Genomic DNA, 122,355 nt, shown 5'->3' with positions numbered 1-122,355 from the left:
TTATAACGCACAATTGAGTGAGATTTGTGCCAGTTAGTAATAATTTTGCAGGGGACGTGCAGGAGGATCTCGTACTTTTTTTGGAGCGGGTTCAACCAGAGTTTTTAGTGTAATTAAGGAGAAAATTGTTATGAAAAAGTGTATAAAGTTGGGGAAAATACCAAATTTTAATGGAAGAAGTGATCGATTTTTTTTGCAATCGATCAGGCTATAATTTAGGTGTAATTGTGGAAAAATAGCAAAAACACCATCCTTTCTGCAGCGTCTCATAAGAAATATTTATTTACACGAGTTGAAGATGAAGTTTAAATTTATTAATTGAACGCGTGTTACATTATCGCGTGTCTGGTTTCATTTTTTTCTTTAAGCTGCATGCATGCAGCAGCAGCAGAACAAATGTAGTTTAAAATTAAAGCATTATTTAATCAAGTCCAATTAAAGGGTTAAATGTTTATTTACCAAAATACACGACGATAAATGTCATGCTGTCAAGATTGCTGAATGGCTAAATTTAACAGTAAACAATGAACTTAGGATAATTTGACTATCTGTCAAAATTTTGGCAAAATTAGGAATTTTAATTGGTATTATATGGAAAGTTTGTGAATGTGGTAAGATGTATTTTAAACCGATTTGCAGGTGAAAAAAGTTGAACCTCAAAAATTACCCCTTTTGCATAAATATAACATAAACAAATTTATTGTCGGTGGATAAAGTGAAAATTTTTATGGGACTATTTCCAAATATTTCAAAATTTTAGACGAATTTATAAATAGACACGACAAACGGCCAATTGAGGAACCAAAAGTATTACATCTGGACGAAATTATGATAATTTGAATATTAAACTTAAATAAACCTGGCGTTAAAACGGTGCAATTTCGTAATTTGACATTTCTTAATATTCGAACGTTACGTTTTTTTTTACATTTTGACGATCGCGATATATTTAGTATGACAATGACTGTACTAGAAGTAAGTCGAATACGCTACGGTCAAGTAAAGTCAAGTCAAATAATATCAGTTAATATAAAATGGTTTCCAATTCATGGCACAATTGCTATAAATTTAAGAATTTCGCAAATTTGATTTCCTATTCCTTCAACATTGTGACGGCGCAGATGCCGTCGAAAAATGAACAAAATTACCGTCGCTGCCGAAAAACTTGTCGAAAAATGAACAAAATTGTCGTCGCTGCCAAAAACTTGTTGGCGTCGACACCTGGACAAAAAACGTTCGTGGCCAACTTTTTAATCAACATTATTTAAAAATGCAATACAACTCTGTTGGCTAAGAAAGTGAACAAAAAACGGCTTTTTCAACCTCTTCAAAGAGGGACATCTTCTCAGAAATTTATGAATATTCATAAATTCCTCCATTTATTTATGCTATACAAAAAAATGAAAAGTTATAAATTTGCATACATACTTTTCACTTTAGCATGATCCTAAATAGGTCACTTTCATTTTAACCATTTAATAATTTTGATATATTGGTGATACGTCGTTTAGAAAAATAATGAATATAATGGATGTTAAGTTGATTTAATAGATAAAAGATCAGAATTCTCGATAATGAAGTATTTGCTGAATCGAAAAAAATGGAAACAATTTTTTCAAAATGTATTTATTGATGATTATCAACTAGTTATAATTATTAATTAATGAGTTGATCAAGTTAATCACGTGGCTGGGATGGGTGCCATCATGACGGGGTTGAGACACTGGCCGTGTGTGGGGTTCATGTTTCGCCTGTAGAATTGAGTATTTTTTAGATTAATTAATTAGTATGGATTATTAATCAACTGATTAATTAATTAATTTTTTAATCACATGACGAAGCGCCCATCTCCGTAGGATGACATATCATGAGAACAACATTTCAAGGCATCGGGACAATTTGCGTCACTTATGCAGGAAGTTCCCACCCCTGCGACAGCAGCGACCGGCATTCCCCTCTCCTGAAAAAAATTAGGGTCAAAATGCAAAAAAATTGGTTAAAAAATCTTAGATTTTTTTCAAAAAGTGTAGTTCAAATTAATCCACAAAGTTTGTGTACAGAAAATAAAGGTACAAATTTTAAAAAAATAATTAATTTAAAAAAATCCTGCAAATATAACAAATGGCAATATAACAATGGCAAATATTAAGGACCTGAAAAATTTCTTGGATAATCGGGGAAATTTTTAGAAAATTAATCATTGGAATTTAAATTTATCAAAAAAATTGTTAAAAATTCGTGTCGAAATTGGTAAAAAAAAGTTGCAGGAAATTTTACAAAAGACTGAAAAATAATATTTTTTTTTACAAAATTTGAAATATTTTTGATCTATTTTCTAACAAATTGAGGAAATTTTCATATTTTGTGCTAAAATTATTCCAAAATTGTAAGTTACAATTTGTAACACATTTTTTGCAAAATGGCAAAATATTTGTCACCATGTGATGATGAACCGACTCCGCGTGGGGTTCCAGGACGTTAAGATGTGCAACTGTTCTCGACGAGGCGGCATTTCTGGTGGTGACGCCCTTCATGGACATGTTCATCATGTGCGCGTGCGTGGTGTTGAGACGCATCTGAATTTCCATAGCGTGATGCTGTGCAGGACACAGGCCGGGTTTTCCCTCTGGGGGTGGAAATCAAAGAGGAAATTGGTTTATTTTTTGGGGTAAAATTTCCAAATTCGTAAAAATCAATTAAGAAAAAAGTAAATTGTAATTATCAGAGTATCTAAGACCAAAACTGGAATTTTCTAAAAACTTGAAAAATCATGTTCAAAATTATTCAAAATCTGACCTCCATCACACTGAAATTTCGTACAGCATCCGTGCGGGTCATGAAACGCAACACAGTTGGTCTTTCCCTGTGGCGGATTGACACACATGGGATCCAATCTCTTCATCCTGCATCCGTCGGGCTGAATACCGCCCTCTTCGCACCTATTGTTGATAATCCGGTATAATTCTATAAGACCGGATTATCCGGTCGTTTACTATGACATGAATTCGATTTTCGAATCGGATCCATATCAGAGTAAGCGGTCGGATAAAAAAAATCTGATCCGATTATCGGATCAGATCCATATAGTAATGTATGTAAACAGTAATATAAAAAAATCTGATCCGACCCGGTTTTCGGATCGAATCCATATTATAGTAGACGGTCGGATAAAAAGAATCCGATCCGATTTTCGGATCGACTGCTGTCGGATCGGATCTACCAACACTATTCGTACCAGTACGACGGACAGCAATCTCCTCCCCAGACCGGTTGGCCGATCGAGATTTCCGTACAAGTTCGTCCCATTGGGGCTGGGGGACAGTGCGAGGTCATGCAAGGGTCAGGCATAGATGCGAAAGGGCAGCAATCCCATGGCGTCGAGACGACCAAGGTGTCATTTCGGAACAGGTCAAGACCACAGTTCCCTTTAGTCTGGCGACATTGCGAACGGTAGCGGAACTTCTCTTTTTCTGGGGATAGAGGTTTTGAAAATTTAGGAAATTTAGGAAAATTTGAAGGCTAAAATCTTAGGACTTTTTCATAAAAATAAATTGTGAAGACAAGTTAGGATGATAGCATTTCTATTTTTTTGGTTATAAAAGTTTTGAGAAATTAGAAAATTTAGAACAATTTTGGGGAAAATGTTTATATTTTTGCACAAAAAAATTTATAAAGCAAAATCGTGACGAAAATATAAAGAAAATCAATTGAATTTTTATTGTTTTACGGAATTTACGAGAAAATTGGAATTTTAGAAATATAAATGTGAATCTTCAGATCTTTCATTCTTTAGTGTAAATCAAAGCGACGAAAGTGGGTTTTAGTAAGATTTCTAGTAAGTTGTAAATATTATTAGATAGGATTGGGGAAAAATCTGAATTTCTAAAATAATCTCGAGATTATAATTGTAAAATATAAAATCATATATCATATCAATGAAAAAGACTTTTGGACATGAAAAAAACAGATTTTAATGTTCCGATTTTTATTTATGGAGTTTATGAGGAAACTTTATTATTAAGTTGGCAATTTTGTCGACGAATTTTTCGTGAATTTTCGGATAATTTCTGGATAAACGTAATGAACAGACGATAAAAATTTGTGAAACATGTATTAGGGAAACATCTCAGAGTACATATTTGCGAGATAGGTAAGTATGTACGAAAAAACATAAAAACAAGAATTTTCGCAAAATTTGTATTTTTGAATATAACACTCTGGATTTCGTGTGGTCCAATTTCTTTAAGCGAAAAAGATCGCTCTACATCGTTGAAATATTTATAAAATGTATATATTTAAAAATATATATATTTAAAATGCGGAGCAATCACGACAAAAGTTAGTTTCTTAAAGATTATAAAATGTTAATTTAGTTCAGAAGATCTCCCTTCCTTCCAGTTACAACATACTCGAAATTGCCAACAAAAAAATTATGAAATATTTTACCCATGCAAAAGTAGAGTGGTTCCGGCTAAAAATATAAAAATATAAATTTAGATTTATTTTAAAAACCCACAACGCAGCCTTATTTAGCCCGAGTCAGATTGTTATTAAAATTGAGGTGCAATACCACCATTTCAGCTTTTTTTTATTTTTCCTGAGAGGGAAAGATATAAGGGAAACATATTCCTTTTTACTTATCTTTCGAACTTGATTCCTAATTTTGCATGTACCATGTGTGCAAAACTTCAACTCGATTGGACAAGTTTTACGAGCGTAATCGATAGATAGACAGTCAGACAAACAACCATTTCGGGTACATAAGGCTTGACTCGGGCTAAAAATTAGAATTTCTGAGGTCACACCTGCCATGGTAATCTGACACTGATGCAAGTTTTCATTGGATCCGGAGCCGCTACTCCACACATGTTACCTGAGTCAAGTTAATGTGGAAAATTAGTAAAGGTCCAAGATCAGGGCGTCAGATTGACCCGACTAAAATCATGGCCACGTGGTCACGAAAGAGGACGTACCTTGTCCATTTATGAGGTTGATAAGAGGGATAAAGGTCACGAGAAGGGGGGTTAACCGGAAGTGGGAATGTGGTGTCGGCATGTTTCGATTTTTTAAGAAAATTTCAGGACTTTGCAAATTACAAAGGAAATTGGGGAAGTTTGTAACTTGTGTCGGTAGAAATGTATGGGTTTGATTTTTCTTTTAGGAAATTTATAAATTTGGAAACGGTATCGTTTGTCCAGAGTGACGAAGTAGGAATGAAATTGTGCTAGTGGTTTGGAAAGAATAATGATCCGGAAGTTAAAACCGGAAGTTGGACGGGATCAAGTTCATCTCGGCAATTAAAGAGAACTGTTTTAGTGAGGTGGTAATGATGAGGTGACATTTTGGTAGGAATTGAAATAACGACCTTGGACTGGACTTGAACTTACGGAAGCAGGATCAGGATTTAAATTGGACATACTAATCAACACAGTAAAGTTACTATTGTTTATGTGACGTGATTGCAATTTTGCATGGAATTTTCCTCATGATTTTTTTAAACGTCGAATCTTTAGAAATTTTGCGGACATTTTTTTGCAAGCTGGATGAAAATTTGACATGGATTTTTTTTGTATTTGACGCTCGCCATTGAAATTTTGTATGAAAATTTTGCAGGTTTTTCTTCATGGGCACAATTTGGAAAGTTGTCATGAATTTTGCATGCATTTTTGCTGTAGGAGACTCGATGAAGATTTTAAATGGAATTAATGTGTGGGACTCTGTTGAAATTTTAAATGACAAATTGTGCATGAATTATATTTGTGTTAACATTAAATGTAACACTTTATTAATTTTTCGCAGTCTTTTTCCTGAATTTTATCTACTCTAAAACTTTTACATGGCTTTTTAGGCAGCTTTACATATATATTTTGTAACAAAATCTTTAAATCTTTACAAAAAAGTCTAGTCAAGTGAACAAGATTTGTCAAAACATTAGGATTTTTTATATGAAATAATTTTAAATATTTCAATATTTCGTAACAATAATATAAATTTAAAAATTTATATTTAAGTCTTAATTAATTTATAGCTACTCTTATTCATCCTCGCCCTCTTCCGTTTTGGATTTCTTCTTCTTCTTTTTCTTTTTCTTCGTTTCAGTTTCTTCTACTTCCGCGGTCTCCTCTTCAGCGGGGGCAGCAACTTCCGGTTCCACCGACTTTTTCTTGCTCTTCTTCTTCTCCGTCGTGGCGGGAGAGGTGGCGTCAGGCAGCTAAAAATAACAAGAACAATTAATAACTTGGTAAAAAATTGGACGGAAAATTCAACTTTTTTGCGTCCTATTTTATATTAAATTGTTCTCTCGAGATAAATTTCACCCGATACACTTAATATCAACTCGGTGACAGAGGAAATTAAAATCTCTGCACATTTCTAGATTCAATTTCTCCCCAAATTCAAATTTGGGGAGAAATTGGGAAGAAATCTAAAAAAATATATATTTGCATACCTTTCTTTTCAAGGGGGCTGGTTCATCTCCGGCGGAGGGGATGACAAAGTCTTCCGGTTCCTTTTTCACCTTTGGCGAGGAGACGGCCATCTGCGACACGGCGGTGGCCAAATAAGTCGCTGGCGTTTTGTCATTAGGCTTCCCATGCTTATCCAAAAGCCCTTGCTTTATCATCTCTTTTTTCACGCTGGCCTAAAAAAGTGGAATATAACAAATTATGACAAAATTCTTAAGAATAAAATTTTCACAAAATGAGAAAATCATTTTAAAAACATCATAACTCGATTAAAAAATGAATCTTAAAAAATCCTGAAAGTATTAAAATTTTCTAAAAATAAAAATCCAACAATAAATCTATTTAAAAATCCTTAAAATATCAAAATGCTGTTAAAAAGACTAAAAATTTACCTAAAACTCAACCAATTTCAAAAACTTCACGGTAAAATTCCAAAATTCATACTGGAAAATTTTATTTCTCAACCAAAAACGAGACAGTTTCACAATTTATCAAGAAACTGCCCCTTGGTTGGAAAACAATCGAAATTCTGCACAAAATTTTGCATGATAATGTAGGAGAGATTTTTGTGAGGAAAGAATTAATATGAAAATTAACCTTCGGCCCCAAACCCCACTTTCTCGGGTACAAGTCTCTCTCCATGATGACACGCTTTAGCTTCGCGACCACGCCGTGGTCGCACATCGCCATTGTGGATGTTGTCATTAGTGCGATGGCTAAACAAATGTTGAGATGAGTTGGGTTACAAAAAAAAATTGGATAAATAAAGCCATGATAAGATAAGATGACTCACCCAACGCGACGGCTTCTCCTTTCGTCGTCACAATTACGATTTCCTGATTCAATTCAATCCCATCTTCGAATCGGAGGACGCCAGGAAGCATTACTTTCGCCCCATAACAGACAGCGTTGACCTGGAAGGAAGAGATAAGCATAAAGATAAGTGACACTTATCAATAACGCAAAATTTTCAAATTCTAATATAAAATTTACTGTTGTTTTTACATGTAAATTTTGATTTATAAAAACCTGACCAAATTTCAGGCATACAAATAACTAGTAAAAATTCTTCTTGATAATTACAAAAAAATCAGTTTCGCCAAAAATCTAAATTTCCAAAATTCCCAGAATTTTGAATAAATACTGTATCAAGTCCGATTGAGATACTTATCGCATCAAAATTAGCAACGTATCACACCCAGACTTGATTTTTTAATATCCTTCACGTGACAACCAACCGGACATTGTGACGCGGCTCGTGCTTTTATGGAAGGTTATCGGAAGTTCAGATAAGTTGTTCTTCTTACACTGGAATCCTTGATGATGACCCTTTTGTGGGAGACGAGCAGACCTTCCAAGGGACTGATAACCCTCCTCAGATAAGTCTCATCCTTATGATTATCATAAACCCATTGAGCATCCATAACGTCGTGCATCGTGACAAGGTTGTCGTACTCGGAGGAAATTCCTGTCAAAGGGGAAAAACAAAAATTAAAATCTTGTAAACGTTGCAACTTATTCGCAAATCAATTTTACTCTAACTTTTGCAAAATCTATTCCCGTTACAAAAATATTTTCATTTTTCCACAAATCTCCCTGAAATTATCCTCATTTTTTCTCACCTGAGCGCACCCTCCTCAACTCGAGCATGACACCACCGACTCCTAAAACTAGACCTAAATGGACACAGTGCGTCCTCACGTACGTCCCAGCTTCACAGCTGACCCAATAAACACCTAAGCAAAAAAAAAAAGAATTAACCCTTGACCTCTTCACAAATAATCTCTTCTTCCTTTCGTTTCTTACCCATATTCCTGTCAGGATCAAAGTCTAACAATTTACTTTTATAAATCGTCCTCACTCTGAGTTGACGTTTGACGGCGGAAATCAATGGGGGTCGTTGAAATAGGGCACCCGTGAGTTTTTCTAGACCCTGCAACACGACGGCTTCTCCAGCCACGGCGGAGTGCAGCTTGAACACGGCGACGTACTCTTTTCCTGCGCCTTGCTGACTTTTCACGAGCCGGGTCGCCCTGTCGACGCAGACGATGAGACAGCCCGTCACTTTGGGGTCAAGGGTGCCCGAGTGTCCGGTCTTGTCGACTTTGAGGATCCGCTTGATCCATGCGACGACCTCGTGGGATGAGGGGTTCGAGGGCTTGTCCAAATTGATAAAACCGGAACGGACATAGTCCTTGATGTCCCGTTGGAGAGGGGACGCTCCGAAAGGGAGGGGAGTGAAATGGTTCGATTTTACGTTGAGCTGGTCGAAATTCTGAAAAAAATGGGGGACAATTTGAGTGAAATTTGGATCAATTGAAGATCAAAATGTATTTTGTTTGTACAATTTGGAGAGCAACAAGTCTGTCGAGAAACTTTCGTTTGGATGGAAATTTCACACATTTTTATACAATTTTGTCAGAAAATAGGAACAAGGATAAGGGGTAAAAGTAAGATTTTGAAAGGGCCAAGTTTAATTGGAAAGTGTTATACAGTTTAGGCAACAAAAAGTGCCTGAAAACTTATTTTTGGTGGAAATTTGACTACTTTTAATTAAATGTTGACAGAAAACTGACAGTTTTTCAGCAACAAGTGTCCAGAAAGATATCACCATTTTTTAACGAATTTTTTCCCAATTCTTAGAAAGTGTTCAAAACAATTTCCATATTTTACTAATTTAGCCATGAATCACGGAACATGATTTTGATTTTAAAATTTCTATTCAAAATGCAAAAATTTGAAATTTTATTATACCCAAACAAAACCTTTCTTTCAATTTACCTTGAGAAGTAAGGGCCACTCACTGGGTCGCATTTTTGCCGGATTATCACTCGACGCGAGGACGAACTTCTTATCTCTCTGAACCTCCGCGAGCAATAATTCCCCACCGTTTGCATCCCCCCCATTTTCTGACTTGCTTCGCTTCTTCTTCTTCTTGCTGGAAGTCTGCTCAAATCCGATCCCTCCTATAAAATAGAAGAAACAGATATGAGATAAGCCAAGTTTAAGATAAGCCCCAAAACTAGTAGCTAATTAAGTAGTTACAATTAACTAATTGTACCAACTCAGATTGAGATACTTATCGCATCAAAATTAGCAACGTATCACACCCAGAGTTGATTTTAATTTGCCTTCACTCGACAACCGGACCAAGATTGCGATTAACTGCAGACCGGTGCTTTTATGGAAGGGTTAATGAACTATTCAATTAACTAACTAACTATTTAACTATCCAATTAAATAAATATATAAAATTTACTCACCAGCAATTTCCATTTCCATCATGAATAGATAAAGTTGGCTGGTCTTTTATCTTAAAAAACAGCACAACTTTGAGTCAAAGTCTTTGACCACCTTTCCTCTTAAGTTTAATTAATTAAAATTGGATATTTAATTATTTAAAATGGTGTCTGATAAGTAGAAGCGGCTTTTGTGGAGTGTGGAGTGGAGACTGAACGCATGGTGGACTGGAAATTGAAATGCATGTGGTTGCTGAAAAGTCATGGGCAGCACGGTAGCACGAGAGAGGTTTGAATGGCCCGCGTGTACGCGGGTGCGACATGCCCCCGTGGCCAGTGTTTGGCAGGTTGAGATCAAAATAAAAATAAGACCCGGTGTTGAGATGGGGTGGAGAGAGAGAAAATGGAAATTTTGCAATATTTTTGTAAAATTTTGCGATAATTTGTGACCAATAATTTTATGATGAAAATGTTTGCATAAATTTCTGAAATCTTGTTATCAATGTGGGTCATTGTTATATACAACTCTATGATGTGGGTTCAGAAATTTCATGGGAAATTTAATGGCATGGAAGGACAAATGAAGGCAAAGTTTTTCATGGAAATTTATCACAAGGAATTTAAAAGATATATGCAAAATTTCAATTGGGTCTTTCAGAAAATGGATGCAAAATTCGTGACGAATTTGTATCGTGTCGCATGCTGAAAATATACATGCAAAATTTAAATCCATTCCCGTACAGAAGAAATGCATGCAAAATTTTAATCCATTCTCGTGCAAAAAAATGCATGCAAATTTAGTAACAGAATTAGCAACTCACAAGAAAAACAAGATTTGTCTATGCTAGTTTATTTGGTTTGGATGCATAATCTTTGCAAAATTTTGCAAAATTTTGAAACTTGCTCGTGACTTTCGAACTGCAGACTCGTCGTCATGCACGATTTTTTTTGTCGCCACGCACACAAAATATAATTTTCCATGTCTGGAAATGATATCTTTTATGAACAAATCCAAATTTCCCAATAGAATACGCAACAATTTCGAAATTTTACTTAAGATAAGTTCTTATCATCGTCATGATCGCGACACGTGACATCTGTCCCGACGGGGCGAACCGGAAGTTTACCGTAGTCGAATTGTACAAAGAAGATCCCAGCTGCCCAGTCAAGATCCGCTTCGATCGGGACTCGCTCGAGTACTCGCCCTCTGAAGCGATCACGGGTCGCATCTTGCTGGACGGAATGGTGGGCGGGGTAGATGTCACAGGTAAGATAAGATAAGGTCAAGTGGGAGGAGCTGGGCTTATCGAGTTTTTTTGTACGGACAGAAATCAAGATAAACGTGCTCGGGACAGGGCGGACGAGTTGGGCGGTGCTGACGGAAAATCAAAAGAAGCAGTTGGACATGGCTCACGCGTCGACGGAGGTGTACATCGACACCAATTTCGTGGTGGACAAGGGTAATTATTAGTTAGTTAATTGTGAGGTCAAAGGTTAACAGTTTTTACGAAATGTACATCAATTTTTATAAAATCCTGAGCAAAATTTTAACGTGGTCAAACTGTGAGAGATACGGGAAAAGTCTTGTCCCATTTTAAAGTTTGAATATGCAAATTTCTGAAATTCCCTGGTCATCAAGGTAAAATCTAGAGTGTTAGGGCCATCTAATAATTAATTAGGGTCAAAGGTCGATATTTTTCAAGAAATGTGTAAATTTTTAAAAAATTCTGATAATATCTACATCTAAATAAGTAATCTCCCAACATTTTATAAAATTTATTTTGGAAAGGAAGTTGCAAAATTTTGGAAAGTCTGATTAGAATAATTTGTAAACATGCAAATGGACGAAGGGTTTCACAGGGTCAAAGGTCATGACATTTTATTTATTTTATTTTATGAGGCACTCCGATTACTAAAGTGGAACCTTACATGACGGCCGAGGTCACTTTTTCCTACACGCTGCCACCCTCCCCACTTCCGTCCACCTTTATCGACGCGTTCGGCTCCATCACGTACGTCATGAAGGTCTCGGCACGAACGACGCAGGATACAGAGCTGACCTGCATGGGAGCCTTCATCGTGAATGGCGAGTATGACCTGAACTCTGACCCCGCTCTGGGTCACAAGGCGGAACTCCATGACCATAAAAGGGTCGTGTCTTGCTGCTGTATCAAAAGAGGGGTGGTGAGTTGAGGGGGACAAATTTTGGGCGAATATGCCCACGTTTTGTTCGGAGTAAAAATTACGGAAATTTTAATTTGGAAAAAATTATGAAATGTGGGCCGAATTTTTAGGAAATCTTGATGCAGATTATTGCAGATACCAGGTGGCCCACTGAAACTGTACGCTAAATAAGACGCTATAGCTTCAACATCTTTTGTGTTACAAATTTCTAGTAAATTTTATTGGAAAGCCAGTTAATTTTTGAGTAGAAACCAATTTTTAGTTATCCAAATTACCGCCCCCTGCGTTAATTCTGCGCTGAAGACGCGGTCTTGAGTACTTGACTCCAGAACGCACTGAATTCGCGAATAGTTTGTACCGTTCGGTGGTCAAAAATTTTTTTTAAGCTTTCACACTTCTACGAGGCTTAGAACATACCTATGTCCCTCACTTTGACCATTTTTCATAATCCGGGAATCTAAATCCAGAAAGTAGGATGACCATTCCAAATAGGAAAAAAGTCCGCAATTTGGTTTTTTAACCACGCTTTGATCATTTTTTGCACTATGAGCTGGTTCTGAGCCTTATTGAGAGGTCTACTTGATTCCATTGAATTGGATCTCACTTAGGGGATGTACCACGGACTCAAAGACATATTTTAAGAAATTTTATCCCACCACCTTCCCCCCATTCTCAACAAAATGTAGAGAAATTACCCCAATTAGCTCCCACCTGCCAAAATCGTCACAAAACCTGGATAATCTGACTTTCTGACCTTTTGTCCATATCGGGGGATGTCTTTGACCAATTTTGCACAGATTAGCTCAACTTGTTTGTTAAAAGATTTTTCCGATGTCAAAATCTCCTCATTTGTAAATAGAATCCTCTTCACTTTTTCTGAGCGTACCGCTTAAAGTTACTCCTGGGTTTCTTTAATCTGGCTTCCCTTTGGGGGATAGTCGGCATGTGGCAAGTACCACATTTCAAAGTCCTAAGTTTAGGGTTCAATTTGAGCACTCATTGGATAATCTGCCTTTACACTGTCAGCTGTAAGGTTGGTTTCCGTTGAAATTTCGTGAAATTCTTCTAATTCCAGGCTTCAGCGCCTTGACGATGGGTGTGGTCCTTATAGGATTTCAAAAAATTCTTCTTCGACTGTACTTACAATGGAACCTTTTTTCAAGCTACACGAGATAAGCTTAGTGACTTATACTAAAAAATCAAGCTAAAAATTAGTAATGACGTGGTACTTATCTTTCCGTTGAATGGGCACTTGGAGGTCAAATATTTGAGGGCAAAGTTCACAGTAGCGGCCTGTTTTATTCTCAAGCGGGCGAGCGGAGGAGTGAAAATTTTCTCCTTCGAGGTCACTCCGCTCCCTTCACTCTCGCGTTTTCGGGTTTGCAGTAGTTTGCACTTTCATTCAATGCACATTGTTTTTGATAAAATTTCACAATCTCGTAAATTGGTGCATACATTCATATAATTTTACATTTACTTTTTAAATCGATCCTACTATCCACCGATCGGTAATAAAAAAGTATCAATTATTTCCCCGCTTTCGCAATCAATAAAATTTACATCATGCACTATACCACCTAATAAAAATAAGACTAAATTCGTAATAATTAACATAAGTGACTATTCAACATAACTATTCATTTATCACCGATTTTCATTTTCTTCGATAAGTATGTAATTGTAAGTTATCTCGTGCAGCTTTACTAGTAAAACTTCAGCAATTAAGAAATGTTCTTCATCTGGGTCTGATTCATCATCATCGAAATTGTATTATTTGGGTGAATGTTTTAGCGACGCACTTATAATTTACTGCACCCATCGTCACTTTTGTAAGGATCGATTTAAAAAGTAAATATAAAATTATATGAATGTATGCACCAATTTACGAGATTGTGAAATTTTATCAAAAACAATGTGCATTGAATGAAAGTGCAAACCCGAAACGCGAGAGTGAAGGGAGCGGAGTGACCTCGAAGGAGAAAATTTTCACTCCTCCGCTCGCCCGCTTGAGAAAAAAAACAGGCCGCTACTCTGAACTTTGCCCTCAAATATTTGACCTCCAAGTGCCCATTCAACGGAAAGATAAGTACCACGTCATTACTAATTTTTAGCTTGATTTTTTAGTATAAGTCACTAAGCTTATCTCGTGTAGCTTGAAAAAAGGTTCCATTGTTAGTCGACCCGGTCCCCGTGAACGTTTTTATAGTCCTTTGGACTAAATTAAAGTGCACGTTCGATTCCTGCCATGCTTTTCAAATTTACTATTTCTCTACCCATTTTTTGAATGAAAAATTTTCGCCTCCTGTGTCCATTCAAAATTTTCCCTGCTGATAGGCTTTGCAAGTAATCCAAAATGGATTTGAGAAACTTATGCAAAATCGCACGGGGAATCCAACGCACTTATCAGATTTTCAATATCTCCAGCGGTTTTAAAGTTAATAGCTAGGTACAGCTACAGTGGGCCCAGTAAGTACAAACCTTTTGAAGATATCTTCTTAAATCAAAGAAATGCCAAACTTCGGCGTAAATTTTTTTTTTTACAAAAATGCGAAATTTGTGACATCCAAATTTTGACAACTTTGTTCTTCCAAATTTTACCCCATGTATCGAAAATGTGTCCTGTTTGTCTGTCTGTCCTGTAAAATTTATAACAATTTGTTCCCATTTTTTACTCGTTTTTGTCATTAAAAAATCCTTTTTTTCCTTGAATTTCCTGAATTTAGATCGAAATCATGGTAAAACTTCCTCAACGTGGCTTCGTCCTCGGTGAACAGGTGAATTTCGTGGCCGAAATAGAGAACAAGTCGACCTCCCGGGTCAAACAGGTTGTCGCCCGGCTCCTTCAGAAAACCCTGTTTCACGCTTCCGGAGAAAACAAGGAGGATTCGAAACCGCTCGTGACCGTGAACGCGGGAAGCGTTGAACGAAAGAGTAAAGAACTTTGGGCGGGATATCTCGACCTTCCGCGCCACCTGCCGCCCACGACGCTTGGCGGGAGCAGTCTGATCGTGCTGAATTATGCGTTGCAGGTAAGAGGGGTCAACTAAGGTCAAGTTTAATTGTAAAAGTAACGCTTTTTTTCTCCAGTTTGAGCTGATCATTTCCGGTTGTACGAGCAATTTGAGGGCTGAGATTCCCATTTCAATCGGAACGGTGGGATTGGCGAAGGGGGGAAGTAGTGAGGATGCAAGTCCGGCCAAATTTGGAAAGGGGGGTGCACCACCAGAACTAGCAAAATAGCTGGGGAGAGAATATTTCAAAATTTTGGATGACTGATTTTTAAATTTTTGAGGGGATAAATGAATAAAAAATTCTTGTTTTGAAAAATCGTAAGGTTTTTATGAGCATATTTAAAATAACGTACTCACAGGAAGTTGACGAGGTGTTAGAAATCAGAAATTTCAAAATTTTACTTTGTTTTTTTTTTATTCAATTTGAAAAAATGGATACAAATTCTTGCTTTATTCGTAGCTTATATGTTTTGTAAAATAGTTCAGACTAGATTTTCTGAGCATAACACAGGTCAAATGTCACGTATTTATGATTTTTGACCTTTAACGGTTTCATAAATTAATTATAACTTTTGTTAATTTAAAAATTGATCTCAGTCTTGTTTGATCGTGTGGAGCATTTTTGAAAAAAATTAAAAATGGGAAATTTACTGAAAATTTCCTAACTATTTTTCTTTGTTAACTATTATCATCTCCATTTCTGGTCTGACTGGATTCCACTTCCTTCCCATTCTTGGCTTGTATCGTCTTCACGCTCGGAGTGGATTGGGCTTGATCACTGCTTTTTGGTTCTCCCACTTCCGGTAGTGGTATCGCATAAATGGATAACCTTTGACCCCATGACATATGATGACCTTTATTCTTCCTCTTGATCTTGACAATGGCATCTAAATAAGTGGGTGGTGGATCTTCTTCTTCGTCTTCAACGGTAACGGCCACGTGACGATTTTCATCCCCAATTTTCTCGACAGTAGGGTAAGATTCATCTGTAGGAAATTAACAATTAGTATAAATTTTTGTACAGAAATTTTTAAAATTATTTTGAAAATTTCCAAACAACTCACACAAATCATAACACGGCGGTTTATCAGAGAAAGAAGCGTGGCGTCCATTACTATTTTCGTCCGAATTTGGACAAATATTGCAATTGGTTCCGTTCGCTAGCATAATTTTGACCAGGTATTTCTGTCTCCAGAAGTAGAGCCAGACCTGAAATGGGAAAAATTAATTAATTACTTTAATTAACTACTTAATTACGTAACCCATTAAGATATTACTTACAAGTAGCGCGATGAGAAGCGGAAGAGCGGCCAACCAGTAGAAAAAGAGGTCCATAAACAGCGTCGGTTCATTCGGCGTGGTCATTTCCTGGGTGAAAAAAATCCCTAAAATTGTCCGTTATTTTCTGCTTCAAATGTTGAAATGAAACTGACTCCTGGTTGAAAAGTGGCTGAGAATGGGACAGCAGAGTTTTATACCGAAATGAGAACAAAGTAGCTTCATAATTTTTCTATATCGTCACGGATTTAGCGTTGATGCAATGAGGTGATCATTAGTCCGTTAAATATTTAGTTAAGCGACCCCATCCAGCAAAAATGTGACGGATTTTCACCGAATTTTGACCTCCATTCCCTCCAGTGACCTGTGTTATAATGAAATTACGAAGGGTGTGACCCCTTTAGACTTACTCGACCCCCTAAAATTGATGCATGCCCCCTCATTATCATATACAATATAACGTGCTGGAGAGGAATATATCAGTATGTATTATTAAATATCTGTCTGAACCAGATTTTAAATATAGCTCGATCTCATCCATGCAAAAAAATCCTATGCATAGCTCGCAGTGCAATTAGTGGTCTAATTAGAATATCAATTCCTTCTCGACTAAAGAACCCATCCCACATTTTTCCAATTTGCATGATAATACGGACGAAAAATACAACTGGTTGCAAGCAGAATTTATTTATGGAGGGAGGATGCACTACAACACACGGGGCTGGTAATAATGGGGGACTGTGCGGAAAGGGTGTGTTCGAGGGGAGCGGTGACGTAGGGTCAAGATTGGTGTGAGACATCCCACCTGCACGACAACCTAGGTAATGATTCCTCTCCTTGTGATCTTCTTGTGCTAATTGTTTGTGAGCTATTTTTAGCTCGTTGATGAGATTACTACGGATGGTCGGTGGTTAGTTGTGTCATTGTTGAGAGCGATAGGAGGGAGGGGGATGGCTCCTTCTGGAAAATGACTGTCTGGGGGCGCCTGTTCTTTTTTTGCAAATATTATTGGCAGTGTGATGATGATGATCTTTATCCGTCACCATAAAACGTGGCGAGGGCATGTCCACTACCAAAAAACGATCAGCGCATCGACCAAAGTGCATCCCGAAACCGAATTGAACTGCGTTAATTATGATTCTAATTTAGTCCACGGTTTATGTAGAGCCAGATGTGGAAAATTTTACGAGTCTAGAGAAAAAAAACAGACAGAGATTATCTTCATTTAGATAGTTTAATACGAAAAAGGCACGTTGTTTAGGGTAGTTAACTAACTGATAAATAAGTAAAATAAGTAGAAAAACTAAATAGTTACGAGTATAATGAACCAGTTAGGTAATAATGGGACTAGTTTTTTGGAGGCTGGAATCCCCGTTAAATTGATGATGTGACGAAATCTTGATCAGTTTCAGATTTGTCTGGAGTAAGCGAGTTTGATTTCAGGGTTGAATTTTTTGGGATTGGTTTTAGTCAATACATTATTTATTAAATCGTCACGTTAAGCTTGATTTGGTCACGTTTTCGTCACTTGAATCGTTATCATGATGAGATTTTTCGGGGTCATCTTCTTGATTTGTGGGGGTGACGATTTCTTCCGTACTCGGCTTCTTCTCTACGACAATCCTGGAAATGTACATGGGTCCAAAGTTGGAGATGATGTTTGGTTCGATAAGGGCACCGAATCTGGTCCGCGACACTCGACAAAATCCCTTCATTTCGAGCGGTTTTATCAGTGTGAGTAAACCGAACATGTCAACGGCCAAGTTTTCCACTTCGGTTTCCCTCAAGGCGTGCATTATAACCTGAAAGAAAAGTAAATGGTGCAAATTAAAATAGGAATTTATGAGTGTCTTTTCATGTGTGACAAGCACGTTTGAAATCAGGGGGTTAAATCAAGTTCTGATTTTAAGCATTTTCTTCGTGAGCAAGAAAAAATACGTGTTTGAAAATACACGTTCTTAAAAAAATCAGGTTTTTAGCATTAATTTATCGGGTGTAAAAAAACACGTGTTCTAAAAAATCCCAATTCTACAATTTTTTATGGACAAACATGTTCAAAAGCATAAAATTTTTTTCACACTAAAAATATTTCAATTTCATTCAAATTTGTTTCCACAAAAATCCCTACTTTCTGAAATAAAATGAGCCAAATTTGCATGCACTTACACCATCGTTTTCGACCGGGCTGAGGGTGCATGTGGAATACACGGTGACGGCGCCGTCTGATTTTTTCATTGTTTTAAGGGCTGAGAGAAGGATGGCTTTTTGGACGTTGACGAGTTCGAGGCGCTCCCGGGTGCGGCTAACTTTGAAAATGTTGTTGTCCTGGATGGCAATGGAGACGCGGTCATTGAGACAAGGAACGTCGGCGAGGACGCGATCATACTTTTTCCCTGTGGGGTAATCTTTCCCATTAAATCTGGTATATGTAACGAGATCAGGGGTCGACGTTCCTGAGAAAAAAATGAGGGGATTTTAGGCTTAGGATTTTCATGAAAAATTTGGGAAGATATTTATGAATTTTTCATGAAAAATTTGGAAGACTTCATACCGTAAAAATTATTATAACAATACATGATAACAGTTTGCAAAAAAAAACTTGGGGATAATTTTGCAATTTTTTCGTTAACCAAGTTTCCGAAATATTTAATATTTAGACAGATTTTTCCCCATGTGAAGAATCATAGACTTATTTTTGATTTATAAGCAAATTTAGATTTGAAATGCATACAAATTTCTGGTGAATGTGCAAAATTTGCGAAGATTTCATTAAATACTTTCCAGATATTTGGTTTGAAAATTATTTCGTACCCGTGAATTCCTCAAATATTTTTTTCACCCTGTTCAACCGGTACGTATCGACGTCATTGCAGGTCAAGGATCCGAGCGACATGGTCATCAGCGCCATAAGCGATTTCGTCCCAGGACCGGAACAGAGATCCAACAAGTCCACGGACGGATTTAGATCTAACGCCAACACGGGAACGATGGAGGCTCCGTTGACGCAAATGTATTCGCGGAGACCTAGTAAATTAATAAATTGGTTAATTTAAAAACGATAATTAATCAATTAATTTCTAAAAAGCTGTATAAATTTCTAGTCTCAATTAATCGTTTTTCTTAAATTATGAGGAGGAAACATGGTCAATAAATTAATTGGCTTAATTATAATCAACCAATTCAAAAATGATTAACCAATAAATTGATTTCTGAAACAACTAAGTTTCTAATTTATCTTTTTTAGCCCGAGTCAGGGCTTATGGAACCGTCATGTCCGTCCGTCTGTCTGTCTGTCCGGCACGATAGAGCCAAAACGGCTGAACCGATTGACTTGAAATTTTTACCATATGCATATTGGACAAAGTTAGGAAACGAGTTCGAAGATGGGCGAAATCGGTCCAGTGGTTGACCGGTGGGGGTCATCGGAGTGGGTGGGGTCTTGTGCACCAAAATTTCAAAATTGTCGTAGAAGGCTAAAATTGGGTACAGTGGTTGCTAATGGCTCCTAATAGATAAAAATGACTCCAAGTTGGAAAAATTTTCATCTTAAGGGACCCTATGGGGTGACCCACACTGATTTTTCAAAATCGTCATAACAAGCTGAAATTTGGTAGAGAGGTTGCTAATGGGTCTTAATAGAAGAATATGACATGAAATTGGTAAAATTCTTATCTGGAGCGACCCTATGGGGTGACCCATACCGATTTTTAGAAATTACTTAAAAAACATTAAATCCGGCACGGTCATACCTAATGGCTTCTCACGAAAGGATATGAAGCTAAAAGTGAGCAAATTTTAACCAGAGTGACCCTCGAGGATGACCCATACCATTTTTTAATTTTAATTTTTTCCATCTGAAATTTGGTACGAAGGCTGCCACTTCTTGATAGCAAATATAGTTTCGGAAGTTAAAAATGGTAATATTATGTCGGTCAATTCTTAGAAAAATTTAGAAACAGCTAGGACTCACGGAGTCAGGGACTCTGTCCCTGACTCGGGCTATATGGAGTCTGCACTGTAGGTTTAATAAATTGTGACCCGACCTGAAGCTGGGTCGCGCCTCGCACTGGGAAATTCTTGACCTGACCCTAGTTCGAAACTGTAGGGGAGAAAGACGGGGGGCCATTTGATGGTCATTTTTCCAGGACGGGCGTATACAAAGGAGTCGTCGTCATCAGGGTCGAGAGCCTTTTGCAAATTTTGTGGTAGGAAACCTGCATAATATTCCGAGTCGAAGGCAAACTCGTCTAACCCTTTGAGTCGGGTGGGTGGGACGAAGGCGGCTGTGCAAAAAATAGAGGTTAGAATTAGAAAAAATTGCATAATTTAGAAAGTTACGATATTTCGCAATTATTTTCTTAGAAAATGAGATAGTTTGATGTTGCATACAGGCAGAACTTTTCTTAATTTTATGAAAAAATTGGTAGAATGATTTTGCCAATTATTAGCAAATTATATGCGCAAATTTAAGACATAAAATAGCTCAAATTTGCAACTAGTTGGCAAAGTGGTGTCAAATATTCTGTAAAGTTGAGAAACTGTTTTACTGTATTTATGAATCGAATGAAATTGAATAATTTTATACCAATTATTTGCAAATTGATTACTTTACGAGATACAAAAGTAAGTGAAACTTGGTGTAATATTTTTGCGAATTGTGCAAAAATAGGAAAAATTTTATGATTTAATATTATTCTGTAAAAACGTGATGCATACATACCTTGACTAGGATGGCTTATCAATCTACTGTCTGTATCGAAGCCGGTCACTCCTCCCCCAGAGGAAGGTAAGCCCGCCGACCCCCACAAAGTTTCCATTCCTTCCCTCTTTTGTCCCATGTTTTGATACAGAACATCCATCTCTTCAGCCTGTTTCGTCACGGCGATAGATTCCAAAGTCTTTTCGAGAGAGTGAATTCGTCCAAGATCTTTTTTGACGTCGATCTAAGGAAAAAAAGAGGTCAAGAGTCGAAATCATTGACTTTCCTGCCTGATCTTTGACCTGTAATGATGTCTATGTGAACAAGATATTTGTGGGCAAGAAATGGTGCACAATTTGCAAAAATAGGAAAAAACTTTGAGGATATTTAATTACAAATTATGTAAATCTTTGCCTCGCTAGAATTTTGCATCAAAAGTTCCAACTTTTCTAGAATTATCGCAGAAATTTATACAAATATTTCGCATTTTATTCTATTTACCTCTTTCTTCTCTTGTGCCAACTGTGACCTTGCCTCGTCCCAGAGGCGGTGCAAATTATAGGCGCCGAGACCTTCCAACCGAGCCATGACTTGGTCCAAATTTCCCGTTAAAGGGTTCGGAATGGCGACATATTTTTGTGGGGAGAGCAAACCGAGGCGCAACTGGGGCCATTTCCTCTTTCCGAAGAATGAGGCGTAAAAGTCGTCAAAATGGGCGAGCGCACGGTCACAAGCTGTCTTTTTTTGGAGGTCTTTGTACTACAATTTAATTTATAATAATTAAATTGACAGGTCATTTAATCCTAATTTAAAATTTAGAAACTGTTGAGCGATGTAAACAATATAAAAAACTGACCAGAACTTTATGGGCGTATCCTCTTTGACCGTGGCGAAATGAGGTGGTCCTTGTTACAATTAAACTCCTAATTGATGACATATTAATTAAGTGGGGAATAAAAATTTGCAAGTTTTCCATGTGCAAATTACTGCAAATCGTATGATGGATGATGAATATACCGGTATGATTTTTCTACCCGCTGATTCTGTCTCAATCGTATGTTTCTTTATGCAAAATGCAGTTTATTTTTGTAATTCAATGTTCCTGAAATAATGTAATTGCGTGGAAATTTTATGAAAAATTGTGCAGTACTTAATTTTCAATATAAAGCTTTATTTATATTTTCAATGTTACAACATATTTTCAAAGTTACAACAATTTTTTGTTGTACATAAATAGATCGGCTTGATTTATGATTGATTAATTAATTTCTTAGGAATTATCACTTCTTAATTAATTAATAATGACTCATGTGGGTTAAATAATGATTATTATTTTTGGCAATCTCAAGGTCGAATTTACATAACATATGTATGTAATTTCTTTGTAAAGCTAAGTATTCACCTATTTTTTTTCGGGCGAAAAAATTCCGGTCGAAATTTTTACCCCGAAATTTTTTGATGGGGAAATCGAGATTGGGGCGAAAAACAAAATATTTTTCCGAATAATTTCAGCCTGAAAAAGTGGCGGTATTCACCTCTAGAAATATTTTATGTACACACGACCTCAGCTCAAAATCCACTAAGATATTTGAATTGTGAATCCACAAATTAAACATTTAATTTAAACAATGGAGTCTGACTCGGACATTGAATTAGTTACTGTGATAACTTGTACAACCCTGGCACTACAGTTGCAACGACGTAAGCGCAAGCAACGTAAAAATTATCATGTGAACCCGTACCTTCAGCTTCGGAGCACTAAAGGACGGTTTTTCAAAGACGTGAGTAATTTAATTTTTGTTATTTGTGATTTAAAATTCAATTTAAAGTTGAATTAAATTGTTTTAATAGTTTGACGACATGAGATCTACTCCACACATTTTTCAAGAGAACTATCACATGTCGCCACAAGTTTTCAATCAATTGCTGAATATTATTCAACACAGGCTGGAACCTAAAGTTTCAACCCGTCCACATCATGCTATAAGTCCACAAGAGAAACTATCAGTAACACTTGAGTAAGCTTATTGAAAATGAATAGGTAACTTATCATACCTTGTATATCTTTCATCGCTTGTTATTTAGATTTTTGGCATCTGGGTCTCTACAGCGTCACGTGGCATCAACATATAGAATCAGTAAACAACGTCTTGGTCCAATCATTGAACAAACTAGTCGTGCCATATTTGAAGAGTTGAAGGCGTCATTTATGAAGGTATTTAGCTTCTACTGTAAATTAAGTGTTGTGAAAAGAAAACCAAACTAGGATTAAAGCTGTTGCTGAACATAATTTTTATATATACAGCCGCCGACCAAACAAGAATGGGTAGAAATTTCAAATGAATACAATGGATTATGGAATTTTCCTAATACAATTGGTGCTATTGATGGAAAGCACGTGGCAATCAAATGTCCAATTAGTGCGGGCAGTGTGTTTTATAATTATAAAGTACATATACTAATTCATAACTCTACAATTTTTTTCACCTTATTAAACATATTTTCTGGATTTCGCAGGGTTATCATAGTATTGTGTTGATGGGGAAAATTGTAATGATTAATGATTGTAAGGAAAATTTAAATTTTAAAATGGAGTAATAATGTATAAATAATTACGTGCGAATAGATAGGGCGTATTTCTCCTGCAACCGGAGTCGATTTCCCGCACGGTGGGTCATCCTCATTATTAGAAGTAGACAGGTTTAAATTCTCGGTCAACTCGACTTCGTCTGATCCTGAATCTGCTTGAGGAGCTTTGTCGTCGTTATTTTCAGTAGCAGTTGATGAAAAGATCATGTTGGACAGCGTGCTAATTATATAAATATTATTACATTTATTTAGCTTCCGACTTCACTTATATGGATTGATATATTTGTTCTGCTCTGCTTACGTCCGACTTGGTTTGGAAAGCACATAGAATTTCATGGATTCCCACAAGTTCCACCCTTCTAGTAATTTTATTTCATCAAAATTAAATTCTGTCTGAGAGGGGTCCTCCTCACTGCCTTTGCCAGATGGGCCCTTTTTTCCTGTTCTTTGATATCGCAGAGCGTCCTGAAGGGAACCCCAGGCGGCTTTGCAACGTTCAGCTGTTAAAGTTATTTAAACCAGTTCAATTAAACAAATTCATTTTGAGCACATAAATAGAGATCAAAGATTCTACCTGATAGATTCATTTCTGCCGCAATCTTCGTCCAAGAAGCTTCTCGAGCATCTCGATTTTTGTAATTGACGTGGGTCAAATCCCAAACTTCTGGAAACTTTTCCACCAGAGCTGCCAATGCCCGTTTTACATCCAATGTAAGTCTTGTAGACTCCGGTCGATCAGCAGTTTTCTTACGCGTAGCTGTCTTACCTGTCATTCTTAATGATTTTATATTCTAACTTCACTAAAGTGTAAAATTTTGCGAAACTAGTAGAAGAAATAGAAATTGCAAAATGCGTAATCTGAATATCCAAGAGAGAAATGATAACAAAATTTGGAATTGGCGCTCCAAATTTCGACCGAAAAAGTTTTTCAGACGAAAACTTTTTCGGCTCACTTCAGCCGAAAAAATCAAATAAATTTCGGTCGATGGAAAAACCCTCCCAAGTTTTCACCCGAAATATTTTCCAAAGTGAATACCGTGAGGCGAAATGGGGGCGAAATTTTTTCACTTTTCACCCGAAAAGTGTGTTTTCACGCGAAAAACATGAGGTGAATACTTAGCTTAAAGAGGAAAAACGTAACAAAAAGTTCAAAACACTAGACTACAAGTCGACAATTTGTAGAAAAAAATAATCATCAATAGCTTAATTAACTAACTAATTAATTAGTAACTAACTGGTAGATAAATAATGAAGTATGTAAATATTGCAAAAACAATTGCAAATTCGAGCAGCACCCAATAATTCGGCACATTCTTGAGTCTTATCGCTTGCATTTGTTGGTTAATTCATCCATTAATTTTACGAAATAGTTTGAAATCTTTGTAGAAAACGTTCCACCCGAACTGTTCGAAATCGAGTTTCGTAAATTGCTTGTATTTTTGCAATCTAGTTAATTTCGTGCCTTTCCAAGCTTTCGTGATTCCACTTCCTCCTTCTTCGTGAGGTCCGTGAAGGACGACTTTCTCTAAAATGAAGGTCTTCTGGCCCTTTGTCAACCAGGATGCGTTTCCCAGTCCGGCATCGGATAAGAGAGAGATCATTTTGTTCTAAAAAACAAAATACAAATATAAATAAAGGTTATACTTTAAAAAAAACTTGAAAAATTTGAGTGCTTGTGTAACGCAGTAAAATCCACCAATTTGCAAAGATTTAAGGAGGGAAAATAAGTTAAAAACCTAAATTTACAAATTACAATTTTGCTAATTTTGCAAAGGTTAAGATAAACAATTTATGAACAGTTTATGTGGTTTACAAATTGGGTTCACTCGGTTGTTTGTAAAATAAAAAAAAACTTCCACTGAAGATTACTACGAAAGGAAAATCAATTCCAAACTTGAAATTTTATACAGCTACAAACATCCAATAACTTCTCACCACTTCCGGGTCAACACTTGACCCATCCCCACTTGCCCCCTCGGCCTCATCACTCCTCTTCCTCTTATTACTCTCTGCACCACCACCGCTCGCCCCCCTTTTCTTCTTCCCCCCCAACAACGGAAATTCCAACTCCCACACGCCCAACCACTCCAATGTCGCAATGTCCAGGAAAGCTTGGACAATTGGGAATGTCACGTAACTGCAAATCTTGACTTTTCTCAGATTCGGAAATATGTAGGGAATTGCGGTCATAAAATCCGACGTCCACGTGCACTTGTCCAGATAAAGTTTCTCCACTGGCGAACTCGTGCTCACTACGTCGCCCGTCCGGGAACAATCTAAGCGCGCCTTCCCCACCGCGATCCGTGCCAATGTGGGTGTCGGTACCCCTTCGGATAGGAGGCCGACGTCCTCGCCAAAATTAAGGGTCTCCTGTCCCATGTCGTCACAGGAAAAAGATGTCAAAGTTTGATTGCACGACCGGATAAAGTTGACGCGATCTTTGATCCCTTTAACTTTGCGGAGGGTGAGCGAAGTCAGCGCTGTGATGGGAATGCGGGAGAGCGTGTCAATGTTGACCTCATCCAGGTAGAGGTGTTTAAGTTCTAGGAGAGAGTCGACATCTTCGCCAATTTTGAGACCTTGCAGGATCTGGTCGGCGGAGTTGATTCTGGAATAGAAAAGAGGGATTATTTTTTTAGGGAAGAAAACTTTCGGAAATTTTGGAAAAGTAAAAATCCCTCTTTACCGACCTGCTTATCTTGAGTGTCCCCGTGTCATGCTCCACCTCCAAGACATTGACTCCATTAACCGATAGATTAACATTGACCCCCGAGTCCCACAATGATGCCAGAGAATTGTGCCCCTTCTTGAAGAAGAGGATACTGCTCTGGATCTGCAACCGGGTTAAGTATTCCTTAAAATTGGTCACCGTTTTCCTCGGGCCGTACAAAAAGTCGATCTGGGCGCGTTGCAGGCGCGGCATGTCGAGCAAGAAGAGTGATTTAGTGTCGAGAACGATCTCAGAGGCGGTGATGACCTCGGTGGACGGAGCGTCGGATGAAATCGCGGAGTACAGGGCGCGCAACGTCTTCTTCTCAGGGTAGGTGCATGTGGTGATGGTGAGTTGGTTGGAAATGTAAGCATCCTCGTCCGGCGTGGTGGCGAGTATAGTGATCGGCTTAGATTTTGGCTTAGAGATTGGTGTGACATTTGATTGAAGAATGGCTGCGTGATCTGGTGGAGTAGGGGGACTTAGGGCAGGCGGAGTGGGGGGACTAATTACGGGTGGAGTGGAGGGATTGACTACGGGTGGAGTGGGGGAATTGACGACGGGCGGAGGTGGATGTGGGCGAGTTGAAGGGCCGGGTTCTTCGTCATCGATGAGGAGTACATTCAGCGGAGCGGGCGCGACATGGCCGGCGATTGTTGGGCGTGGTGATGCAGGTTTAGGACTGCTTTCGAGCTTGATTCGTTTAGAGTCTGGTTCCGAAGGAGGGTGGCGTTCCGATCTAAAAATTTAGGAGAGAGAGTTCAGTTTGAATTTAAAATTTCAAAAACTTGAATATTTGCAAAATTTATGAAAAATTGAATACACGATTTTGCAAAACTAAAAAAACGAAGATAAATAAGTTCAGTAAAACTTGTAGGCAAATTTTGGTAAACAACATTCGTAACGACAAATTCAGACGAAATTTACTAAAATTTGTGTACCTACCTATTTCAAATTTTGCAAGACTAGAAAAAGTTCATTGATTGAATTTCTCGTAATGCAAAATGTGACTAACTCAAATCAAGAAATTGACAAATTTTTAAAAGTCTCATGCATTTTGAAAAGTGAAAACCAAAATTTGACCAAAAATATTTTTTTTGTTTTTACATTAAGCAAAAAATTCGACTAACCCCTCTTGATTTCGATTACTTAATTCCCCTGTTAACGTTTCATTGCTCGAACTGCTAGATTCTGTCAGGCTACTGCGAGAACCGCGCCCCCCACCGCCGCCGCCGCCACCACTGTCATCATTGCCCCTGACGGCAGACAAGTTGTCCCGGGTGCTGCTCCCGGCTCGCAAAATGGTCGAATACGGGGTCGGGTCGGGTCGCTGGTCGATCGGAATTTCCGCCGAGAGACATAAATATCTAGACAAATGGGAGAATTTTTTTAACATTGTGTCAGAAATTTCTGTAACTTTATAACTTTACACGATTAATAATTATTGAGACAATTCACTCAGTTCTTTACATTGTTAAATTCGGTAAATTCTGTAGACTTGCAAAATTTTACAAATATTTCTGAGCAAAATTAGCGTACACATTTTTTAACACTTTATTCAGATCAAGAGTGTCTCTTACAAAGTTACCAAGGCCTGCGTGAATTGCCTCGGTACAACACGAATGTTTGTAAAGTTTGACAATTTATTAACTCAGGCTAAAATGTTATCTAATTTTACAAGTTCACAAAACTTGGCGTGAGTATCAACTTTACCTCACGAGTCGGGTGACATCCTGGGGTGGCAGGATTAGATCGATGTAAACCTCGTTTAAAAAGTAATCGCTCTTCATGATTGGAAATCGGACGAGGTGAAGAGCTCGGCCCAACCTGGATCGGATTTCGTCCCCGTCACCACCCTCGTTTTTTATCGGAGGGCCCACAGGACTTATTTGGTGACGTGCCCAACTACATGAAAGACATTAATTGAAATTAATGAACTATAATTAATTATCGCCTAATTGTGATTTTATGCGCAACGCGTGCGTCAGAATTAATGTAAATACGTGTAGGTTTTGCCACATTTATCGCAAAATTGCCTATTTTTCTCACAAAAATGCAGTAAAATCTTGGTTCATCCTGGATGAACCAAGATTTTAATGAACTGGATGACTGGATGAATCATCCAGTAATTTTAAAAATTACAGGATAAACCAGATTTTGATAAAACCAAATCTAACTCCACATACCATTTCGCCGCTTCGTAAACTACATTCTCCTCTGCGATGAGATCATCACTGGCAAAAATTACACATAACCCATCCAAACTTAAAGCCCTGATAGAATCCGATTTCAAAATTGTGGTCGCATTTCTGAAATTAAAAAAAATATATAAAAATGTAGGAAGTTCTGGGTTATTTACCAGCATTAGTAGTAAAATTTCAAAAACAAGCCAATTACAGTTCGATATGTCGGAGAGCACTTTGCCTGAGTCGGTCATCGCCCAAAGCGATGGCGTGGTCAAGGATGACGGTGGCAGTAAAGTTGCTGAGATCCCTGCGTAACGAGGCCCTCGTTCGGGTCGCGACTTCGATCAGGTCGAATTTCACGGCTGCTTCCAAGAGTTTTATCCTCGTCTCCATTGACCAGTTTCGATCTTCTTTCCATTCACGGTGGTAAATGTACTGAAATTAAACAATAATAATAATTACTTAATGATAATTACCAATTAAATTATGCGAAATGTTTTAAGGTATGTAAATTTCAAAATTAACACGGAAAATCAGGATTTCAAATGGAATAAGATTTGCATAGATAAATTTTGAACAGAAATGGATTCCACTTTTGAGGAAAAGATAAATGATGAACAAAAAACGTTGCAATGTTTAAAAATTGATGCAATTTAAGAAAAGTCGAATAAATTTTGTATAATCGACAAAATTTTGAAATAAGCCAAAATTAGGATAGAAATAGTTCAAAAATTCGAAATTTCCTACCCGCAATATAATCCCGAACGCTTCTGGATCCACCTCGCTCAACGGGATGGTCAAGTGGAGTCCTCTCCGTGTGAGCGGAGGTGGCTGTATCTCGGCGACCGTGGCGGCGAAGAGGTCATCGAATTTGGCCGAGATGGGAGCGAGGAAGCACGTGTGCGCCGAAATGGGGGTGGCCTCCGACCCCACGAGAAAGGTAACGTCCTTCCTCGAACTTTCTCCATCTTGTTCCAACGCATGTTTAATGAGATCGACAAGCGGGAGGGATTTCCAGTTGAGGGGATGTCCTAAATAAAATTAAGATATTTGTAAACAAAATTGGGCTCATTTTCGAACAAATCTATGAACAAATCTATGAATTCATGAATCTATAGATTCATGGATGAATTATATATTGAAGAGAGTTTGGAAATGGTTAAAATTTTTTGGGGATTTACATTATAAACTAGAGAGAGACAGAGCTTCGAAAAGATTAAAATTTCAGGTTGAATTTTTAGCCCGAGTCAGGGCTTATGGAACCGTCATGTCCGTCCGTCTGTCTGTCTGTCCGGCACGATAGAGCCAAAACGGCTGAACCGATTGACTTGAAATTTTTACCATATGCATATTGGACAAAGTTAGGAAACGAGTTCGAAGATGGGCGAAATCGGTCCAGTGGTTGACCGGTGGGGGTCATCGGAGTGGGTGGGGTCTTATGCACCAAAATTTCAAAATTGTTGTAGAGAGCTGAAATTTGGTACAGAGGTTGCTAATGGCTCCTAATAGAAAAAAATAACTTCAGGTTGGAAAAATTTTCATCATGAGTGACCCTATGGGGTGACCCATACCGATTTTTCAAAACCATCATATCGAACTGAAATTTGGTGGAGAGGTTGCTTATGGGTCTTAATAAAAGAATATGATATGATATTGGTAAAATTTTTATCTGGAACGCCCCTATGGGGTGACCCATACCGATTTTTAGAAATTGTTTTAAAAAGATGAAATCCGGCACAATGATACTTAATGACTGCTAATTAAAGAATATGAAGTTAAAAGTGAACAAAGTGCAACCAGACCAAAGTGACCAGAGTGCAATCAGTATGGGGTGACCCATACTGATTTTTAAAAATCGTTATATCGAGCTGAAATTTGATTTGGAGGCTGAATAGCACATACATACAGCTTAGAACTTCAGGTTGTTAAAGAAGCTACTGGTCATGGTGGTCAAGGCACATGATTTGTAACTAATTCAAAAATTTGGTACCAAATAATAGAAACTATCTAACAAACTTTTAACCATCCACAACACGGAAGATGATGATATTATGTCGGTCAGTTCGGAAAAGAATTTAGAAGCGGGCTCTGACTTATTGAGTCAGGGACTATGTCCCTGACTCGGGCTATATGGAGTCTGCACTGTAGGTTTTATGAATTGTGGTGGAATTTTAATGAATTTGGATGGATTTTTTTTCGACTCTTACCTGGCGCCGGTTGAGTGGCAGTCTCATCGTCATCTTCAGAGGAGGAATTGTTGTCGTCATCTTCTTCTTCTGAAGAAGACGGGTCATCGTCAGGGTCATCGTCTGGATTATCATCAGGGTCATCGTCAGGGTCATGGCCTGATCGAGAAAAAATAGGAGGTGGTCGTCGAGGGAGCATTTCATAGAATCCATTTCCCATCGGTCTATTTGTACTGAGACGACGAGGGGGAGGATGAACTGGAAGTTGTTGTGGAATTGTTGCCGGGCTGGGATTTTCGCTCGGCATGGCCACGTCAATTTCCATGTCATTACTCTCGCCCGGCGGCGGGGTTACTATCGGATTTGTGGAGCTTTGAACCTGACCATGGTCGATTTCCATATCTTGAACAGCACTGGGAGTGACTTGATCTTGATTTGTTGAGACTTGGTCCAAGGTCACCGATTGTTCTTGACCTTGCCCCGGAGTGCTGGGGGAGGACGATGTAAAGTCAAAGGGAGACCGTGTCGCTGTAGCAGACTCGGAAGTAACAATGGAAATTGTGCTGGGACGATTTGATAAAGGTTGCTCTTCGTGACTGAAATTGGCGTCATTTCCGGTCGGTGGATTGGGAGGAATCGGAGCGAGTCGCTCCTCATCTCTATTTCCGGTGGGTGGGTGGGGAGGATTCGGAGGGGGTCGCTCTCCATCCCCTCTATTTCCAGTCGGTAGGTGGTGAGGATTTGGTGGAGGTCGCTTCTGATCTTTTCTATTTCCTGTCGGTTCAACTTTTACGGGAGGGACGGAAAGGGGACGACTAGAAATTGTTGGCGGTGGGGAGTTGTCATCATCGTCGTCAAGCGTGATAACGACTATTTTACGTTTTGGCGGGACTGGCGAGTTATCCACGATCGTGACGACTTCCGGCGAGACTGAACGATGCGATTCTAGTGGGTCAGGGGAGGGACTCCGATTATTTGAAATTCGCATGTCCAAATTTTGACCACGTGGCGGTGCATGTGATGAAACTGGATTTTGACCACGTGACGGTGATGCAACTGGAGGTGCTGGAGGCGATTCCTCCTGTTGAGAACTTGACCCCGCTTGATCTCCCTGCCTTTGTGATGGTACTCTTGTTGAAATTCTAAAAATCTGCCCGATAATGGGACTCGTCTCTGTCGCATTCAAATTCAATTTTTTCACCGTTTCCGTTTCCGTTGTAATAATTCTATGTGGAAATGTGGTCGATATACGTAGCGGTGGAAGTGGTGGTTGCTCCGTTGACCCTTGACCTTCCCCTCGAGCTGTTTGTTGACTAGATTCAACTCGTCGGAAGGGTTGAAACCTTATAATTTGGTGAAGACGACTCCGGCCGACGCCAGCTTGGTCAGTTTCAGCGCGTATCGTCAGACGAGGAGGATTTGAACTCATCGTGGCTGCGGAAGCGGGAGAAGAAGCAGACGGCGCGGCTTGTGAATTGGTGGGCACGGTCGTCATCCTGCTAATTAGTGCTTGCGCGAGTTGTTGCTCAGTAAATGATTCTGTTAATTGTCTTCGCAAACGAGAGTTTTCCGGATGATCGAGACTTCCCCATTTCGCTATAGCTAGATTTATCCTGTTGGTGATCGCCCTTTGAATCTCTGGTGCCCCAGGGGATGAAGGAGCATTGTTGCTATCGGTAGTACTACAGTTTGAACTTGTCGTCGCCCTATTTGTGGCTCCTGTCGTCGAATTTGTGCGCGTCGCAGTGGAGGCTTTCCCACTACTTAAGAGCTGACGTCCATTAATATTCGGTGGGCTTAACAACGTTGTACCTTCTCCGGTCTGACGAGGAATGGGCGGCGATCTTGGTCTCGTTGGAGATGGAGAACGAGAAGATTTTGGCGGTGGCGAATTCGCCTCATGAGTATGTCTGATAGCTGGCGGTGGCGAATTTGCTTCACAACTACGTCTTCCTTTTGGTGGGGGCGAATTTGCTTCACGAGTATGTCGAACAGCTGGCGGTGGCGAATTTGCTGAATGTGTAGATTGATTCAAGTTTGGCGGCGGCGAATTCGCCTTACGACTACGTCTTGCTTTTGGTGGGGGTGAATTTGCTTCACAACTACGTCTTCCTTTTGGTGGGGGCGAATTTGCTTCACGGGTATGTCGAACAGCTGGCGGTGGCGAATTTGCTGAATGTGTAGATTGATTCAAGTTTGGCGGCGGCGAATTCGCCTTACGACTACGTCTTGCTTTTGGTGGGGGTGAATTTGCTTCACAACTACGTCTTCCTTTTGGTGGGGGCGAATTTGCTTCACGGGTATGTCGAACAACTGCTGGCGGTGGAGAATTCGCTTTATGTGTAGACTGATTAAAGTTTGGCGGTGGCGAATTCTCCTCATGACTACATCTTGCTTTTGGTGGGGGAGAATTTGCTTCACGGGTATGTCGAACAACCGCTGGAGTAGGAGGAGCAACGTTTAGATCGGGAAAAATCTGGACAACGCGAGCCAATGCCAAGGCGTTTCTTTGTCCAGATGTCGTCGCTGGTGGAAGAGGACCGTGGGAAGTTAAATGCGGCCTCGCCCTTCGAGCAACATTTCCTCGCGGTGGGGGTGAAGAAGGCTCTCTTTTTACAACAGGAAAAAGGGACGGCGGCCGATACGGTAATGATCTCTGTCTCCTCGCCACGTTGAATCCGACCCCGTTGGGGTTTCTTGGAGAGGAAGGAGACGTTTGAGAATAAGAAGACGATACTACGGCACGTGGCTGATTATGATATCTTCTCACTGTTCTGATCTTTTCTGCTGAAATTCGGGGCTGCGAAGGACCTTAGTACAAAAAAATCTGAGTTAAATTAGAATTAAATTATTCTAATAAAATTAACATTTGCGAAAAAAGGCAAAATATGTACTAAATAGATGAAAAATGTGAATCATTTGCTACCAAATTATTTAGTTTCGTTTAGTTTAGTTTATTCAAATTTTTTACAGCGATATCATGAAATACATACTGACAAAATTTAAATATTTCTTCAAAAAATAGCTGAAATACTGACATTTTTCCAAAAGCGTGGAAATTTAGAAGGATTTAATATTGAAAATGTTTTGAAATTAGTAAGTAAATATCCGCCCCATGCTAATTAATTAATGGTTAAGTTTATCATCCCTCGTAAAATACCTGCTGTATTTGTGTCTGCTGATCCCTTTGACCCTCCGCCTTGCCAATGCATCACTAAATCATCCACCAATTTGGCATTCTTCTGTTTGTACTCCAATGCTTCGCCATAGCGCGCGACATCCTCAGCCTCCCGCAGCCAGACATTCATCATGGCGACAAATCTCATGTAAACGGGTCGCCCGAAGGGATGTGCCCTGGTGAAGATGAGGTTCTCAAGATGAGCGGCGCGAGCAAGGCGCTGTTCTGCAGAGGTCGGAGTCAGGCCACTTTGCGATGACTCGCCCGTTAGGAGGGCATCCTCGCTGAAAATTAGAGAATTTTTCAGAATTTTGACATATTTTTTAGTAAACTTATATAATGTGGTTTTCCTTTGTCGCAATTGTTCTTTAAAATTAATCTAACATCGATCAAAATTTTGTACACTATTTAGTGAACAAGTGGAGATTTGGCGAAGTTTGGTGGATTTGTAATGCAGACATTTGTAAACTGTAATTTATAGTAAATTTGTATAATCTAGCTTTCCGGAAAGTTTGTAAACTTGCAAAAATGTGGTAATTTTACGAAATTTATCGGATATCTGAGTGCAGTGAATTTATGTAAAAAAAATTGTAAAATTCACTCGTATGTTAGTGAACCGTGTATCGTAAGATTAGGGAATTTTTCTATTTATAAGTTTCTGGAAGTGTAAATTCACGTAATTTACAGAATCAAATGACAAATATTGAAATATTACCCGAATGAATAATTCCTATTTAAAATTATAATTGAATACTTACATCGTTTTTGTCGCCGCCGTTCGCCATGACCTCGTCTCGTCGGCGGTACACCCCTCAAAACTCATTTCGATCACTTACAGTACTAATTCAATGTCTGGCTTGATAAGCTTTCTTGCTTATCATGGCAGGAGGTGGGAGATAAACAAACGTAGATTTTAAGATTATTTGTTTACTAAAATAATCTCAATTGAATCCAAATTTCTGCTGATATTTCCACATCCACTTGTTGATTAACTTGCAAGGTAACGATTTTGTGCTACCGAGAACCATTAGGATAATTAAATTTTAATTAATTATTTAATTTTCACGAAAATTACTAATTCTTGTTGAATCTTCGGTGGGACTGAGAAAGTTCGAGTACGACTTTTCATATTCACTCGACTCGCGCAAAACGTTGTGGAGCAAAAAGAAACGAAAACTTGTATGTAAATTTTGAACTTGCCGTCCTACGCATGTATTAACGTGGCATTGTATCACGTGGTTTTTTGTTTGAATTGTTGTGTCTCAACTTTCCCTTCCTCCATGTATTCAAATGGCGATTTTGAAAAATGTTCACCGCCTTTCGTTTTTAACAATATGAAGATATTAATGCACCTAAAAATCGGTAATTTTTAGGCTTACATAGTTAGGAGATAAAAATTTTGATTTTTAGCCCGAGTCAGGGCTTATGGAACCGTCATGTCCGTCCGTCTGTCTGTCTGTCCGGCACGATAGAGCCAAAACGGCTGAACCGATTGACTTGAAATTTTTACCATATGCATATTGGACAAAGTTAGGAAACGAGTTCGAAGATGGGCGAAATCGGTCCAGTGGTTGACCGGTGGGGGTCATCGGAGTGGGTGGGGTCTTATGCACCAAAATTTCAAAATTGTTGTAGAGAGCTGAAATTTGGTACAGAGGTTGCTAATGGCTCCTAATAGAAAAAAATAACTTCAGGTTGGAAAAATTTTCATCATGAGTGACCCTATGGGGTGACCCATACCGATTTTTCAAAACCATCATATCGAACTGAAATTTGGTGGAGAGGTTGCTTATGGGTCTTAATAAAAGAATATGATATGATATTGGTAAAATTTTTATCTGGAACGCCCCTATGGGGTGACCCATACCGATTTTTAGAAATTGTTTTAAAAAGATGAAATCCGGCACAATGATACTTAATGACTGCTAATTAAAGAATATGAAGTTAAAAGTGAACAAAGTGCAACCAGACCAAAGTGACCAGAGTGCAATCAGTATGGGGTGACCCATACTGATTTTTAAAAATCGTTATATCGAGCTGAAATTTGATTTGGAGGCTGAATAGCACATACATACAGCTTAGAACTTCAGGTTGTTAAAGAAGCTACTGGTCATGGTGGTCAAGGCACATGATTTGTAACTAATTCAAAAATTTGGTACCAAATAATAGAAACTATCTAACAAACTTTTAACCATCCACAACACGGAAGATGATGATATTATGTCGGTCAGTTCGGAAAAGAATTTAGAAGCGGGCTCTGACTTATTGAGTCAGGGACTATGTCCCTGACTCGGGCTATATGGAGTCTGCACTGTAGGTTTTTTCTTCAATGAGGAAATATTTAAATTTTATGGATTATTTTTCATCTATTTTATATTTATCTTCTTGTTGAAGAAAAAAATCAAAATTTAGCCTAAAAATTACCGATTTTTAGGTGCATTAATATCTTCATATTGTTAAAAACGAAAGGCGGTGAACATTTTTCAAAATCGCCATTTGAATACATGGAGGAAGGGAAAGTTGAGACACAGCAATTCAAACAAAAAACCCCGCATCAGCCAGCATGCTATTCCGCCTTAATCGCGTTTTCAACTATTTTTTATGCAAAATTTCCAAATATAGATTAAATATAGATTATATTTAAATATAGATTTTATTCCCATTTTTATAAATTTTTAATTTGAGATTGCTAACAGATTTATTGTAGATTAGTAATTATAATCGCTAATCTATATTAGTTATAATTAATCACATTAACTATTCAGTCGAAATCTTAGCGTCAAAAAGGCACCATACATTTTTAGGTAACTCATTTCTGATGAAATTAGCAATTAAATTATATGTAAAGTACATTTTTTTAAATGTATTAAATATCAATCTATTGATTTCAAAATCAAAATTAAGAGATCAAACGGTAAATCAGCTCTAGAGATAATTAACCAATTAAATAATTGACGAATTAATTAACTACGTTTTTTCTTCAAATATTTAAAAGCAACTCTAGAGATCAGTAATTCATTAGCTACATTTCTAAATGGTAAATGTTCTAATTAGTAAAATTACGTCCACAGAATAGGTAAGGACAAAAAATCAAGAGCTAAAAAATGCAAAATGATTTAGCCGACATTCAAACAAAAATTACAAAAAACATAAATTCGAAACAAACAATTCAACCGGGTTTCCAGGAATTTTATGAGAAAAGTTAAGTTTAGAGGAACTAGCAATTCAGTTAACCAAATTAAGTTTGCAAAAAGCACGACATCTAAAAAAAATCTATCCTCACGTTTATGACTATTTTGTAAACACAATTTTTCTAAAATTTACACAGTTTACCACCTTACAAAGATCCGAGTGAATTTTTCGCATACAAAAAATCGTAGTTTTACGCGTTCATTTTTTCAAAAAGATGAACATCTGTATAGAACGTGTTCCACTTGAATTGGTCGAAAGACAATTTAGAAAATTCAGCTGCAGCTTCAGCCTCGTCATATTTTTTCCCGGTCCAATACATCCTGAGACCTCCGGTGTCACTTGCACTTCCGTCGGGACCTTGTACCATTTCGTGTTTCTCCAGATAGAACGTTTTCTTTTCGTCGTTCAGCCAAACGGGGTCCGTTCCGAGACCGGCGTCAGTTAAGATACGTTTCATCCGGGCCTAAAAATTAGAGAAAAGTTAGTTCGAATTGAACTTTTTGAGAAAATTTAGACAATAAATTGCTTTAAAATCCAAATTTAAAGATATTTTCTCAGAAATTGAGATAAATTACGAAATCATGGTCAAGATTTAATCAAACTTGTACAAATTTTGTAGAAGAATTCACTTTTGACAAAAATTTTCTGCAAAATCTGAATTTTGACACAAATTATGTAGATTTCTTCAAAATGAAAACAATTTTTCGTGCATACCTTTGCAAGAAAATTGGAAAATGTTTATAATTTTGTACAACATATTATGTATTTTTAACGTCTAAAATGTTCCTTTTTCATAAAATCTGTACAATTTTAACTAAAACTTGACCGCAATTTTGGAATTTTTTCGCAATATATGTCCACCTCAGAGAGCTGTATATAATAGTCCACCTTATCTTCCAAATAATCGACTGGGAGTTTCTGTGTGGGGCAGCTCGCCTTGAATTCTAATTCCCAAACCCAGAGGTGTTTGAGTCCAGTAATTTCCAAGAGCTGGAGGACGAGGCGCAAATTGCTTGTTTTGTGTAGCTTGCACATTTTCAAATTGTGGAAAATAAATGGAACGGCGGTAACGAATTCGACCGTCCAGCTGCACCCGTCCATGTAGAGTTCTTCCACCGGAGAGTGTCGAATTCGAGCGGTGAGTCTTTCAGACGAGTGCAATTTCGTGTTGGACATGGCGATCGTGCGGAGGCAGCGGTGTCCTAAAGATGAAATAATAATAATTAATAATTAGAATTAGAATAGTTAAGTTAATCTGGATTATTGAGGGATTAATAAATTATGAATTAAATTAATTCCAATAAAAAATTACCATAATCTTCCGCAAATAAGCCAAAGTCTTTCGAAATGTCGTAGGTTTCTTGGTTCGAGTGTCGCATATTATCGATGCTGAGTTCTTTAAGAAGTTTGCAGCTGGAAACTAATTTCTTCTGGTTCGCGATGGGGCCGCCGACTTCGCGGAGGACGAGTTTTTCTAGGGCGCGCGTAGGCACGTAGTCCAACAGGTTGACGCGAACCTCATCCAAATAGACGCCACGAACGTTCTCGTCGTACTTCAATCCCGTCAAGATTGATTCGGCGGCCTTGTCAATTCTGCGAGGGAGAAATATGTAAGCAAATATATGTAAATAAGTCGTGGAGGGATTTAAGTGGAGGATGCATTTTTTAAATTGTGAGTTTCAGGAACAAGAGCTTTTAAGACCAAAACCACGATTTGAAGGACAAAAATCACATTAAAAACAAATTCTTTTTCAACAACAAAAACTTGTCACTTTTCATAACCAAATTTCCACAAATCCCAATTTTTAAGAACAAAATCTCAGTTTTCTCATAATTTTTTCATAAGAAGAAACGACTCACAAAAAAAATCATAATTTTTTGCTAGACTAAAGAAGAACGATAACTTGTTTCGCAAAATTTATAATTTGCGCTATACACGATTTTATGTTGCAACTCGCTCACCTGCTAATGGTCAACTCCTGCCTGACATGATCAATACTCAAGACAGTGACGCCATTAACGTCGATTTTAACTTCGAAATTATTGATCCACAATTCGCTCAAATTGTCGCCTTCTTCCTCTGACTTTTTGACGAAGAGGAGCGAATTGTGGAGAGTGACGTTGGTCAGAAAGGTTTTAAAGGTCCCGAGATCCTTGGCCGGATGGAGGTAGTTGATCCGAAACGCGGTCAAAGATGGCATAAAGAGTGGCATGACTTTGGTCACGTTGACGACATGCAGGTCACTCGGCATCAAGATGTCGATCGTCTGCTGAGAGAGGAAGTCTTCCAGGCCGACTGGATATTAGTAAAGATTCATTTATTTTTGGGGTCAGAGGTTAGACTTTTCCGAGTGGGTATCAAAGTCAGCTTTTTTACCAGGGAATTAAAATTTTTTTAAATATCATGATCACTCATTTCTGCGGTTTTCGAATTTTTAAAAATATCGTTTTGAACGTCAAAATTCATGAAGAAAAATTGGGTCAAAATTTTTTACCTTAAATTTGCCCATTGTACCTGACTGAAAAGTCTAATGATCTGACCAAAATTGCGTATATTGTGAAAAGTCAAAGGGCAAATGCGAACTTACCCATCAAAGTTTGATGATAATTCTTTAGATTATTCCCATTTGTATTATCCTGATTTGCTTCGATGTATTCGAGCTGCTCTTCCGTGAGGAACGGTTCACGAGACGAGCGTCCACGACGAGTCGGGGTGGACGAGGAAGACGAAATTGATGACGGCGTGGCACGTGGAGTAATGAGTTGCGAGCTGGGTCCGGGGGTGCTTGGAGGACGTGTTGTGGCGAGAGGAGGAGTAAATTTGGGGGGAGATATGGCGCGAACGGAAGGTGGCGTTGTTCGGATGACTGGCGTAAATAGAGATGAATCGTTGCTATCATCCTCAGACTCGGAATCGTGGTTTGACTCGGAATCTTTGTCGTCACGTGGGGATGATTCGAGTGGTTGAGTAGTGGCTGATTTTTTGCCCCGATTTTTTGGTGTGGTATCTACCTCTGCTGATGATGAGGAATGACGCTTGCCGGACAACAACGAAGGGGAGAGTCGTTTTGGTGGCCGGATGCCACGTACGGGTCGTCCCGTTGGGGCTGAGACTGGCGTGGATTCAGGGATCGGAGGAATCGGAGGCGGGTCAGGGGTCACGTCGTGTAGCGGTGAAAACGGTGGTGCTGGGACATCACTTTCGTAACTCATATCAGAATCGGGGGGATCGAGGACGGTTTCTTGGCTTTCAGTCTTGACTCGTTTGATGGGAGGTTCTTGGCAGGATCGGCTAAAAAAGGGGGAGAGAATATTACTAGAAATTTAAAATTTGCGTGAAGATGGCACGTGAGGGGAATTTTGACCCTTATATTACATGCTGAGTAATTTAATATGTAATTCATTTACCCGGGGCCGGCATGACTTCCGGGACGTGGTGGCGTCTCTTCCCTCCTGTCAGAGGATGAAGTCGAAGGCTTTCGATAGGTGCGCTGAAATCGTAAATAAAAATAACTTACAGTTACAAACATTCTAGTGAAATGGTAATTTAATGAAAACTGCCCTCACATTTTGCGTGGAGAATCGCCCCACCTTTGTGATCCCTCCGGTTAGTGACGCTGGGGTCGTGAACCATCGGAAGAGCGCGACTTCCTCTTCCGCAGTGAAAATCGTTCTCAAAAGGTCCGGTACGACTCGAACGAATTGATCGATATCGAAGAGTGGGAAGCGGATGAGATAAAGCGCGTCACCCAGTTCGGCTCTTAACATGGTGGGGTCTGGTTTTACGTCTGCACCAAATTTCCGTATGAACTGAACGCTCGCCCAACTGTAAGAAATACGACGTTGAAAATGAGAAGTTTTTCTACATTTTCTATTTTTTAGAAAAAAATTGAAAATGTTTATTTTTAAAACGTGCCGCATCGTTGCGTTGAAAATTATTTCTTCGGAAATGTCCAATTCGTCACTTTCCAAGACAGCAGAGATTGCCTGAAGTCCCAAATTCTCGACAAAATCACCGGTAGGGATTATCTTCTTTGCATTCCTGAAGAAAAAAAGATCTTGAAAAGAATAGGGAAACTGTATAAATTATGGAAATTGTGCAAACAATGGAAATTAAAGAGTGTAAATTATGGGAAATTAATAAGTATGTGCAAATTATGTGCAAAATAGGGGAATTAATGTACTCAAATTGTTTTTATAAGAAATCGTGGAAATGTGGAAATCGGGGAAATTTATTTGCAAATTGTAAAAAATGGGAAACTGGAAAATTGTGTGTCCAACTTATGAAATTTTTTGTCAGAAATTACGCTGTGATGTAATTGAGCGCGACAGTCTTCAAGAGAAGGTCCTTCTTGGTTGTGGCGAATTCCAAGATTTCGGCGGCGTTGGAAAAATTCATTGTCTTCCTAATGATGTCCGTACAGCCTCGGATGAGATCCTTCAGCTCGAACATGTATCCCAAACTGAGCAAAGTTTTCGCCTCGGCGACACGATCTTTCCCCGGGGTCCAGGGAATCCTGCGTACGTAGATGTACTGAAAAAAAGGAATTAGTACAATAATTTTCAGGAAAATTTGGGAATTTATTAGAGAAATGCCCCCAAAAATTTACTTGATAGTTAGCAAACATGGACAATTTGAACATAATTGTGGCTGATTTTTTTATCGACAACTTTGATTTACTCATTTTTTTGTAAAATATTGATTAGCTTGAAATAATGTTTAGTTATTTTATCAAATGTTGAAGTTTAGGAACAACAGTTTAAGTTGACTCGTTTTTATCAAAATTTCATAATTTATGCATATTTTGACACGTTTTATTAAATTTTAACTTTTTAACTTGAAGTTACATATTTTTTTGACAAAATTTGGCCAAATTTCGTTTTTTATATATATTTGTATTACCTTAAGCATTGTCTTAAATCCGTCCACATCTGCGTCGCGAATCGCTATGTGGATATGCCTTTCATCTTCTGAGCCAGTCCTGCAGATGACGGCGCTCTCATTCAGCGCCCAGTCGAACACGACCGACACAAAGGCGAGGACATCTTTATGCGCGGAAATAGGAACTTGGTCCGGTCCGATGTAAAAGGTGACGTTTTTTCGAGGTTGAGCGTTTGGATGCTCCAAGGAAAATAGCATCATTTGAGTGATGTCTTTACCGTCTCGCCAATTCGGTGGGGGTGGGGACCCAAGTGGTTGAGGGGTGCGGGGTGGAGGAGGAATGTGCACTATTTGATCCACCATTACGGGTGGGGGCGGCCTGGAAAGAGAAAATAGAAAATTTTAGAATTTTAAGAAATTAAATTAGGAAAATATGATCGAAATTGGATGAAAATTTTTATAATTTTGGAAAATAGTGACAACATTGGAGAGAATTTTACCAATTTCGAAAACGTAGGGAAAATTGAATGGGGATTTTTATATATAGAAAAGTTGAGAGAAAGTGAACAACGAAATCTGGAGAAAATTGGATGGAACTTTATATAAATTTTGAACATATACGCAAAAAATAAGCGGAATACTTTTCAAAATTTTTTAAACATTTGTATAAAACAAATATTTCCAAACTGAATTTAGCCTAAAATTTTAAACTTTGAACTCACATTTGTCCCCCAGGGTTCATAAAGACACTGATTAAATGCACATCTGACACAATTCCAAGGTCAGCCCCGTTCTAAATCAAGAAACGCAATGAATTATTAAAGTCGAAAGGTCATTAACTAATTAATTACTCAATTAACTGAAAACTCACCCTAATCAACTCGACAAAACGATCCCCATTGCGACGATAAGCGTCCAATCTAAGGTCAACTGACCTCTCCGACTCCCCATCGCCGCGCGCCGCCTCTTCTTCTTCCGTAAACTGTAAAATTGGCCGCTCCAACCACGCCGGTCGTAGCGCGGGGGACGATTGTGTCGCCAAATAGTCGCCCTCCAGCGCCAGCACGTTTTCACTACAGCAGTAAATAATAATTAATAATTAAGATTAACCTTAATTAAATTGAGGGGAGAAAATAACCCACATTTTCCTCATCATGCCGTATCGCAGGGGCAAATTCGCCCAGCACGACGGGTCCACCTCATCACCAGGGGGAGAAGGCACTCCCTCCATGGGTGGGGTCGACATGTCGTCGAAAAATCACGACAGAAGAGAAAAATTATTTGACTAATCCTTTTAGTTTATTGACTAAAATTAATTAACTTCCGCCAGAGCAAGTAACCATTTCTCTGTCAAAATGGGGGATATATCGTCGTCCTCGTGTGGGATGAAAGTTAAGCTTAATTAGGATCAGATTTAACTATTATTTTGGAATTGCGACGTTAGCTTTTCGTTTGTTTGTTTGCTGCTGTGCCGGTCTAGAAGAAACAGAAACTCGAAGAACTGATTGCTTGTTCGAGCAGTGAGTGCAAATAGACCGCTTTTGGAACTTTGAGATTTTTGGGAATAATGAAAACCAAAATCACATAACTTCCTCATTTTTGGAGGATCATTTTTGGAGGATAAGTTTTACAATTGTGAGCAAAATAAAATGCGAATTTACAAATTGTGAGCACAATAAAATGCGAATTTTTAATCATAAAATGCATGTGTAATTTTAAATGCATGTGTAATTTTAAATATATGTGTATTTTAAATGCATATTTTTGCCAATTCTGATGCAGGATTTGTCATAATTTGATTTGACAACTTAATTGGGAGAATTAATTTCATGCATGAAAAATTGGGTTGGGTTTTTATTTATTTAGAAAAATATGATCAAATAGATTTCAAGTTAAATTACATTATTGTCTTAATGAATACGTCATAATTAAAATAATTAAGATTATAAGAAAATTGGGGAAAGGGTTATTTTCCACCTCACTCAAACAAATTAACACATTAAATGTATTATAAAATCGGTACGAAATTGTTACCGAATTAGCACATTTTTTATCAACCGATAAAAAACAACTTATTTAAAGTGTAACTAAACCCAATCTGCTCCATGGATAAATAATTCAGTCCTCAAATCCCAAACGAGGAGAATTTTTAACAAATCCATAACTCAACTGTGTAATTATTGCTCACAAGAGACAAATAAAATGACAAACATTTCAAATTTTGTTATGAATTTTGATCCCTCTTTCTCATCGACAAATGTTTCTTTTTATACATAAGTAAGCATGACCATTACTACAGTTTGGTCATTTGAATTAGAGACTCTTTTGGTAAATTTTCAAATTTTCTGGTAACTAAGAAAAATATTTAAAAAATTTAAAAAGAGCTGTTCACAAATTGTATGCCAATTAAAAAATGCAATTGCTATCAAATAATTCATTGCATAAGTCTACGAACGGCTCTTCGCGAATTTTAATTTTAATTTGTTGCTATCCTGGGAAAAATTGCAAAATGCAAAAAGAGTCTCTAATTTAAATGACCAAACTGTAAATACATAAAATCCATTTCAGAATAATGAAAACGAGGGGATTTCTAAACTCATAAATAAATTTAAAACCATAAAAATAAAAATTCGGGGTTTATTTATGTATTTGTTTTTCGGGGACTTAAAATCAAATGGGTTCGATCCGATTGGATCCAGGGATTTGAAGAATATTTATGATGACGTGAACGTGAACCCTTTTTATTCTGAGGGTTGATTTTTTTCATGGAAATGATGAAGCCATGAAAAGGAAGGGGAAAAAGGTATGAAAAATGTATCAGGAAAGTTGAGTAGAACGAAATAAGTTAAAATTTGACACATTCGAAGTCGAAGATGTAATTTTTAAGAATTTACCACACATTTAGGTCGTAAATAATTTGTATACTTTCAAAAATTTACGGTATTTTTCAAAAAATGTTCGCCAATCCTAAATTTTCTATTCGTACCAGATAATAACCTGTAAGTAATCGTGCAAGTATAAACTCAGAAATCAATTGAGAAAAAGGTTTCCAAAAGTTTGTAAAATTTCAGGAGGAAAGTCAGATTGTAACCTTAAAACTAAAAAAAAATTGCTCAGTTTGTGAATTTCATCAAAATTGTTGTTAATGATTTATTCGTTAAAATTGTGCCTTATGTTTTAATAAAAAATATTTGAAGGGTCTATAATATAGAATTTGATACAATTCGAAGTCGAAGATGTAATTTGTAAGAATTTTATCATAAAATTTATAACATAGATGACATTTTTTTAATTTTGAGGAAATGTTTGTCAACCTAATTCTAAAATTTCGTAACAGATCTTTTTAATCATGTAAGTACTTAAGCTCGGCAATAAATTGAGTAAAAATGTTTCCAAAAGTTTGTAAAATTTCAGTAGGAAAATCATACGCTTTTAAATAATTACATGTGCCCAGTTTGTATTGTACATTTTATCAAAATTGCTTTTAATGATTTTTTAGTATAAATAGTGGCTCGTTTTTAATAAAAAAAAGTAAATAAAACATCCACAAATTTGGTCGGAGGAACAAATTATTTAAAATTTGATACGAGTTGAAGAAATGCGATTTTTGCAAATTTTTGCAAACCCGAAATATTCACAACTTATGAGGATATTTTAAACCTAATGAACTTTTAAACTCTGATTATTCAGTTCGGAATGCTCAACGGTTGTGGGTTCATTTTTTTCATGGATATAATGAAGTAGTGAAAAGGAAGGGGAGAAAGGTATGGAAAATGCATCCTAAAAGCTCAGCAGAGCAAAATACATTAAAATTTGACATAATTCAAACCCGAAGATGTAATTTTTACGAATTTTATCATAACGTTTGTAACTTAGGTTAAATTTAAGGTCTTTAGAAAATGTTTGGCAATCTTAAATTTTCCTAATTTCGCAATGGATCTTTGCAATCGTGTAAGTAATGAATTGATGAAAAGTTTTCCCCACGAGTTTCCAAAATTTCAGAAGAAAAATCAGATTATTAGTCGTAAGATTTCTTTTTTTATGTATAAAAACTTGTACACAGTCTGTGAATTTGATCAAAATATCTGTTAATGATTTTATTCGTAAAATAACAATGCCAATATTTTTGCATACAAAAGTATTTAAATCGTCTACAGATTTGGATGTGAAAAAATTTGATACGATTCGAAGTCGAAAATGTAATTTTTAATAATTTTATCATATTAATTGTCACAAAGTAAAAGAGTTCCACGATCAAATTTCGGTTTCGCCATGGATCATTGTAACCTTGTTACAATGTTGAATAAATTATTACCAACTTAGTAAAGTTGGTAATAAATTGAGAAAAATGATTCCACCCTAGTTTATAAAATTTTAGAAGGAAAATCCGACTTTAAATCGTAAACTTACAAAAATCATTTTTTTCTTAAATATGTGCCCAATTTGTGAAAATTCTAAAAATAGTTGCTAATGATTTTATTAGTAAATAATTTGCGTAAAAAAGTATAAAAAGGTGTGGATGGAATAAATTTGTAAAAAATAAATAAAATTTTATACTCTAATTTGAAAATATAACTAAATTTTAGCATGATAAAGAAGAAAAATCAGATCATCGTAAACTTTCAAGGATTCCTTATTTATAAAACATGTGCCCATGCAGCCCATGAATTTCATCATGAAGTTATTCGTAAATAATGGTGCCTTATTTTTGCATAAACAATATTATAAGGACTTGAATGGAATAAGAATAAATTAAGATATATTTGAGATAGAAAATGCAATTAGGATTAATTTTATGATAGATAATATTTACAATTTAGGATTTTATAATTTTGTCAGTATTAAATTTCCCTAATTTCGCAATGGATCTATGTATTTAATCCCATCATTAAACTCGGCAATAAGTTGAGAAAAATAAACGGTTTCCCAAAGTTTACCAGATTTCTGACGGAAAATCAGATAATAAATCGTAGGGTTACTTAAATATCTGTTAATGATTTTATTCGTAATTAATGTACGCAATTTTTGAATAAAACGGTATTAAATGCATCCAGAGGCTTGAAAGGAATAAAAAAATTGTTAATTCGAAGTCAGAAACATAATTTTATGAACTTTATCATAGTTATTATAACTTAGATTCCTGGATTATGCTTACGGTTACGGTTTCATAATTTCGCAGTCAATGTTTGCTTAGAACCTTAAACTCTGTAAATTTTGGATTTCAGAAAATGTTTGTCAATCTTAAATTTCCCAAATTTAAAATAACCGATCTTTGTAATCGTGTAAATAAACTCGGCAATAAATTGAGAAATAATGTTTCCGCAAGAATTTGTACAATTTCAGAAGAAAAATCAGAGTATACATCGTAAACTTGCAAGCATCTCTTTTTTATAAAAAATATTCGCCCAGTTTGTAAATTTTATCAAGCTTGATAAAATTAAAAGCTGGCTTTTAATGATTTTATTCATATACGAGTTTATAATAAATAATCGTGCGAATAAGATAATTCAACATTTGATACAATTCGAAGCCGAAAATAAATGAATGAATAAATTATATTATCAAACTTGTAGCTCAGGTGAGTCACTTGATAATTTCACTGATTTCGAAACTGATATTTGTAATCGTGTAAACGCACTCTTTAATAAATTTAGAAAAGTGGTTTACACAAATTTAGTAGATTTTTAAAAATGAAAATCAGGTTTTCGTAAACTGGCAAAGATCTCTCTGTCTTTTATAAAACGTGTCCCAAATTTTTGATAATGTTAATGCTGTTAATTATTTTATTAGTAAATAATAGTGAATTATTTTTTGCGTAAAAAAGTATTTAAAACTTTCAAAATTTGGATGGGATAAAAATAATTTAAAATTTGATACGATTCGAAAATTTAATTCTGAGCAATTTTATAATAATATTTTTAACTCGGGCAATATTATATTTGTAAATACCACTCATGAATTTTCCTAATGAAAAAAAGTTTTCCAAAAGTTTATCAAAATTTCAGAAGGAAAATCAGATTATAAATCGTACGTAACTTACAGAGATCTCTTTTTTATATATAAAAACATGTCTCCTGAATTTGATCAAAATAGCTTTTAATGACTTTATTTATGAAAGTAGTGCCTTGTTTTTGCATAAAAAAGTATTTGAAGCGTCCACAGATTTACGTCCACAGAAAAAAATAAACGTTTGATACTATTCAAATTCTAAAACGTAATTTTTAAAACTTTTATAATATCACTGATTACCAAGATTGGATTGTCTCTGCATCTCAATTTTTTTGATTTGAAATGCATCTAACTTTGCTAGTAAACAACTAATTTTTACCAACTTGGTAAAATTAAATTATTACCCATTGGTCAAATTTATTACCAAGTTGGTAATAAATTCAGAAAAAAAATTCCACCTAGTTTGTAAAATTTCAGAAGGAAAATCAGGCTATAAATTGTAAACTTATTAAAATCTCTTTTTTCATGAACATGTGCCCACTCTATGAATTTGATAAAGATATCTGTTACTTATTTTAGCTGTAAATAATAATTTGCGTTAAAAAACATTAAAAGACTTAGATGAAATATGTAAAAATGAACTAAAATTTGATATGGTTTGAAGCCAAAAATGTAATTCGGATGAATCGTAAAGGGTGGGCTTAAAGTTTCTGAAAAAAATTAACTTCAAAACATAAGTAGTCAAAACTTTTTATTGCGTGTATAGAATATTATAATTTTTTGTACGATTATTAACTAATATTTAGAGTGTCCGCCACCAGCTTCCAACATTTGTTCAATGCGTGAATTGAATGACTGTGCCAAATTTTCCAAAACGGTAACCGGAATGCTTTCCCACTCATGTTGAAATCTTCTGAATAGCTCAGCGGTTTTGGTTGGATATGGCGGTTTGTACGCAGAATCCTTAACAATGATTCATAAATTCTCCAGAGGATTCAAATCTGGTGAATTTCCGGGCCACACCCCTTTCCCCCACACTGTCAAAAGGAGCGCCTCCAAAACTTTGGTGGTCACTTTTGCAGTGTGTGCTGGTGCTCCATCTTGCTGAAAGGTGACCTTCTGTTGTTGGGGGAATAAAGTTGGGTCCTTCATGCATTTAATGTAAAGTGGGAGGATCTTGTCTTTGTAGTATGCAGCGTTTACGGTACCTCCACTTACCATATGCAGCTTTGTAACTCCTTGAGCACAGAAGCCACCAGCTACCATAACTTTTAGACCAAGTTTTGGGGTCAATATTTTCGGGATTTTTTTCGGATCAGCTGTATAGTATCTTTGATTTTGTCTGTTACCAGTTGGTGACACCTCCAGCCAGGTTTCATCAGTGAAAAGAATGTGAGAGCGTTTCTGCTGCGCCCGTCTGTCGTCACCCAAGTATCCCGTTCTCTTGACTGTTTCGCCGAATTTTAATCGGTCCTGAATATTTTTTTGAGTCAGAATCTGTTTCTTAGGTCTTTTGTAAGCCGTTTTGCCCCATTTTTGCTTTTTTGCGTAATTTCGAACCGCAGCACGACTTATTTTCTTCCCCTTCTTTTGATACCTCGCCGACTCGTTCAGCTTCTTTAGTGTTTTCCTCACGGATCCACCAATTTTCTCTTTCAAATTTCTTGTTATTTGCGATTTTGAAGTAGGGGAGAATGCTGTGGGTCGGCCTGACCTTTTTTTGTCCACCACGGTACGGCGACCTTCCCACAGTTTGACCGTATTGTAAGCAACTCCTAGTTTCCTCGAAATTTGGGAGGCACCATATCCCTCGCTCAATAGAGTTTGAATCTGCACCCTTTTCTCTTCTCGACTCCTCATATTGTTGGACTACAAGGGGAAAAAAACTTTGTTTACATGACTCTGCTGGTTTCCGAATAATATTGATTTTTATGAGGCGAGCTCACCTGATTTCACTCTTTTCAGAAACTTTAAGCCCACCCTTCCGTACGAAATATGTACCGTAGGTGACATTCGGGGATCAGATAAACAAATTTCCTGTAATTTTGGAACAGTTCTAAAATAAAATAATAAAAAAATTGATATGATTTAATGTCGAAAAAATATTTTTAATTTAGGTTAATAAGTGTAGCTAGCTTTAAATGTTCCTAATTTCGTAATGGATCTTTGTAATCATTTAACAATATAAATTCGATAACTTGAGAAAAAAGGTTTCCGAACGAGTTTGTAAAATTTCAGAAGGAAAATCAGATTATAAATCGTATTCTTGCAAAATTTTGTTTTATAAAAAACATCATGTTTTAAACATGTACCGATTTTGTGAATTTTCACAAAATAGAAAAACCTATTAATAATTTTTTTTCGTAAATAATTTGCAAAAAAAAGTGGAGTGGAAGGAATAAATATGTAAAAAAAAAAAAATAGAATTTGATATGCCTTGAAGTCGAAAATGTAATTTTTGTGAGTTTTATCAAGATATTTACAACATGTAAATTTTACGAATCACAGAATATCACTAATTTCGCAAGTGAATGTTAGTAATTCGGTAAGTAAAAAGGTCGGGAATAATTTGGGAAATAGGTTTCCAACAGTTTTCAAAATTTCAGAAGGAAATTCATATCTGAGTAAACAAATGAAAAAAAAGTGTTAAAAGGCTTCGATGGACTATGCATGTAAAAATAAAATAAAATTTCATGCGACTTGACGTCGAAAATATAATTTGAATAAATTTTATAACAATTACAACTTAAGTAGATTAATTTTTGCTATTTTGTAATTTTTCCTAATTTCTCAATGAACCTGTGTAAACTGGGAAATAAATTGAGAAAAACGATTTCCAAAAATGTATAAAATTTCAGAACTAAAATAAGATTCTAGTAAACTGACAATCTCATTTTTATAAAATATGTGCCAAATTTGTTAATCAAAATAGGCGTTAATGATTTTATTCGTAAGTAATTTGCATAAAAAAGTCTTAAAAAACTTGGATGGATGGACTGTGCAGAAATAAATTAAAATTTGATAAAGTTCAAAGTCGAGAATGCAATATGGGTAAATATTGTCATTATATTTGCAGCTTAGGTTCAATTATCAATAGTTTTATGGCGAACTTTTCATAATTTCGTAATTAATATTTGCAAATTCCTAGAGTAAACCGGGTAATAACTTGGGAAAAAGTTTGTTAAATTTCAGAAGGAAAATCAGATTGGCGTAAACTGAAATCTCTATTTTTATAAAACCTATCATTACAGCTTTGCTTAGCCCGAACCATGATTGATTGCAATTTTACCCATAGAAACTTAATATTATCCACCCATTCCGGTGAACCCCACCGGTTAACCACTTGACTGATTTCGCCCATCTTCGAACTCGTTTTCTAACTTTGTCCAGTATGAATACGGTAAAAATTTCAAGTCGATCGTATTAGTTTTACTACAGTTATCAGACAGACAGACAGACAAATACGTGACGATACATAAGCCCTGGCTCGGGCTAAAAACTGAAAGGTTTAAAATTATCAGTTTGATTGATCTAAACGAAATATATTATAAAAAAATATATAGCATGTGACAATATTTTGGTGTTCGCCACATTCCGTTTTTACAAGGGTTAATTTTTATAAGAAATTGCTTACAAAGAAAAAAAAACAGATAACCTAAAATCACAACTTTTTTGATGCGTTACTAACTTAAATTATTTTAAATGATTTTAAACTCGACTGTTTAAAAAACTGAAAGGTTTAAAATTATCAGTTTGATTGATCTAAACAAAAAATATATTATTCGTAAAATTTTAAAAGTATGTTTTATGTCAGTGGTCGAAAATCTCGACTCGAGATTCGAAAAGTGTAACTGGTTATTCAGAGTTTGTTCAAGTACACCTGTTGTACTTGTAGATTACCATAATAATTAACTCGAATTATTTGTATGGCGTTAATCTCTAACATTTTTGATTTTTTAATCAAAATATGAAAATCTTAATTCAATCAGGACAAGATTGGTAACAAAAAATTAGTTTATCAAAATAAATGTTAATGATTTTATTCGTAAATAATTTGGGTAAAAAAAATTAAAAGACTTGAATGGAATATACATGTAAAAATAAATTAAAATTTGATGCGGTTTAGAAGCCGAAAATGTAATTGGCATGAATTTAGTACGCCAAATGTGACGCAGGTGATAGGTTGGGTGTTCAGAAATTTCATTTATTTTCAAACGAATCTTTAAATGTTATAAGGTAAACTGGATAACTTGAGAAAACGAAAAAAAGGTTCCCGAACGAGTTCATAAAATTGCAGTAGGAAAATCACTTTATGAATCATATTATATGATTCATATATTTACAAATTTCTTGTCATAAAACCTCTGTTTTCATGTTTTCATATTTTCTGTTAAAACCATGTACCTATTTGGAAATTTTTAACAAAATATTAGCCGATAATGATTTTATTTCTAAATAATTTGCGTAAAAAAGTGTTAAAAAGAGTGGATGGAACAAATATATATGTAAAACAAAAATAAAATTTGATACGCCTTGAAGTCGAGAATGCCATTTTTGTGAATTTTATCACACATGTACAACATAAATAGGTACAATTTTAAGAGAAGTTCCCTAATTTAGGAAAAAATCTTTGTAATTCTCTACGTTAAAAAAATCGGTATTAATAAATTGAGAAAAAACGTTTCCAAAAGTTTGTCAAAATTTTAGAAGGAAAATCAGATTATCGTCAGCGTATAAACTCTTTGTTATAAAATTATATGCCAAATTCATTAATTTGATCTTTATTTTAAGCATATAGATCCCCCAACCCTTGAAAAAAAGCGTCTCATCGTGGAGGACAATTTAGGCATAATTTGTGTATAACGCATGGTTGCAGGCATAAATAGTGATTAAAATTTATTCCTTAAACATTATAAAAACTAGGAAAATAATTATATGTACTCGTTCCAGTTTCTCTCTTCTAATCATAAATATGGCCAAGGTAAGATTTTTTAACTGTATTGTAATAAAACTTATTACAGAAGCTTAATGAATTAAAATAACCAATTTAATTTTATCTGTTGAGATTCTTTCTGTTATTGTTTTCTCATTTAAAAACCTTAGTTGGTTGGCAGACACAGAGTTCCACTTCAAAAACATTGCCGACTTTTTACCATTTACTGTATGCATATCTGTGATTCACTTGAATGAATGCAATCAAATGACGTCAATATAAATGTAAATGGTTACACAATTCCACTAACCATGCACAATATGCTAATCTTCAGATTATAATGATGCCAGCCAGGGAGGATCGGCCCACAAATCATTCTCGTCAAGGACACACTATGTAGGTAAATATTGTGCTGATATTATGTAACTAAATGGAAAATACTACATTTGTCATTTGTCCACCATCCCAGACGTTTCATTCTGTTGAAAGAAGAACCCAGCTCAAAACTGGAATTTTCATCTTTATTTTGTAAGAAATGCATCAATTTTAATATATATATTGATTTTAGAATGATCATTTTTTACACCATTTTACCCCATATTATAGACTATTTATCAACCCCAGGACAATGGGAGGTGCCGATGACGTGACCAAGAAGGGCGAGGTTATCTTGAAGGATTCACAATTTCGCAACTTTGTAAAGAAGGGAGATGCAGAATTTCCCCCGGAGAAGAACCGCTACCACTTGTACATCAGCCTCGCGTGTCCCTGGGCGCACAGTATATAAGTTTATTTAAATATCTTTTATAAGATCGTTATGTCGTCTGTCTGTCCGTACCTCCGATAACTTTTCGAGACATAAAGACTTGATATTTTGACTCTGAACTCTTAACGTCAAGGGACAGGATGAGTTCAAAAATGGACCTAGGTCACACCCTTCAAGGTCAAAACGGTTAAAAACGATTTCCAAATATTATATTTATGAACTGAAATTTAACCCCGAATTCAATGGTGACCTCCATTTTGACCTCGAAGGTCACCAAATTCATATTTGATATAGATGTCACACCTGTCGAAAACACGTGTCAATTTTAACACATTTTCGACGGACAAAAGCAACATGACATTCATTTTGACGTATGTACTGTATAACACACTGCTTTCACCTCTTGGTTACGTGCGTTGTAACAGTTTATATTCTTAAATATGAAGAATGGGTTGATTAATACACTTGTCATATCAAAATTTATAATTATGAACTTTGTACCCTACAGAACTCTAATTGTCCGGAACTTGAAGGGCCTCGAAGACGTCGTCGGCCTCTCGATCGTCCACTACCTGATGTCGGATGATGGCTGGGAATTTTCCGATGCGCCCGGCTGCATTCCCGACACCGTCAACAACTTCAAGTTCATTCGGGAGCTGTACCATCAAAGCGACCCAAACTACTCAGGCCCGTTCAGCGTCCCCGTTCTTTACGACACAAAAACCAAGAAAATCGTCAACAATGAAAGTTCCGAAATTGTGCGGATGTTTAACTCGGAATTTAACGAGTTCTCAACCTCGCCCGAGTTAGATCTTTATCCTGAAGCGTTGCGGTCTCAAATCGACGAGTGGAATGAGGTCATTAATAACGGGATAAGTAATGGAGTATACAAGGCTGGGCTGGCCTTGACGCAAGGTTTTTGCACTTCGGGGGTTGCTTTGGGAATGGATTCGATGGCTGTGTCAGTTTGGTTGATTAAAAAAAATTAATCCGGACTTGGAAAATTTCCAAAATTTAAGCTCTATTTTTAATTTGTATGTACATAATCTTGAAAGCTTAAAAAATAGAGCATAAATTTTGGAACTTCTCCAAGTCCGGATTTTTTAAATTAAAAAATCGAATAAACTAGGTCGTGTCAGTCTATTCGATTATTATTTTTTAATCCGGACTTCTTCAAAAATTCGGAAAATTTACGCTCTATTTTTAATTTAACTATTTACAAACCAAAAAAATAGAGCGTGAATTTAGGAAATTCTTCAAGTCCAAAAAAAATTTAAAACCGAACCAACTGAAATAACCTCTAGTAACATCGAATTTATCTATAAAGCAATCCCCCATGTACAAAAACCTTGCCTTTTTTTACCCAAGACGCCTACGAACCAAGTGCAAAGTTGGTGTACGAAACCATGCTTAAAGTCGAGGACTTCGTGGCCAAGGTGCCGGGACCCTTCCTTTTCGGAGAGGCCTTGACCGAGACGGACATCCGCCTTTTTACGACCCTCATCCGCCACGATCCGGTCTACTATTTCCACTTCAAGTGCAACCTGACGGCCGTGAAGGACCTTCCGAACTTGTCCCTGTGGCTGAAACGGGTTTACGACCATGGCGAAATTAAGGACACGGTGAACATGGACCATATTAAAAAGTTCTACTACAGTAGCACGAGTAAGACTCATTTGCAGGTTAACCCGACAGGTGTGGTCCCTTTGTATAATGGGCCGATCATTGGGAAATAATTGGCATACCTGTTAATAATAAAATAATTTGTCGATTTTGTATAAAGGAATAAAGGATATTAAATACATACAATGATTTTACTCGCAAATAATGCCAAATTTTTGCATCAAAAGTTTTTACAATTAAATCCATACACAGACTTTGATGGGATAAGTTAAAATTTGATTTCGGCCCGAAGTCGAAAATGCAAGTTATTATGAAGTTTATTATAATATTTACAACCTAGGTAATACTAATGGCAGTGATAAGTTTCTCTAATTTCGTAATTTATTTCTTAAGTAAACTCCATAATAAATTGGGAAAATAGTTCGTTTATAAAATTTCATAAGGCAAATCAGAATCAGACTAAATAAACTCTTTTTTATGAGTTTGAAGTTTGTTTGTGAGTTTGTTTATGAGTTTAAAAAAGTTTAAAAAAGTAAAAGGAGTGAAAAAAATGTATGCCCAGTTTGTGAATTTGATCAAGGTGTTAATGATTTTCTTCGTAAATAACAGCGCCTTCTTAAACATTTTTGTGTAAAACAGTGCATGCATTTGGTACATTCAAAGTCTAAAATATAATTTTTGTAAATTTGATCAACGTAAATAGTTAAATGGTTAAGTATCCATATCGTCCTTCGCACTCTTGAATTTCCCTAATTTGGAATGAATATTTGTAGTCCTCAACAACAGGAGAGGAGAGTACACGTCCTCTTTTTTCTCTCTCACGATTATTTTTTGTTTTTTTAAAATTTTGTGTAAATTACTTAATACTCAGTTTTCGAGTTTGTGATATTGGCGTCATTCCGGACCCTCAAGTCAGTGGTAGATGATTTTTAACACCTAGACCTTAAATGACCTTTCTGTGCGACTTCTTATTTTGATGTCAACCGACCTCCCCTGATTTGTCAAAGTGGACTCTACTTCCTGAATAGTGCCCACTCCACTCTTCGGTATTTTCGGGGCACTCACAAGTTTTGAGTGGTTTACTCTGTGTTTCCGGTCTCCTCCCACATCCCATTTTGGACTGGATTCTAACAACTACGCTGTGGGCAAAGCGGATTAATTTGCCCTTGTACAAAAGCGCTCTGACCGATGGCGCTATACAAATTTCGATCTCATTCAGGTCCATTGTTCCAGTTTTCAAAATTCTTGAGTCATATATTAATTTTTGAAATTTGTTCAGCAACATCAGCAAAAAAAACCTCGAAGGATATGATGTCTACCCTGGCTGATATGATTTCAACTTCCATCTCTATACACTACAAGTAGTAACCAACTCGCACCATGGATGAATGTGATTATTGTCATTTAGAAATTGTTAATCAATTCGTACTTGTATGTTCAATTTGTCTGAAACTACATCATTTCAAGTGTCATCCATCGGTAACGAAGCCTCAAAAAGGGTATGAAAAACGTAACGTCGTGCCCACATGGAAATGTCCAAACTGCACATCGTCTATTAACGAAACAAAATTATGCAACTCGGCTCTCGTCGGAGTCAACTTCCTCAACTCATCATCTGTTCTGCAAGAAAATTCTCCTCCTCACTCTCCAAGTTTAACTTCCACTTCCTGCAAAAGTATCGACGCAAAACTACAGTCAATAGTTTTAAATAAACGAGTTAATAGTTGTAAAGATAATACGATAGTTCGCCAAGGAATTTGTAAGATAAATATAAATAAAGGTTTATTAATTTGTCATCAAAATGCCAACAGTATTAGAAATAAGTTTGATGATTATGTTTTATTACTGAATGAAAGTGCGATTGATGTTTTAGCACTTACCGAAAGTAAACTAGACCCTTTACGAGATAAAAGTAATATGTACTTAATTGATGGTTATAGTTTATATAGATTTGACCGTACTTATAATTCAGGTGTAGGAACTCTATTTTATATCAAGTCGCACTACAATGTTGAGTTTTTGGACACACATTTTGCAATTCCGGAACATTCAGAATGTAACATATTGAAGTTGCAATTTGCTAATGCTAAGCCAATGTTAATTTGCTGTATGTACATACACCCAAATATTGCAAAGAATAATGTTGTAGTGTTCTTTAGGAATGTCAACGCCTTTCTCTGTTCTCAAAACTTAGAATATTTTATAATTGGTGATTTGAATCTTGACTTACTTAAGAAATGTCCAGAGTCCTTTCAGTTATTTTTTGCTTGTAAAGAGTTTGGTCTTTGGCAATTAATTGACGGTTTAACTTTTAAAGGTCAGAGTTTGTTAGATCATATGTATACTAACAGAAAAGTTAATATTATTCAAAATGGTCACCACCCGTGGGGTGGGACTGACCATGACTTAACATTTGTAGTCAGGAAGGTTTCTAGACAAAAAATGAAACCAATGCTTATTTCTTATCGGAATTACCAAAATGTTGACCCAATTCTCCTTTCTACAGATATTGCAAAATATAGATTTGACATTAGTGCTTCCATTTCTGAACAAATGTTAGATTTTAATAATTATGTACTAACTCAGTTGGATAAATATGCCCCAGTTAAGAAACGTTATGTTAAGCCAAAAATGAATAACTGGTATACTTCTGAGTTATCAAAGTTAAGAAAACAAAGAGATAAACTTCATAAACTAGCGCACACTTCTAAATCTGATGGTGATTTCAAGAAATTTCGATGGATCAGAAATCGTTACAATACTAAACTTACGCAAACTAAGAAATATTATTATAATGTTAAATTTAAAGAGAGTGCTAAATGTACTGTTAGTTTATGGAATAATGTAAATAATTTAACAGGATTTAGAAAAAAACAATGTATATCCATACCGAAACTTGTGCTGCCGAATAATGTGGTTATTGATAGCCCAGAGAGGATTAATGAAAAATTGGCCGAGCAATTTATTGTGAGTCAGGTTTCAAAATTACCGGCAAATGATTTAGATTTAGAAATTAACAACTATTGTCGAAATTACAACAATGATGACTCAGTCCTTCAGACTGAAGCTCAGATTTGTGAAGTGAGTACTGAGGAAGTATAGAAAGTGATGTTTGAATCGAAAAAAGACACGAGAAGTGATTTGTATGTACCACTGAAGATCTTGAAGTCGTGTCAAGTAATTGTTGCTGCTCAGTTAGCTTTACTGTTTTCGCTTATATCTAAATCGTCATTCACTCCTCAAAGCTTTAGATCGGCTATAATTACCCCGTTGTATAAAGGTAAAGGTAAGAAGACAGATCCAAATAATTACCGTCTTATTAGTTGTCTTACTGTATATTGTAAACTATTCGAAAGATTATTGTTTAATAGAATACAACAAAGAATAGACGCTAATCTATGTAAACAACAGCACGGTTTTAGAAAAAATATGTCATGTAAAACAGCATTGATTGAATTTACCGATTATTTGTACAACTCTCTTGACAAACCGAATGGAAAGGTCATAGCGGTGTATTACGATGCTAGATCTGCATTTAATAGTGTGGACAGATCATTGCTTTTAAAGAAATTGATGTTACAGTTTAAATTACACCCTGTTTACATTAAGCTATTGAATAACTACTTGAATAATCGTTGTATATTAATGAAGGGTGATTCAAAATATTATGATAACCCTACAGGCTTATCACAGGGTGCCGCGATTTGTCCACTTCTTTATGCGGCATTCCAGGATGACATTTGTAAGATCATCACTATACCGTTTTTGTTGTACTGTGATGATCTAGTTATATACATATATGGCACAAATTTAAAAGACATGTTGCAACTATTAATGTGCAAGCTGGACTGATTGAGAATTGGTATAGTGAGAATAACATGATTATAAATTATAGTAAGACTAAATATCAAATATTTCATAAGCCACAAGATAAGATTCCCATAGAATTTGTTAATTATAAACTTAATATAAATGGCAATGAGATCGAACAAGGGTCTACGTTTAAATATTTAGGTATTAACATTGATTCTACGCTAAACTTTAAAGATCATTTGAGTAGTGTAACGAGTAGAGTAGCTGGTGCTTTGAAATACTTGTATGGCATTAAGAGGTATTTAACGGAAAATGTGGTTTCAATTCTGGTTAATTGTAATGTACATGCGATAATTGACTATTGTAGTGATATTTGGGCGGTTCAGACGCGTGTGCAATTAGCACCACTTCAAGCAAAGGTTGACACTTTTTTAACACAATATTACTTACCGGTTATATGTAAGAAGGCCAGAAATAGCAAGAAAAAATGTCGATTTAAGATTAATATTGATAAACTAAGAATGAAATGTAATTTATTAACGTTGGAAGAGAGGAGAGATTTATTTTTATTGAAATATGCCTTTGTTCATTTGTACAAGCATGATGAGACTCGTAGACAGGAACGAAGTTGGCCTCTCCTTCCAGTGTCTGCATGTAATACAACTTTCGCTAATAATAATATAAATTGTCGCAGCATAAAATTATGGAACTCCCTTCCAAGGGAATGGACCATAAATGACCTTAAGTATAATGAGTTTGTTGAAAAATGCAAGGTTTTTTTGGTGAAGAGTAGAGATAATGAATTTATTTATTTTTGAGAAATATAGGTTTAGTTGATTAGTATAGACAGATGTTTATGCACATGTTGTGTTATAGCTTGTAAACCAGACTGAATGTGACTAACACTTGAATAAAGGTAAATTGAATTGAATTGTAATTCTGTGAGCAAAATGAGGAATACAATGAGAAAAAATAAATTGACACAAAATTTCAGAAAGCCAATTGGGTTATCGTAAACTTGCAAAAACATCTGTAAATTTGATCAAGCTGTTCATGATTTTATTAGTAAATATTTGTATAAAAATAAATTAAAATTTTGTAAGATTTGAAGTCAAAAATGTAACTTTTATGAATTGTTGCATTATATTTATAATATAGGTCAGCTAGTCACAGTCGTGAATTTCCTTAATTTCGGAATGTGTAATCCTTTAAGTAAAATGGGGAATACATTGACAAAAATAAATAAATTAAAGATTTCCAAAGGACAACAAAATTATCGTAAATTTGCAAACATTTCTTTTTTTATAAAAATATATTCCAGATTTGTTATTTTGATTATGGCTTATTCGTAAAACATAGGGTCGAATTTTTACATAATTAACGTATTGAGTGTCTGCAAAGTCTTGGATGGAATAAGTTTTTTTTTAATTTGATACGATTTGAAGTCGAAAATAGAACTTTTTTTTGAATTTTGCATTATAATTGTAATATAGGTTAGCTAGTCACAATCGCAAATTTCCTTAATTTCGGAATGTGTAATCTTTGTAATCCTGTAAGCAAAATGGGGAATACATTGAGAAAAATAAAAAAGAAATTTCAAAAAGAAATTGAAACTATTGTAAACTTGGAAAAATCCTTTTTTATAAAATATTTGTAAATTTAATCAAGTTATTCATCATTAGATCTGTAAACATTTACATAATACTGCCTTATTTTTGCATTAAAAATATTAAATTCACCCACTGGGATTAAATTAAAATTCGGTATTATTCGATACTCTCGATATTCGAGATTCGTTTAAAGTCAGAAATACTTTTTTTGTAAATTTTATATCATACTTATAATTTAGGTTAATTCGTCGCAGTTTGAAATTCAGTCCTAAATTTAATTAATTTCGCAATAGATCTTTATAACATGTAAATAAACTGGGTAATAAATTGTGAAAAATAAAATAATATTTGTCAAATTTCAAAAGCAAAATCAAGTTATAAATCGTAAACATTTTTTTAATAATTTCGTTTTTTTAGAATTTGATCAAGCTGTTGGAAATAATATTTATAAGCATCTAATAATAGCCTTATTTTTGCATAAAAAACATTAGGCGCATCCCCTGGAATGGAATAAAAATAAATTCAGATTTGGTACGATTTGAAGTCGAAAATGTAAGTTTTATGTATTTTTGCATTATATTGATTATCCAGGTCACAGTCCCGAATATCCCCAATTTCGGAATAATCTTTGTTGGTAATCCTGTAAGTAAAATGGGAATACATTGGAAAAAATTACTTAACCCAAGATTTCAGAAGGCCAACAAGATTATCGTAAACCTGCAAAGATCTCTTTTTTATAAAAATATATTTCAGATTTGTTACTTTAATTTTTTTTGCATAAAAAACATAAGGCGCATCCCCTGGAATGGAATAAAAATAATCTAAAATTTGATAGGAGTTGAAGTCGAGAATGTAATTTTTGCGAAGTTTATCATACTTTTTATTACCAAGATAATCTTGTAAGCTTTTCCTTAATGAACCTTTGCAATTCTGTAAACAAAAAACTGCGTAATAAGTTGAAATAAAAGTTCCCAAAAGTTTGTAAACTTTCAGAATGAAAATCAGATTATCAAAAACTTATAATCTTTTTTATATAAAAATATGTGACCATTTTATTAATTTAATCTTTATTTGAAATAACGGAACCTAATTTTACATGAAAACATATTAAGTGTCTCCACAGAGTTGGATAGAATAACGAAAAAATAAAATTCGATGCGCTTTGAAGTCGAAAATGTAATTTAATAAATTTTATCTTCGTATTTATCACTTAGGTAATTTGTAACTCATTCTTGAATTTCCCTAAAAATGAAATGAACCTTTGTAATTTTACACGTAAAAAACTTGGCAATAAATTGAGAAAAACTGTGTGCTCAATTTGTTATTTTGATCATGATTTTATTCGCAAATAAGAAGTGCGGAAATGTTGCATGAAAACGTACAGAGAGTTGGATGGAATAAAAATAAATAAAAATTTGGTACCATTCGAAGTCTATTGTTGTTGTTGTTGTTGTTGTTAAGCCTTTATTCAAGTGTCAACAGAGATCAATTCATTATAAATTGATTTAAATTGATCTAAAATTTAATTTTTATAAATTTCGTCCACATATTTCATCCTTGTTGCACCTTCTATATGAATCTATTGTTGGGCTATAAATTAAGAAAAATATAATTTCAAAACCAAAATCAAGTTGTAAATCGTAAGCTTATAAAAATTTAATTTTTATAAAATATTTGTGAATTTGATCCGTTAAACTGTTCAAAACCGTTAGTTTATAACCGCGGTTAACCGTCAATAGTTACTTATTGTTTGCATAAAAGTAAAATTTGATACAATTTGAAGCTGAAAATATAATTTTTATGAATTTGGTAAATATATGTACTAAAGTCTACACAATTTGCAAAGTCCTGAGTTTCCCTAATTTCGGAATGAATCTTTGTAATTAATTGAGAAAAAATTAATAAATGTAAAATTGAAAATCAGACTATTTTACAAAGATTTCTGTTTTATAAAAACATTTGTGAATTTAATCAACCTATTCATAATTTTATTAGTTACTTTTATTGGTTAATATCTCATCGTGCCTTATTTTTGCATACAAAAATATTAAATGGAAACTACTGGATTAAAAATAAATTACAATTTGGTACGATTCATAAAATTTAGGATACGTACCACTTTAATATGGTTTAAAGTCGAAAATTTAATTTTTATTAATTTTGTCACCATATTTATTTATAACTTAGGTCTTCACAATACCAGTAATCGCATCAAAATACTATAACATATAGATAGAAGGCGGTGGGTAACCACTACTGGAAAATAAAAATAAATTAAAATTTGATACCAATCGAAGTCAAAAATATATTTTTTATGAATTTTATCATCAAAATTAACGTCAGGTTTTCACGGTTTTGCATTTCCATGATTTAGCAATAACTCTTTATTAACTTGTAAGCAAAAACTAGGTAATAAATTGAGAACAAAAAAAAATTCAAAAGGAAATTCAGAATATCGTAAATTTAGAAAAATATTTGTGAATTTAATCAAGCTGTTAATGATTATATTTAATCGTTTATCGTACAATGCCAAAAATAATTCCTTATTTGTACATAAAAATATTAGATGCATCCACTGGAATAAAAATAAATCCAAATTTGATACGATTTGAAGTCAAAAGTGTAATTTTTATGAACTTTATCACAATATTTTAATTTAGGTTGAGTTTCCATACGCGTGAAATCTTGAATCCATAATTTCGGAATGAATTTTTGTATTCATGTAAATGAATTGAAAAGAATAAATGTAAAATTTCAAAAGAAAAATCAGGTTATAAATCGCAAGCTTAGAAAAATTTATATTTTATACAATATTTGTGAAGATCAAGCTGGTAATGCATATATTTGCAAGTATCTTACAGTGCGTATTTTTTCACTAAAAATACTGAATGAATCCACTGGAATAAAAATAAATTAAAATTTGATACGAGTTAAAACCAGAAATGCATTTTTTCGGAAATTTTATTATTACGCAATTGTTTTATTCAGATTTTATGTCCTTCTCGGTTCTCGGAAACAAATTTTGAACGAACTCAAAATTTACGTATTTACAATTCACAGCTTGATCAAATTCACAAATATTTTACTAAAAAGAGATTTTTGTCAGTTTACGATAATCTGATTTTCCTTAACTGAAACTTTTGGAAACCATTTTTTCGAAAATTCATTTATAGTTACAATTAGCAAGGATACGTTAAACCTTATAAGTAAACTAATTATATTAAAATAGCACGATTGTTGGCCAAAAATACATTTCTTGCAAATTTTATTAACTACGAAATTTAGGTTTTATGTGCTTCTCTAATATACCAATAAATTTTGGACAAATTCGAAATTTTAAATATTCATGTACAATTCACATTTTGATCAAACGTTTTACTAAAAAGCGATCCTTGTCACTTGAAACCTTATAAATTCCGAACCTCTAAGCAAAAAGGTAAAAACTTATTTTTAAAATTCCACAATTTTGCACCATAATTTTTTCCAAAAATTTTATTACACAACTCATCTCTGTACAAACACCCGAGTGAATTCAAAGTCATAAATGAAACCTTGAAATGGTTCCTGTCCGAATAATGTGACGTGTGGGGGAAAAATCCGATCTTATTAAGTATTTTCCCCTGAAAACTTCAATTTTTAACAAGTTTGACATTTGATTTGTGATGACATCCATGTGTTGTGAAGGGTTGAAAGGAAGAAGGGCGAGGGGAAAGTTGTTACCCGGGATAGGGCAGGAAGGATGGGACGGATTTTTACAAAATTAACGAAACTGTTACCCGACTCTTTTTCAGGGTCAAAAAAACGGAGGTCCTTATGCACGGCTCACCCCGAAAAAAATGAGAAATTAAAGTGTATCAATATTTCATGGTGAATACATTTCGTGACTCACTCACTCAAGTTTACGCTTATAGTCTGCATGATTATCCTTTTGAAATTGTATTAACTATTCAATTCGAATGTTTTAGTATTTTGATATAAAAATAAGGCACCATTATTTACGAATACGAATAAAATCCTGATCAAATTCACAAACTGCGCATGTTTTATAAAAAAAATGATCTTTACAGTTTTACGATGATTTTATTTTCCTTTTGAGATTTTACAAACTTTTGCAAACCTTTTTCCTCAATTTATTGCTGAGTTTTTTTTACTTAAAAATCTTCAAATATTGATCGCGAATTAGGGAAATATACAGGTGTGAAAACTTTACCTAAGTTATTTTTATAATGTGAAAAAATTCATAAAAATTACATTTGGACTTCAAACCCGATCAATTTTTTCTGCTTTTATGCCACCTGGATGTACTTAATACGTTTTCACGCAAAAATTCGGCCCCATTGTTTACGAATTAAGTTATGATAAAAATAACAAATTCGGCACATTTTGTAAAAGAAGGTTAAGTTTACGATAGTCTAATTTTGCTTCTAAAATTTTACAAACTTTTGGGAACCTAGTTTCTCAATATATGTATTTCCAAGTTTGCAAACTTACAGAATTACAAGGTGCATTGAGCAATTAATAATAAAACTACATTTAAAAAACAACATTCTTCGGTGAGGGTGCGACTAAAAACTTTAAAACAAGAGTATTGAGCTAATTTTAAAATTTAATATTTGCCAAATTTTGCCTCACCGTGGGCCCAAATTGATTTTGTATTTAAATAATGCCCACGGTGAGGCAAAAGTTGGCAAATATTAAATTTTAAAATTAGCTCAATACTCTTGTTTTAAAGGTTTTAGTCGCACCCTCACCGAAGAATGCTGTTTTTTAAATGTAGTTTTATTTTCTGGTTTTTGCGTGGGAACTTTTTCGTTGGTCACCAATAGCAACCAGATAGGTGCAGTTATGAATAGTCTTTTAAGCAGCGTAAATGGCTGCAGATACCACCATCAAAAGTTTCTCATTTTCCAACCGATTTTTCTCGAACGTATCTCAAATGATGCGTGGTCAGCGCCCGGACAATAAAATCAATGTCGGGCATGATCATTGTATGGCAAAATTGAATTTCCGGTTCATTTTAAAGTTTCAAAGGTCCTAAAATTCTTGCAATATTAGACTTTCGTAACGAGAAAGATGAAAAGACACTAGATTTCATAATTGTCTGATTTTTTTGTTTCAACAATTTTTCGATAAATGCAACCGTTCGAGCTGTGGCCGTGGCGGAAGTTTTAGGACCCTGTCTTGAAAGCATACCTTGGCTTCGCCGTAACCATGCGCTTTTCTGTCGTGAGGGTAGCCCTTGGTTACTTTTCTCACCTCAGAAAAATGACAGAATGGCATAGTAATTAAATTATTGTACCTAAATTGTATAATTTTAATAATTAATAAAATCCATCCAAATTACATTTTCGACTTTGAACTTATCAACCTATAATTTATCTTTACATAGTCCAAGTCTTTTAACGCTATTTTATGTAAATTACTTACGAATAAAATCATTAGCATGCATTTCGACCAACAAATTTGGCACATATTTTATAAAAACGAGATTGTCAGTTTACGTAAATCTTATTTCAGTTGTGAAATTTTACAAATTCTTGGACACCATTTTTCCAGCGAAGTGTTTTATGCTTTCCTATACGCAAATTGTGTACGCATAAAATTATTGACACCTATTTGCTCAAATTCACAAATTGGACACATGTTTAGGAAAAATAAATCTAATAAATTTACGATAATCTGATTTTCGTTTTGGAATTGTAAGTTCAGAAACCGTTTTTTTCAATTTACCGAGTTGACTGACAGAATTAAAAAGATTCATGGCGAAATTTACGAGTGTCACAAATATTACGCGAGATATAAATACTGAGGGTAATTCACGTTAGCCTTTGTAACTTCGTAACGACGTAAACTTACGAAGATCAACTTACGAACCAAAAAAATGCCAAGCTCGTTTGTAACGTCTAATTTTGTATTTTTAGCGGCTTGCCAAATTTGTTGACCTATTTGAGTCCAGTTTCGAAGCATCAGCTCATTTTTCTCTGGGTGGCGAAAGGAGAAATCTTGATCAATTTAAAATGCGACAGATCTTGTACTTAATAATAAAATTATAGATGCTAAAACTTTTACATTTAATTAATTAATTATACCATTCCAACAGTTTCTAGTAAACGAGGCCACTGCGAAAGGGTTACCGAAATATCCTTTGTATTCCGAATCTCTGCCGTCCTCATAGGGTAGGTTTGCGCCATATATTCTAAAACCTGACTCTGGGGACTAGATGAGTAAGCCAGCCAAGATTTTTTCCCTTCGTCGTCTTCTGACGGAGCTAAACAAATTGTCAAAAATTCCATCCCATTTGAATTTTGAAGAAACTGTCGATAAAATGCAAAATTACCGTATGATTCAGAGCTACTGCTGACGACATTTATTGACAATCCAACGCTGTACTTCTTCCGTAAATGCCTTAACCTTTCTTCAATTAGTCCTGATGCTGGAATTCTTTTTCGGACACTTGATCCTGTCGAATTTGATATGATGACTGTCGACGGACTATAAAATAAATTCTGAAAAAAAATCTTATTAATTTGATGAGAAATGAGTTAATTTCAATGTTTACTAACCATAATATCTTTTTGTTGCTGATTTGATAAATTTTGAAATAACTGAGATGCCACACATTCTGCGAGGTTTTGTTTCTCGTGATTGGATGGACTATTTACATTCAAACATGATTTCATTAACTTTACCACCATACTTACTTATATGGACAATATAGTCGAGATTACTTACTAATAGCTGTACTGCTTGACAAGATAATTAACAATGCGGCGTTTAATTACGGTCTTAATGCGGTAATTGATGACATTAGTTTCTCCAATTTCTTCTAACAATTGCTTGCCTTTTGTTGTACCTTTCTCCTCGTCAGACTTTAAAATAATCGACTTGATATCCTAAAATCACAAAAAAATATTATGAAAAAAACGCTAACAGAAATTAATAAAAAAATGTTTCATACAAATAATGGTTGCAAAATAACAACTGCTTCCGCTTGATCCACTGTCAAATCTCCAACACTCTCAGAATTTTGAGAATTGACGCTAATATTGTTGTCAATCTGTAATAAAAAAGATGGTTTAACAACCAATTACATAGCTGTGAATTAAAACAAAATTTGAATGCAATAAAATTTATGGTTCTTACAACTATTATTTTCATTGTTTCCTCCACTTGTGCTCGCTCTGCTCGCTGTTCAGTCTCTGAGCTTGATTTCCCTAACTATATATACATATGTACAAAAAATTCTTTTAAACTAATTCAATTGGGCAACAAATTAAACCATCACCATGCGGGTCATCAATTAATCGTGAGCGAGTCAACAATAAGTACATCGTCGTTTGGATTGATGGAGAGTTTAGAAAAATCGAACACAACCTTCAAATCGTTAAACATTGTCCTTGACCCGGACTTGTAATTTATTCCACTGCCTACTTCTTCACATAGTGAAAATGCAATGTTAAGTGATATGCGCCTTGCAATAGTCTTGGAAATATTTTTGAAATTGTACGAGTTTTTGCCAATAGTTTTTGCCAATCGATGCTTTGCTTCAAACCGCATGCACCAATATTGTTTAAGAGGTCCCAAGTGCTCTACAGCGTTGGCGTAGTGTAACAAGTGATGGAATTTTGGGGTCAAGTTACTATGAGCCAAGTTAATGAATGTTTCATGATGCTCAGAAATTAAATAATTTAGCAACTTGATCCCTGGCCTACTTATTTGTGGTGCCATTAAGATTCTAATAATCCTACGTAACCGTAAAACTAAAATCCAATGCTTATCGTCGTTAGACAATTTATCACCAAATATGGCGGGGAAAATTAAGAAAAAGTGGCTCATTTCCGATGCAGAAAAGCAGGTTTTTTTGTCTCCTTCAACAAAACCGATGTCAATTTCTGGTAATTTGGAAATGGAATGAGAATAACTTTTAATGGACGATGATATCCTGTGGTTAATTTCTGTAAGAGAGAAAAAGCCGTTTTGGCACACATGCTTTAAAAACAGTTTTAATTCAGTTATACAAATGCCCTCCAGTACATCATGCATAATATCTGGAGCAAAGTTGGATGTAATGTGAAAACCTTTAATATCATTTAAAATAGTCCCTTCCCTAATACCTGTCAAGCTAACATTATTAATTTGTAAATCATTTTCATAGTCTTCTAGGCTTCGTCTTTGTGCGATTACTTCCTCAATGGCAGTGAAAGTCTGCTGCTTACCCATCTTACAAAATCTACATCTAAAATTTGCGTTAAAACTTTCTGTGAACCCAAATAGTGTATGCAAACCAAGATTATCGCCACAAAATTGAAGTACTTGTACATGTGTAAATGGAGTCTTGGATAAAAAACTTAATCTGGTGGAATTTATGTGTAAGGAGTTTAATTCAATTACAATTGGTTTGAGAATTAAATTCATTCCATACTCCTTTAAATATTTAGACTTTACAATTAAAAGTGGAAAAATGTTATATAACTGAACTTTTAAATGTGGAAGAAAATTGGAAATAGTAAAATAAAACATTGCAAGTTTATGAATTTTGGCTTTGGATCCTAACGGGTTACATATTTCTACATCATCATAATAAATTTGCAAACACAAAGGATTATTTTCGAAACTTCGAAATAATTTTCCTGACATAAAATTTTCAAAAATTTCTGTATTTGAATTTTGCCCTTGATAATTTGTGTTATCAAATTTTTTAGAAAGAATAAGGGGGAGCGTTTCGGACAATGGAAATTGGTAGGAATTGTCAAACTTTTCCATCATCAAACCAGAACTTCTATTGTATTTAAAGTGTGACCCTAACCTTATTTCTTTCGGGTCAACTAAAAGCGACCCTTCTCTTAAAAGTTTTTTCAATTTGATACTGAGAAGAATTATTACTTGGAAATGGGTCTTTCAATGTATTTAATTTTGTGCACAACTAGTTCTGGGCTTGTGATTTTGATAGACAACTGTTTTGCAATTTCAATAATACTATTAACTAAAGAGTTAGCAGCGCAAAGAATGTCATTGCACTTTGATAAAGAAATTCCTCCTGACATTTGTAATGACTTAACAAAAATAAGTTTATAGTCGGCATTTACTTCCTGAATTTGCTGGGGTGAAAATATTTCCTGATTTATGTTTGACATTGTATTTACATCATCAATATTTTCTGTGTGCGTATAATTTGAGAAAAATGATCTAATCACTGGACAAACCTGTCTTTCAACATGTTTCTTAAGATTAAAAGAGCAAGTAAAAACCATTGAACATAATGGACAATTTAATCTAACCCTCCCATTGTTTCCAGTAATCTCGTGTACATCTCTAACATGAATCCAATAATCTTTAAAAGATGCAAAATAACTTCCGCAAATACTACAAGAAAAACGTTGTAAATTTAATTTGCTTGACCTCAACTGACTAACCTCTCTAACAGCTGCAATTAACTTTAGTCGGTGACCAACCGATGGTACAATTTCAGCTAAGAGACGCTCCTCCATGGACCCAGCGGCACAATCCGTCAAAGTCTTCAAGACGTTGTCGTCGACGTCATTATCTATTGAGAATTTGCAAAATTTTTATTATGTAAAACCTTGGTATAATAATTATTTGTGATGTCCTTACCCTTAAACTTCTCAAGATAATGCGTGAGAGCACAATTATGCAGAGCACTTTCTAATAGTTCTGTCATGTTTGATTAGTTTTATAATTAATTATAAAATTTTAAGTGGTGAATAAATTATAATCTCTTCAACTCGGTCGTTATTTTCAAGTCTTCCACCTCGCGGTGGCGTTTGGTGGTGGCATACTGAGCAAACTTTTTTTAACCACTTGTTGTCCAATATTACCCCAAACTGTTGGTTAAATTTTACCCAACAATTGTGTAAACGGAAATTTACACAACTTTTGCTTAAAAATTGGCCAACGTATTAGTAATCTTTACCCAATAATCACCAAAAATAATTTTAGCCAACACGAAGACAAATTTAGACCAACATAAGTGCAAACTAAAATTACACAATCCCGTTGTGTAAATTTTGACTCCGTTACAACTATTTATTGGCCAAATTTCTTGCAAAAATTACCAATTTTCTTTTGCACAACTGGTTGTGCACAACTTTATTTAGAGTGTACGAAATTAAGGAAATTTTGAATTGTGAAGGGATGTCACATGCAACATGCACCATCCCTCCTTTATCTCCCTTCTCCGTCTCCACATTCTCCTCTTCTCTCTGCCCAAACCACGTTATCCAACGTGACCGGACATTCACTCAACATTATATATTCAAGATTCAAGGACACGTCTCCTCCTTGAATCCACCTTCAGAAATACAGCCGACGCTACTGTCCTTCAGACAGTGGCAGGCTGGGACTCAACAGGAGAACATCTTCTCTCCTTCTCCGCCATTCGTCCTAAATATCACAATTACAAATATTATACATACTTACCTATCAGTCCCAGTCATAATTTCATTTCCCCTTAAATTACACACTTACCAATTTACACAGTCTACTTGTATATTTATTGCGCTCCGATAAATAAATGTTCCTATAATTGTGCATAAATGATAACTATTGTGTGTGCCGTGTGAGTTATTTGGCGACCGATCTGATAAACTGTGTTATACATCCTCCTCCGAATCTTGGTGCCCATTTACACATATGAACTATTGTGCGTCATTGGGATATTCATCCCCACAAGCGAGCCCCATTTCCTCTACCTCACAGCTACGGACTCCTCCTGTGTGGCGACTCGTGGGATACCGACGCACAACGCCACCGACGTGGCGTACCTGGCCCTTCGTCCAACCAACGCCCAAAGACTTGGTGGACGCCCTCATCACCCCATCCCCAACGCCCACAATTGAAAGCAGCGAATCTAAATTGTTAATAAAATGATAAAATTTACACAAATTATATTTTCGGCTTTGAACCGTATCAAATCTTAATTATTATTTTTACATAATCCATCCAAGTCTTGTAATACTTTATTTACGCAAATTATTTACGAATAAAATGATTAACAGCTATTTTGATCAAATTCGAAATTGGGCGTATATGTTCATGTAACAAGAGATTTGTATAAGTTTACGATTTATGAGTCATAAATTGTTGAAAAATTGAACAATTTTGGTTGTAATTTCGGTAAAATTTCGGTTGTAATTTCGGTAAAATTTTGGTTAAAATTTAGGTTGTAAAATTTCGGAATAAAATCAGGAAGGGAAACCTATTTTCTTCATTTTCTCACCAGTTTACTTACAAGATTGCAAAGATTCATTATAAAATTCAAGTGGTACATATCTTTATCATAAAAAACATGAGAAAATCCGCATAAATTACGTTTCCGATTTGAATCGTATCAAATTTAAATTATTTTATTTCAACGATTATCCACGAATAAAATCATTAACAGCTTGATCAAATTTACAATATTTTTTTAAAGCGATTTTTTTATGATAGTCTAATGATAGTCTATCTTTATGATAGTCGAAGTCTATGATAGTCTAATTTTCCTTTTTGAAATTTGTTTTTTTTTCAATTTATTTATTACCCAGTTTACTTGCAGGAAATTAAGTGATAGGAACTTTATCCCAAGTTATAAATGAGTAACAATAATCAATCTAATTTACAATAATTCATGATAAACTTCATAAAATTGCGTTTTCAATTTCGATTCTTATCATATTTTAAATTCAATTCAATCCAACATTTTTGTAGAAAATTCTAATCTCGTCCCCTTTTTGGATGCATTTTTTCTTCAATTTCATGGCATCATCATCATTTCCATGAAAAAATGATCGCATAATCATAAGCATTTCATATTGTTGAGAACATTCAGGGACTTTTATGTGTTTGAAGTTTGCAAAAAATTGTATTTCTGATTTGACTTCGAAATGTATCAAATTTTAATTTACTTTTATTCCACGCAAATCTTTTAATAGTTCGCATGTCTATTATTTACGAATAAAATCATTAACAGCTATTTTTATCAAATTTGTAAATTGTGTACATATTTATAAAAAAAGAGATTTTTTCAAGTTTACGATTTATGACTTAATTTTGAAATTTTACAAACATTTGGACTCGGAACAAAACTTACCTTCGTGACAAATATGTAATATGGTAAAATTCGTAAAAATTACATTTTCGACTTCGACTCGTATCAAATAAAATTTTTTTCTCATCCAAATCTATGGGCGCTTTAAATACCTTTTTTTATGCAAAAATAAGGCATTGTTATTTACTTTTAATATCATTAACATATATTTTGATCAAATAATAATAATAATAATAATGAGGATTTATTTCTTCACGCAAAATCAGTCCATTACAATTTTAGCAAAATAAGATCAAAACCCCATCAAGTGGGAAATACTTGACCTTATACATTTCTACAACATGCTTTATAGTTCATAGTATTTTCGTCACATAATTTCATAATATAATTCAGTAGAAATCGAGTAATTAGTTATAATTTTAACAAATACATAAATGTAAGTTTACGTAAACCTGAATTTTCGTTTTTTGAATTTCACAAACTCCGGCGGAACCGTTTTTCTCAATTTATTTGTATGTATTACCTAGTTTACTTGCAGGATTACAAAGGTCCATTGCGATTAAACAATTTATACTGAAAGTAGGAAGTACTTTAAGGTGACCTAAATTATAAACGTAATCATGACATTCATAAAAATTACATTTTCGACTTCAAATCGTACTAAAGTTTGAATTATTTATCCAAGTCTATGGATGGATTTAATAACTTTTTATGCAAAAATTCCCCATCATTACATATTTGCGTATAAAATGATTAATAGCTTCATCAAAGTTACAAAGTGGGCACATGTTCATTATAAAAAGGAGAGCTTTCTTTATGAGTTTACGAACAATAATATGATTTTCTTTTTGAAATTTTACAAACTTTTAGAAATCTATTTTTAAGTTATTACCCAGTTTGCAAGATTGCAAAGATACGTTACAGTTACGAAATTAGGGATATTAACGAATGGATAACTCTCACCTTAAGTTTTAAATTTAATGATAAAATTTATACAAATTACATCTTCGACTTCGAATCGTACCAAATTTTGACTTATTTTATTCGCACGAAACAAAATCATTAGCAGCTATTTTGTTCAAATTGACAAACTGGGCACATATTTATCTTATCAAAAAAAGAGATATTTGTAAGTTTACAATTTATAAGCTGATCTTCCTTCTGAAATTTTGCAAACTCGTACGGGATTTTTTTTTTCTCAAGTTATTACCAAGTTTACTTACAGGTTTGCACTTTGCAGATACGCAATATGGAAAATTTGGGATTAGCAAATATTTTCTGAAAACTTTAAAATTTCATATTTCATAATTTTTGAAAGGTTATGGTTTTCTTTTTGAAATTTTGCACACCTTTGGAAACCCTTTTTTTAGATTTACCTCCGAGTTGACTTGCAAGATTACCTACTTATAGGCTATCCTCTACGAATGGGAAATTTACAATTGGCAAACACACCGTAAAGTTATCACCTAAATTGCAAACATTTTGATAAAATTCTTAAAATTATATCACGAATCGTATCTTTATTTATATAAAAAAAGAAATTTCTGTTCAAGTTTATACAAACCTGATTTTCCTTTTAGAATTTTTTTAAAACTTTTGGAAATCATTATTCTTAAGTAAATTATTAATGAGTTCATTTTCTGGATTACATGGACGTTCATTAATCTTAATTAATGAACGTCCGTATAACCTAAGATAAAATGTTGCTAATTAAATTCATACATATTTCATTTCTGACTTCGAATCGTATCGAATTTTGATTTATCTTATTCGCACGATTACTTATTTACGAAATAAATGTGATTACAGGATATCACAACAAGATTTGATTTATTCTTATTCCATGCAAGGCAAGCGCTTTAATATTTTTTAAGGAAAAATAAGGCACAATTATTTACGGATAAAATTATGCTTAAATGACATGTTTTATAAAAACGGGGTCTTTCCAATTTAATTTTAGAAAAATTTAAAAATTTTGTGGCAACTTTTTTTCTCAATTTATTACCAAGTTTTTTACTTTCAGACTTACAAAGATTGATTTCGAAATTAGTGAAATTCGTCACACTGAAAACATTACCTAAATTACAATGATAAAATTTATAAAAAGTACATTTTAGACTTCAAATCGTGTAAAACTGTTATCATCTTTTATTTCATTCAAGTCTGTGGGGGCATTTATTTATTAATGCATTATTGTCTATTGTACCTGAATTGTAAATATAATTTCCAAATTCATCCGAATTACATTTTCAACGTCGAATAGAACCAAATTTTTATTTTTATTTTTGCATATTCTACCCAAGTCCTGTAATTTTTTATACAAACATAACTAAGACACTATTGTTTAGAATAAAATCTATAGTTATTTTCAGAAAATTCACGACATGCTGTAAAAAGGGATCTTTGCTAGTTTACGATAATCCAATTTTCCTTTCAAAGGTTTACAAAACTTTTTTTCGCAATTTATTGCCTAGTTTACTTACAAAAATTTATCCGATACGAAATTAGGGAAATTTATGAGTGGCATAAATAGTGCCGCAGTTACAAATATTAGTATAAATTTCATCAAAGTTACATTCTCAACTTTAAATTGAATCAGATTTTATTCTGTTTTTGCATATTCAATCCATCCAAGTTCAACTTACGAACCATAAACATGTCTCTTATCTTCCTAAGGTGTTGTAAGTTCGTAAGCAAAAAATTGCATTGAAAATTTACCTCGGCTTCGTCAAAAGTTCGCAAATTAACATGATTAAGGAGTCACCATTAGTCACCAAGGCTCACGTGAATTGCCCGATCATTTTTAAATTAGTCAGAAATGAAATTTTGAAATTAGGGAAATTTAGGATTGGAAACATTTTTTGACGAGTTTAAATTTCACCTTAGTTATAAACGTCGTGATCTAATTCATAATAATTACATCTTCAACTTCGAATCATCAATCATATCAAATTTTATTAATTTTTATTCCATTCAAGTCTGCGAATACATTTGATATCTTTTTTATGATAAAATTCTGTACTATTATTTACAAATAAAATAAGTAACAGATATTCACAAAAATTACATTTTCGACTTAAAATAGTGATAAACTGTTATCTGCTTGTTTTGTTCCATCCAAGTGTGTGGATGCACTTGAAACGTTTTCATGACAAAATGGCAAAATCACAAAATCACAAAATCACAAAATCACAAAATGACAGAATGGCAAGATGGCTGAATGACAAACGACGTTAGTGGGTGTAAACATTATTATTAAACTCATCCAAATTGCATTTTTGACTTCGAATCAAACCAAATTTTAATTTATTTTGTACATTCTTGTGATTTGACATATAATTTATATAAAAAAGAGATTCTCGGTTGAATAGAATCTGATTTTCCTTCTGAAATTTTACAAACTTTTGGGAACATCTTTTCACATTTTATATAATTCCTCGTTTACCTACACAATTGCAAAGATTCTTTGCAAAATTATGGAATTGAAGCTCCATCGCCTCAACACATTTACCTGTTGTAAATACCATGATAAAATTTATCAAAATTACATTTTCGACTTTGAACTGTATCAAATTCTAGTTTGTTTTTACATACAAGTCTTTTAAATACTTTTATTGAATGTTTTTTTTATCTTTTTTTGTGTACTTTTTTATCCTTCTTTTTATTTTGAAAATAAGCAAGGCCCTATTATTTACGAATAGAATCATAACAGCTATTTTCATCACTGCGAATACTTTTTTATGCAAAAATAATTCTCTGCTATTTACCAATAAAATAGTTAACAGCTATTTTTATTAAATTAACAAATTCGGGACATGTTTTATAAAAAAGAGAGTTCTTTTTAAGTTTATGAAAACTTAATTTTCCTTTTAAAAACTTTTACAAAATTTTGTAAACCATTTCTCTATTTCTTTTTAATTACTGAAATTAACGACGGCCCATGGATTACCTAAGTTGCAATTTAAAAAATAACATTCATACATGTTTTATTTTCGACTTCGAATCGTATCAGATTTTGATTTACTTATTCGAAGTATTACTTACTCTGTATATGAAATTATGAAACTTTTCTGACGAGTTTAAATTTCGCCTAAGTTAGAAACGTCGTAATATAATTCATCATCCATTCAAGTCTGCGGACACGTTCAATACCTTTTTATGCAAAAATTCGGTACTATTATTTGCAAATAAAATCAGCAACAGATATTTTATAATGAATAGTGCAAGTTTACAAGAATCTGATTTTGCTACTGAAAGTTTACAAAGTTTTGGAAACCGTTTTTCTCAATTTCTTACCGAGTGCTCAAGTGCCAGACTAACTGCTATTTGTGTTTAATTCCTTGATATTTTAGTGCTGGTCTCAAGAAGATCTGTGAGAAACCTGTCAGAAATTTTTTTTTGCATAATTTACAAAATTTACGATGAACTTCATAAAATTACGTTTGCAATTTCGAATCGTATTCGTATTCAATTTTAAATTCAATCCAATTTTTTTGTAGCAAATTCTAATCTCGTCAACTCTTCAGATGCATTATTATTTTAATAACCTTTTTCTTCAATTTCATGGCATCACCAGTTCCATGAAAAAAATGATCATTGTGAATATCCCCGGGACTCGTATGTAGATATTTGGAGTTTGCAAGCATTTGTAAAAATTTGTATCTCTGACCTGATTTCGAAATGTATACAATTTTAATTTATTTTTATTCCACGAAAATTTTTTAATAGATCTCATGTGTAGCGTCAGCTACTTATTGTGATCGTTTTGTCCGTCCGTAAGCATCTCAAAAACGAGTCGACATAATCAAACGCGGTTTTTGTCACTGTTCTTCTAATTTTTAGTTCTTGGTCGAGTTCGATAATGGGGTTAATCGGACCACCCCCAGGGGGTTTGGTCCAAAATTAAGTTGAACCTTAATTTTCATATAGGGTGTCATTTTAAAGGAAATTTGACGTCGATTTCAAGGCCATAAAGATTTTTGACATCATGACCTTGAGTTCGAGGTCAAGGGTAAAAAATACATAATTGTCAGATATGGTGTCATTTTAAAGGACGTTTCGATCGTTCTGACGCTGATTTTTTATGTTCGTTTATAAGGGTTTGTTTACGAATAAAATCATCAACAGATATTTTGATCAAATTCACAAATTTAATACGTATTTATGAAAAAAGAGATTTTTCTTAAGTTTGCGATTTATGACTTTATTTTGAAATCTTACAAACTTTTGGAATCTTTTTTTTCTCATTTTATTACCAAGAATTAGGTTACATAGATCCTTTGTGAAATTAGGAAATTCAGATGTGGAAAAAAATTACCTGCATGATAAATTTTATGATAAAATTCGTAAAAATTACATTTTCGACTTCGACTCGTATCAAATTTTTTTCTTATATGGACGCTTTTAATAGATACTTTTTTATGCGAAAATAAGGCCTTGTTAGTTAAGAATAAAATCATTAACAGATATACTTTGATCAAATACTCAAACGACTGACACATTTTTATAAAAAAGAGAATCATTGTAAGTTTACGTAACCCTGATTTTCATTTTTTTTAATTTCACAAACTTGGGGGGGGGGAAATGTTTTTCTCAATTTATTATTGACAATGGAGGCGCAAACCATGTTCAGCCCAGATTATTTTGTGACCATGTTAGTTTGAAAGAGCAAGTCTTTAGAAACAACATTTGGTTCGGCACTTGCGCAGATGCGCAAAATTCAGCACGTTATGTATTATTATTGCACAAGTTCGCAAAATCGCGTTATTTTTTGTGCAGTGTCCAGCGCGAGCTCAACTTTTTATCTGTCTCTCTCGCTCGTTCTTTTTATCTGTCACTCCCATCCGAGGACGTTGACCCCGCAACCCTTCACCATTCACATTTATCATCAATCTTGCAGAATTTTAATATTTTTAACCATGCATTCTGGAATTTTTTGGCACAATTTCGTAATTTTATAAAATTTTTTGTCATTATGGTTGTATCCTGAACAAGGTTTAAAAATGATTTGGCAACAGAAAAAGACGTTTTTTCTCACAACCAAAATGATGTAGATCATTTTGGTTGTGAGAAAAAAAAATTACGAAAAAATTTACGAAATTGTGTGAATAAGTCCAAAATTTATAGTTAAAAATATAACAATTCGACATTATTGATTGATGATAAGTCGTGGGGTCAATGTCCTCGCGTGGGAGTCAGAGAGCGAGCGAGAGAAACGGAGAAAAATTGAGCTCGCCATGGACGTTGCACTAACGAGGGAACCTCTTATAGTGCCCGGAGCTCATAGTATATCCAATATATACATTAGACGCAGTTTTTAATACTAGTCCTATGATGTAACAAAATTTCCGTGTCAAAATGACATTTGGTCAAGTTGTGCCGACTTTAGTGACGCGCGGAACGGCCATTTTCGACAATGATTTCAATAGCGCAGATACTCTTTTCACCGCACGTTTCTAATTTCACTTCTAAAATTTCAACGCATTTACTCACTGAGCACATTTGTATTTAATTTACTATACTTGCAATATCATTACAATTTACTGCAGTAAATTGTAATGATATTGCAAGTGAGAAACAAGTGATAAACTATTAATTATTGAAAGTGATAAACAAGTAAGAAAAAATAATATTGATAAACTATAAGCATGCTTATAGCTTATCAATATTATAGCTTATTTGATAAGCTATAGCTTCGAGTTTAAAGATTATAACATTCTGACGCCCACTTCGAAATCTGTGAAGAACAAATCCTTCCACTTGCTTAAATTCATAAGAAGTTGTGGCATTTTTTCTAAATAATTTTTAAACTCATATTTTAAAGGATAAGAATAATATTGACAAGCGGTAAATACTAAATAAATTGCAATTACATTGTAAGTGCAGTTAAATTATGTGCCAGTGTCCTCGATGATCAAACGGGTTGAGATTTCAGTGAGATGAATGAGGAGCGGGTGGTGAAAGGGGACCTCCGCTACCAAAAGCATGGCGAAAATGACCTTTCCGCGCGTCACTAAAATCGTCACAACTTGACCAAATGTCATTTTGACACGGAAATTTTGTTACATCATAGGACTAGTATTAAAAACTGCGTCTAATGTATATAGTGGATATGCTGGGAGCTCCGGGCACTATAAAAGGTTCCCTCGTAAGAATCGAGCGTTTTTGCGAACTTATGGCGCCCATAACGTGCTGATTTTTGCGCATCTGCGCAAGGGTATACGGAGGCCAGCCACCCACCAAAAGCCACTCAACAAAAGCCACTCCCCATAAGCCACACTAGGAAATAAGCCACTCACCAAAAGCCACCTGCCATAAGCCACCGTAGGAAATAAGCCACTTCTAGAAAAACTACTGTTATCATCTTCATTGATAAAACCTAGTTCAAAAATAAACAATCCAGAGACTGTAGTGAGATTGTTAAATATCAAATCAGCTATTTAACATTACAAATTTTAGGAATGTGAGAACGGTTAGGGAAATGGGTTATAAGCGTTCCGATCCCTTTCGGTGCCTTTAAAATTTTAAATTGATGTTGAATTCTACTGAGGTCATTCTCCTTGAATATCTTCAACTTATATATACCCTACACCACTCTTAGAAATCCACACGGTATTCATATATAACTCAACTAAAGTGGGATTGGTAAGTGGATAATACCGTGAAGAAATAATATCTCGGTATTAAAGCTTTAATTTATTGGTATCAAATTTTTACGGACGGGGATAATTTTAATACCGAGAAATCAATAACTGATTATTGTTCATGGTCTGGTGTGACTTACATATACCAGATTTCTCAAACTGTACACTCACATCCCAAATTTTAGCTGAGGTTGAAAATATTTAAAAATCTACGTCAATTTCGGTGCTCCATGGTCTGAGGTCATACCAAATTTTAGCTTCGTACAACATATTTCAGAAATTTGCTTAGGTTACTCTATCGAGTCCCCAAGAATTTAAATACTAAATTTCCAGCTTGTGTGGTAAATACAAGGACTAAGCGTAGTCCAACCCCCGGTTTATTAATAAATATGATGATTATAAGAGTAGCTTTTTCTACATGGTGGCTTATTTCCTACGGTGGCTCATGGAAGGTGGTTTTTGGAGAGTAGCTTTTTCCTGGGGTGGCTTATTTCCTAGAGTGGCTTATGGGGAGTGGCTTTTGTTGAGTGGCTTTTGGTGGGTGGCTTACGTCCGCAAATCTGCGCAAGTGCCGAACCAAATGTTGTTTCTAAAGACTTCCTCTCTCAAACTAACATGGTCAAAAAAAAATCTCGGCTGAACATGGTTTGCGCTCCCATTGTGAGTTTACTTACACTCAGAGCAAAAAGTAAGCAAATTTGCTACCGGGCGGTGTCTATATATGACCTCACCGGTTTGGTAGCGATTTGCTACGAAATTGTAGTAAATTTGCTCCCACATTTTGTCTCACCGTAACAGCGCGGTAGGGAAATACTAGAACATAGTAACATATTTACTACAACTCTGTAGCAAATCGCTACCAAACCGGTGAGGTCATATATAGACACCGCGTTTAGCGATTTTGCTCTGAGTGTACAGGAATACAAAGATCCATTGCGAAATTATTTTTTAAAAAATTCATAAAAAAATTCGGAAGTATGTTCAGCTTACGTTAATGATGACATTCATAAAAATTATATTTTCAAAATTTTTTAAAATTTGGTAATACAATTCTACAAAGTTTCATATATCTTCCTGAATTGCGTTCAAATTATGAGGGGAGAAAACGCCATCTTAATTATATACTTGTTTAAGCCATCTTAATTATATACTTGTTTAATAAAATGTGCAAGAATTATATTTCTGACTTCAGATCATGTCAGATTTTAATTTTTGGTGTATTCAGTTTTTTTAAACACTGTTTTCCACAAAAAAATTTGAGAAAGTTATTTACAAATACATAAAATCATGAGCAGCTTTATCAAATTCACAAACTAGACATATTTTTTTAAAAAAGAGTTTACGATAATTTGATTTTTTATTTTATTTGGCAAACTCGTACAGAAACTTGTTTTTCAATTTAGTAAAGTTTACTTTATAAAATTTCCAAAATTTAGGAAATTTACGAGTGTCACAGCCACAACTATTAGAGTGGATACAACTCTCAAGTGTCTCGGTAGTGAGCGCAATAGCTGATTGTACTTCGTATGTTAATCAAGTGGACGAGGCAAGTCGAGACAAAGCTTCCTGGAACCGTTTTGTTCTACCCCACTTGATTAACACACGGAGTACAATCAGCTATTGCGCTCACTACCGAGACACTTGAGAGTTGTATCCACTATACCTAATAGGCAGCTCATGACTACGTACCTAAAATTAGAGCGGGTCTTATAAGTACCCGATCACTTGCAACTTTGGCCTCAAAATGGTCAAAAATGAGTTTTGAAATCTCAAATTTCTGTAGAATACTAAAAATATATCTAGCCAAACATATCCAGGAAGGAAAAAGATTTTAACCCATGATCCACTTTGCATTTAACTTTTTTCTTCGCACCCGCCATGACTGATTTTTTGGAAGACTTTGCAACTTTATTGCTAATTATCTCCTACCTGAATCGAAATTTTCTTAAAGTTGCAAGTTGAAACTTTCAACTGTTTCACAAAGCTGGAAGTATGTCTTCTTACATATTGCCCAATTTTTTTTATTGCGCGAAGATAAGAGTTGAATGTGAGGTTTTAATTTTTCAACGTGAAATTGAATTTTTTTGCGATTGCTTCCTTCATAGTTGTTGCATTATGGACTGCTCGAAGTTCGGTCCAAAAAATTACATTTTATATTTTATAATACTCCTTGATGAAATGAATCAGACGGTCAATCTCATATTTCCGAAAACAAACCTGCGCGTCCTCATAACCCTTGTCAACTGAGGGGTCCGAAACATGCCCAAATTGACCGAACGCCACCCAAACCTGAGATTTTTTGAGAAATTGCGAAAAACATCTCAATTTCTCTACGGTTTTCAGTTGGGAGATATATTTCACATGAAAAAATTGCCTTCCCGTAGTTTTTGTCACGTTTTTAGCCCGAGTCAGGGCTTATGTACCCGTCACGTCCGTCTGTCCGTCTGTCTGTCTGTCTGTCTTGCGATAACTGCCGTAAAACTAATCCGATCGACTTGAGATTTTGCACAAATGTAGTATGGGTCAAATGAGGAGTTAAGTTCGAAGATGGGCGAAATCGGTCAAGTGATTGACCGGTGGGGGTCATAAAGGTGGGTGGGGTATTATGCGCCAAATTTTCAAAATTATAGTAGGAAGCTGAAATTTGGTACAGAGGTTGATGATGGTTTGTAATGAAAGAATATAAAGTAAAATTATAAAAATTCTCATGTGGAGGGACCCTAGGGGGTGACCCATACCGATGTTTAAAACTCATCCAATCGAGCTGAAATTTGGTACAGAGGTTGTTAATGGCTACTAATGAAAGAATATGAATTTAAATTTGACACATTTTCATCCGTACAGACCGTATAGGGTGACCCATACCAATTTTTCAAATTCGTGAAATCGAGCTGAAATTTAGTAGACAAGTTGATAATTGCTCCTAATGAAACAATATGAATTAAAATATGACAAAATTTCATCTGGAGGACCCTGTTGGGTGACCCATACCGAGTTTTTGAAAACCTCGTATCAAGCTGAAATTTGTTAAATAGGCTGCCAATTGTTATTAATCGAAGCATGTGAATTTAAATTTGAAAAATAAATTTAAATTTTTATATTTTTTGAAATCAATTTGCAATAAAATTTCATGCAAAAAAGTCGGATTAAGTGATAACCACAATTTTGCCTGACTCGGGCTATATCAAGTCTGCACTGTAGGTTTTAAGAACGTAAGACTCGTCGTCAGTAACCAACTTTTTTGGTGAGATTTTGTTGTGAAGCTTGGGAGGTCGTACGATTACCATTTTTTCTTCAGTTCCCGTATGTTTTGCAGGAGATTCCTTTGCATTCGCTTTGACCCCCAACTTATGGACCTTAATATGATGCATATAGTTTGCATTAATATTTGACTTCATGGCCGCATCAGGCACCGACGTGGATGGATAATTTTCAAAAAAACATTCAATCGTTTTCAATTTTCGAGGGGTCGATATGATGGTTTTTTCAAATTGTGGTTTTTTGAAGTTGACATTTTCGGATTCTCCATACTTTTTTTATGTATGTCTTAATTTTTGCACGGCCAGACCACTCTCTGTTAAAATGTAGTCAGGCCTTCTTCGAGTGTATGTCGAACAAATTTTTGTACTTACAAAAACTTGTTTCCTGACTTTTTGACTTCGACATCGTCTACGAAATTTGTTTTCCATTAAAGCTTTTGAAATTTTGGCGGACCGTAGGTAGATATATTTAGCGTATTCTACAGAAATTTGAGATTTCAAAATTCATTCTTGGCCATTTTGAGGCCGAACTTGTAAGTGATCGGGTATATATAAGACCTGCTCTATAAATAAATTGATAAAATTCGTAAAAACTACTTTTTTAACTTCGAATCGTTCCAAATTTTGACATTTTATTCACACGATAATTTACGAACAAAATCATTAACAGCTATTTTGATCGAATTTACAAATTGGGAACGTTTTTTTTATATAGAAAAGAGATATTTATAAGTTTACGAATTACAATTTGATCTTCATTCTGGATATTTGAAAACTCGTACGGAAACTTTTTTTCTCAAGTTATTTCCGAGTTTACTTACGAAATTTGGGAAATTTATGTAAGAATGACAACCATTTTCCAAAAACCACAACACAAACTCTACTCGATTTCGAGTCGTACCTAACTTATAATTAAAATAATACAACTCATAAAAATTACGATTTCGACTTCAAATAATATCAAATTTGTATCTGCTTTTATTCCATTCAAGTCTGTGGATGCACTTAATACGCTTTAATCTAACAATTTTGTCCTATTGTTTATGAATAAAATAATAATCACAATAACAAATTTGGAACATATATTCATAAATAATATATTATCAATTTACGAGAATCTGATTTTCCTTCTGAAATTTTATAAACATTTATTATAAACATGTGAATTTATTACCGAGTTATAAATTAACCTGAATGTGTAAAGGGTGTTGATTTAATCCGCGAACATCCATTTTTCGGCTCACGCTCGAGACAAAGTCTGCTATAATTATTGAACCCGTTAATATTTTTCTTTGAAATTTTTACCATGTGTGGAACGATGATAGGTAGTAATCATTATCACAATACCATTGGGATGCAGGTCTTGGATATGAGGAATTCCAGGTGAAATAAAAAATCCACCAAAATTCGGACGTGCCTGAAACACTTTGTGCCAATGGATGAACACAAATTTTTCGAACATGAAGACTATCTGAACAACTCAAATGGGTCCCACCTACTAGGAAAACAACAAATATGTTGATATTTCGTTCGAAAACTTGAAGTTCTCGTCGAAATGGTTCAAGGGAGTGGAATAACGGAAAATGGATTTAACGAAAATCAAAGATAAATTGTCCATTGCGGTAAAAACTATCGTCGAATTGGCATTATGTGGTCACAGAACTAACAAGCTAACGGAGAAAACTCATTTTCCTTCCAAACATAATGATTACCGTGTTGCATTTGCATAAACCCCTCGAAAAAGTGGGTATCTGATGACGTTAGGAATTTGGTCACCACATCCGCGGAATCGATGAGGCTGAAATTAATGTATATCCAATATGATACTGACAAAATTGAAGATACAGAACAGCAAAAAAATCGGACCAGTCATTACTGAGGGTCCAGAAATTTGGGTCGGAAGTTGTGGTATCAAGTGGCTTTTGGCGCGTGCCGTGACATCTCTAAATACTGTATGAAAATGAGAAAACATGATGAAACGGGAGATATGGACAAAATGCGACCTATGTGCTCTGATAGCTTAAGGAATTATTGCCAGTTAAGATGAAAATTATTTTCAACCAGGACAATGTCACATATCACATCGAAGACTCCACTATGTAGATATTGGAGCCACTAGTTTCAATCGTACGTAGGAAATTTTTGTGGAATGATAAAAATCTGGCCGCATATTCCCAGGATAACATGTTGCATAGACCTAAGGAAAAAGTGCACCAGCTCCAAAACCTTCAACATGGGAAGAGATAATTACCAAAGTTCAAAACAAATTAAATCCAGTGCCAGAATCAACTTTGGGAAAATTAGCATGGAGGCTACAGCAAAGAGCGGAAGGGATGATTGATGTGCATGGTATAAAGAGCAAATACTGAGGCATCAATGAAAAAAAGATAGGCTTTGGTAGTATTCGTACTTTTGTAAAACAACCGCTTCCTTTTTGCAGTTAAAAATGTTCGCGGATTAAATCAACACCCTTTATTAAATAATACGATTAAATTCACAAAAATTACATTTCCGACTTCAAATATCAAATTTTTATGTTTCTTTTTGTGTTTTATTTTTATGTTTTTTATGTATGTATATGTTTTATACCTATTTTTATTCCATCCGAGTTTGTGGATACACTATACGAATAAAATTATAATTAAAGTAACAACTGTGACGCATAGATATTTTTATTTAAAAAAATATATTGTCCGTTTACAAGAATAGTATTTTCCTTCTGAAATTTTACAAACTTTTGGGAACCTTTTTCCCAATTTGTTTCCTTGTTGGCTTACCGAATAGCAAAAATTCATAACATAATTAGGGAAAATTCCATTAAGATAAATTTTTTACCTAAGTTGCAAGTATCGTGATAAAATTCACAGGTATATTTTCGAAGCGTATTAAATTTTATTTATTTATCTACAAATTTATTCCATCCACCCCTTTTAACACTTTTTTACACAAATTATTTACGAATAAAATCATTAGGAGGTATTTTTATCAAATTCACAAATTGGGCACATATTTAAAAACCTATCAGTACAGCTTTGCTTAGCCCGAACCAGGAGTGATTAGTAAACCCATGTTTGTCAGTAGTTTTCTATAAAATTATGTGCTACTATTTTACACTAATTTGTGGGTTAACTAGCATCAATCTTTCGTACTACTAGGCTCCAAATTCTAAAAATATTTACTATCCTTGTCCTTGACTACTTCCCAGTGGGGGTCGCCTCTATAGCCCCTCTGGTTAATTTTTGTCATATTTAACTTCATATTATTTCATGAGAAAGCAGTAAGCATCTCTGGTCCAAATTTCAGCTTTCTATGCTAATTTATAAAAATCGGTATGGGTCACCCCATAGGGTCGCTCTAGATAAAAATTTTACCAATTTCATGTCATATTCTTCCGTTAAGACCCATAAGCAACTTATCTACCAAATTTCAGCTCGATATGACGATTTTGAAAAATCAGTATGGGTCAACCATAGGGTCCCTCAAGATGAAAATTTTTCCAACTTGAACTCATTTTCATCTATTAGGAGCCATTAGCAACCTCTTTGCCAAATTTCAGCTTTCTGCGACAATTTTGAAATTTTGGTGCATTATACCCCACCCACTCCGATGACCCCCACCGGTCAACCACTGGACCGATTTGGCCCATCTTCGAACTCGTTTCCTAACTTTGTCCAATATGCATATGGTGAAAATTTCAAGTCAATCGGTCAACCTGTTCGAGAGTTATCGAAGACAGACGGACAGACAGACAGACAGACAGACAGACGGACATGACAATTACATAAGCCCTGGTTCGGGCTAAAAACCAGTGATTTTTGGAAGTTTACGAGTTATAGGCTGATTTTCCTTCTGAAATTTTATAAACTACTTTGAGACTGTATTTCCTTTGTGATAAATAATATGATAAAATTGTCAAAAATTACATTTTCGACTTCGAATCGTATCAAATTTTATTTATTTTTTCATCCAAACCTGTAGACACTTCAAATCCTTTTTTGATTGAAAAAATAAAGCACTATTTTAACGAATAAAATTATTAACAGCAATTTTTATGAAATTCACGAACTTAGCACATGTTTTTATAAAAACCAGAGATGTTTGTAAGTTTACGATTTGTAATTTGATTTTTCTTCGGAAATTGTAAAAACGTTTGGGAACCATTTTTCCAGATTTAGTTCCCAGTTTACTTCCAGAATTACAAAGATTCATTGTAAAATTATGGATAGACGACCTGTTGTAATTATTGGGTACAATCTATCTAAACTATATAAAGCAGGCGAGTGTATCGCTGCTGGGTCGGTCGCTTATTTGAGAAGTTAGCCTCTCCTTTTCTCTCTCCACTCTGCAGGGAGCGAAAAGGGTGGGCTAACTTCACTAATGTTCGGGTAACGGGCTTATCGACGGGCCTATTTTGCACGTCGATTGACGGGCTTCTACACTAGTAATCAATATTTCATGCTGATTACATTTCGTGACTCACTCACTCGATGTAAAAATTTAGAGCCACTAGGTTTTATAGGTTAAAATTTGTTCCTTAAAATTTTGTGGGTGGAAAGTTGTAAACAGCTTTTAGGTTTCAATTCAATGTTGACTGCGGGAGAAATTCGTCTGAATTACGTATTTTTTTTAATACAATTTTTTCTCTGAGTTCAAATCGTATCAAATTTTAATCTCATTTTTATTCCGTCTAGTACTTTTTTATGGACAAATTCGACACTATATTATAATTTGCAAATAAAATCATTGGAAACTAGATACATATTTGATCAAATTCGCCAATGCGAAACCATTTACTTTACCTAATTTACCACTATAATAATAAAATTCGTAAAACTTACACCTTCGACTTCTAACCCCATCAATTTTTATCTGTTTTTACTTCATTCAAGTCTGTGAATGGATTTATATAATACGCTTTCATGCAAAAATTAGGCCCATATTATTGACGAATAAAATCATGATCAAACTAACAAAATTGGCACATATTTTATGAAAAAATAAAAAAGAGTTGTAAGTTTACGAGAATCTGATTTTCCTTCTGAATTTTATAAACATTTATTATAAACATGTGAATTTATTACCGAGTTTATTAACGAAGGTTGGGAACCTATTTTTTTAATTTATGTATTTCTCAATTTAAGTACGTACAGAATTGCAAAGATTTGTTACGAAATTAGAAAAATTTAGAAATTAGAAATTAGAAAGAAATAAACCTAACAATGCGATGCTGTGAAGTGTAACCCTCCGATTTGGCTGAAATTTTGAAATTAGGTGGTCCAAGTCAATACAACTAACGTTTCTTCAGCCAGTTTGTGCGATGGTTGGAGTTACTCAAAATATTTGAGGTCAAAGTTGAAAAAACGGCCGACTTTTTCAGGCGGAGTGAGAAAACTCCACTTCCATTCTCTTCTCGCGTTGATTTTCACTCCGAAAAATAATTCCTTTCATCACTTTTAAATTTAATTTATTATAGAAAAGCATTAATTATTCACTGCACCTGGGTCTTGGTCGTTGTTTTCAAATGAATTGAAAATTAGAATAACCATTTTTCCATTTTCTAAATGGAAAATAAGTTAAGTTTTTCCATGTTTATTTGAATTTATAATCGCATTGATTTTATTCAGGTTTCTCACAAATACGCCTTCATACACAAGCGTAAGTAGTGATGCAAAATAACCAAAATAAAACATTATTAAATAGGAATTAACACGCCTAGTATTCACTTAATTTAATTCATAATTGAATAAGTGAGATTTTTACTTCTTTGCATTAAAAATTCATACAAATATTAATTTATAAATTCATTAAAGGCAAATAAACATGGAAAAACTTAACTTACTTTCCATTTCGAAACCGTTGGTTATTCTGATTTCCAATTCATTTGAAAACAAAGTCGAAGACCCAGGTTCAATGAATAATTAATATTTTTCTATAACAAATTAAACTTAAAAGTGATGAAATGAATTATTTTTCGGAGTGAAAATCAATGCGAGGAGAAGAGAATGGAAGTGGAGTTTTCTCACTCCGCCTAAAAAAGTCGGCCGTTTTTTCAACTTTGACCTCAAATATTTTGAGTAACTACAACCATCGCACAAACTGGCTGAAGAAACGTTGGTTGTATTGACTTGTGGACCACCTAATTTCAAAATTTCAGCCAAATCGGAGGGTTACACTTCACACCATCGCATTGTAAGTTGCAACTAAACTGATAAAATTTATATAAATTACATTTTCGACTTTGAACGTATCATTTTTTTTACACAATCCATCCAAGTCTTGTAAATTATTTACGAATAAAATCCTTAATAGCAAATTTGATCAACAAATTTGGCACACATTTTATAAAAATGAGATGGTTAGTTTGCGGGAATCTTATTTTACTCTTGAAATTTTTTCAAATTCTTGGAAACCGTGTTTCTCAATTTATTTCCCAGTTTACACGTTTACAAAGATTCATTGGGAAATTGTGAAAAATTACAAAATACCAAACTCAAACCTATGCTAGTTGTAATCGTTATAAAATTTATTCAAATTACAATTTTGACTTTAAGTTGCATGAAATTTAATTTAATTTTTACTTATCTTTTGTAATAGTCTACCCAAGCCTTTTGATACTTATATTTTTACATATGTTTAGCATAACCTGAATTTCCTTCTGAAATTTTGAAAACTATTGGATAGCTTTTTCCTCAATTTATTGCCTAGTTTATCACTCTAAGAGATGCGGAGACCTTTTTCACACTTTATTACACCAAGTTTAAGTTCATTTGAATGTACTCTCAGGATTACAAAGATTTATTCTGTGATTAATTCAAGTGTGGAACTATATTACCTCGTAATAAAGATATTAATAAAGACGAAATCTATTATAAATTACATTTTCGACTTCAAATCGAATCAAATTTTGAATAATTTTTTGTCCCATCAAAATCTTTGGAAGCTTTAAAAGTGTTTTTATGCAAAAATGGGACATTATTATTCAAAAATAAAATCATTAATAGCTAGTTTGATCAAGTTCATAAGCTGAGCACATGTTTATATGGGCAAAAAGAGGTCTTTGTAAGTTTACCATATTTTTCCATAAAATTTTCCTACTGAAATTTTACAAATTCGTGCAGAAATCTTTTTTCTCACCCTACCGAGTTTAGGGTTGGAAACATCCATTGTGAAATTATAAGAACTATGGTTAGAATTTTAAAATTTGCCCTTTTTTGTATACATTTATTATGAAGAAAAGAGTCTAATTATAAAATACAAACACCCAAGTGAACGACGCATGATCTAAATTACAAACAAAAATGACAGAATAAATAAATTACGTTTTTGACGTTGAATCGCAACAGATTATAAAATAATTTAATTATAACAACAAATTTTAATCCAATAAACTTTTCATAGTGAATTTTTATTTTGGATTCCTTTTTTTTCTTCTCTTTTTCATGGCAGAATCATTTCCATGAAAAAATGTTTCCAAAAAATAACACAAAATTCGACTATCGGGCCTCGTCAAATGAAACTGTTGAAAATAAATATGTGCATATTTATCTGCCCCCCCCCTAATAATTGAGGAATTAAACGGATCTATTTTATTTTAGGAACCTAAAGAGATCATTACCACTGCGGTAATAAATAAACTATTATCAAACGAATAATTTGAATCCCATACATAATTTTTGCATTACGTATAAAACACGAGATTAAATTAAACAGTTCATGACCATCATGGTAATAACTAAATTGTTACCAAACGAATAATTTTAATCCCACACATACTTATAAAATTATAAAACAAAACAACATATGAAATTCCAGACTCTATTATTTGTAAGCAGATCATTACCACTACGGTAATAACTAAATTATTACCAAAAATGTATAACTAATTTGAATAACATCGCTTTTGCAAGCTACAACGTACAAAATAACGAGCCACAAAAAACAAGAGAGAGTAAAAAGTAGTGAAAGTATTCCATCCCGTGACACATTTCGGATACAATGTCACTCAATTTAGTTCGTTATTGACACGCGATATGGACATATGTATGTCACGCGAGGGTCAGATGAGTGCTTATCCGTGTTCGTGTTATGCCTTAAAAAAGCAAATAATTAACTAGGTTTTCTCACTAATTAGTTAATTAGTGAAGCCAGCAAGAAACGCGTGGGTTACGTAATAATGAAATGCCATGCAACAGAGTGGGTGGACAAATATACCTTTTTGCATATGTAATTTTGAAATTTTAAAATTACAAATTTTTTGCGACATTTTATAACATCTAAAAATTTATCGGGTTTGAAGTTTCTCGTAATTTGATAACTTACTCTACAAACTTGCAACATTTTTAAAGTACTACCACAGCACCTACTTCTAACAAAATCTTGTATGCTTTTGGAAAAATTTAAATTATGGCGAAGAACTTTAACCACAAGTTTTTTGTTTGTTGGTAAAATTTTACCAAGTACCAATTGCAATTAAATCTAACGTTCCACCAATTATAAAAATGCAAGTTACCATTTAATTACTTCCGACATTGAATTTTTCCAATTTTGCTATATTATTGGTAACATATTACCAGGAATTTTTACCGTATTATTTTTTATTGCCGATGGATCAAATTCCGTTACCAATTTAGCTACAAAAAATTAGAATATTTCACTAACATGATGCATTCATGTCTAATTTACGGCTGACAAATTAATGGAGGAACGATTAAGGATACGACATGCAAAATAATTTACGTGTCGAAGCCATGCATAAAGTATGCGATGGATTTAGGACGTACTTACTCCACATGGAGTTTACCACGTGGTCGGGACGACAAAAAAGTGTGACGCTCTTTATGTATGTACATATGACAGCGGAATGAATAAGTAGATCGGACCACGCCCAGGATCCAGTTTGGTCTAATTTGTATATTTTTTTACCTAGTTATTTGCATTTTTGCATCATTTTGCATCATGCGTAGGGAGGAGAAAGAGGAGCAACAGCTTTCTCTACTTTCTCTGAAATAATATTGAGGCAATTCCCACAGTCATTCTTTGGTAACTTTGTAAAATTTGTAAACTTTCAAATTTTTATAAAATTTTACAAGTATTTTTGAGGAAAATTAGCTTACAAATTTTGGTAAACTTACGCAGAACAAGGGCGTCTTTTGATTTTGTAAAGCTTGTAAAATTATTTTTTAAAGTTGCGAATAATTTTACAAAGTTACCAAGGACTGCGTGAATTGCCTCAATAGTAAGATTTTTTAGATCTTTAACGTAAAGTTCGGAATTTTGTGCTTTGAAATTTTGAAATTTTTGATCTCCCAATTTTTGTCGCGAGAAATACGAGTTTCTTAATAATTTTGAGATTTTCTGACCTTTTGTAAATTTTTATTGGGAAATTTCGAATGTTCAAACTTTTGCAACAATGCCAATCCAACTTTTTCAAATATTCTTGGACAAGTCACAGAATTCTGGGGGTTATCGAGGCGGGGAAAATATCACGGGAAAATTTGTGATCGTTGTGACGGATGAATATTCGCATAAAGGTGGGAAAGAAAAGTGTGGAAATTTAGATGCAAAAAATAATCTCAATTTTTTTAAATTTTGGAAAAAAATCTGATTTTTGAAATACTTTGTTTAGGAATTTATTTAAAATTTGAGGGCCACGCAATCATAAAATGGACCGAAGATTCAAGTTGTTTTCGACAACGAGGCGTAAAACCTCAACGGAGAGCGAGAAAGCAATTTTTTCATACGATTTTCAAATATGGTGAGAAAAACAGTTGTTTCATAATCTTTACCGAGAGAAGTTTTCAAATCACAAGTCACAAATTTAAACACTCTTCCACGAATGACACGCGGATTGTAAAAAACTTTAAAAAAGCTTCCTTAGGTGTGGCGCTGCTAAAAGTGAAAAACAAGATTTCTGGCCTTATCTTTTAAATATCTCGTCCCCTCATCATTGTAACAGGAGATGGTGGCTTTGCATCACCGTGAGGCCAGTCATTTTAACCATATAACATATCACGCCGTTTATTACACACTGCAACGATAACAAAAATTGCATTTGCCACTAAAAAATTAGTTAAAGCATTGCTAATGAAAATATATATTGATGCATAAACAGATTATTTGGAAAGGCTTATAAACTTGAGTTTATAAAAACTATTTCGGAGGATGAATATGATTAGATTAGCAAATAATTTATTTCACAAGCTAACCAGTACTTCAGGCAGCCAACATAATTTATAGATAGCCCGTAACGAAATTTAATTGGCTTGAACAATTTTCTGCATGTGTTATACAAACTACTTCAACCACCTTTGCTGAATTTAAAAAATGCTCCGTTCGAAAATTTAAGGGTAGGATTTTCTTAAATAATTTAGAAACAATTGACCAAGCCAGCGGCGGTAGTACGCTTAAGGCTAATTGTATTTACTAGCACAACTAGTTCCCAATACGAACGAGAAAGTAACAAATGATAATTTTGAGAAATTCGTGAAGCTAGACTTTGTTCCAGCGAGTTGCGAATTATTATGCGAATAAATTCTTTATTGCCAGAAGCTTAGCGTAAAATGACTGGCCTCACGGTGATGCAAAGCCACTAGAGGTGAGCCGGGCCTGGACTTTTCAAAGCCCGGCCCGCCCAAGCCCGGTTCAAAAGCCCATCTCAAAAGCCCGGGCCCGCCCAGGCCCGGAAAAATGAAGCCTAAGCCCGACCAAGCCCATTGGGCTTTTTATTAAAAAAGCCCGCCCAGGCCCAGGCCCACCGGGCTAAGCCCACTGGGCTTTTTGTAAGGCTAGGTTTAAATAATGATTATCAAAAATACCCATCATTCAAGATAGTTATTGAACGGCACCCTAAAATTTATAAAATATAATTATTTAATAAGATGTACATAAATAAAAATTCAACCTCCTGAATTAAAACTGGAATTTTTAATTGATTACAGTACAATTACTTTGTCAAGCTGTGTAGTATCTGGGACTAATTTCAAGTTCCCTAAGTGTAAGATATGTTGAATACAGTGTTGCTTAATTACTTGAGTTTGTAATTAATTACTAATTACTTAATTACATTTGACGAAAGAAAGTAATGAATTACTCAATTACCAATTACATCAGTCAAGTAATTAATTACAATTACAATTACTTCTGTGAAAAGTAATTAATTACTTAATTACAAATTAATTACATTTTTATATAATGATATGGCAAAATCTTAAAGGTATGTTATAGTCACGCAGGTATTAATTTCCCGGTATCAAAGTTGCTACCGCTTGGTCTTAAAATTATACCAGTCGACTGGTAACTTTTTACCGATCCGAAAAAATGTGTTACCTATATAGTAAAACTTTAATACCTAGCTAAATATTATTACACTGCATTACTAACCACTACCACTTTGGAAGAGTCACATATGAATACCGCTTGGTAATATTTTAATACTATATTTCTAAGAGCAGACATATACTAAAGAACTGCAATTAACCTCTTAAGATTAATCTAATCCTAGTACATATATTCCAACAAATCAAATTAAAAGAAAATGAATAATTGATACCGGGAGAGTAATTAACCAAAAATTAATCTTCACGATCGACTAAAAATGATCTTGCAAATCACGATTTTGCTAATATGCATTCTAGTTCGAAGCAATCAAGTAATTAATTACTCAAAGTAATTAATTACTTTGTTACTCAATTGAAGCCAAGTAATTAATTACTAATTACAATTACATTGCGCAAAGTAATTAAACTCTAATTACTAATTACTTTTTCGATTTTTCTTGTAATTAATTACGTAATTAATTACTTTTGTAATTAATTACTACAACACTGGTTGAATATGTGCCAAGAAGTGATTGCTCTGATTTTACCATGAGCAATAAGGATGACATATACGTATGTATGTGTATATAAATATACACAATGTAGTGATAACAGAAAGGAACAAGTAAATCTGGTGTGTAAGAAGATAACTGGTGGGGTGAAAAACACCAAGAACTTCATGCAGTTGTACCGCTGTACTGCAATTTTGAATATAATCTCATTCACCCCCAAAAAATATGAGACTGGGTTGTTTTGATTCGGGCTTGGGCTTTTCCTAAAAAGCCCAAGCCCGGCTGGGCAAAAGCCCGCCCAGGCCCGGCCCAATTAAATTTGGTTCCTCAAAAGCCCAGGCCCGCCCAAGCCCGGTTGCTGACAGGCCCACCCGCCCAAAGCCCAATGGGCCTGGGCGAGCCCACTTAAAGCCCAGGCCCGGCTCACTTCTAAAAGCCACCATCTCCTGTTACAATGATGAGGGGACGAGATATTTAAAAGATAAGGCCAGAAATCTTGTTTTTCACTTTTAGCAGCGCCACACCTAAGGAAGCTTTTTTAAAGTTATTTTATTTCGTGGATTTTAGGTGATTTTTTCAAATTTCGCGACCAGGGTTATTACCGGTTTGGTAACAAAATGTCTACCACTGAATAATAAATTAATTACCATGCGGTAGAGTCACATAGATACACCGCCTGGTAATAACTTAGTTACCGTGTTTCTTAGAGTGTAGTAATAAAACGGACAGTAAATTTGACAAAGTAATCTAATGATTAAATTTAAAATTTTCAATAGAATTTACAATTATCCCTAGTCCGGATTAATAATCACCAATCCGATATTTCCTAACTCTGACCAGCAAGTGCGTGTCTAAATGTTTTATACCCGAAATTTATTAAAGACAACTACTATTATTTTTAGTAAATTGCTATATTGGCTGCTAATAGCAACCAGCTATACTGCAATTTGGATGAAGAATGCTTAGCAACATGAACAGTTTCAGATGCCTCCATCAAAACTCTTTCAGTTTTGAACCGATCTCAATCGGATTTGTTTTAAATGATGCATAACCGATTTTTACACAATAAAATCAGGTTTTATGCATATATTCCTTTGACACAAATGTCTCAAATTTTGATTGTAAAGTTTCAAATTGAAATTTGGGGGCTCAAAATGCAACTTTTCCGTCGTGAAAGCTGTAAAACCGCATCTCCTCATTCTCCTCTGCACGATTGCTCTTTACACCATTTGCGTAGGATTAACCGTTTAGGCTCTAGCCTTGTCGACAGTTTCAAAGGGTGTATACGAATGCATACTTAGGCTTCGCCGTAACCATGGTGACGCTTTTTTTTGCGGGCACCAATTGTTACTTTTGCCTCACCTAAGAAAAATGGCTAACTAATTATTTCGTAATTCCGATTAATCTCATAAAATTTAGTGAAATGCAGTTTATTTTTCTAATTTTGAGCTATACGGCAGAACAAATTTTGTGAGATTTAAGCGACGAATCTATAATTTCTGGAAAATCCTGTTATTAATCTTAGGAAAATTTTTGCTGGAATACCATGGGATTTTTTTTTCACAAATTTACCCAGCAACTGGTCATGTGTTTGGGCGTACTCACGACAACGTCTTATTTCGTATCCCAACTTGTTTAGCAAAACTTGCGTTGATCAAAATTTTTGTCGTGAGAAAATACGACTTCGCAATTTCGCCAATCTACTAAAAACACCGATTTTGATCTTGTTTCCATGGATTTCTGTGATTTCTCTTGCTGATAATGGTAAAGAAAGGATGAGTTTGCAAAATAATAACAAGAACATGCCCTATATCTGGGTAAATTTGCGAAATAGAATAGCATGGTTTTCCGGCAAAAACTTTGGAAATTATGCTGCCATGCTCAATTTTCGACGTATGCCAAGGTTGACGTGGGTAACCTCTGTATTTCGAAAACTTGTCCTGACTAGCAAGATAAAGTACTTAAATCCATTGAAATCTCATTAAAATCAAAATCTATCAAAAAATTTTAAATGCTTTTATAAATAGACTTGAAATGCGAGATTCGTATTTTGCGAACCCCCTCACGACATACATATTTTGAGCTTCATAAAAATTTGCTAAGTGAATTGAGAAACTAAATAAGGTGTTGTCATACGTAAGCCTATTTAGGGAACATCCATATATTACGGACTCAAAAGGATGTGTGGGTGTTTTTGAGGTGCCTATCTTACTCACATTAAGCTTAACATGGGTAAGATAGGGAAGGGATACAGGTCTAAAATTCGGTGTTCTTTTTATTACGTAATGTACGGACGTTCCCTTTACTGATATTTAATTATTCCTAAAACAATAATCAATTTGTTCTTCCAGCCTCTGAAGAAACGTTACGCGAAGGCACGCACATTTTCCCCTTTGAGTATCAACTTCCCCCAAATTTACCGTCATCCTTGGCCACGCCCACTATCACGATTTGGTACAAGATGGAAGCACTAATCCATAAGGAGCCGAAACCACGGCGGGAAATTCTACTCTTCCCGGTGCGAGGTGATCTCGACTTAAACGAGGTCACGGAAGATGACCTTACCGTGTCGAGGTCAGAGGTCAGGTCACGTAGTTTATTGACCTTTTACTTGCCATGCCTCTGCTCGCTGAATTATGCCTCGATCGGGTTGTGCTTATCGAAGCGGGGATTCGTTCCGGGGGAGAAAGTAGAACTCAGGTTGGCCGTCTTGACCGATACCTGTTTCACTTTTGTGGTATTGATGCTCATGCAGGTGAGTGATGCGTATTTTTGGTTGTGATTTTTTTTGGCCGGTAAAAAAAATCGGTTCGGTAAAAAATGTATTCCGGTAACGTTACCAGAATACAATTATTTTTACTGTTTCGGACAAAGTTTAATTTCGTACAGAACTATTTAATTATTGGGCGGGTGAGTAGAGTTATGCATTCCGGTTATGAAATTTGGATTCCGGTAATATTACGACCGGCAATTGTCTGTGTATGAAATTCAGATTTTTATAATCCAACAGCGAAATTTATCTCTAATCAATTTTATTTTTATACCAACACGTCTTGGTAACAATTTACCAGGATTTGCATAAATCATATACTGAAATTACTGAATTACTGAATACCATTTCAATATGAAATTTAGAACCAATTGCTTCGATTTCAACGCATTACTAATAATTTTGTCACTTGAAATTAGTTGCTATTTTGCTAACGCGACGAATTAAATTATGCAAATTCGTACATTTTAGCAATTTATGATGTATGATTGTATGATTTTGAAGTCGCATTGCAAATAATCAACTTGCTGAAATAATAATTTGATGTAACAGGTTCGTAATGTAGGAATTTAATTCACAAACAATTTTTAGCAAGAATCATGAGTTAAAAATGATAAAATTAGCGAATTAATTTTTGAAGAAATTTATCAAAAAATGTAAAATGAATTATCAATTTCTTTAAAATACCACCAAAAATTTCTTTACATTAAAGTAGATATAGATTTACAATTATCTGAAAACTTTTGAAATTGATGTCATTTTAGAAATTTTGCATGTAAAGAGATACAATTTTTTAATTTCGAATTTTGTTCAAAGTTTCCGATAAAATTTTCGACCAAAATAAAATTCTTCGCGGAAATTCTTGCCAGTTTCTTTTTCTCTATTATTAACGAAGAGTGAAATATTTGCACTGAATAAAATTTTCCTCATTTTTTTAAACAATGCACTAAATTAAAATTTGTAGACTTTTGCCGTCATACTTTTAATTTTATATGTTTTAACTTTTGCTAAATTTGCCTCAGATTCTAATAAATCATAGCAGAAGTTAAAATTTAAGTAATAAAAAAAATAAAAAAATACTCGATACATCGAAATTTCAGAAATATTAATCATCTAGTATACCTGAAAAAAGAAGCATACAATATCAAAATATAAACAAAAAAAGGCATTAATATTAACAATTGTGACAAAAAAGATTACACATTTTTTAAGAAATTTTGAAATTTGATAAGTTACAAATTTCAATAATTTATTTCTTGCAGGTTTGCTCCATGTCTTACATTGTAAAGCAATAAATACAAGAAATACGAGGTGCAAAAAACTGCGAGAAAGTGCAAAAAAATCTGCGCCATCTAGCCACGCGCAGTATGAACTAAATCGGCGGGAAGTTTGTAGGTAGTTTCACGCACCTTGCATTTCTTGCAGGTCCAAATACCTGTCAAAAAACCACTATCTTGCCGTTATTTCTTGCAAGTGGCTAGTTACTTTCACTGCGTGGGAAATGTTGAGTTTTTCGTCACGATATGATGTTCGAGGGTTTTTGGGTTTTGAAATTTCGGCCTGGAATAAATTTGAATTTCGAATTAGTAATATTTCGAAATCTTTCGAATCTTTAAAATGAACACAAGTTTACAAATTTGAATTTTTCTTAATGATCAAGACCATAAATTTTCAAATTTCTATTAAAACGCGTTACTTGCACCGGTAATTTTTACCAATAATTTGATTTTTACCGGAAGGAAATAACCGTCGTGACCAAAGAGAAGACGATGATTGAGCGGAGAACCGTGGTCAAACTCGCACTCGACGACTTAGCTCCGGACGAGGATAATCCCGACGATTATAAGCGATGGGTGGAAGAGATCGAAATTCCGGAAGAGAGCGTCGTCTCCTCAAACGCCAAGGAATATGGCGACATTAAAATCAATTATTTCATTCAGGTAGGAAAAATACACGGCACGTGGTGAAAATAGAAAAAAAATTGGCGAGTTAATTTTGATACTCATTTTTAGCCATTTTTTGCGAAATAAAATTATTCTAGTTTTCTAGGCAAATTTTTTGGAGCATAAATCTTGAGCTTTTACAACAATAACTTTTCATAAAATGGTAAAAATTTGAAAAATAGCATTTTCTGCACTTATTTCATTCAGGTAGGAAAAATATACGGCGTGTGGTCAAAGTAAAAAAAAGTTGACGTACTTCATTTCTTAATCAACTTTTTGCAAAATAAAAGTATTCTAATTTTCTGGGGTAAATTTTTGGGGACATAAATCTTAAACTTTCACAACAAAAGTTTTTTTGAAATGGCACAAATTTCGGAAAAATTAGACTTTCGTGTACCCAGAACAACGCCTTATTTCGTACCGTAACTCATCTTTTGCCAAATGATAACGAATTAGCAAAATGTTTCATTAAAAATTTAGCTATTTCTTACATACGAAAAATTCTTAATTCTGAATCTGGAATCTGAATTTACATATATCCTGAAATTTGAATTTCTTAAAAAACAATTTATGGGGTTGAAACTTGAAAAATACAATTTTGCAAATATTTTAAGTGCGAAATAATTCTGCGGGATAAAAATATGCTTGAAGCCAAATTTACGAACAGAAATATCAAAAAAAGTTTTGTGAAATGCTGCAAAATTCACGAAATTTGTCAAGTTGTCTGCTTAATTTGTGAATTTGTGAATTAGCCGATTATTCGAAACTAATTTTTACACTTTTTCCTCCCTAGTTTTCCGCCGAGGCGATAAAGTTTCCCTACCAATTGATAAAAATTGTCGTTCCGATAACCCTCGGGAGTGTCGAATTAATCAAAAAAATCGATGACGACGAAGACACCGAGGTCAACAAGGGTCAAACCAGTGACGATTCCAACCCTGGCTCTGGGAGTGACGAAATTGATAAAATTGAAACAACTGAAAGCGTCGAAATTGTAGAGAAGGTGGAACCTGACGATCCAATTATTTCAACAATACCGCCAATTTTAAACCAACCTGCTCCACCCCCGAAAATTATTATCGTCCAACTCGAACCGGAACCTGGAGAAAGTCAAAATAATCCCGTGCAAGATGTCAGTTTTCTAAATTCTTTGGAAAGTTCGATGATCCACGTGGTCCCGAAGAAATCTCCGCTTCCGCAGAAAAGCACGCTTCGTCGCTTATCTGCGACAGACTCGACCGGAAGTGGGAGTGGAAGTCCGGTAAAAAAGCTGGTTTTTCAGGAGGTTTCCCCCACGAAGTTTAAAAGTCCGGGGTCCCCAAGTGGGAGGAAAGTTGTACCGGAAGTGGGAACCTGCTCGGTAAATGCTTTTACCAGAGGGACAACGTCCGTTTAAATAATTTTGATCGACCTGTGTCACATTTTTTGGATTAATTAAGCAATTTTATCATTTTTGATCTAAAATCTCCCAACTTTGTTTTAAAATATGTGAATTTTAATAATATAATTTGTCAGGTTAGCAAAATTGGAAATAAAAATTTAGAAAATTTAAATGAAAATTTGAGAAAGTGTGAGAAATTGGGGGAAAGTTGTACCGGAAGTGGGAACCGATTCAGTAAATGCTTTCACCAAAGGGACAACGTCCGTTTAAATAATTGCATTTAACCTCAACCATATCTTCTCAGTTAGTTATGGATTTCAGCAATTTTATTATTTTTAATGCGACTCCAAAATCACGCAGTTTGTTTAAATTTTTAAAACGTGGAAATTTGAATAATTTAATTTGTCAGTTAGCAAAATTGAAAATAAAGATTTCGAAAAATACGCAACTATTCAAAATGTTTGAATTTGAGTAGTTTAATTTATCAGGTTTGCAAAGTTGGAAATACAAATTTGAAAGATTTGAAAAAGTGTGGAAATTTTGGAAAGTTGTGCCGGAATGGGGAAATGTTCTGGAAATGCTTTCACGACTGGGGCGACGTCATTTTAAATAATTCTCCAGCAAACATCGAGACCATTCTAGATCTTTTTCATATCTTTCAGTAGCTTAATTATTTTCAATGCGACTCCAAAATCGCGCAAATAATCAAAATGTATAAACTTGAATAAATAACTTAAGTTGTAAGGTTAACAGCATTGGAAATAAAAATTTAGAAAATAAAAATTTTATTAATTTTAATTCAACTCTCTGAATTTGAATAATTCAAGTTGTAAGGTTTGAAGAATGAAAATTTGAAAAGAAACAATTTTAGTATTTTTGATTCGACACCAAAATCACGCAATTTTGTTTAAACTTCTAAAATAATGTGATTGATTTATTTATTTACAATTAAGCACCGAATCTCTGGAATTTTACGCCTCAAGGTTAAACCAAGTTATTGCAATAGATTAAAAAAAATTATAATTTGTCAATTATAATTTATAAAAGTATAATCAGATTTATAATCGTTTATAACGAGCTTACTCACGACGACGTCTTATTTCGCATCGCAACTCATTTAGAAATATTTATAATTTTTTTAAATGTTTGCAAGTTTGCGGAATTTATGAATTTTACAAAGTTACCCATTCACACAGTAATTTATAAATTTGAAAAAGTGTAAGTTTTGTAAAATAATTTTGCAAACTTTTATAAAATAAAGAAACGCTTCTTGATCTGAGTAAATTTACAAAAATTTGTAAGGCAATTTTTCTTGTAAATATTTGTAAAATTTTGTAAAAGTTTGTGAGTTTAGAGATTTTATATATTTTATAACGTTACCAAGGCCTGCGTGAATGCCTAACTGTACTTAAAAATCAACATTCACAGCAATGATCTACACACTTGTATTTACTGTTCGTGGAAATTTCTTGTTAATATTGTCGGAATGAAAGTATCGCAAAGTTTGTAAAAACAGGTCCAAAATTTTCGAAAAACACATCCATCACGTTACAATTATAATTATCCCAGACGACTAACTAAACGTTTGAATTAAATTTTGAAAGCATCGCAAAGTTTGAAAGTTGTAAAAACAAACTTTACAAAAATTTATAGGAAAAACACGTACATCGTGTTAGGATTTTAATCATGTCGACAGACTATCTAAAAATTTGTACCATATAATAGATAATTTTCTGCCAATTTTATTTATCGGTATGAAGCCCTGTCAAATTTAACTTTTCGTCAAAAACAACTCTGAAAATGTATAGGACGCACGACTCGATGACTCGTTATTATGGGGATATTTCGTACAAGATGTTCTTCATTTTAGGTACTGCTAACGACGAATACAAATAAATAATAAATTTTTATTAATTTTATTGCCGCAAGTAAAATTTGCAAAAAGTTTAAATACAATAAACATTTGCAGATTAATTTGTATGATTTCGTAACTACAAATAAAATTGCTTATTCAACATTTTCACATGTGATTTTAAAAATCTAGATGGTAATTGATGACCCTACTGATGATATCTAAATTCTCTATTGTACGTGTCTTGATCTGAAAAGCAGATTTCTTTCTGATGATTTGCGACATTTTAATAAACTTCAGTGATCAGTAATCAGTAATAATAATCTAAGCTGCTATTTTAACTAATTGTTCGAAATTTGTTAACCAAATTAATTCCGGAGCTGCGATTGAATATTTTGTAAATCTAAATTGACTATCTAAAAAATCGTATAAAATTATCCATTTTACAAGAAATTTACCAATTTTATTAAATATTTTTCAAATGATAAGTGTACCGAAAATTGAACATAGCTAACCAACTAAATTAGCACTTAAGGATTCTATTCACGATTCAAGAGGATTCTTGAGGCAATTTTGGTGACCCAGTAAAAACCATAGATCTTTTAGGATTTACTGATTTCGATTTTTTTTTAATTTTGACATCAGGTTTTATCATTTATCTTCGAATTTGAAAAATCTCTAGAAAACTCGACTCGGAAAAGCAATCCTTATGACCTAAATGTATTACAAGCTCAATGCAAAATTCGTAAACGTATTAAATCCGTCGTTAAAGTTGAACTAAATTATTTTAAACAACAGATTAATTAACAACTTAAAATTATAACAAAACGCAAAAACAACAAATAAATATTAGACAAACAAATAAATACTAAACAAGTAAATATCATGAAATTCTGCATTTTTCAAGAAAACGATCAGTTTTATAAAATAAGGATCTGGTAAAGTGAAAAATTCATAATTGAATTAAAAAATGATAATTTGATCTGGAAGAAGCCTGGTATTGTATGATCTGGTATTTTATTTCGATCTAAAATTTATAAATTTATGAATCCCGTCGTCAAGACTGAACAAAGATGCAATTCACTTCAGGCTTCATAAATTCAATAATAAACTTAAATTATAGGAATTTCATTTTTTTAATGTACAAAATTATATATTTTCCTGAAAAATGGAAAAACCTAGAACACATTTCCAATGACTTTGATGTATTAATAGGGTTTGTATGATAACCTGGCAGACCTATGATTCTTAACTATATAGTCGAACTTGATTTATTGAGTTCAAACTTTCTCAAATTTTGAAATAATATCGCAAAAATCGCAAAAATTTTGATAAAGTTTCACATTGAGCATACTCACGTCAATATATCGCATATCTCGCAAATTGAGCATAGCTCACATAACTTGCGATTTTTTGCGAGATATGAGAGATTTCGCAAAAATTTTGCTGCAAAACCATGGGATTTTTTTTGCAAATTTATCCAGTAATTCAGCATGTTCTTGTTTCGCAAGATTATTTCGCAAACTCATCCTCACCATGGTCAGGAAGAGAAATTAAACAAATCGATGGAAACAATAGCAAAATAGGGGGTTTTCAGTAGATTTGTGAGATTAGAGAGATTTGCGAAGTCATATTTTGCGAATCCCCTCACTACACAAATATCTTGATTTTAGCAAATTTGGTAAATGAATTGCGGTGCGAAATAAGACGTTGTTTTGAGTACTATTCATTTCAGACTCTCCATCCACCCAAAAGAGCTTTGGATCAAGCAAGTCCGACGTCGAAAAAAGGCGTCCAAGCACGACGTCCAAGAATTATGTTAGCCGAGTCAGCCGAATTAAACTGGTGTTAAATAATAGGATAATTCGGCTGACTCGGCTAACATAATTCTTGGACGTCGTGCTTGGACGCCTTTTTTCGACGTCGGACTTGCTTGATCCAAAGCTCTTTTGGGTGGATGGAAAGTCTAAAAGGAATAGTACGCCCAATAAAAATATTTATACTACAAAAATTAGTCCATCGATAGACCTTGGACCAACTTATTGAGATCATCTGTGACCTAAACCCGAAAAGGAATGAAGATAGGGTACTTATCTTTTCAAGAGATATAGTATTTAAACAATTCTATTATTTTTAATTCTACGCCAAAATCACGCAATTTTGTGTAAACGTTTTTAATGTGTGAATTTGAATAATTGAATTCAAGGTTAACAAAATTGCAAATAACAATTTTGAAAATTACACCGACAATTTGATAAAGTGAGAGAAATTTGGAGAAAATATTGACAAAATCAATTTCGTAGATGAAATGTAACATTTCTATATAGCAATTTTAATATTTTTACTCTGACTTCAAAATGCCACAATTTTTCAAAATCAGCAATCTGATTGCAACATAACATTTGTTAAGTTAAAATTTTAATATATTTATTATGACTTCAAAATCATGCGAATAATGAATTACGACCAAGTATAGAACTTTTAAAAATACGTTTATGATTTATTAAGCCGACGAATTAATTCAAATTTACTGTAATCATAATTATATGACAATTATTTATGTGAACAATCAATTTCTTCAAGTATGAGGTAGACATTTAATTGTAAAAGTACGGATATTGATTTTTAAACCTTGCTAAGTTTTGTTCGTAATTTTAAATTACAAATAAAATTTGTTCACTAAATACTTAAGTTACTGTCTTTATTATATATGAACTTATTTAAATACATACATTTACAATTGTCTTTTAGCCCAAAAAAACTTTAATGTCTTATTGCCAAAATTATTACCAAGCTATGGTAACACGATAATCTGTCGCACTGGTAATAATTTATTACTAACATAATTTCTCACAAAGTTCAGGTTTCTTTTATAAAAATTGATTATTGTGTGGTTAAAAAAACAAAAATTCTAGAAAAAAAATTATCCTTGCCTTTCTGCGGTTATCAACCTATTTTTACCACCGGTAACAATTTACCAAATAAAAAATGGATAAACTTTTTTTCCAAACAGTTACTTTACAAATTCCTAATAATAACGTGCCTTCGAAATAGAAGCTATAATATAAAATACTGTAATTTTTACCACTTGGTGAATAAATCGTTACCAATTTATTTTTACCGAAACAAGTTTTCCAAACTGTTATTTTACAAATTCATTGTGACTTCTAAATACGTGGAAGGTTCAAATAAAAATACTGTTCAAAAAACGCAATTTTTACAGGTCGGTAAATAAATCGTTACCAATTTTACCATGCTACCATATCGGGTTTATTGCAGTACTGGTAACGACGAAAACTTTATCACAACAGATTGTAATTTTGCCCCGAATAATATAAATACTGTCAAAAAACCTAATTTTACTGTTCAGTAAATATGTAAATCTTTACCAAATTTTTTATCACTACCAATTTATTTTTACCGAAATATACATAAAAATTTTTAAGTATACATCCATTTCTATACTTCGACGAAGACTTTATCACAACAGATGGTAATTTTACCCCGCATAATAAAAAATATTGTTCAAAAAACCTAATTTTACCGTTCGGTAAATATGTAAATGATTACCAGTTTTACCACGCTACCAACTTATTTTTACCGAAATATACATAAATTTTTTAAGTATACGCATCCATTTCTGCTGACGACGAAACCTGTATCACAGTAAAGCTGGTAATTTTCCCCCGCATAATAAAAAGTACTATTCCAAAAACCCAACTTTACCGTTCGGTAAATATATAAATCGTTACCAATTTTTTTTACTACTACCAATTTATTTTACCGAAATACTTCCGTATTTTTTAAGTATAGGCATCCATTTCTGTATTGCTAACAACGAAAACTTTATCACAACAGATGGTAATTTTGCCCCGAATTTTCTTCCACCTTCTCTTCAGACATTTCCAATTTGCTTGCACGTGTTCATAAATGAATGCCACGGTGCAGATGGCGAGCAGCGTGAAAAGTATGTAAAACGAGCCGGAAATGTGTTTCAGGGTGAGATTGTCGTCGCCCACGCCGGCGCTGGAAATGGACGCTTTTTCGCTCTGATTGGTAGCAAACCACCATTCGCGCTTCAACACGCGGACCGTGTAATACATGTCGCGCGCTTCCCAGACATCCTCCAAGTGAAAGGCACGCGTATGTGAGAGCCATTTTCCAAAATTATTCCTGCAAAAGAAATACATATTTTTGAGCGAGTGGATTTTGTAATTTGGTGGAGAAAGTTAAAGTTTCTGTAACGGTGGGTCTTAAACTATTGAAATTTTGAGAAGAGATTTAAATTTGGAACTTATTTTTTAATATTTCTTAAAAAGGATTAAGAAGCCCGCATTGAGACTAGATATGCAGATCTCCCCCCAAGCTAATTAAGCAACGGGAAATTTTTATTTTTTTTAAATTGCGAGGAACACATCTACAAATTTTGACTTTTAAGTAAGTTAAAAACCATAATTTCAAGTTTAATTCCTTTTCCAGCCACAATTTATAACACTAATTATGATTTGACCCACCTCAAAATGGACTTCCCCTCTGTGGCCAGTCCCAAATAGATGTTGTACGTATGCGCCGGCGCAAAGACTAGTTTTCTCGTGTCCGCTTCACTTAGGTTCCTATCTTTTAAATGGCGGAGCGCGAAATCGTACGCGATGCAGCCATACCTATTCAAAATTAATTTTTTAAATTCAGTCATCAAATTTCAGACTGAAGATTTTCATCCACACTCATTCATTTCACTTCATCGGACTTCATTTCTTACTTCATCGCATATATCAAGCATATTGTGAAAAATGGAAGGAATCCTTTCATTCACAGTCATTCATCTGAACTGACGGAATCTTTCATTCATTTTCATTCAAATTACAAGAAATTAATTTTCATTCAAATGAAAGGAAATTCATTTTCATTCAAATGACAGGAAATTCATTTTCATTCAAATGAAAGCAGATTCATTTTCATTCAAATGACAGGAAATTAATTTTAACTTCACTTTTAATTTTTTATTAACTATCATAATCAGTCAAATGAATGAAAGTGAACAGCTATGGATAAAGCCTTACTTTTGGGTCACGACTTTCTCCAAGCATTCCAACCCGTATCCTGTCACGACCTCCATTTCATTGATTAATTTAACATAAACAGGATCCGTGGAATCGGCCAGCGTGTTGTACGCGGAGTCGCCATGCTTCATAAATCCCACGGAATATTTTGAATACGCGAGATCATCAAAAGTCTGCGGGAGCGTTTCAATTAGCGGAAATGCGAGGAGGGAAACCAATTTTGACCGGTAGATGGTAGTCACGACCAGCGTGAAAAATAACCAGATGGCGACAAATGTCCGTAGAGGGGCGAAAGTTGGGAGAACGCAGTCCTGATCGAGAAATGAGGTGAGGACGAATTGAATCTGAGAAAAATAATGGATTTTGGATTATTTTTGAGAATTGTAAATTTTTGTAAAAATTGTTTTTTCATAATTTGAAAAATTTTGATTCATTGAAAGTAAAATTTGCAAAAAAACAAAATAAAATTCAGTTAAAACATTAGATCAAGTTTTTACTTTGGAGAATAAATAAACAAAATTTTGTACAGTTTTAGATATACTAAATACATTTAAAAAAATAATAGCAGAATTGTACCTGCTACATATTTCAAATTTCTAGATGGTAAATGAGATCTAGTTTTATATAGTTGCACACCAATAAATAAAATTTGCACGAAATTAGCATATTTCATGGAAATATTTAGATTGGCTAACCTGACTGTTGCAATTTAAACATTATATGAATGGGTTTTTTATATTTTGGCAATCTTGTTTTTAAATAACTTTCAAAATGATAGTTTGACCCCAAAAAAATTTACAAGAAATTTGCACTCGCAAAATAAATGTGTCGATTAATGAAGAAATCATTAAAAAATAACTGCGATTGTTTTTGCAACTAGTTCTGCGCGTAATTATGATTACTTATTTCTACATGATTATGATCATGAGTTTCAGAAATATGTAATTCCCAAAATTATTTGAACACTGGAAAAATCATTGAAAATTACAATTGTGAATAAATCACTTAAAAAATGTTATACGATCTGATAATTCTACCTTAAATTGTAAATTATTTTTAAAAAACATGTCTCCCACCTGATATTTGAAATTCCAAATTTGATGCGAAACCATTCCTCTCCTGGCGAAATTGAGGGAATCTCCGGATCCTAAATCCAGCCAGAAGATGGCTTTGATAATAATGGTAAAAAATATGAAGGCGACAATCGTGGAGACGAAGATGCAGCCCCACATGAGCAGATCGAACGGCCAGAGGAGCGCGGCCGGCGAGAAAATCCGCACCCCCTCCGAGGTCACATAAGTGAGAAATCCAAAGTCAAAAAAGGCCTCGGTAAAGTCCACGTAGTGAACTAGAAAAAAAACATGAAATTTTTGATTTAGAGGAAATCAGAGTTAGATTTTTGAAATTTTTTGTGATTTTTGTTGATGGAATAATTTCTTGGTTTTCATTTTTGAAGATATTTAGGCAATTCACGTAGTCCTTGGTAGCTTTGTAAAATTGATAAGTTTTGTAAAGAAATTTGAAACTTGTATAAAATTACGGATCACGAATTACGGAAATCACGGAAATTACGAATTATCTATAAAAGACGGATCTGAGTAACGTGCAAAAATTTTGAAGCTAATTTTCCTTAGAAAAAATGTATGAAAAAAATTTAAATTTCTATTAATTCTTTGTTAAAGGTCTGTTGTAGGTTTATGGATTTTAAAATTACTGCGTGAATTGCCTCATTTATTTTGAGTAAATTTTTATGGAAATTCCAGTAGAGAAAGTGGTTCAATTTTTAAATTGTATATTTTTTAAGTTTCAAATTTGTTGTTAAAGTTTGCAAGTTTACGGAGTCTAAAATGTTACTGCGTGAATTGTCTCATTTATTTTTAGTAAATTTTTGAATTTTTAAGGAAATCCCATTAGAGGAAGTGGTTAAATTTTTGAAATTGCATATTTTTTAGGTTTCAAAATGCATCTTTGCAACAAGACTTGTTTACAATTTGTAATATTTACATAACTCGAAGTTTTTGGTGCTTACTTCTTTTCGGCGTGTTCGCCGTGACGATGCCGATGTCTGCTTTTCCCGAGATTAAATCTCCCGTTACCCCGATCCACGTCCCATTAGCGAGTTGGACACCGGTCCCGCCACCGCCAAAATTCCCATCGGTTCCGGTGGATACGAAAATATTATAAGTGAAGTTGAATTTGAGCTGAAATTTATGTTGTAAAGAAATTTGCAATTAAATTTTCCACACTTTGTGTATAAATTGTTACCACCATTTTTTGAACTTTTTGATAATTCAAGTTTCATACGGTTAAATTCAAATTCGAGATGTTAGACTCCAGTTTTCATGGATTGTTTTTATCCGAAATAAGTACACATTTTTATCGAATATGGGAATATTTTCATAATAAATCATGCCGAAAATTAATTAAAATTATGTTTTTAATTTTTTAATTTTGTGAAAATTATGCGAGAAATTTAAGTTTCAAGTGTATAAAATTAAAATCAAGGTAAAATTAGATTATGGGTTTTCTTTATAAAATAAATACGAATTTTTTGTCGAATAGTGGCCAAAATTTAAACTATTTGCATGGAAATATTTCGGAAAGTTTTCGGAAATTTATCACAATTTAAACCTTACGTTTAGATATTCTTCGAATAAAATTTTCCAAATTCCCCGCCTCGCATTAGCCAAGCCTTTATAGGGTGGATCGGCTTCAACTCTGGCGCGAATATAGGGGCACGAAACGTACAGCGTGCGTCCATTCAGGTTGATGACAAAGTCGGGAAAGTAGTCGAAATCGGGGGAAAATTCCGAAGGATATTCGACAATTTGTGGAAATCCGGAATTGCAGAAGAAGCAGACGGATTTTAAAGTAACGGGGGAGCTATTTCTGAAATTTGTAGAAAATTATTGAAATTAGTTCATAATCTTAACGAACAATTTTAAACTTTACAAGAATTACTTGGTCCTTGGTAACTTTGTTAAGTTCGTAAGATAATTTTAGGTAGAAATTTTCTGTAAATTTTTGCAAATGTTTGTAAGTTTATCGAATTTACGGATTTTATAAGGTTACCAAGGCCTGTGTGAATTGCTGTCAATTTCGCAACTTGATAAATAAATCTTAGAATTTTATAAATCATTGTCCTTCCAAAGGTTTAAAATTGTACAGTTTAAATCTTTTTTAGGAAATTTCAAACTATTTTGGAAAATTGAATATTTTTATTTGGAATATTTGGAGAAAATTGTCGAATCCTCTTTTATTAAAACTGTGTGTTGTTTGCCATTTTATCATGCGCATATCTAAATTTGATTTTGTTTTCGAAAATCAAATTTGATTCAAATTGATATTTTATACTCGATGTAAAGTTAATTTTTGTACTATGAAACTATGAAACTATCGATTTGATAAAAAAATTGCGAATTTAGTTTGGACAAAATTTGGAAATATTGTGAAAAAATGGCAAATTTAGCAAATATTATTTTAAATCGATAGATATAAAAAGTTACATTTATATTAAGACTCGTAAAATTGATACAAATTTAGAAGCTTGGGTTCAGTATGATTTCTAATCAGTGTATCTGTATGAAAATTTATCCATCATTTCAAACAAATTTATTTTTAATAATTTTATGAAATTTTATAAAATCCGAAAATTTTTAAAAATTATTGCATTTCAGCGTCGATTAAGATCAATAATATATGTTTTAAGTGTGTATTTTGATTAAGATCTGTATGGACCCCGGTATTTTGTGGGTTTGTGATTAATAAACTTGATAACAATTGCTTAAAGTTGGAAATTAATGAAAGATTCTGAACGACTAATTTCCTCAAAATCGAATCCCCTACTTATTTCTTAATAAATCCATACTTTTGTATGTAGTACAAAAAACTAACTTTACATAAACGTATGAAAAAATGCAGAATTTAATATTTGGCTCAGTTTTTCTCAAGTACTCCGATGGATAGCGCATCAAAATCTCCGATCGCACTCAAACTTTTTATACTAATTCTTTCTGGGATGAAAAATATTACCCTAAACCCATTTTTCGAAATTTCAATTTTTGGCGAAATTATGGCAAATTTTCAATTTCGTTTTTTTGATTTTTTCTCTCAAATTGCGAATAAACCATTCACCAAAACTATATACTGTCCTATATCATTGTATTCCTATTTTCATCAGGATCTAATTTATGCATCAAAATATTTCAATTTTTTGAAATTTGTAAAAAGATAGTGCTAAATTCTGCTAAATTGATGATCAATTTGCGCAAAACGTTTTCATTTCCCGAGGTCAAATTTCTGAAAATAGATGCCTTTGACTTTGTAGAATAGGGTATAAAAAAATTGACATCGGGAATTGAAAACGTTTTTTAAAATTCAAATTTCAAAAAATCAGAAAACTTATAACAGGCTCTTACGTGGGGCATGTATAAAAAAATCTAGAAGCCTAAATGGCAGGAAATTAAGTGTCGTAAGCCAGTTACATGAAAATTTGAAAAATAAAAATTATCCAATTTTGATTAAACTTGAAAAGCATGCTCAAAATAATATTTATTTGGTTTTAAAATTATTTAAATTTTAATCCCAAAAATTGGTTTGCGGGCGTACGGAATTACGCCACTGGGGGAGTTGAGCTGTCTCATCTACCCCATGACTTCGAATTTTAGAGAGTACTTGAGAAAAACTGATAAATTTATCAGTTTTTGATTATTTGTTAAAATTTCGAATTGTTCAAGTTTAACGACGGATTTAATAAATTTACGAATTTTGGATGGAAATTGTAATTTATTAAGATATCGTAATTTGCGTCTATGAGTTCAATTAATTTTCTAGCTCAATATTTTCCTTCGATTTCTTAAATTCATAGATAAAACTTGATGTTAGAATTATTTACAAAAATTCGGAATCAATAAATCATCAAAAATCGAATCTGTCGTTATTTTCATGGGGTTACAAACATCCTCGTCAACCCTGCAATGCCAATTTAATTGGCAAGTTACATATGTTCAATTTTTATACACTTATGATCTGCCAAATGTTTTATAAAATTTCTTGCAAAATTCAGAATTTCATATTATTTTTTGTAGTTAATTTGGATTTTAGTTCCTTTTGTAAAATGTGAAATTGCGACGACGGAATTAATTTAGCTAACAATTTTTCGTAGTAATGAACAATACAGATTTAGATAAAGTCATATCCAATGCGAGGCTATGGATAAGTGAATTTATGTTTTACAAATACTTTTTTGATTTTTTTTTCGAAATTATTTTAAAATTGGAGTAAATTTGGACTTCATAATTCAAGTGTAACTAATTACGAACCACAATTCTTACAATGTTACGAATCCTTCAAAGTCAACCTGGCGAATTACTTTCAGTCTTGCTCATTTGTCAGGAATGAAATTTATAAATTTCTTGCAAAACTGCATAACAAAATTTATCTTGGAACACTTTTTGACGCATAAATTGAGTTGTTTAAACTTTCTAAGTATGAAACTAATGAAATGAAAATGAAAAGTGTAAATTGAGGTTCATCGAGCCATTAATTTTTTACAGGAATGCCTTAAGGATTGATTGAATGAGGATTTAAGGTAGAATACATGTTTTGTCTCACTCTACCCCAGTTCAAATTTTTAAAATGGCATGAATTTCATGAATTTTGAGATAAATGCAACTTTCCACATACTTTAATGTAAAGTTAATTTTTGGTGCTACAAAACAAAACCTTAACTCTTTAACTAGTTAATTAGTTATTTGAGAGGAAGTTTATTTTGAAAATGTGGCAAATGAATGAACATTTTTTAAATATCTAAACATTTATAGTGTTAAAAAATAGCTCTTCATTAAAGTATGAAAAGCTGCATGTGTCTCAAAACTGGTGAAATTGATACCAATTTAGAAATTTATAATTAATCACATTAAACAAAGGTATGATGAGATTTAAAATCTATAACACATCAAGTCGTCATCATATCTAACCTTAATTGGTTACTGATTTTATAGCGGAGAAAATTCGACCATGCATCGCCCTAATTTTATACCTCTCTTATTTACCGCGCAATTCAAAATCTGTTACGAGCAAGTATACCAAACACAACTAAAACTAACAATCTATGCATTTTTCTTAGTGAGGCAAATACCTAGCAACAAAAAAATTACTAAGTATGCATTTGACCCTCCCCAAAAAAGTGACCACCGACGATATCTCAGTCATTTCTCAACCGATTTGGATGAAATTTGGCACCGATCATTGTTAGATAATTTGAAAACGATGTGCGAGTCGCCTTTTGGAATTTTTGTTTTTTGAGTTAGTTATTGGCAAAAATATGCGAAAATTTGCCCGTTACTGAACATTTCTTTTCATAGTTCATTAGTGGGTCATCCAAACATGTTCCCTTATTGAAAACATTGTAGACAAAGTCATTCCGGTTATTTTAAGTCCAAGATTATCCAAATCCGTTAGGAACTCAGAAAGTTATTTAAGTTTGAAATCTAAAAATCGCAATTTTTTAGTGACCTTTATACCTGGCAACAAAAATTACATATTGTGTGCATTGACCCCACCCCAAAAACTGACAGAAATAATTCAATATCTCAGTCATTTCTCAACCGATTTTGATGACATTTTGCACCGATTATTCTTATGAAATTTAGAAATGACATTCAAACTGATTTGGTGAATTTATGATCCGGATGATCAAAATCAGTTAAGAACTCGAGAGATTATTAAATTTAGAAAACCTTCAAATTTTTGCAGCGACGCAAAGCATTAAGGTTGTTGACAATAAATCTTCTAATCAACTCTAGCTTTAAGGAATGTGTGGTGCTTATTATTAAATATATAAAGAACTCAATTACAAGTATTAAATAAACAAGGCCCCAAAAAATGGAAATCTTAGTGAGGCTTGGTGCGACTACAACTAATAAATAAAATTAGATTGCAGAATTTTTGCATCACCGCTCTCTGTACCGTTCTTACTGGATCCAATATAAATTTTGTTTTGCATACACATGCATTTTTACATTTATTGAATTAATTGGGTTTTTAAGAAGACGTTTTTACAAGTGAACGAGAAGTTTGGTAAATTAACCTTTAGGATCCCAGTCCACGAATGTCATGGAATTTATTAAATTTTCACTTAAATCCCATGTACACGAGTGTCATGGAATTTGTAAAACATCCCACAAATCCCAAGTCCACGAATGTCATGGAATTTTGAAATTTGACCCTGTGTCCCAGATACATGAATATCATGGATACGCGACAAAATGCGTTGAATCCCGTATACACAAATACGTGTATTTTCAAAAAATTACAAATTTGGCGACCGTGGAAACATTGCATGAAATTGAAGGGTTTTGATATGGCGCCCGAGTTAGGGCTTATGGAATCGTGATGGTTGTCCGTCTGTCTGTCTGTCCGTGAACAGGCTAGAGCCAAAACGACTGACCCGATTCACATGAAATTTTTAGTATATGCAAATTGGACAAAGTTAGAAACGAGTTCGCAGATGGGGAAATTGGTCAAGTGGTTGACCGGTGGGGGTCGTCTGAGTGAATGGGGTACTATACACTAAAATTTCAAAATTGTCATAGAAAGCTGAAATTTGGTATAGAGCTTGCTAATGGCTTCTATTGAAAGAATATGAAGTAAAATTGCAAAATCTTACCGAGGGGACCCTATGGGTGACCCATGCCGGTTTTAAGACATTGTCGTAAAAATATAAAAATCGGCATAGGGATACTGAATGGGTTCTCATGAAAGTATATGAAGTTCAAAGTGGTCAATGTGTAACCTTAGTGACTCTAGAGGGTGACCCATACTGGTTTTAAAAGTTGCTATTTTCAGCTGGAATTTGGGATAGGGGCTAAAAATGACTTCTGAATAGCAAATAAAACTTTGGAAGATTTGAAAGAAGCAAGTCACAGTGGTCCTGGTAGTCAAGGAAGGATTTGTAAATACTCCACAAAATAACAAATATTCTGCACACATTCGACCATTCCCAACACGGGGTGTGGTAATCGCAGTCCGGTCAATTCGGACAAAAATTTAGGAGCGGTCCGTCCTTGACTAAGGACATTGTATAATTGCAGACAATGTAGGTTTGTGGCTATTTTTGAAAATCGGTATGGGTCATCTCCCTCCTCCACCCCATATTGTCCCCTGGTTAAATATTTTTAGATTTCCCCTCCGAGTCTTTCATTACACGCCATTAGCACTCAATGTGCTGAATTTCAGCTTTCTAGCGATATTTTCAAGTTTGGTGTCGATTCCACCCACCTATCTATATGACCTCACTCGACAGATTTGGCTCACTTGCGAACTCGATTATTTTTGGCACCTGCAAAATTTGAAGGCAAACCGTTTTGGGTGTATGGTATCGGTGGACCGAAAGACAGACATGGCAAATACATAAGGCCTCACTGGGATAAAAATTTCTGGTTCGGGCTATGCGAAGCTGTACTAATAGGTTTTTCACCACGGTAATAGTATATGTATATGGGAAGTAGTTTTTGTGGATTATCATTGCATGTGATAATACAAATATATTCCGTTGGTTTTTTCTTGAAAATAAAATTCGGGTCAGTGTGGTCGAAAAAGATTCAGCAGCTTGGGTGCGTGAGGACAGATAGCTGACAATTATTTGGGCCTTAAAGGGCATTTAATTGAAGATTAATTAGGGACTTAGTGATACGATTTTTCGTGACAACAATTTTGAAATGGGATCCTAAAGGTTAACTGGGAACTAATATAATATAATGGGTAAACAATTGTGAACTACGAATCTTTAAGTTAAGTTTAAGATGCAAACAGTTGCAAATATGCAACAAAAGTTGAAAATATTTAATTTTAATATTTTCTGGATAATCCTATAATCTGGATATCCTATTAATTCTTATTCTCATGAAATTACAAGAATGTTTGAGGGGAGCCATTTATTCCAAATGATTACTTAATACTTCCAGTAAAGAATGGTACAAAGAGCGGTGATGTAAAAATTCTGCAATCTAATTTTATTTATTAGTTGTAGTCGCACCAAGCCTCACTAAGATTTCCATTTTTTGGGGCCTTGTTTATACCAAATTTTGTTCATTTGTTACCGAATTAAAATTTAAACTAGTCTTACCTCACCGCTACTGCCGTCGTCTCATGCCCCACCCCAATTTTAAACTTGATCCTTCCCGGTAATTGGGGCATTAGTAGAATTTGATCCAGAGTATCGCGCGGGGTCATAAATACATAAAAATCTTCATCCTTCCTCGTAATCGGGATATAAACGGGGGTTAGCATGTTGTAGATTTGCTTCATAAACTGAGTCCTCTTGTCCGAAACGAACAACGCGGCGACAATGCACTGCTCCCCGTGGCGGTGATAGTTCGAAACGGTGATGGGATATTTGACCGGCAACGTGTCGGGAGAGGACAACGAGGCGGAAATGTTTTTTGACGGGAGATGAAATTCCTGCACGGTCACGAGCAAGTCGTCAATTTGGGCTTGCGATGGAAATCCGTACTTTACGGTGAAGTATGACCGTTGATGGGGCGCATGGAGACGGCGGCTTTCCAGGGAGGAGATTATTTCGGTGACGGAGTCATCATTGTTGTCTAGAGAGAAAAGGTTAATAGATTGAAGGGATTTTTGAGAAGAGAAAGTTTGGGATTTTAGAAATTGAAGGATTTTTGTGGAGAAGAAAGTTGGAGATTTTGAAAATATTGTGTTTTTTATAAGAGAAAGTTAAAAATTTTGTAATTAAACGATTTTAATATATATTCTGAGATTTTTTAGGTAAGAAAGTCGCAAGTTACGAAATTATGCTATTTATATAGATAAATCGATTCAAGAGCAATTTTTGAGAGGAGAAAGTTCTAAAATAATTTTAAAATTACTCTGATCTTCTCTACACAAAATTTGTAAATTAATTTTCTTCAGAAATATTTGTAAAATTTTGTAAAAGTTTCGGAGTTTGTGTATTTTACAACGCTAAGAAGGCCTGAGTAAATTCTGTCATTAATTTTTTTGAACTTTTAAAGTTATACATAATTTAATTTTTAAAATGCTCGAACTTCTTGCAGGAAATCTGCAATTTTTTTAAAAAGAGTGACGTATACGGTTACAAAAATATGATCAGTAAAAATCAACGATCATCAAAAATGTGAATACCATCTTAAAAATGAATTATGAATTTCATAAAAAATTCCTATTGCGACGTCAAATCATTTCAATTTTACAAATTGTTTTGGATTTTTAAAGATAGGAATAATTACGTTTTTAAAATGTACATACAAAATCTCCTAGCAGAAAATTTCGAATTTTTTTCCGAATAGTGCCGTAAGAAATGACAAAATTACAAAGTCTCTGAGAATCTTTCAAAAGAAATGAGTCGCGAAATAAATAAAATTAATTTTTGCGACTTCGAAAGAGATCATTTTTTTAATTTTTCCATATTTTGTGAAATTATTGGATTTGGTTTCATCCGCCAATTAGATTTTTGAGCATAACACTCGAGTAACAAATTATGAACAAACAGGATTATCTTCCTCTCGTTAAAATAGATATTTTGCCCTCAATTTCTGGCAGGTTTCAAAATATGACTACATACTCACGTAGTTCTTGGTAACTGTATAGAATCGGTAAGCTTTTTAAAATAATTTTACAAACCTTAGCAAAAAAAAGTGTAGCCCTTGATATTAGTAATTTGACAAAAATTTATGAGGTAATTTTCCTTTGAAATATTTGTAAAATTTTGTAACAGTTCGTAAGGTTATAGAATTGCGGATTTTATAAGGTTTCTCAGGACTCAGGACTTCATGAATTGGCTTAAAATTAGTATGCGTTTAATTCTGTGAAACAGAATCGTGGGGAGCTTAGGCTTCTTTGTTTGTAAAAATATTTTCGTACAAATTAATTTTTAAAGTCTATTTAGGAATGGCAAGTTGTACGTAATTTTATAGGGTTAACCTTATAAAATTACCAAGGTAATTACCAAGGACTGCGTGAATTACCTATTTTAAAAAATAGTTAGCTTACCTCGATCCTGAAAGAGTAGAACGTTACACGCGGCGAGTTTCTCCATTGTCAGTAATTTCGTGAAGAACGGTATCGAAGCTTGATTGGCGTCAATATTTTCACCCTTGTGTGACTTGACGACTTCGAAATCACGTTTCCCTCTGCCCGCCGCCACCACCCCCACGAAGATCAAGGTGACGAACAAGATTAATAAAAATATGGTCTCAAAGTGTACCATCTTGTCGAATTATGTTTTAATTTTGATGTTGATTTTCTTAAATAAAGCTGTCCAATTTCGTCTCAAATTCCTCCTTGTTCGTAACTCCCCAAGATTTTAAAATTGTATCACTTCGCTGGGTATGTAATTTCAGTGTTTTTTTGAAGAGAAAGTTAGAAGTGCTGCGATTTTATTCTATAACATTTAGTTATTGTTATCCTTGACTTGAGCGTTTTTATGCTACTTCCGTCTCACATTGCCTCTTGTGCGTAATGACCCAGAACTTTGAATATATGCCACTTTACCGCCTGATTTATACTGATTTTTTGAAGAGAAGCTTGGAAATTTTGAAATTCTGCGATTTGGTTCTTTAATAAATATTTTTGTTATCCTTGGCTTGATTATTTCGGTACAATTTCCGTCTCAGATTCCCCCTTGTTCGTAAAGCCGCTCCAAAATTTTGAAATTATATGAATTAACCGCGTAAATGTAGCGCTTCTTTTAAACAGAAAGTTAGAAATTCTGCAATTTTTCTCGATTTAAATGCAATTTTTCTTCTGTGATCTGTTCGGTTTATTTCTTAATCCAGGTCAAGTTTAGGACTGGGATGTTTTTGTTAAGTGTCACGTATACATGCCCCGTGTTTCTGACACTCATTGAATCAAGCGTTTTTATTTTATTAATGGCGAGCCTTCGTTTCTCAGGCTCATTATCCGGCCACAAATTGGTTCGTTGCGAATGGGTGAGATAATCATAACTTGTTTGTTTTGAGGCGGAACGATGGCGTCTTCATAATTGAGTTGGAAAGAAAAACAATTTGCACACGGGCCGGGAGCGTCCACTTTCTCCTGGAAAAAGCAGATAAGAAATAAGTCAGGGTTACAGAGGGGGTCGTGCAGAAAAGAGGTCACGGAATTTTTGTGGGGGTCAGTAATTGGAAAATACGGTAAAATGATGACATGCTTTACGGTTAGAGGTGAAAATTAGAATACAAACGTGATACATTAAAGTGGATACAACAAATTTACCAAAGTTGTATAAAAATGGTAAAAATATGGTCAAATTTGTGAAAAAAATTAGCCATTGTAAGAAATTGGTAAAACTTAATTGTAAAAGTATATACGGAGGCTCCGCCACTAACACGTGAACGTTTATGACCTTAAATTACTGGTTGAACGGCTTGGAGTGGAGGTCCCGAACATTTTTTATGTGAAAGCCCTTTTCTCGAGCTATAAGTCGGCAACGGCGATTTCAACTTCTGTACACTGATTTGACCATGGTGAGGTCAACTTTAGACTACTAGTCTCTCAAAACTTTCCAAACTCCGTCAAACGATTTTGGGTGGCGAAGAAAAGATTTTATTTCAGATATCCAAAGCCGAAAAAATCCATGGGACTTACATAGGGTGAATTAACAGGTATTTCACTATTTTGGATGATTGTTATCCCGAGTCTAGCTTTTAAGTCCTTGGCGTAATCCTGGGTCAAAAGGGCGGTGTGCGATGACGCTGCGTCGTGATGAACTATCACTTTATTTGTGTCCTAGCCATATAGTTTTGGAAGATGAATCTCCAAAAGCGGTTTTAAAACAAAGTCAATGAAGTACTTCGCAGTTACCTTCACTTTTTGTGGAACTTGTGAGAAAGTGAGAGGAGACCACGACCAGATAATGCACCAACCACCATGAACTTGTTGCAAAACTTTTCCGTGTGCGGGATGGCCAATCTTCTGGAATTAATTTCTCCTTTGGTTGCATAGTAAATTTGTCTCTGACCGTGGGTATCTTGTAAAGAAAATAATTCTTCATCCAACGACACTAAACAGTCACTTTTATCTTTTGTCAGGTAATTCACATAAATTATTTTGCAGGTCAGACGACGTTTTTTTTATGCTTCTCAGTCAGCTGATTGACTTGCATTTTTCTTCGGTTTTGCTTCCCCAAAATTTTAATTGCTCGTCGCACACTAGTCTCTGACACTTTGGTTAGACGTGCCACTGCTCTCTGGGGTGGTGGGTTGTCCTCAGAGGTCAATAGGTCAATTTTCTTAAGCACGGGCCGAATTAGCACTTTTCGGACTCGGGTTTGAGGCATGATGGTTGTCCTGTGGTACGAGCTTGTCGTTATTGACCTTCTTTTTTAAGTACCTTATGTATCCTTCCTTTTAAAACTTGTTGTCCTTGAGTTTTAAAGTGGTTAATTATGTCTGTGTCCGAAATATTAAGTTTGGAAAGTGTTTTTATGGTACCCTCTTACTCTAAGGTCAATGGTCGGGTCATTTTTGAATCTAGAGAGCTAATTTTTTGCTCGGCCCTTGTCAACAATCACATGTCGCTATGCTCAAAATTTGGAACCGAAACTCCAACCCGTTTTGGAGCAATTCAAGAGTGACCGCGTTCACGTGTTAGTAGCGCATCCTGTATTTTATAAAATTTGTAGGAGGAATTAAATAAAGTATAAAATATGATGAAAGTAGGAACATAAAATTTACAAATTTGTGAAATAAAATTCGTGAAAAAATGTTTGACCAAATTTCTAAAACAACTAGTTATTATAAGAAATTGGCAAAACTAGTAAAAATTTGTGCGAAGAGTATTATAAGGCAAAAATAACAGAATAAAGAATCATTAACAAAAAACGGCTAGCCAAATTTGACGAATTGGTAACTTCTGGTAAATTTGGTAAAAACGTATGTATTATAAAATCAATACCTAAAATTTATATATGATCTGACCGATTTGTTACAAACTTTAAAGAATCTATGTTCGCAAAAATTACGCCATTTACTAATATGAAATTTGGCCAAGAATTTTTCCCATCTTTTACCAAAAAGAATTTTTTGCCAAATTTATAAAATTTT

At 34.3% G+C, this 122,355-nt stretch overlaps 13 protein-coding genes and 2 long non-coding RNA genes across 20 annotated transcripts; 4 read left to right on the top strand and 11 right to left on the bottom strand.

Annotated features, from left to right (window-relative positions):
• Window positions 1–1,610: 1,610 nt before the first annotated feature.
• On the bottom strand, window positions 1,611–5,216 carry LOC110858833. The gene is made up of 8 exons (XM_022107720.2): window positions 4,974–5,216; window positions 4,806–4,873; window positions 4,447–4,471; window positions 3,236–3,470; window positions 2,797–2,939; window positions 2,439–2,626; window positions 1,833–1,960; window positions 1,611–1,751 (listed from the first exon to the last, which is right to left on the bottom strand). The coding sequence occupies exons 1-8, from the start codon at window positions 5,053–5,055 to the stop codon at window positions 1,682–1,684; spliced, it is 939 nt and encodes a 312-aa protein (XP_021963412.1). The 5' UTR covers window positions 5,056–5,216; the 3' UTR covers window positions 1,611–1,681.
• A 535-nt stretch (window positions 5,217–5,751) lies between these two features.
• On the bottom strand, window positions 5,752–9,923 carry LOC110858758 (H/ACA ribonucleoprotein complex subunit 4). Its single transcript, XM_022107622.2, has 9 exons — window positions 9,728–9,923; window positions 9,246–9,430; window positions 8,271–8,739; window positions 8,087–8,200; window positions 7,772–7,932; window positions 7,258–7,378; window positions 7,062–7,180; window positions 6,449–6,640; window positions 5,752–6,211 (listed from the first exon to the last, which is right to left on the bottom strand). Exons 1-9 carry the CDS (start codon window positions 9,747–9,749, stop codon window positions 6,035–6,037), a joined length of 1,560 nt encoding a protein of 519 aa, XP_021963314.1. The 5' UTR covers window positions 9,750–9,923; the 3' UTR covers window positions 5,752–6,034.
• An 817-nt stretch (window positions 9,924–10,740) lies between these two features.
• Window positions 10,741–15,206, top strand: LOC110858832 (arrestin domain-containing protein 17). Its single transcript, XM_035858917.1, has 5 exons — window positions 10,741–10,970; window positions 11,032–11,163; window positions 11,604–11,887; window positions 14,611–14,916; window positions 14,975–15,206. The coding sequence occupies exons 1-5, from the start codon at window positions 10,781–10,783 to the stop codon at window positions 15,125–15,127; spliced, it is 1,065 nt and encodes a 354-aa protein (XP_035714810.1). The 5' UTR covers window positions 10,741–10,780; the 3' UTR covers window positions 15,128–15,206.
• Window positions 15,207–17,390: 2,184 nt separating this feature from the next.
• Window positions 17,391–21,923, bottom strand: LOC110858716. Its single transcript, XM_022107572.2, has 7 exons — window positions 21,732–21,923; window positions 21,377–21,634; window positions 20,897–21,119; window positions 20,220–20,459; window positions 18,988–19,200; window positions 18,343–18,629; window positions 17,391–17,978 (listed from the first exon to the last, which is right to left on the bottom strand). The coding sequence occupies exons 1-7, from the start codon at window positions 21,849–21,851 to the stop codon at window positions 17,670–17,672; spliced, it is 1,650 nt and encodes a 549-aa protein (XP_021963264.1). The 5' UTR covers window positions 21,852–21,923; the 3' UTR covers window positions 17,391–17,669.
• Window positions 21,924–22,111: 188 nt separating this feature from the next.
• LOC110858683 lies at window positions 22,112–34,888 on the bottom strand. Of its 2 annotated transcripts, XM_035858869.1 has the most exons (13): window positions 34,483–34,887; window positions 33,707–34,008; window positions 30,568–33,357; window positions 29,108–29,391; window positions 28,572–28,795; window positions 28,361–28,483; window positions 27,888–28,079; window positions 27,305–27,541; window positions 26,155–26,913; window positions 25,400–26,072; window positions 24,039–25,071; window positions 23,766–23,964; window positions 22,685–23,684 (listed from the first exon to the last, which is right to left on the bottom strand). In XM_035858869.1, the coding sequence occupies exons 1-11, from the start codon at window positions 34,545–34,547 to the stop codon at window positions 24,811–24,813; spliced, it is 5,910 nt and encodes a 1,969-aa protein (XP_035714762.1). In that variant the 5' UTR covers window positions 34,548–34,887; the 3' UTR covers window positions 22,685–23,684; window positions 23,766–23,964; window positions 24,039–24,810. The 2 variants fall into 2 exon arrangements, with proteins under 2 accessions (XP_021963225.1, XP_035714762.1); XM_022107533.2 differs by lacking the exons at window positions 22,685–23,684; window positions 23,766–23,964 and adding an exon at window positions 22,112–22,180 and having other exon boundaries at window positions 24,700–25,071; window positions 34,483–34,888.
• Window positions 34,889–36,352: 1,464 nt separating this feature from the next.
• LOC110858791 lies at window positions 36,353–43,345 on the bottom strand. 4 transcript variants are annotated; one of them, XM_022107676.2, is made up of 13 exons: window positions 42,941–43,345; window positions 42,670–42,871; window positions 42,521–42,591; window positions 41,820–42,177; window positions 41,224–41,450; window positions 40,833–40,958; window positions 40,484–40,742; window positions 40,325–40,407; window positions 39,505–40,208; window positions 38,879–39,200; window positions 38,229–38,509; window positions 37,778–38,118; window positions 36,353–37,379 (listed from the first exon to the last, which is right to left on the bottom strand). In XM_022107676.2, exons 1-13 carry the CDS (start codon window positions 43,042–43,044, stop codon window positions 37,107–37,109), a joined length of 3,351 nt encoding a protein of 1,116 aa, XP_021963368.1. In that variant the 5' UTR covers window positions 43,045–43,345; the 3' UTR covers window positions 36,353–37,106. The 4 variants fall into 4 exon arrangements, with proteins under 4 accessions (XP_021963368.1, XP_021963366.1, XP_035714811.1 ...); XM_022107674.2 differs by having other exon boundaries at window positions 38,879–39,212; window positions 42,941–43,344; XM_035858918.1 differs by having other exon boundaries at window positions 38,879–39,212; window positions 40,508–40,742; window positions 42,941–43,344.
• Window positions 43,346–48,722: 5,377 nt separating this feature from the next.
• LOC110858831 lies at window positions 48,723–49,997 on the bottom strand. The gene is made up of 3 exons (XM_035858975.1): window positions 49,694–49,997; window positions 49,097–49,616; window positions 48,723–49,015 (listed from the first exon to the last, which is right to left on the bottom strand). Exons 2-3 carry the CDS (start codon window positions 49,605–49,607, stop codon window positions 48,723–48,725), a joined length of 804 nt encoding a protein of 267 aa, XP_035714868.1. The 5' UTR covers window positions 49,608–49,616; window positions 49,694–49,997.
• A 3,289-nt stretch (window positions 49,998–53,286) lies between these two features.
• On the bottom strand, window positions 53,287–53,644 carry LOC118438491. Its single transcript, XR_004836836.1, has 2 exons — window positions 53,519–53,644; window positions 53,287–53,448 (listed from the first exon to the last, which is right to left on the bottom strand). It is a non-coding gene; the product is annotated as an uncharacterized LOC118438491 (long non-coding RNA).
• On the top strand, window positions 53,466–55,258 carry LOC110858830 (glutathione S-transferase omega-like 2). The gene is made up of 2 exons (XM_035858878.1): window positions 53,466–54,361; window positions 54,815–55,258. The coding sequence occupies exons 1-2, from the start codon at window positions 53,887–53,889 to the stop codon at window positions 55,180–55,182; spliced, it is 843 nt and encodes a 280-aa protein (XP_035714771.1). The 5' UTR covers window positions 53,466–53,886; the 3' UTR covers window positions 55,183–55,258.
• A 345-nt stretch (window positions 55,259–55,603) lies between these two features.
• On the top strand, window positions 55,604–60,005 carry LOC118438490. Its single transcript, XM_035858877.1, has 2 exons — window positions 55,604–56,430; window positions 56,537–60,005. The coding sequence occupies exon 2, from the start codon at window positions 56,987–56,989 to the stop codon at window positions 58,169–58,171; it is 1,185 nt and encodes a 394-aa protein (XP_035714770.1). The 5' UTR covers window positions 55,604–56,430; window positions 56,537–56,986; the 3' UTR covers window positions 58,172–60,005.
• Window positions 60,006–65,226: 5,221 nt separating this feature from the next.
• Window positions 65,227–69,293, bottom strand: LOC118438481. Of its 2 annotated transcripts, XM_035858844.1 has the most exons (7): window positions 67,636–69,293; window positions 67,451–67,549; window positions 67,225–67,385; window positions 67,056–67,146; window positions 66,830–66,998; window positions 66,582–66,760; window positions 65,227–66,494 (listed from the first exon to the last, which is right to left on the bottom strand). In XM_035858844.1, exons 1-7 carry the CDS (start codon window positions 67,648–67,650, stop codon window positions 66,459–66,461), a joined length of 750 nt encoding a protein of 249 aa, XP_035714737.1. In that variant the 5' UTR covers window positions 67,651–69,293; the 3' UTR covers window positions 65,227–66,458. The 2 variants fall into 2 exon arrangements, 1 of the variants encoding a protein (XP_035714737.1); XR_004836825.1 differs by having other exon boundaries at window positions 65,227–66,760.
• A 78-nt stretch (window positions 69,294–69,371) lies between these two features.
• Window positions 69,372–70,604, bottom strand: LOC118438527. Its single transcript, XM_035858974.1, has 2 exons — window positions 70,105–70,604; window positions 69,372–70,036 (listed from the first exon to the last, which is right to left on the bottom strand). The coding sequence occupies exons 1-2, from the start codon at window positions 70,169–70,171 to the stop codon at window positions 69,372–69,374; spliced, it is 732 nt and encodes a 243-aa protein (XP_035714867.1). The 5' UTR covers window positions 70,172–70,604.
• Window positions 70,605–84,419: 13,815 nt separating this feature from the next.
• LOC118438520 lies at window positions 84,420–85,063 on the bottom strand. The gene is made up of 3 exons (XR_004836881.1): window positions 84,789–85,063; window positions 84,632–84,702; window positions 84,420–84,571 (listed from the first exon to the last, which is right to left on the bottom strand). It is a non-coding gene; the product is annotated as an uncharacterized LOC118438520 (long non-coding RNA).
• Window positions 85,064–92,587: 7,524 nt separating this feature from the next.
• LOC118438533 (arrestin domain-containing protein 5-like) lies at window positions 92,588–102,107 on the top strand. Its single transcript, XM_035858985.1, has 5 exons — window positions 92,588–92,971; window positions 93,067–93,195; window positions 97,620–98,023; window positions 99,778–99,978; window positions 100,775–102,107. Exons 1-5 carry the CDS (start codon window positions 92,851–92,853, stop codon window positions 101,375–101,377), a joined length of 1,458 nt encoding a protein of 485 aa, XP_035714878.1. The 5' UTR covers window positions 92,588–92,850; the 3' UTR covers window positions 101,378–102,107.
• Window positions 102,108–105,840: 3,733 nt separating this feature from the next.
• On the bottom strand, window positions 105,841–109,616 carry LOC118438509. The gene is made up of 4 exons (XM_035858952.1): window positions 109,351–109,616; window positions 108,275–108,618; window positions 107,729–107,875; window positions 105,841–107,387 (listed from the first exon to the last, which is right to left on the bottom strand). Exons 1-4 carry the CDS (start codon window positions 109,504–109,506, stop codon window positions 107,018–107,020), a joined length of 1,017 nt encoding a protein of 338 aa, XP_035714845.1. The 5' UTR covers window positions 109,507–109,616; the 3' UTR covers window positions 105,841–107,017.
• Window positions 109,617–122,355: the final 12,739 nt, after the last annotated feature.

This window comes from Folsomia candida, unplaced genomic scaffold, assembly GCF_002217175.1.
Source record: "Folsomia candida strain VU population unplaced genomic scaffold, ASM221717v1 Fcan01_Sc022, whole genome shotgun sequence".
NCBI classification, from domain to species: domain Eukaryota; kingdom Metazoa; phylum Arthropoda; class Collembola; order Entomobryomorpha; family Isotomidae; genus Folsomia; species Folsomia candida.
Note: the sequence above shows the minus strand (reverse complement) of the source record. Positions and strands in the feature narration are given on the sequence as shown.

What these genes read in the sequence shown, in the direction of transcription:
- LOC110858831 (XM_035858975.1), bottom strand. Translation starts at nt 49,607, where the DNA reads ATGAGGAGTCGAGAAGAGAAAAGGGTGCAGATTCAAACTCTATTGAGC. An exon ending in GCTGGAGGTGTCACCAACTG is followed by an intron (nt 49,016 to 49,096) that starts GTAACAGACAAA and finishes TTGGTCTAAAAG; the next exon opens with TTATGGTAGCTGGTGGCTTC.
- LOC118438509 (XM_035858952.1), bottom strand. Translation starts at nt 109,506, where the DNA reads ATGTGGGGCTGCATCTTCGTCTCCACGATTGTCGCCTTCATATTTTTT. An exon ending in TTTGGAATTTCAAATATCAG is followed by an intron (nt 108,619 to 109,350) that starts GTGGGAGACATG and finishes TATTTTTCTCAG; the next exon opens with ATTCAATTCGTCCTCACCTC. An exon ending in GAGGGGAAGTCCATTTTGAG is followed by an intron (nt 107,388 to 107,728) that starts GTGGGTCAAATC and finishes TTTCTTTTGCAG; the next exon opens with GAATAATTTTGGAAAATGGC.
- LOC118438527 (XM_035858974.1), bottom strand. Translation starts at nt 70,171, where the DNA reads ATGACAGAACTATTAGAAAGTGCTCTGCATAATTGTGCTCTCACGCAT. An exon ending in TTATCTTGAGAAGTTTAAGG is followed by an intron (nt 70,037 to 70,104) that starts GTAAGGACATCA and finishes AATTCTCAATAG; the next exon opens with ATAATGACGTCGACGACAAC.
- LOC110858833 (XM_022107720.2), bottom strand. Translation starts at nt 5,055, where the DNA reads ATGCCGACACCACATTCCCACTTCCGGTTAACCCCCCTTCTCGTGACC. An exon ending in ACCACTCTACTTTTGCATGG is followed by an intron (nt 3,471 to 4,446) that starts GTAAAATATTTC and finishes CTCTATCCCCAG; the next exon opens with AAAAAGAGAAGTTCCGCTAC. An exon ending in GAAATTTCAGTGTGATGGAG is followed by an intron (nt 2,627 to 2,796) that starts GTCAGATTTTGA and finishes TTCCACCCCCAG; the next exon opens with AGGGAAAACCCGGCCTGTGT.
- LOC110858832 (XM_035858917.1), top strand. Translation starts at nt 10,781, where the DNA reads ATGATCGCGACACGTGACATCTGTCCCGACGGGGCGAACCGGAAGTTT. An exon ending in CAATTTCGTGGTGGACAAGG is followed by an intron (nt 11,164 to 11,603) that starts GTAATTATTAGT and finishes TTATTTTATGAG; the next exon opens with GCACTCCGATTACTAAAGTG. An exon ending in GCTGTATCAAAAGAGGGGTG is followed by an intron (nt 11,888 to 14,610) that starts GTGAGTTGAGGG and finishes TCCTGAATTTAG; the next exon opens with ATCGAAATCATGGTAAAACT.
- LOC110858758 (XM_022107622.2), bottom strand. Translation starts at nt 9,749, where the DNA reads ATGATGGAAATGGAAATTGCTG. An exon ending in TGATCCTGACAGGAATATGG is followed by an intron (nt 8,201 to 8,270) that starts GTAAGAAACGAA and finishes TTTTTTGCTTAG; the next exon opens with GTGTTTATTGGGTCAGCTGT. An exon ending in GTTGAGGAGGGTGCGCTCAG is followed by an intron (nt 7,933 to 8,086) that starts GTGAGAAAAAAT and finishes CCCCTTTGACAG; the next exon opens with GAATTTCCTCCGAGTACGAC.
- LOC118438481 (XM_035858844.1), bottom strand. An exon ending in AGCAACAAAAAGATATTATG is followed by an intron (nt 66,999 to 67,055) that starts GTTAGTAAACAT and finishes ATTTTTTTTCAG; the next exon opens with AATTTATTTTATAGTCCGTC. An exon ending in TACTAGAAACTGTTGGAATG is followed by an intron (nt 66,495 to 66,581) that starts GTATAATTAATT and finishes AAATTGATCAAG; the next exon opens with ATTTCTCCTTTCGCCACCCA.
- LOC110858830 (XM_035858878.1), top strand. Translation starts at nt 53,887, where the DNA reads ATGAAGAATGGGTTGATTAATACACTTGTCATATCAAAATTTATAATT. An exon ending in TGGGCTGGCCTTGACGCAAG is followed by an intron (nt 54,362 to 54,814) that starts GTTTTTGCACTT and finishes TTTTTACCCAAG; the next exon opens with ACGCCTACGAACCAAGTGCA.
- LOC118438533 (XM_035858985.1), top strand. Translation starts at nt 92,851, where the DNA reads ATGCCAATCCAACTTTTTCAAATATTCTTGGACAAGTCACAGAATTCT. An exon ending in TCATACGATTTTCAAATATG is followed by an intron (nt 93,196 to 97,619) that starts GTGAGAAAAACA and finishes TTGTTCTTCCAG; the next exon opens with CCTCTGAAGAAACGTTACGC. An exon ending in TGGTATTGATGCTCATGCAG is followed by an intron (nt 98,024 to 99,777) that starts GTGAGTGATGCG and finishes TTTTACCGGAAG; the next exon opens with GAAATAACCGTCGTGACCAA.
- LOC110858716 (XM_022107572.2), bottom strand. Translation starts at nt 21,851, where the DNA reads ATGGAAAACTTGCAAATTTTTATTCCCCACTTAATTAATATGTCATCA. An exon ending in AATATTTGAGGAATTCACGG is followed by an intron (nt 18,630 to 18,987) that starts GTACGAAATAAT and finishes TTTTTTTCTCAG; the next exon opens with GAACGTCGACCCCTGATCTC. An exon ending in GCCCGGTCGAAAACGATGGT is followed by an intron (nt 17,979 to 18,342) that starts GTAAGTGCATGC and finishes CTTTTCTTTCAG; the next exon opens with GTTATAATGCACGCCTTGAG.
- LOC110858683 (XM_022107533.2), bottom strand. Translation starts at nt 34,547, where the DNA reads ATGAGTTTTGAGGGGTGTACCGCCGACGAGACGAGGTCATGGCGAACG. An exon ending in AGCAGACACAAATACAGCAG is followed by an intron (nt 33,358 to 33,706) that starts GTATTTTACGAG and finishes TTTTGTACTAAG; the next exon opens with GTCCTTCGCAGCCCCGAATT. An exon ending in GATGTCACCCGACTCGTGAG is followed by an intron (nt 27,542 to 27,887) that starts GTAAAGTTGATA and finishes CCATTTGTCTAG; the next exon opens with ATATTTATGTCTCTCGGCGG.
- LOC110858791 (XM_022107674.2), bottom strand. Translation starts at nt 43,044, where the DNA reads ATGTCGACCCCACCCATGGAGGGAGTGCCTTCTCCCCCTGGTGATGAG. An exon ending in GATTTAAGACAATGCTTAAG is followed by an intron (nt 41,451 to 41,819) that starts GTAATACAAATA and finishes CCTTTTTTTCAG; the next exon opens with TACATCTACGTACGCAGGAT. An exon ending in GGCGATTCTCCACGCAAAAT is followed by an intron (nt 40,408 to 40,483) that starts GTGAGGGCAGTT and finishes TTACGATTTCAG; the next exon opens with CGCACCTATCGAAAGCCTTC.
- LOC118438490 (XM_035858877.1), top strand. Translation starts at nt 56,987, where the DNA reads ATGTACTTAATTGATGGTTATAGTTTATATAGATTTGACCGTACTTAT.